This window comes from Hydra vulgaris, chromosome 12 (assembly GCF_038396675.1).
Source record: "Hydra vulgaris chromosome 12, alternate assembly HydraT2T_AEP".
Lineage (NCBI taxonomy): Eukaryota > Metazoa > Cnidaria > Hydrozoa > Anthoathecata > Hydridae > Hydra > Hydra vulgaris.
Window position 1 is genome coordinate 82919900 of NC_088931.1, and position 103640 is coordinate 83023539.

Here is a 103640-nt window from a genome sequence, read left to right on the forward strand (position 1 = left end):
TAAAGGTTTTTAAGGCCAAAGATTTCATTTTTGGGCTCCATTTTAATTTTAGAACGATCACGACTACACAAGTGGTTATTATAGAGATTGTCAAGGGTGGTCATGGGGTTTCTTGATGGTTTTTAAATTAGATGGGAAACGTTGTATATCTGAATATAGATAACTGCTGTTAGGGAATTCAAATTTGGCCATATTCGGTTTTTAGAAGGGGTTATGACCGCTCAAACGGTCATTTTAGTTGTGGTCAAGGGTGGTCCTAAGATGTCCCGATGTTTTTCAGTTAGATGGGACATGTTGTATGTTTAAGTATAGATAATTGCAGTCAGGAAATTTGAAACTGGGCATATCCTGATGGTTTTTCAATTAGATGTTATATGATATATATGTCTAAATATAAGTAATTAATATCAGGAAAATTAAATCTGGTCATATTTGGCCTCCAGGAGTGGTTATAATTGCACAGGTAGGTGTGGTCATGGGTTGTTAAGATATTTTCGTGATTTTTATCTATTTTATGTACTTAATTTTGTTGATATTGTAAGTACAAACAAATAACGTTCAATAAAGTTGAACTTTATTAACATATTTTTTATATATATATATATCTTAAAATCTAGGCGTTGACATACATTATATATTAGTACATCAAAAGCTCCTTGGTCTTCTCAGGTTTATTGGAGTCTTTGACTTGTCCTTAACTCCTTCGTATTCAGGACTCCTTAGTAACGTAGCTGCAAAGTATTTTCATCATAAGATTATAATTTGTTTGAGGCCTGGAGAATTTTATAGTGTAGTGCTCTCTGTCACTTTAGTCTAAAACATTATTATTAGGGTGTATGAAATGACTATTTTTCACAATTAAATTTCTGTTTTTCCATTTTACGGGCGTTATTTAAATAAACAAAACACATTTGACCCAATTAAAGTACAATTTTCTCGATGAAAAATTTTAAAAAAGTTATTTAGAAGACATTAAAACTGAAAGTACTAAAAGATATAGTTTTCTCACTTTTAACACAACGAGAAATTTTTTTTTTTTTTCGTAAACAAGCTAACTTTAACCCTTTACTAAAAAAAACTCTTCTTTTTACATAAATAAAAAACTTTTGGCATACATAAATACAAATAATAAGTATTCTCTTTATTGACGGATCCAGTATTTTATGGTGTTTAAGCTAACTTTGAGCAACCAGACATGTAGCAAACTCCAAGCATTTGTATGTTTATACTTATGTCAAATAATGATGCTTTGAAAAAAACTGCGATGATTGAAGGCTGGGAATAAACAAATAAGCCCCAAAATTTTGTCCCTATCTCTTAGCGTTTAAAAATTATAACCGTATAAAGTTTAAACCCCCTCAATTTGAGGGGGTTATAAATTTTATGGCGAGGGAGGGATAAAATTTTGGGGTTTATTTGTTTCCAGCCGAAATTCTAGTTTATCCCCTCCTCTTTTATAAAATGTTCCATAACTTTTCACAATAACATTAAAAGTGCTGTTAAAAAAGATTTTAACAAGATTTAAATGATTAAAACTGTTCTTTACGCGTCTTCTTCAGTTTTTAAAGCAAAATCTACGGTTGGGTATCATATAATAATAAAAAGCCTAGCACCTACTGCGCTCAGCTGAGCTCATAAAATTTGGTTGTAAATTTTTATCCATATATGAGAGTGTAATTTAAAGTAGATGACATGTGCGACCCAGTGCGGCCTAGTGTTTTTCGGCTTGTGTGAAGGTAAGTTTAAAAGAAATGTTGCACATTTTAAGGGGTTTTATTGAAAAATACTTTAAAAAAAAGCAAGCATAAAAAATAAATTTTCATAATTCTTTTTCTTATTTCAATATTCTTATTTCAGTGGACTAATAAAAACTTTTAAGAAATGAAAATGTTGTAAAATTGTCTTGCTTCCTTTATATTTCATTTTTATATGATTTTTTACATTTTCACCGATAGTTGAAAAATAAAGTATTGCCATTTTTGTAGTAAAATTGATGTACTGAGCTCAAAAATAGCAGTAGGGAAAAAAATATATTAGTTTTAGAGTTCTGGGGTTCTCTAGATTACAATTACAAAAAGAAATTACTCCATTATAAAAGTTGGTTTTGAAGGGTTTTGCTCACCTCTGGCCCACTGTGCAGTGTTTTCAAATCCAGTAATTATCTATGTTTGTGTAAATGCGTCTCCGGAGCTAAAAAGTCTTGCGTGTAGTTGAATGAAACTTTCTTTTGTTGTTGAAATTTGTAGCTGCACAAAATTCTGTAAATAATTTGCGTCAAACTCGTTTAACAAGGATATTTGAACCGATACTTGAAAAATAAAATTTCTAGATGCATCTCATAAATCAGGAATTTTTTCAATAGACATATCAGATCACATTCCGATATTTTTTTCACTTGCACAATATTCAACCTCATTAAACAATACAAAAATTAAAACATATAAAAGACAAATTAACGAGTTTTTTCTTTGCAAATTTAGAGAATCTCTATCAAAAACAAATTGGTTTACTGTTTATGTTCAATGCAACCAAGGGCTTACAAATATGCCTATAACACATTTATAAACATTTTTTTTATTTATTTTTATTTTTTAATTTATATTTGTTCCATAGTATACCTTTTCGTGATTACATAATAAAGATTCGTTAAGATTGAATATACATATAAATATAAAAAAAATCAAAAACATAAATAATAAACAAACTTCTGTAATACGAACTGTAGGAAGAACGCGGGAAACTTGCAGAAGACCGAAAGGTCTTATCATCAAGAACCGCTTTACATTGTCATACATATAAATATATACGTCTAGAAAAATAAAAATATTTACAAAATTTTTACGTAAAATTGCTTCATTATGATTGTATTAAAGTGTAAGATAACAAATATACAAACATGTATCGTTACTTTTTTCTTAATATTACTACGTTTATTGCTAACGCAATGCTTGAAATATATATTAAAGTATATTAAAAAATATGAGTTTATATAAGAAACTAGCAGTGAACAAATTTTGAAAAAATCAGTAAGTAAATTTTTATACTTTAAAATACTCTTTTTAATAGTTTTTTTAAAGCCATTTAAGTTTTCAAGGTTAATAATATTTTGATTAAGTAATAAAAACTTATTCCAGATATGAGGTGCACAATGAGTAATTTTAAATTGCTCAAGCTTAGTTTTGCATAAAGGCTCTAAAAGGGTACTATTTGTGCGCAACAAGTATTTATACTCTGGCTTTTGTTTATAAAGACTATAGAAAATTGAAGGAGTTTTTTGCATTTTACTATTATACATAAGACTTAGAACATTATATATATTTAGTTCAAACAATGTTAGTAAAGACATCTGTTCAAAAAGAGGCTTTGTGTGTTCGTTTTTATTTTTAAAATTAATTACTCGTATAGCATGCTTCTGTTTACGATAGAGAGGTTCTAGTTTGCTTTTATAGGTACTACCCCATGCTGTATTACCGTAATTTAAATAACTTTGAACAAAGCTATAGTAGATTTGTTTAAGTAGCGGCTTTTTCAATAAATGGCGTGATCGGTATATTATTCCGATACTTTTAGATATTTTACTACTTAAATAGGAGATATGTTTATTCCAATTTAGATTTTCGTCAATAAAAACACCTAAAAATTTAGTAACATTATCCCTACTTATTTCTCTATTTTCAATAAACAATTTTGGACGAGAAGATTCAACTTCTTTTTTTTTATAAGAAGGATGAAATAAAGAAAACTTCGTTTTACTTAAGTTAATAGAAAGTTTATTTGCCCTAAACCATCCAGAAATTTTTTCTAATTCTTGATTCATTTCTACGCACAGTTCGTTTATAATTTTTCCTCTATCGGGCATCAAAAATTCTTTTTGATGCCCGATAGAGATCGTTAACATAGATTAAAAAAAGCAAAGGCCCAAGTATTGAACCCTGAGGAACACCACACTTTAATATAGAAGGGTTAGAGAGTTTATCATCTCCATAGTATATAGATTGCACACGTTTATCTAAGTAGCTTTCTGTTTATTTGTTCGTTCTACCCCTTATGCCATACAAAAGACTTAGAGAGATCTATGAATACACCTAATGTAACTTCTCCGTTTGTAAAAGAATTTTTTATTTCATCAACTAGGTGAAGGATTGCGTGTTCAGTTGATGTATTTTTTTGAAAGCCGAATTGCTTGGAGTAAATAAAATTATTTTCTTTAAAAAAAGTATATACTCTATTGTGCATAATTCTCTCAAGTATCTTAGAGAATGTAGAAAGTATTGATATTGTTCTGTAATTACCTATTTCACTTGTATCTCCTGATTTAAAAATAGGTTTTACTTTCGCAGTTTTCAGTTTTTCAGGAAAGATACCTTCCTTTAAGGAGTGTTTAAATATTTTAAATAAAGGAACTTTAGGCTCGTTTTGGCAGTTAATTATAATGTTGCTATTGATATCGTCGATTCCGGTTGCTTTGTTTCTTTTTAGGCTTTTAAAAGCATTGTTAAATTCTAACATGGTTAGTTTTTCGTTATTCAATTCATTTTTATTACGATCTAAATATTTATCGAAAGATTTATTTACACTAGGAACTTGGAATGCAAGTTTAGATCCTATATTAACAAAGAAGTTGTTAAACTCATTTGCAATGACGTTTTCACCATCAATTGTTTTGTGGTTGATTTTTATAGTTTTAGGAAAGCACGGTTTGTTAATTTTTGGTTTACCAATAATTTCATTTAATAATTGCCATGTTTTCCTAGAATCTGTTTGACACTTTTTAATTAGTTTATTATAATAATTAGCTTTAGCGGTTTTTTAATTTTCTCAAAGAGACTTGCATAACTCTTGTATTCCAATTTTGTTTTATCGCATTTTTTTTTTTAAGGTACTTTATATATAATCGTTGTTTCCGCTAAGATGATTTTTTAAGACCTTTACTCAACCAAGGTGAATTTATGTCTTTAAAATTAATTGTTTTTACTACTTTGGGGAAGTGTTTATCATAAAGAAATAAAAAAATATCTATAAACGTATTATACATTAATTTGGTATCATTTAAGGACTCTAAATTTGACCAGTCAATATTGGCTAACTCACTTTTAAAGTTAACCTGGCTATCCAAAGAAAAATGCCGCCTTGTGATTGTTTTTTTTTTAAATTTATTTTAATTTATTTTTGAGGTATTTGTTGAAATAAATATCGGTAAGTGATCCGATATAGATGTTTTAATTACTCCTTTCTTTAAGGAGATTTCAAATAAAGAATTTGTTAGTATATTATCTATTAGTGTTTCCGAATTTTTTGTAATTCGGGTTGGTTTATTTATAAGAGGAATTACACCAAATCGAAATAAATTATTGTAAAAACTTTGTGTTTCTTTATTATTTTCATAATTTAGAGCATTAAGATTAAAATCTCCTAGGATAAATAATTTTTTTTTTTTTTTGGAAGCTTTTCAAAATAATATTTTGAAGATGATTTGAGAATATTTCTGTTGATGTTTGTGGCGGGTTATAACAGCATGATATTAGGGTATTTTTAGAGTCATTGTTAATGATTTCAATAGAAACAAATTCCCTGTCGTAATCAGATATGCATAGGTCGTTTCGTAATTTATACCGCAAACTATTTTTTATGTAAATTACAACACCCCCGCCTCTTTTTTTCGATTTCCTCTGCAAATGCACTCCTTCATAGTTATTTAATTGAAAAAGCGTGCTTTCGTTAAATTCGTCATCAATTAACCATGCTTCGCTAAAACAAATAATATAAAAAATAAAATTGCTTTCCTCTGAGAATATTATAAAGTTTTCAAAATTTGCTTTAGCACTTCTAATATTAAGATGAACAAGAGAAAGGCTCTCATAAGGTTTAAGATCTTTTAAATACTTATTTATTTCATCTGGAAACATGTAAAGTGTTTCCATATTCATTAATGAAAAGTTATCAATAAAGTTTTTGTCAAGGTCATATTTATCAAAAGTGTTTTGATCATTTATTTTAAAAACCTTATCTGAAATGTTTTCAAAAAGACTTTCGTATTCGAACGTTTTCGGATTCATTTTAAAGGGTTTCGTTATTGATATATTATCAATAAAAGTATTCAAAAAATAAATAAAAATTAAATAAACCGTAAATAAAATAAGTAAAAAATTACTTTTTATTTGTCTTCCACTCGCGTACAATAAGCTTGTCGTATGATATGTAAGCAAATTTTGCCGATTTTCTTTCAATTTTCATTTTTTCACGCAATTCCTTTCTTATTTTATTCGTCTCCATGCAGTAATCTTCGTTAATATATTTTTTTCTTTTAACTTTGAGGCATTTCTTAAAATTTCCTCCTTATCTTTAAAGTCCAATAATTTCAGAACAATTGTTCTGTTCTCTTTTACACCTTTTTTACCAGCTCTAAGTGCTCTTTCAATTTTTACATTTTCTACACCCAAGTACTCATTAAATATTTCTTTTACTTTTTTGTTCGGTTTCCAGCCAGGTTTATTATCATCTTCTTTAACTCCGTCAACTCTTACATTGTTCCTCTTTGTTCTATCTTCAATTTCTCTTAGCTTACTGTTAATTTTTTTGAGGTCAGTGTTGTTATTTTGTATTTCATTATGGTTAGATTTATTTTTTATGAAAATATCTAACGCATTTTTTATTTTTTTTTCAATAAGGTCCTCATGAAAATTTAGACTAACCTTTATTTCTTCAACTTCTGTGGCCAGTGTTGATACTTTTTAGCGTTCTCTACAATATTTTTTTCTACTCTGTCTAACCTTTCGTTTAAGATTTTGGTGTTTGCACTAACGATACTTATAAAGTTGCTTTCTTGTTGCTTTAGCGCAGCTTCAAACATTTTCCTTGAACAATACAATAAGCACTTTCCACTTACAGAAAAAGAAATAAAAATTAAATATATGAAATGTCAATGAATTACAAAAAAAAAAAAAAAATCTCTAAGAAAAAACAAAAGTTATACAACAAGTATTTAAAAAATAGGAATCAAAAAAATCTCACGATCTGTAAACAATACAAAAATCTTTTTGAAAAAATTTAAAAAAAATCAAAAAAGATGTATTTCTCCAATCAATTACAAAAACATAGTGATAGTATTAAAAAAACATGAGATATTATGAACGAAACTATTGGTAAAACTAAATTAAAATCAGAATCTTTACCCTCCAGAATCGAAGTAAATGGATTTGTGTATACAGATAAAGAAACTCCGAAAATTTTAATAATTTTTTGTAAATGTTGGCCCAAACCTAGCATCACAAATAAATAATTCAAACAAATCATTTAATAACTATTTTACTGACCATATTAGCTTACATCCTGAAAATGATCTAAAGTTAGAGGAGTTCGAAGAAGCAATAAAAACACTAAAAAAAAACAAAGCTCTGGGCATTGATGATATATCCAGCAATGTAGTAATCTTACCCTTTATAAAAGATCCTCTTTTTAATATTTTTAACTCATCAATTCGAGCAGGAGTTGTTCCAGAAAAATTAAAGATAGCGAAAATTTTACCAATATTTAAAACTGGAGACACGGCATTACTAACTAATTATAGACATATCTCAATTCTTCCAGTATTCTCCAAGCTTCTTGAACGAATAATCTACAATATAAATATCAGCACGGTTTTCTTACGAATCATACAACGGAACATGCAATCATAGACCTCATGAACAACATCAGCTCATCTTTTGATAAAGGACAGTTTGTATTGGGAGTCTTTATTGACCTTACAAAAGCTTTCGATACGGTCAACCATAAAATTCTGATTGAAAAAATAAAAAAATATGGTATAAAAAACAAAACTATTAAACGGTTCACCAGTTATTTAAATAATAGACAACAATGTGTCATAATTGACAATATTTCTAAATCAAAGCTATTAAAAATAAAGTGTGGTGTTCCATAGGGATCAATTCTTGCCGCCTTATTGTTCCTTATATACATTAACGACCTTTTTATAGCTACAAATCTTGATTGCATTATGTTCGCAGAAGATAAAAATCTGTTTTATTCATCTTCTTCTATCGATGACCTTTTTGAGTCAACCTTGAGCTTCAACAACTTAAAACATGGTTCAGTGATAATAAATTATCAATTAACGTACAAAAAACTAAATATATTTTAGTTCATTCAAAGCAACAAAAAAAGGCACTTCCATCAATTCTTCCCTCTCTTATTATCGATTTCAACAATACTGAAAGAAACCAAACAACTAAATTTCTTGGAGTGGTTATAGACAAAAATGTTACATGGACAGCCCAAATAAAGGCCATCAACACTCAAATATCTAAAAATCTTGGTTTACTTTTCAAAGCTAGACCATTTTTATCACAAAAAAACATAAAAATTCTTTACATTTTATTTATACATAGTCATCTTACATACGCTTACATTGCTTGGGGAAGCACACACAAGACAAAATTAATGTCTTTTTATCGATGGCAGAAACATACTTCTAGAATTATATATTATAAAAACAAACATACACATGCTAAACCTCTATTAAAAGAAATGAAAGCGCTAAACATTTATCAAATCAATATCTATGCTAATATACTATTTATGCTAAAATATAAAATGGGATTAGTACCTTTACGTTTCACAAAAAACTTCTTTTATTCAATTACCAATAAGTTTAACACTAGAGCAACTGGTAACTTTATTGTACCCCGAAAAAAAAAAAAAAAAAACTCTCAATTCTCTATCTCTTGTTGCGGCCCCTATTTATACAACAAATTAATTCCGAAATACACCTTAATTACTCTTCCTGACAATATATTTTCTTTAAAGTCAAAACTTAAAAATCTTGTTTTTAATATAGATAATAACACAGAATTGCTCTAGTTCACATGATAAATAAAAACTTGAACAAAAATTGAACTAAAACAATCTACAATGTGAGAAAAGTCTGATTTATATATATATCTAAAAAACATTAAAAAACAAATAAAAAATATAAAATAAAAAAAACTAAAATAAAATACACACACACAAATCAAAATTCAACTAGATAAAAAACAAAATTTTATCACAATATGTAAAATATTTGTGCATAAGAATAACAATGTTTATGTGTATCTTGCATAATACCCAAGGTTCTCGATGATAAGACTTAAGACATAAGAGTTCTGGGGGTCTCTAGATTACGACTACAAAAGAAATTACTCAATTATAAACATTATTAACATGGCAATATACACCTAAGTTTAACGGTTGAAGTATGTGGGACAAATGAGCCGGTAAACATATCAGTCTGATGTTGTTATCAAAATATGTTTAACATGTGTTGCAAATATGTGTAACATTGTAAGTAACATGTGTGACGAATTTTCCAAGACTAAAATTTGAATACCTGTAACTGAAAAAAATTATTTGATTAATAAATTAAACTACTCATTTTAATTAAACCAAACTAACCACCTGGAATTAATTTATTTGCCGGTATGAATACTTTAGTGAGCCATTAACCGTATTTACAACATCCGACTTGGATGTTATAAATACGATGTTTGGTGGTCCCCCAGTTTTTGTACAAACGTGATATTGATTTTTGTAAACAACGAAAAGTGGCAGAATGGTATCGGTAATGTTGACACAATTACCAACTGTGTAATTAATTTTTTCGTTGTTACCAACCAATTTTAAAGGGCGTTTAGCACCAGGCCTGCAAATTATATGCTGTTTACCTTAATTGCTTAAATTTTTTAGATTGATAGCAAAGGCTGCTGGAGCGGAAAACTGAATAAGAAAGAATGATGGGGGGGAAGGGGGATCCGCCTATTAAAGACTGTCATATTTATTCACGTTTTAATGAATTAATAATTATTAATTAATTTAGCCGCGTTAGCATGCTTAATTAATAATTATTAATTAATAATTATTAATTAAGCATGCTAAAGCAATTAGCATGCTTACTCTTTCCCCCCAAAAAAAATTTCGGTTTTTCGCTTATGACATTTTTCCGGATCTGGCAAATTCAATTTTAAAACGAAAATCTTGATCGTCATAAAATTTTTAGAAGCGTCTTTAATTTTGAAGTTGATTTTTTTGACTTAGTAAAGTACTACACTCGGAGAGGAAGAGAGGGTCTGCAAATGGCGCGTATGAGATGGGGGGAGGGGGGGGGGAAGTAGCTTTCATTGAATGTGGATAAAACGAAATTCATCTTTTTCCATAATTTGAAATTAAGTAAAACTTATAAATAAATTTATTATTAAAATTACTCATTGATACTTTTTAGGAGTGAAGTTTTATGAAAATTTATGATGAAATTTTCATATAAAACAGCCTACAAAAAAAAATTTCAAAAATTATTTGAAATCGCTATATAGAGCTGAACCACTTATTTCATATTTTTAACTATTTATTTTTAAAAATCAATACACTACATGGCAGCACATAAAAAATAAAAACTTGCAAAATGCAATTCGCAAAAAGGAGATGGATAGTAGCTGCTTTTTTGTTAATTTTATAAAATTTTTGCATTTATAAGCATATTTACAATATATTTGAACAAAAGCATCTGTCAATAATGGAATTGGGTTCGGCTTCGAAAACCAAATTGACATAAACATTTAACAAGTAAAATAAACTCACATAAATCTACATTGAAGTTAGTTTACAGCAGCGTTATAAAAATAAAACAAATTTGATGTGCAAAGATCGATAAAATTATTTACTTGTGCTTTGTGCATATTATAAAAAATAAACGAAATCTATCGAAATCATTGGAGGCTTGGTTACTAGTACTTATTAAGATTTGGTAGACACACAATTATATACACAACAGTATTATGTTCTTCTTTTCTTGTTGCAAGAACTCGGAGTTTGATAAGTTTATTCACAACATTCACCGTTAGGTCCTGATGTTTTATCCATTTCATCATCAATGCCACTTCTTTCTTCTTCTTTTATTTTTCCCTCTTCAGTAACTACAAAACCTGTTTCGTTATTTTCTATGCAATTATTTGCGCGAAATAAAGCTGAATGAATCGCCTGAAAAATAAAAATATAAACCTTACCGTTTCTTTATTGTTCACAACAAAAAAGATTTCGATTTACCAAATGAACTAAAATCAATATACCTTTTCAATTGCGTTTTCAGGCACATTCTCAAACTGATAACCAGTCTCATGAGTTACAGTTTCACCAGAAATTTTTTGAACAGTAGTAGTCTGAAAAGTAAAATTTTTGTCATTAATCTGTATAAAAAAAATTTTATGAAAAGTTTGGCATTTTATAATCGATAGAAATTTTTAAGGTGACAAGGAAAAAAATTTTATGAACATAAGGGATATAAATTCAATTAAAGACTTAAATGAGATAAATATATATTAAGCAAGCTAAAAATGCAAATATATTAAAAATCTACAGTCACTTAAAAAAAACAACTAAATATAACCACAATTAGTAAATAAAATTACCACAGTAGTAGAAGTGATTGTTTGTTTGTCGAGTAAACCGTCAAGTTCATCTTGGGATAATGAATGATCAGCTTCGTAAACAATAGTTTGAGTGATAACCTCAGTAGGTAGTACGCGAGTTATGATTTGGACATTTTGAGGAGACAACTGGGTATCGTTATCTTGAATTTGCAATGTCTTTGTTTCCAAAAGCACATCTTCCAAACAAACTTTAATAAAAATAAAATATTTAATAAACTTATTTATTTATATATGAATTTATGGTGAGTAAAAAATTTAAAGTAATAAAAGTTACTCTTTCTCTCAACATCAGCAGGTTCCATAAAAACAACAGAATGAGTATCAACAACTGGAACGTCTGATGATTCTATAAAATCATTTGGCAAACAAGATTCTTCAGAAACCTAAAAGTTAGTGTAAAATGTCTGATATTCAAATATGTATGTATGTATGTATGTATGTATGTATGTATGTATGTATGTATGTATGTATGTATGTATGTATGTATGTATGTATGTATGTATGTATGTATGTATGTATTTATATATATATATATATATATATATATATATATATATATATATATTAGTAGTAGAAAATCACTTAACAAAAATTTTTTCCATTTAACACTGTGTTTCATCAACAAAGATTCATCAAAAAATCAGATTTTACTAATATAATTGCTCTGTTCTTTTAAGAACATTGAGCACTCTATTGTGTAGAATACTTTTTAAAGTTGTTTAAATATATTTAAACTTTTTGTTCTTCTTGTTGGTTATCAATTATGATTAAGTTCTCCATACAGGGGGCAGAAATAAAAATTTGGTCACCCATTTATTTAAACCTCTGAACGAAATTAGCAAAGTGGAAAAAGTTGAACATTCCTTTTGCCATAATTTTGTCTAAAAATTGAACTTGAAAAACAAAGCATGTTAAAAAGTCTTCTGATATAGTACTATATAAAAATGGCTAGATAAATAAATCATGTAATTAAAAAAAAATCCAGATAAAAAAATAAATTATAAATAAATAAATCGCAAATCATCAGATGAAGGTGGTCTGGGAAACTTTTTCAAAATTTTAAAATTTTTCTTGAAATTAAGTTCAGTATAGGGTTTTTTTTTTTAGGGTCTACTAGCAATATATATTTTTTTGACAAATATAACAAACAAACAATGTAAGACTAAAACACTACACAATATACAAATGCTTAAATAATTTAAAATCTTGATATATTCTGATACTAAATTTTTATGGTATTATATACTAATATATTTATATTATCAAAATTAAAAAGGTAACTTTCTTATATGATAAGAATAGTTTCTATATATAATGAGAGTTATATATATAATCACAATTGTTAGTACAACATGAAAAATTAACATTTCCATACAGTATGATAAATATGTTAAAGACCCAGGTTAGATGAGGATAGAATAATAAAATGTGATGGAAGACTGAAGGAGTATAATTACAGATACATAACTTAAAGCTAGTTTAATTTCTTATTGAAAATTTATTTTAAATTGGTGTTTATACATCTAATTGTGCTTTTAATGGTTATTAACTAAAAGTATGCTAGAATAAAGGAAAACTATTCTAAAATTTATGCCAAAAAAAAGCAAAACAACACCAAAAAAATGCCAAAGGAAAAAATGCGTATTTTTGCAACTCTCTCTCTCTCTCTCTATATATATATATATATATTGCTGTATCAGTGCAAAACCATAACATTTCAAAATTTATGTAAATTTTAGTTATATACACCTTAAGATTCAGTAAGATTAGGATTTTCAGGGCAATATCAAAACATCTAAAAATGTTTGCTCTAAATGTACTAATACACCTTTTCACAGTTCCGAGATAATATTTATGCGCGCGCAGAAATGGAAGTAAAAATGTAATAAACAAACATTATTTTAGCAGCGATTTCATAGCAGATTTACCAAGTGATACTGAGATCTATCAAGTTTTCGGTATTGTTTGATTTAAATCTTACCTTTTGCAAAATTATATTGTTTATGGCTCTCTCAGCAAATGAAGAAAAGATTCCAGTCAGTAAAGAATCTGAACTTCAAAATCAACTTCAAATGAAAGAATATATAGAAAAACTGAATATAGCTAGTAACGTTTTACCCGACCCTTTTACTTTAAAACAAAGTTGGTTATCTGAACATAAGGGGATGGGTTTGAAACATTGGCCAACAGTATATTTCAATGATATTGATCGATTCCTTTCTAAAAATAATGCATCATCAGACCTCATAAATAGACTTCAATCTGAGTATAAAGAAGGCAAGGCTTATAAATATTTTAAATGTGAATGGGTGAAAGAGATTTACTATCATGAAATCAGTCAATTTTCAAAAATATGTTTTATCAAATCCAGAGTCACACCATCACAAAGAACAAATAATAGAGCATATTATGTATGGGTTGCAATCGAAAAAGATTCTGATAAGCCTGGTGGACATGTGTATTCTGCATACTGCACATGCACTGCAGGAATGTTAGGTTGTTGTAATCATGTTATTGGTTTACTTTTCAGAGTAGAGGCAGCAGTTCGGACTGGAGCTACAAAACTATCGTCAACCAGTGTTTTGGCTAAATGGAATGTTCCTGCAGGCTGCAAAACAAAATTGATCCACAAACCTATAGCTGAAATGACTTTTAATAGTTTTCACTATAAAAAAAAAAATAACGAATTAAGATTAGCAGCAGGAAATGCTGGTTATTGCTCTTATGAATTTGCGACCCCCCCCAAAAAAAAACTTTTGGATAATGGAATTAAAGTACGTAGTCTTCTATATAAAAAACTAAAATCAGTTGCAAGTCAAAGGTGTTTTGTTGAATTGATGGAAGGACAACGGAAGTCTGAACCACTAACTAAGCATACAACTGTTTTACTGGAAGCTGTAAAAGAAAAAGCACAAAAATCTGAAATCAATAACAATCTATCTCAATCAGAAAACATTAGTAACTTTACAAACACATTAACATTAAATGAACTTGAAATAAAAAATATAGAACAGGAAACAAAAGACCAATCAAAGTCAAATGATTGATTTATACAAAGAGAAGGTAGAATAACTGCTTCAAAATTTAGCAAGATTTATACCAAAATGGAAACTCTAAAACAAAATCCAAATAAATGTTCTTTAAAACTTGTTGAATCAATATTAAGTGAAGAGAAAATAGACACATTTTCAACACGCCATGGAATTGGTATGGAGTTCCATGCAAATGTGGCTGTTATAATAGCTTTAAAAAACATGGGCCATAAAAAGGTTAAATCATTTGAGAGTGGAACAATAATAGATAAAGAGCATCCATACATATCAGCTTCTCCTGATTTATTTATAGAATGCTTGTGTTGAGGAAAAGCTTTAGTTGAAATAAAATGCCCTTATTCAATTCGTGACAGTGCACCAAGTAAATCCAACCTAAAACAGCTTGAAACTTTAAATAACGGGGAAGTAAAGTTAAAGTTAAATCATCCCCATTATTTTCAAATACAAGGTCAACTTGGTATTACTTCTCTAAAAAATTGTTGGTATTTTGTATATACAGATCATGGACACTATATAGAAAATATATTATTTAGCAAAATATCTTAAAGAATTTAAAAGAATTTTGGTACAAGCATCTTGCTAAATATCTATTATTTGGTAAGCAAAATATACAAACAGAAGAAATTTTAAAAAACCCTATAATAAGTACTTCGCCACTAAAAAAAAAAAAAAGATCTAGAGCCTGTCTAATCCAGTTTAATTATTACATGTGCAAAAGAAGTACCTCAAAACATTGACTCTTAGATTTGTAAAAAACCTTCAGCCAGTCCAGAACTAAAACTGTTGTATGTTATGGATATTAATTAGATGACTTTTGACAATTCTTTTTTAAATAATGGTAAGAAAGAAACTTTCAAAAATGAGAATTTATATTTGAATAAAAGGTTCAAAAAAGTTTTGCAGCACAAAAAAGGTTTGAAAGAACTCATATATAAATATATATATATATGTGTGTGCATGTATATATACACATATACATTTACATATACATATTATATAACCTATTAAAGTAAAAACAGTTTTGTTATGATGCTATCAAATAAAAGTCAGTCTAAACATATTTTTTTTCTTAAGTTACTCAAAGCTGAGCAAGCAATAATAACATCATCAAATAGTTACAACAATGTAATTGGAAACTCTGTTTCCAAAATTCGAAATGTCTTCAGTCTTCTTATAACTTGTTCAACCAAGATCCTTAAGTTAGCGATTTCCTTTGTTTTCTTTACTTCATTAGGGGTCATTTGAGCTGCACCTTTCCGACTAGGTGGAACAGTGTAGTAGATCAAATGTTCAGAACATTCAGTATTAACATTGAAACCTTTATCATACATTATACGTGAATATTTTGGAATGTAATCTAAGTAGTTGCTGCGATTTGTAATTTCTTTATCTGAAATTGAACCTCCGTAAGCTTTAGAAACAAAAACTATTGATGAATTTGGAGCTACAGATACTAATATTTTTACAGTATTGTGATGTTTATATTCACTCGATGTTAGTTTCTGTAAGTCTAAATTTATTGGTGTTTCAATGAAAAACTCTGTTCCATCTAAAATTGAGTGCAAGTCTTAATAATTTAATTTCTTAAATCTGTTTGGCATTGTCTAAACTATAACATCTTTATTTGGAACAAACCATGTGTTTTAAAAGCGAACTAGAAGCTTTCACTCATGTAGAAAATATTGCACTTGCTAATCCTAAAGATATATTAAATCTGTCAGCAAGATCAGTTGTTAGTAATCCAAGTCTTAGCTTCATTAGCAACATTAAAAATTCATCTTTGCTGCATAACTTTCGTTTTGGTCCAAATACTTTACGTCTTTTTCTAAAATTTCAAAAAACACCAGTAGATGTTTTTTTAGCACCTTGCCATCTCCTTTTAATTAATGGTGATATTGCACTATGTAATTCATGAAACACACTGACAGACATAAGACCAGTGTAAAAGTTAAAAGATCTATCACTTTTTAATAAATGTTTGTATACCGGTAACTTGCAATAACATGATTTGTTTATATTATATTTATATAAAATTTTATCTGGTTTCATAGTAATTACTGATGTGGCTGTGATTAATTTTTCATATAAATTTTTATTTTTTTCAATTTCATGCTGAAGTTCTTTTTTTAAGTTGTCAATTTCATTTTTTAATTCTTGATGCTCTACTACAGAACAACATTTAACATTAAATTCAACATAATCTGATGGATCATTATTTGAAATGGTTGTAATACTTGAAGACTGAATAAAGTTAAAATTGATATCATCAGCAACATCAGGAACTGTTTTAGTATTATTTATTGTTAGTGGAATTTGTGATTCTTGTGGTAAGGTTGTTTGTGACTGATAGTTTAATTTTCGTCGAGAAGTAATTGCATTTAATAATTTAAGTCTTTGAGTTGCATCATAACCCAGATTTAATGAAGGATACCGATTTATAAATGATGGTGCCCTATCAGGAAAATGATCAGAACATACTCTCATTTTCGATTTTATTGTAAATAATTTTCCAGGACGTGATGATGTAGGACTTACACGATTAATTAATTTTCTCCATTTTTCTCTGAGCTCTGGTTGTTTTTTTGCTGAAATGCATGCAATTTAAAATTAAAAATTGCACATATATAAATAAAATATTTTATGATATAATTGATAATAAAATATTATTTAAATTGTTATATGTATGTATGTATGTATGTATGTATGTATGTATGTATGTATGTATGTATGTATGTATGTATGTATGTATGTATGTATGTATGTATGATGTATGTATGTATGTATGTATGTATGTATGTATGTATGTATGTATGTATGTACACACACATAATGGAAAATAAATACTTACTCATATGGTAGTTTGCAGTTGCATAAGTTAGAGCTTCGTTTAACATTGTGTATCTCACATAAATTATCTTTCCACATTTCCAGATTGTATTCATTATTTTTGCAATTAATGACAGCGCATGTTTTTGATCTCTTAAACTTTGTATATGGCATAGGTTCAGTATTTTCATTGTTTTCCATGATAAACCTTAACTGTTAAAACAATTTTTATTTTGACTTTTACTTTGCTTTTATCACTTTAGACATTTAACAAAATATATATATCATTGGTTCAGCACTATCTCTTGGTAAATCTGCAATGAAATCGCTGCTAAAATAACGTTTGTTTACATTTTTACTTCCATTTCTGCGCGCGCATAAACTTTGTCTCGGAACTGTGAAAAGGTGTATTGAGTCTTTTTTTTTTTTTTGATGAAACACAGTGTAAAAATTTTGATTTTCTACTAATTTATTATTACTCTGTTCTTTTAAGAACATTAAGCACAGTTTTGTAGAATACATTTTAAATTATTTGTGTGTGTGTGTATATATATATAAATACACAACTAAAACAAAAATTTAAATGTTTTAAATTAGAAATTGATTAATTGATAATAAAAATAACAATAAAAAAAATATATTTGAAAATAAACCATAGTTTTTTTGTTTTGTTTTAAAATAACTATAAAAAGTTATAATTTTTATATATTTTTAAACTCCTCTGTCTTTAATTTTGAATTTTTTAAATTTGGCCTGCAAAAGAGTTACAAACATATAATTTATAAGAAAATATTGAATAAGATTTAAATAAGCAGCCCTCAGAGGGTCAATAACCGGCAATGCCGACCTCAAAGTGTTTGAGATCAGCAAAATTTCGCCATTTTCATTTCTATGTTTTATGGTAACCACTTTGTGCCAAATTCAATTTGCAGACCGTACTTTATTTTGCTTATTTTTCTAGTGCTACCTGATGATTTATAAAATGAATTAAGATTAAATAATAATTTTAATAATAATAAAAATAATAGTAACAATATAGGTTTTAAATAAGCTTTATATCATAATTCAAGATCAATATAAATATTTTTTATTGAATAACAGCTATTGGGTTTAGGGTTTAAAGTCTATTAAACTCTATTAACAAAAAGTAATAAATAAAAACTAACTTAAAAGGTGGTAAATTAAAAACTAAAAAACAAAAGAAATGGTTTACAAGCAATTGAACATTTTGTTGAAATATTAGAGTCTACTGAATTGACAACTTAAAAAGGATCAGATTAAAGACTGGCTGTCTGTTCTAAGTAATCAAAAAGTTATGACTATTTTTTAAAACTAAAATTTTAAAGCAGCTTTAAAATATCAAATATAAATTTATGAAATATCAAATATTCAAATAAATGAAATCACTTTAAGAGAACACCACAAGAAACCTTACTAACAGCTGGCCTCAAACCAAAAAAACTGAGTTACACAGCTGCAATCTTATTTGGAGATAACAGGAAAAGTTGCATGACTACTATCAAGGAGGCACAAGCAAAAATCCATGAATAGAGTCTATTATATAACAATTTAAAGTCTGGAAGCATTTACAGATATCACAATATGCTATCACTTAATTTGAGCCTATATGTGATTGAGGTCGCAGGGTATAAAAAATGTAAAATATTTTCAGTAAAAATGTTGATAGCAAGATCAACATTTATCAACAGCCAGTAAGTCTGCTGATAGATAAATTATGAAGAGATATGAGCTTATGAACTTAATGGATCTACAAAGATTCAAAAGCAATCAGAAAGATCATACAAAACAACAAATCATCAGGATAAAAACCTTGTGATATTAGGCAATGAAAAAACCCATTTGACAGTAATTGATTTTAATTAACATTGTTTATGTCATGCAAATGTGTGAGGAAGACATTTAGTCTAAAACCCATTGATTTCCTTGAAAAACTGAAATGCTCGAGAAGAATTAGTGTCTAAAGTGGAGTAGCCAATATTAGTAAAGATTCTTTTTAGTAATGAGAACATGTTTATGCAGTTCGGATAAGATGGAACCAAGTTTGTTTGATGCCCAGTAAGTACAAAATATGATCTAAATCCTAACAGCTTATTGTAAAACATGGAGGAGGTAATGAAGTGATTTTGGAATGTTTTAGTCAGGACAGCGTTGATCTGCTCAGTAAATATACTGGAACTATTGATCAAGAAATATACAAAGATATTTGTAAGAGCATTGTGTTGTTGATTGTAGTTATAGACCTACAAAACAGTAATGTGATTTTGCACTTCTAATAAATTTTGATCAAATATCATTGAAAAATTCCTTCTTTTTTAAATATAAACGCTTTGTTAGCGAACTCATCAAAAATTGTTTTTATTTTTTTAATCATTTTTTAATTCACTCAAAACATAATAGTAAACATAAAAACCTTTAAATTTATAATATGTTGGCTTTAGTAAAGTATGTACTGAAATATTATTAAAATTCATTTTTTTTTACCCTGTTCCCAAATTTTTGGACATTACTGTATATATAAAACAAGGTTATGAAAAAATAATAAAGAAATTAGTAATATATATAATAAAAAAACGCTATACATGTATTTAGTTTTCTTAAAATAAAACAAGACCTATATTCAGACGTATTTTTAACAAAGATACCATGTTTGTTGATGTTTATTTAAAATATACTTACTTTTTTATTAATGATTAGATTTTCTTCGTCAGGGAGTTCAGAAGAAGCTGGTCGAACAATAGTTGCTTTAACATCTACAGAAGGAGGATTATAAGTGATAATTACAGTATCAGCATTTTCTTTGAAGCTCATAGTTTTTGTTGGTACATGACCTTTTGGTAAATCACTATGATGGACTTTTGCCAAATCTTTGTTAGTAAGCGACAACCGATAGGATTTTTTTTCTACAGATGCAATATTTTCATGTTTTTCTGTAATAAAAAATAGGTCAATATTTTAAAAACCATTTTATCAGAGATAGAAGTATTTATTTATCAGAGCCTGTAAATATATAATTAAGAGTCATGCAAAATTTAACACATAAGACAGTTCTCAAAATCAAACCCACCACATGACACCACATAATTAATACTGCAAATATTTCTCAGTTAGACAAACTTGACAGTCAAGATTATTGTTTCACAAGTGAAAAAAGAAGTGTAAATAATAAAGGTTTCCATTAACATTAATGCCTATGTGTTCACATAAGGTATCATGTTAATAGACCATGCCTTACACCATGCACAAACACATCTTGGAATCTGTCGAGAATCGGACATCCAACAAACTTTAAAAATATTTATGCTCACTTAGTAAGTGAGCCATCCCTGAATTAATATGGAGTTTTCTACAACCCCAGCTATACAATAATGTGAGCAGACATTGTTAATGTCTATTAACAATGTCACACTCCTAGTGAAGGGAGATGATCCAGGCCCTGTGAATATATATACATATATATATATATATATATATATATATATATATATATATATATATATATATATATATATATATATATATATATATATATATATATATATATATATATATATATATATAACCGTAAAATCTTGATTATAATACACACTTTTTTTTCACATTTTATTCCAAAAAAATGTGGGTGCGTATTACAATCGAGATCAAAAAAATAGTTGTTTTTAAACACTGAACAAACGTATAGCACAGCTGCTCACATCTTTACTCCGTAATTCATCCGCATGTTTAAAGAAAGGTTACCAAACCGAACTCACAGTACGTATCGCACTCGCGTTCATCTAATAAGTGATAGTTGTTGCAAGTACAAAAATTTATTATTTTATTTTATTTATTTCCGTAAAAATGTCTTCAAGACGGTCCTATAAAGCAGCAGAAAAATTATCAATAGTTAAATATGCTGAGTCTCACGGAAATCGAGAAGCAAGTCGTCACTTTTCCATAAACGAAGCAAATGTTCGATTGTGGCGAAAAAACAAAGAAGCTCTACAAATTATGCCCAGGAAGAAAAAGGCGAATCTGGGATTATGACCTATTTTTCCAGAACTGGAAAAGGCTGTAATGGAGTGGGTAGTAGATAAGAGACAGCAAGGTATCGGAGTTTCATGCATTGAAATCAGACTGAAAGCTCTAGAAGTCAAAAAATCTTGTGCCAACGCAACACAATTCAAAGCTTCGTACGGATGGGCAGTTTGTTTCATGAAACGAAATGGGCTTTCTGTTCGTAGAAGAACCACCATTGCGCAGCACGATCAAGAAGAAAAACTTCTTGAGTTCCAAAAGTTCGTGATAAAATTGAGAAAGAAACATAATTATGATTTTTCCCAAATTGGAAATGCAGATCAAACACCCCTGACCTTCGATATGCCTTACAACAGGACTGTAGACCTGAAAGGCAAGAAGACAGTTTCAATTAGAATAACTGGGCATGAGAAGTCTCCTTTCACTGTGATGCTGGCATGTACTGCAGATGGAGGCAAATTGCCGCCGTACATCGTTTTTAAAAGAAAGACTCTTACAAAATTGCAGTTTCCGAAAAGTGTACATATCCGTGTCCATGCAAAGGGTTGGATGGATGAAGCACTGACCATTAATTGGTTAAAATGCGTTTGGGGGCATCGTCCGGGTGGTGCAAGTAAGCCACTTTCCATGTTGGTGCTCAATTCATTTAGGTGTCATCGAATGCCTTCTATCCAGAACAAAATGCGCCAAATAAAGTACAACCTGGTTATTATTCCAGGTGGAATGACCCGTATTCTTCAACCTTTAGATGTTTCTGTCAACAAGCCGATGAAGGAAGCTCTTCATCGTAAATGGAATGAATGGTTAAGTGGCAGCAATCACACATATACTGCTGGTGCCCGTATGCGTCAACCAACTCTCTTGGAGGTTGCAGAATGGGTACTTTTGACGTGGAATGAATTAGATCCGTCTATTATTAAACAAGGATTTCTCCAATGTTGCATTTCAAATAAATTGGACGGCAGCGAGGACGACATATTATGGGAGGATGATCAGGTGTCATCAGATGAGGGTAATGATGAAGATATGTATTACGACGACACTAATAGTTATGACATGGAAGCAAAAACAATAAATGAGCTGTATTCTAGTGAAAGTGATTAAAAATGGTAATTTGACAGTATTTTTTGGCTTTGAATTAAACATTTAAGTTTTTTTTCTAATGGTTTTTTTTTTGTTTGTAAAAAGTTTATTAATGTTAATAAATAATTGCGCAAATTTTAAATAGTCACGGATTTTATAACCTAGGAATTTTTCCGATTTCCAAAATAATATTTTGTTTCCCAAAGAATTTTTAAATTAAAAAGCTTTTTTTAGCTACCTTAAATTTTACCAAAAATCCAAATAATTACTCAGTCATCCAAAACTTTTTTTATGAAACTTCTTAATTGAGAAAAAAGCGCAATATAAAAATTTTAACGAAAATCATTTAATTTACCGCGCACAACAACTTTATCCAAAATTATGCTATTTAAACTATTAAATTCTAAGCAATTATATATAAAAGGTGTTATATATAATTATATATAATTATATATAATTATTTATATATAAAATTATATATAAAAGGCTTTCTGAAGAATAAAATAAACTAAAAAGTTTTGAGTCTGACAAAAAAAAGGACAGAAAATATTGTTTAACTTTTTTAGACAGAAAAACTTATAAAAAATATTTCAACTTTTAGGTTGGATTTCTGCTAATTGGTATTGTGAATAATATTGAAACTTTTAACATCCTTGACACATTTCACAGTTTATCATGCACTTAAATCTTCTGAGGTTTGCAAAATTGTAAGCACCACTTTAGAATTAATGTGTGTCCGTGCAATGTGATTTCAGTCAATTTCCAATACAAAATTGAGGGTAATTTGGCTTATATAGATTATATGTATATATAGATTATTATATTACAAAATTGAGGACAATTTGGTTTATACAAATTATATATAGAGATTATATATATAAAGACCTTTTAGGAGCCTTTTTAAAGATAAGCCTTAAAAATACAAAGAATGTTATTTGAGAAGACAATTGACTTAAAATATAAAAATTTATGTTTAAAAAATGTTTATTAAGAAATATTAGAAGTTGTTTGTTGTATAAAAACAACAAAATCATAGCAAAAGATTTGTACATAGATGATTAACTAGATTTCCATGATAACTTCATGCCATAGCACAAATGACATCATAAAATGGTTCAAATCAATATCTGGAAAAAATAAATGTACTTTCATTCAATACGATATTGACAAGTTTTACCCTACAATTTCGGAAAAAGTTCTTCAAGATTCTTTAAGGCATGCAAAAAAATCACCAAAATTCCTGCTAAATCAATCAAAATTATTTACCACATTAAGAAACCTTTACATTTTCAGGAAACATGTGGATTAAAAACTAAGCAGCTCTAATTTTGATGTCACCATGGGTAGTTTGGACGGAGCCAAATTATGCAAACTAAATGGTCTTTTTATCTTATAAACCATTGTCAATGTATATGGACAAAACACTACCAATCAATGAAGAGATGATGATCTTTGCTGCTTCTATAATATCAGTGGTCCCCAATCCCAACTTTCCCCAATTAGCAAAAAAATAAAATCAAAATCAAAATTTTTCAAGACAATTTTAATATTGATATTACTATCAGACCAAATTGAAAGACTAAAATTTTTTTTGACATCACATTTAATCTATCTGAGAACTCTTTTCAACCTAATAGAAAGCCAAGTGATAGTCCTTTATATATTAACATCAATTCCAATCATCCAACAAACATCATTGTGTCGATACCAAAATGATCAGTATATATATCTTCAAGCAAAGAAGCTTTTGATAGAGCTGCATCATTTTATGATAACTTGCATAATCAATTCTTGCTGATTTAAACATAAGATTGATTTCATTCCAAATATCCCAAATTATAATACAATATCTTGAATACGAAATATTATCTAGTTTTTGATAAATGCTTTCCTAAAGCTCACCAATTTCACAATCTTTTTAACCTGAACAACTTATAGGTTAGTCATAGCTTCCTTCAAAACATCAAGAATATTATAGCTTTTAATAATAAAAATGTACTAATACTCATGAATATAAAAACCAATAATCTAATTGCCAACAAACCACCTTAATTATATTTGCAATATAAAAACTCAAAAGAAGAAGTATATTATTACATTAGGCTGAGAAAACCTGCAAAGAGAGGTAGTATAAACATATAAGCTCTTTCTTTATGAAAGTAACTCCACTGAACTTTTGAATTTGTATGGGAATGCAAAAACAAGGGTTTAGAGTCTCTTAATCAAGTAGAGCCATTCACATCATTACATCTCAATTTACTTAGCAAACAAAATGAGCTTACATCAAAGTGCCACAATAAAAATAAATTTCTAATTAAAAATTTTAATACCATCAAAGCGGACATAGCATTTTTGTATATAATTTATTGTTGTTACCTTTTTTTGTTACATCTAATGATCGCTTTTGCATTAAACTTTAAGCTATGTATTTAAACATATCTTACTATTTTTTTTTTTTTAGTTTTTTAGTCTAGTTTAATTATTTAGCTTTTACTATATATACATATATATATATAACTTATATTGCTTATTTAGGTGAGCACCCTGAAAAAGTCAGCAAACCAAAAAGCACTTTAATTATTAGTTGCGGTAGTGGTGTAGTGGTAAAGCGCTCGTTTCATAAGCGAGAGGTTCGGAGTTCGATCCCCACCACATCCCTGGTAGTACCGCGCTCAACTTGTTTCTCCGCGCAGTGGTCTTGTTTGTCAAGGTTCTTGTTTCGGAGTTATAGAGTTGAGAGAGGGTTATAACCACTATTAAGTAGCCTCCTCATCTGTAGTGGCCTTCTCGGCCTTGAGGAGGTGAATAACAAAAAAAAAAAAAAAAAAGTTATACAATCAACTAATATGTAGAGTGAAGTAAAGAGTTTTAGAGTGCTTTCATATGAGATGCAGAACTGAAAAAAATGAAGCTAAAAACGAGCCAAAACATATTAATAGAGTAGAGTGCTTTTATATGTGAACTGAAAAAAAGTAAAAAGAAAAAAGGTGATTTAGAAGTTGATGAAGAAGAAAGATGACCAACAAAAACCACAAAAAAACGCTTATAAAACCATTGTAAATATTGCTAGGAAAGGATGAGCTTCTCATGAAAAAAGAAATAGTGATATACATGAAAGTACAAAATTTTAAACCAACTGGGTGCACAGTTGAGAATGGATGGCTTCACAATTAGTAGAAGTGGGTTTTATCTCTGTTTCTTGATAAAGCACAACTTACATCTTGAAGGCCAGCATCATGTGCCAACAGTTTCTATAAAACTAATCAGCATGATCACCATGCTAAACATATTGAAGCATTTTTCTGTACTGCTACAATAACCTGGAAGAATTGCCAAGAATAAATAAAGTGTTTTTTAAACCAAGATAACAAAGCTTGTGTTTCGATCAACTAGCCATCAGATCAGAAAACCATTTACCGCTGACGGCATTTAGCTATGGACTTAATTTTCAGAAATTGCTGACACTCAAAAAGTTTGATATTATTACCAAAAGTGGTATTAGTTGATTAAAGAAATTAAACTTAATGCTGACAGTTGACTGTTGCCAAGATTCATCTAATAAGAATTTAGAATTGCCTAGATTAAATGCCCACATTTATAGGATTTGAATTTAGAATTGCCTATATTAGATGCACAGATTAGATGCACAGATTTATCTAATTAGAATTTAGAATTGCCCAGATTAAATGCCTTCATTATCTGAAAAATGTGGCATTTATGGAAGAAAATTAGATGCACAGATTAGATTATCAAAAAGTGATAAAAATTGTAGTAGAGAAATTACTTTTGATGTTTTTGAAGATTTCTTGCTACAAACACTCCTAAAAGAAGTGCATTTAATAAAATAAGTTGAAAGAAAAAACAGCACAACTTAGTAACAACATCCTTTTTTGCTCTTCAAATCTGTACCAAAAAGAAGGATTTTTATTCACTATGGGAATATGAAAATAATTGTGAATTACTTTACATGTCATTTATGGAAGAAAATCTTGATTTGATTGGAATGATTGTTCGCCAATGTCTGATTTTGCTATTTTAGCATAATAAGCTTTTAATTTCAATTGAGGGTGTTTAAAACACATTTTCTCAAATGATTTTTAATGCATAATTTTATAAAGCTCACTGATTTGCCAAGTTTGTATTTGGTCATTTTGATATTTGTACTCACCGTGAAAATGAAAGATATAAATCAACTGATAAAAAATAATATAAATAAGATAATATAAAATATGATACAACTTATAAAGTTAACATTAACGTTAATACAACTTATAAAGTGGATAAATGACAAAAATTGTTATTAAATAAAAAATTATAAAGTTTTAAAACAAAGATTTGATTTAAAACAAAATAATTTCAATTTATATTTAAAACTATAAGAAAAATATTAGCCTTTTTTTGCTAGTTTTTTTGTTTTGGGAGTCTGTCCATTTTTCAGGTTTGTTCAGGTTTCATGCAATAGACACTTTACTGACTCAATGATAATTTTTAGATTGAAAAATATTTTATAATCATTAGTTTTTCATAGAGAGCTAAAAAAAAAGATTTGAAGATTTGTTTTATCTAAGATTTGATCCCATATTTATTAATATTTTAAAAATATTAAAAAAATTTGATATATCACCTCTTACTGCTTTTACAAAACCACCTCTGCCTTGCTCGACATTAGAAACATCTGTTACTGTGTAAAGTATTTCTGTATGAGGTCCACTTTCTAATGGTTGTCGATAATCTGCTTGATCTTGACGTGTTACAACATATCTAAAAGTTACATTAATAAGGTGTATATAATAAAATATTTAAAAAAAAATTATTTTTATGTAACCTAAATTGGCCAAAAAGTAAACATTTAATTTCTTTAAACAAAGCTTTTTTGTAATCTTTAAGTATAACATTCCTTTTTTGAGAAATTAATTTTATCGATAGATTAAAAAAAAACAAGAGAAAAAAATTGAGCTGTTATAAACAATAAGCAATTTGCTCCTAACTGGTAATAATAGTATTTTTTAACTGATCATACTTTGATACCTTATGATAGCATTACGACAGTAAAACAGGAGCACAATGTTTTTGTTTGGCTGACTCAACAATTGTTGGTCCAATACATTTAGGAATATCTCAGTGATGAATATATACTTTGGCTTGATTTAGGCTCATCACCATATGCTTTTTTTGTCTTTAAAGTGACCTTTAAAAATACCTGTTAATGACCTTATGGTGCTTATTGGTTGTACTGAGGCTTAATGATTAGATACAAATTTTAAATTTTACTTTATTCATAAAAGTTTAAAAGTTTTAAAATTTATCTACAAATTGCAATGATATTTATACAACTTGAAAAATATTTAAAAAATTAAAAACAAAAATAAAAATTATGATGCTTCAACTTTTTTTACTTTTTACAATTTGTCTTTTACATTTTTTTAATTTTCGGAAATAATAATAAAAAAAATGTGTCATTAACAGAAAATAATTGTGCAAAAAACCTCAGCAGGTGTACTAAAGTTCCCACTAAAAATAATAACTAACTAATATAACAACATATACAACTTTTCATGCACAGTAATGTCCGCAAAGATATCCGTATATAAATTTTTGAACAAAAAATATTTTAAACCTTGTTTCTGGTTCATCTACGGAAGAGACATCTGATTCTAATGAAGAATGTTTTCTATCCAACAAAAAACTGTCAGATTTCTATTTAAAAAATATAAATATTTATAGAACTCAAAACATAACTATAAGGCACATATTATCTTTTAATCTTTTAAAAATAAAAATAAAACTTAACAAATAAAAATAAAAACTCACGTAAGAATTTCTATGTGTTTTATTCTCCAATTTACTCATATTTATAGAGAAAATCACTTTTGTATTATTCGAAAAATCTTCTGAAACTTCATTGTCATTATACCTGTCTTAAAAATCAAGTAATGGTAAAAAAATTCATTGATCGGTAGTATGAAAAATTCAATAAAATAAACAAAATGAAATAACAAATAAATATAATTAATACAATTCAATAACAAAATGAATCAAATATAAACATTACAATCAAATATACAAAATTTCATAAATATAATGAAATAAAGTAATAGAACAAGTAAGCTGAATAAATTTCAGGAATATCAAATGCAAAAAAAAAAAAAAAAAAAATGCATTCAATAAAATAATAAATAAAATGAAATAAATTTCAACAAATAAAAAACTAGTCTACCATTTTTATAAGAATCATTGAATGATTCGTCATCGATATCTGGAAGATTAAAAAGAGATGACAATTCTACTTTGTTTGCTTCACGCATCTCCTCTTCTTTAACTTTAGCTTTTTGGTTTTCTTTCCAATCTTGATCATTATCTTGCCTCTCTTCCAAGTTTATTCTTTGCCTCTCTTCTAAGTTTATTTTTTCTTTATCAATCAATTCATTTTGTTTATCAAAATGTTCTTTTTTATTTATACTTATGGTAAGAGAAGAATTAAAATCACTCTCTGCTTTTGTATCATCCTCTGCAAGACTTTTTGATAAATCGCTAAAAAAAAAAATGCAATAATAGTCAGCTTAAGGATATATTAAAAAATAAAACAATTAGTGAGCCCAATCCCAAGTTAAACAACATTTTTTTGGCACTGTAATGCATATATGTGGAGCAGGAGCATTCAAAATTATAGTCTAAGAAATAAGTTAACAACCAAGTTTTAAGTTTGGCGGCTAGAGTAGTGAAAAACTTTTTTCTACCTTGAAAAGAGAAGGTCTCATTAAAAAAACCACCTAAAATATGAAAATAGAATTCTATACAAAGACAAATAAGAAATTTATATAGGTAAAGAACCAAGAGTAAGATAAACTTCAAAACCATTTTTAGAGTGTGTCCTCATTACAAGATAACAGAAAGAGTTGCATACCCATTACCAAGAAAGCACAAGCAAAACTCACGAGTAGAGTCAAGAAGACCCACCATTCAATACCTTAAACAGGACACAATGTAACACAAGTTTATATATAGCCCAGCCAGCTATTTTAAGTCTGAGAATGTTTTTTACATATTTATAATAATTATTTATAATAATTATTAATAATTTATAATAATTTTAATTATTTAATAAAGTTGTTAAAATAGTTAAACAATTATTTCAAAATATTGAAAACTAAAATCGTAGATTTTAATTTCAACCAATTAATTCAAGAATTAATTCAACCAAGATAATCTAGTAACCCTCTTGTAATCAGGTAATATGCTGCTAGAAAATGGATCCAGTGATTGAAAATATTCAATATTCATGATAAAATACAAACAAATCAAGTAATAAATGTCAAAGAACGATTAAGAGAAAGAACAGTTTTTTTGTGCTATTTTTTTAAAAACAAATTCAATCCTAAAAAAGCTACTTAAGAACTAACAATTAAGACAAATAAAATATTGAAAAAAAAAGTACAATAAAAAAAAATTAGACAATTAAAACATAAGATAATAATAAAATAAGTCAGTAAACAAATGACAACATCATATAAGATGTAAACATACTTCATTTGGCTTAAAATATCATCCATGCTTTCATTCACATCACTTTCAGAATCATCATTATTTCTATAACTTGAAACACTAACTACTGGACGCTGACGAACTCGTATATTAACACTACCATGTCCTAAGCTTTGAATTACTTCCCACTGCTAAATATTATAAATTAAAAAAGATAAAATGAAACATAATTAAATATATATATATGTGTGTGTGTATTTTTTTTATGTTAATAAAACGAGGAGGGTACTTAATTATTGTTATAACCCTCTCTTGACTCTATAACTCTGAAACACGAACCTTGACTAACAAGGTCATTGCGCTGAGATATATATATATATATATACATATATACACATATACACACACACACACATTTATATTTATATATATACACATTTATATATATATGTGTGTGCGTGTGTGCCTGTGTGTGTATTTAAATGTATATAAATATGTGTGTGTTGTGTATATATATATATATACAATGTACACACATGTATATATATACATATATATATATATATATATATACATATATATATATATATATATATATATATATATATATATATATATATATATATATATATATATATATATATATATATATATATATATATATATACACACACACACACACACACATATTTATATATACACACACACATATGTACACTGTACATACGTGTACACTGTACAAATATGTACACTGTATGTGTACAGTGTACATATATGTACACTGTACATATATGTGCACTGTATATATTTATGTACTTACACACACACATATGTACACTGTACATACATACATATACAACAATTAAATAATTTATTACCTTTGGATCTTCTTCTGAGTTTTTATCAGCATCATTTTTTTGAAATGATTGTTTTTGGGGTGTGACAGAAACATTAGGCGCTTCCCGGGACTTGATTTCAGGTACTTTTTTCTCACTAGTTACTTTAATTCTACATTTAAACCTCTTTATTGATCCATCAGGTTGTAGTCTATCCTCAATTTGCCATTCCTAGAATAAATAATGAAAAATCAAAGAAAAATTTAAAGAATGTCTGAACTCTTAGGAATAAAATTTGCTTGAATAAATTATCAAGTCTGTATATTGCGGCATATATTATGCTGACTTTTTGCCCAATAACAAATCGACAAAGATAAGCTTTGACTAAAATAATTTTGTTTTAATAAAAAATATTTAGACAAAACATTTTTTTTTTATCATTCTCTTTAATATGAACACAAAATGTCTCGGAAGTTTGGAACCCCTTTAAAGACAAAAAAGTTGTCTTTAATTTAGTTCTAAATTAATTTAGAAATTAGTGTCATAAAAATAGTGTTTTGTTAAACTTTAAACTCTTTAATTTTTAAAAATATATATATATATATATATATATATATATATATATATATATATATATATATATATATATATATATATATATATATACACACAAGTATAATAAAAACTATTAATAGTAACAATTTTTGACAATATTATAGCAATATCATCAAGAAATCCACAGAACAGCAACAATAATAACAATAAAAAGTTAACAAAACAGCATCAAAAAGATAATGTATCAAAAATATAGCTTTCAAGAAAAGTAAAATTTTATTGCTTAGAGCATATTTAAACTACCATAGAATAAAAATTGAATAACTAATCGAACAACTTTTTTTTTCTTTTGCGAGAAAAATTTTTTAACAAATCTTACATCTTGGATGGCAAACATAAAATTGTATGTGAAAATGTTATCTAGAATAATAACTAAAAATACCAATAAAAAAACTGCAATATTTAAAAAATTAAAGTAACAAAAATAACAACTAAGCGACTATTAAAAAAATCCCACACAAGCTTTTTTGCAAGCAGCACAACTTTTTGGCATCGATTTCACAAGATTGTTGCAGATTTCGTTTGGAACTTTTCACCAAATAGTATCTAATTCTAGCTTTAAGCTATTTCTGGATCCTATTTGCACCTTGACTAATTCTTTATCTATCCAAGCCGATTCAAATCTGATGATCAAGCTGGCCAGGGCAATAAATCTGCTTTATTTTCTTTCATCCATGTTTTTACTGTACAAGCTGTGTGGGCATGTGCAAAATCTTTTTGAAATTGCCCACATTCACTTTGTTCAATCAGCATGTCCACTGATAGAACCATGCAGTTCTCTAGCGTTTCTATAAATGTATGTTGGTTAATTTGACCTGTATAAATACAACACACAACTACTCCATTAAAATTAAAGCTACCTCAAATACCAACACTCTCGCCGCCACTTTGCAACTTCGGTAAACAAAACAATTACTATACTTTGTTAATTTAAATCTTTTATCAAGAGCTTTGCTTTTTCTATTTATAACTTCAAAGTTACTTTCATCACTAAAAATTACTTCCGCTTCTTCAAAAACCACCCTTACACCACCTAAATCTTGTGAGCCGATCTCTGGCCATCAACATAATTTTTTCCTTAGGAAAATGTTTCTAAGTATATTTGACGAAATACATTTTTCACGGTTTTTGTTGAATGTGTTGGTGAGTTTACAATTACCTAACCTGGGATTGGCTCTTACTTGACAAAATATAAAACTACTTTCACGCATTTTTAAACCTTTTAAGTTTTTTTTAACCTTCTAGATCTGCGTGACGTTGGATGCCACCTGTTGTTTAAAATATCTTTAGAGCATATCTGATGCAATTCTCTGAAATTTTTATATCTTACTAGTTCTCTATTACTGATCATTGACCCATCCTTTATACCTATTATTTGCCATTTTGTTGCTCTGCTTACTGCTTTTCCAACCACTTCTAGAAATCTTAATTTTTAGGTCTTATCATAATATTTAAAAAGGCTTTAAATGTGACTAAACTGGTCATCATAAGTAATATTATCCAACATTTTATAGGGAATAGTTAAATTAACATATAAATTAATAAAATGATTATGAATAACAGTTGGGTTGACAAAAAAGTAGAACGGAAATCAATTAAAAAGTTTGTTTACCTATTTTTTTTTTTTTTAATTTGAATTTTCATGCTATATTTTTCTATACAATTTTATATCCGAAGATATTGTTGGCTTAGCATAGGAACAGCCACAAATAGTCATTAAGACTAATCCAAAGTAGCATCCGTTATTACCCAACATTTTTGCATACCAAAGTACTACTCAAGCACTGAGTTGGCGGTGGTAGGATTTGAACCCGTATCGTACAACAGCCCAGGTTTTAACTTTTCGTTTGACGCTCTAACCAACTGAGCTATCCAGCCACAATCAATTACATCTAATCAATTTACAATCCTTTATGGTATGTTTTCTGTATTTCTTTAAAAAAAGTAAACTATTAAAAAAATGTAACTAAATACAAACTTGTAACCAACATGTTAGTTGTAGAGAAATAATTTTCCTGTCGTTAACAAAAATTTAAGTCATTCTGAACGTTTTTTGAACATTCAAAAGATGTCTTTTTAGGACCAAATGCAGGCTGGGTCGTTTTGTGAAACCTTTGGGGATGGAGTCATAACTTAAGTATCAGAGTAGCAGGTAATATTTCGTCTCTCAGACCATCTTCTTGTACTGAAGACAAAATAACAAGTTATTTCAATACATCTCAAAAACAATTTCTTGAAGCAAATATCAAAAATAACTCTTTGTGCAATTTGTGGACTTTTGACGAAATTGGATTTTGAGGCAATTAAAATAAGCAGCATATAATTTGCAGGCTTAGTGCTAAACGCCCTTTAAAATTGGTTGGTAACAACAAAAAACTATTTACACAGTTGGTAATTGTGTCAACCCTACTAGTACCATTCTGCCACCATTCGTAGTTTACAAATTAATATCATGTCTGTACAAGACTGGTGTCTAGAAGAACCACCAAACACCGTATTTATAACATTCAAGTCGGGTTGGATGGAAGAGAAACAATTTATTCAATGGCTCACTAAAGTATTCATACCGGCATTTAAATCAATTCCAGGTAAATTAAATTGAGCAGTTTAATCAATTAATCAAATACTTTTTTAATTACAGGTATTCACATTTTAGTCTTGGACGGACATGTCACAGATGTTACTTATGATATTGCACATATTTGCATTGACAACAACATCAGGCTGATATGTTTACCGGATCATTTGCCCCACATACTTTAACTGTTAGGCTAAGGTCTATATTGTCACATTAAACGAGTTTGGCGCAAATTACTTACAGAATTTTATTCAGCTACAAATTTCAACAACTTAACAAAATAAAATTTTATTCAACTACAAGCAAACCTTTTAGCTCCGGCTACGCATTTACACTAACACAAATCATTGCTGGATTGTTCCCACTTGATATTAATAAAATTGATCAATCAAAATTACAAATTGCTCAAACATTTCAAGTACTATCTCAGCCTGCTACATCATCCCCATCCCAGCCTGCTTCATCATCCACTTCCCAGCCAAAATCATCATCTAACATCAGTCAGCATCAAACTCCAATGATTCACTAACTTCAAAATTTAACAATACCAGTGACTCCTGCTCAAACGTATTAAATGTTGTAACACTTCACAGAAAGACACGAAGGCAATTTGAAAAATGTTTTACAGCGCCATTATATTGACACACAAAAAAAAACCTAAAGAGTCAACATTCCGAGAGTTGAAGACTGTGTCTAAGGGCATCTGAGGTGCTAGAGAAACTAAAGCAAAACGATAAGGCCAAAAAGTCAAAGTAATTAAAGAAACACAAGATTCACTTCAGTGAAGCTTCAGATGAAATTCAGCAACATACAAAAACAATCAGTGCAACATTCAAAAAAACTGAGATGAGACAAAGACATCAAGAGGTGCAAAGAGTGTCACAGTTTGGGAAGAAGCATTGCCAACTCAAAACAAAATGTGGTACCATTGTGAAGCTTTTAGTTGCAAGTCTTGGATTTGTCGATCATGTTTACCCAAAAAATACAAAATTGGTGAAGAGTTTTTTTGTGTGAAAAAATGCAACGAACCTGCTTTTGACGATGAAACAACTCAAATTTATTTAATTAATAAATAGTTTAATCAAATATAAAATAAAATTTTTTTTCGCATATTTGATTAAAATAGTTTTTTTGTAAACTTAACTTCTAATAAGATTAATTTCATTTTACTTTTAATTAATTTAGCTTGATTCTCTTAATATCTTAATTTAGTTCTGAATTTCTTAATATCTTAATCTATTGTTATTAAAATTGAACTGGTTTTACTGGTTTGAACATTTACTTTTCCCCAATTATTAGGGGAAAAGTAAATGTTTTTTTCTTCATAAAATCGATTTTTTTTTTAAATTTAAAAAATATTTTTTCTCAATTTTTATATTTTTATATAATTTAAAAAATTTTCTATAAAAATTTCAAATAAAGTTAAACTGTTTACTTTTACCCCAGTTTACTCTTAAATAAAGAAAAAATGTTTAAAAAACTTAATTTGAAATCTAAAAAAAAAGAAACAATAACCTACATTTGGATTCAAATGTGATGGTGCAGGGTCACTTTCCATGATTTCTTCCCATTCACTATCTTGCTCAACTGAGTCATCACAAACTTCTTCTTTATTACCATTAGGTCGAATTAAGAAAACTTTTTTTTTTAATGTTAATGGCAAAATGCGTCGTCTAATCTTTTTAACTACTCCAGATGATGATAAAACTTCTGCTGATTGCCACTCCTATTTATATAAGATATTATAAATATATAAAAATATTTATTAAGATATTATAAAAATATAAAAATATTAAAGAAGATATTATAAATATGTAAAAATATTAAAAAAATATTAAAATATATAAAAATAATAAAAAAGATATTATAAATATCTAGATGGGTTTTTTAATTTTATGAAAATCCCAGAAATTTTGTTAAATAAAAATCCCAGAAAAAAATTTTTATGAAAAATATTGGAAGTTCCTGGAAAAATTTGCGGTCAACATATTGACAAAGGTTTTCGGAAAAAAATCTGGACATTTGACAAAGGGATAAATAAAATAACTAAAAACTACTGAATAACTGTTTCTCTAAAATTCTATAAAATCAAATGAGCCATCTCAGTTTTACTGTAAACAATTTGCAAATCGTGATAATTCATTTAGTTTTTAAACATAAAATGTTTAAAAAATAAATTAATTAATAGGCTTTTCTTTTTCTGCACTTTTTCGCATGATAAATAATTTAACCATTTTTATATTTTAACCATTTTGCACTATTCATGAAGCATCAATAAATGATATTTTAACCATTTTGCACTATTCATGAGGCAATTTTTTTATATTAAAAAAACATTCTTCAACTTTTCAGTTTTCCTGTTGCAATTATATTTTTTTAATCTTGCATTTGCTTTCAGTTTGCAAATGACCACAGATGTTTTTGCTAACTGGATCATACAATATATCTAATCAAACAAGAGTATTAATTATTAGCAAACAAGACCAAAACGCATGTACTTTAAGACACTAGTGTACTTTAAGACACTAGCGCTTTGGTCTTGTTTGCTAACAATCAATACCTAACTGAAGCTATAGCAGAGTACGTTGAAGTATTAAGACGGTTTGTTATTTTGTTTAAGCTATGGTGTTCATCATGCTGAATGATTATTGCTCAACATGAAGACTACTGAATATACTTAAGCATGCCTTGATGATTTTACTTAATATTTAAATATTTATTTAAATAGCTCTAAATATTTTTTACACCTAATAACTTCTATCCACCAGTCAAAATATATGAATTTCCCATCAGCAAATACGGGTGGAAGTACTATCTGAAGCTGCATAAGTTCTTAATTAAATACTACTTTATTTATATCTACATTGGGAGAGTTTTTTTAGCATTCTCTCTGTAACTTCGTGGCCTTGAAATATTGGGTTTACCACAAAAAGACATTTTAATAAAGGATTTTTTTTTTTAAACATCTTTGTTTTTAACAAGGCTTCATGCAAGAATATATATATATATATATATTCTTGCATGGTAGTCGAAAAGTTTCAAGTTTAAAAGAATGTTTTTAAAAACAAAAACACTGTTAATAACAAAAACTTTTTAGTCATTATTGCGGGTTTTTAAAAAACGATAAAACTTAATGTACTTCTGCATTAATTTAATTGTTTTAACTTTTCGACAACAATAAAATGTAGCTTAATTGTCGAGGTAGAAAAATTGTTGTTAAAAAAGACTTTTTTTACATTAAAAGTCTCTTTCGACTATGAGATAAGGATATATATACACACATGTGTATATATATATATATATATATATATATAAATATATATATATATATAAATATATATATATATATAAATATATATATATATATATATATATAAATATATATATATATATATATATATATATATATATATATATATATATATATATATATATATATATATATATATATATATATATATATATATATATATATATATATATATATATATATATATATATATATACAGGGTGCGGAAAAAGGTCCCGTACAAAAGTATAAGTTAAAAAAATTATCTGTATCGTGTTTTCTTTCAATAAATAGTGTGTTTAAGTATTCTTTTGCATTCCTTCGTATTTTTTTAGTATTTTTTAGTATTATTTTGTTTTAAATTAAAGTGTAATTTGTTTCTTGCCTTGTACAGGAGCTTTTTGCTGTTTTTGCTGTTTATATTTTTGTACAGGAACTTTTTACGCACCCTGTATATATACAACCCTCGGAATTAGAGTTGGCATTCAGCAATGCCAACCTTACTGCCAACCTAAAAGTCTTTGAGGTCGGCAAAAAATTGCTAACCTTGTTTCTATGTTTATGGTAACCCATTTATGTCAAATTTTTTTTGCTGAACTTATGCCAACCTCTACCAGTTTGAGGTCGGAAATATTTGCTGACCTCATTTTTCCTAATTCTGAGGGTTGATATATATATATATATATACACATGTGTGTATGTATGTACATATATATATATATATATATATATATATATATATATATATATATATATATATATATATATACACACACACATGTATGTATATATATATATACATATATATAAATATATATATATATATATATATATATATATATATATATATATATATATATATATATATATATATGTATATATATATATATATATATATGTACATATATATATATACACACATATATATACATATATACACATATATATATATATGTACATATATATATGTGTGTGTGTGTATATATATATATATATACACTTATATATATACAGGGCTCGAAATAACCGCCAGACATTGTCTGGTAAAAAACAATATCTATCGGTCATTTTGTCCAACCCGTATTTTATGTGTATTTATTTTCTAATCATTTTAGTTGTTAAAAAATTTAATTTATAATCCAAAATTATTAATGAATTCAGGATTATATATTAACTTTATTTTTTTAACTTTTTATTTTTTATACAAGACAAATATTGAAGTTGAACAACTACATTAATAAAATATGTCATTTTTTTTGAGTTAACTCATTTTTTAAAAGATGCCAAAGCATTTTATTTTTTAAAATTAAGTAGCCCGATTTTTATGATTTTTATTAAAATTGCAATTAGTTATTAATTTAAATTTATATAAAGGTAAATGCTTATAATATTATTTGATAATTTAAATAAAATGGGTTTATAGTAAACATTATAATCAATTTGTTACTTTATTTAATAAAGTAATATGTAAACTTAATAATTTATTCATTTAATATATTTTACATATTAATTTATGTATTTAATAATTTTGTATTTTATTATGCATTTAATAATTACATGCGGTAGGTGGTGTAGTGGTAGAGCGCTCGCTTCATAAGCGAGAGGTTCCGAGTTCGATTCCCGCCACGTCCCTGGTAGTACCGCGCTCAACTTGTTTCTCCGCGCAGCGGCCTTGTTCGGCAAGGTTCGTGTTTCAGAGTTAAAGAGTTGAGAGAGGGTTATAACCACAAGTAGCCTCCTCATCTGTAGTGGCCTTCTCGGCCTTGGGGAGGTGAATTATATTTAAAAAACAAAAAAAACAAAAAAAAACATAATTTATGAATTTAATATATTTACATAACAATTTAAGTATTTAATAACTCACAAAGCATTTTGCTTAGTATAGTAATTTTTAAAAAATGTAATATAAATATATTTTCGTTTTCAAATTTTAGTTTTTTGAGCTTAGATTTTTTCTTTTTCTTTAAGATTTTCTTTTTATTAGATAAGTTAACTTATGAATTTTCTTTTTATTTGCAGCGCATTTTTTAAAATGCCTAAAGTTGTCAAAACAAATTGCGTAGTCAAGTTGTAAAACCAAAATATTTTATGCATGGTGAGGAATAAAAATTAAAGAAGTGTGATGAAACGCCATGAAATGGCGTTTGATCACACTTCTTTAATTTTTATTGGACATGTCCATCAAACTTGAGTATTTATTGGACAAATTATCTCGAACAAAAAAGTTCACATATATATTCGACTTGGCCAGAAAGGCATACAATTTCAAGCCTTTATATGACCACGCAAATAATACTTTGTTTTGACAATGTAACCATGATTTTTAAATAATGCAGTAAAAAAAAAGTTTTTAATTATGCTGAAAATAAACTTCAACATGTTTATCTTTACTAACATTTTTATATTAGCAAAATGCTTTTAAATAAAGTAGCTAATGATTTTAATTAAAGTATCATTAAAAGTTGTATAAATTTTTATATATATTATTTTCTTTTTTCTTTTTGTTATTCACCTCCTCAAGGCCAAGAAGGCCACTACAGATGAGGAGGCTACTTAATAGTGGTTATAACCCTCTCTCAACTCTATAACTTCGAAACACGAACCTCGACGAACAAGGCCGCTGCGCGGAGAAACAAGTTGAGCGCGGTACTACCAGGGGCGTGGTGGGAATCGAACTCGGAACCTCTCGCTTATGAAGCAAGCGCTTTACCACTACACCACTACCGCATATATATTATTTAATTATACAAGATTTTTTTATAATCAAATTTTAAAAAAAAAAATTATAAAAAAAAAATTTAATTTTATAAGCGACGACTTTAAACAGTGATGGCCTCTTTAATAAACTTTATATAAGAATCAGTAAAGTTAATTCACTTGAAAAGTAAAAAGATTTTGTTGAGAAGGAAAAAAAAAACTATTTTGAAAGCCTTGTTTGAATTAAATAACTTCTTTACTTATGTTTTTATATTATTAAAACACATTTAAAAAAACTAAAAAATCACTGCTAACGATTTTTTATAAAAATATTAATGAACAATATTTATATTTTTCTATATTTATACAAAAATGTATTTCTTATTTTAAATGTCTTTAAATAAATAAAAAAAATACATCATATAAAATTTTATATAAATTGAATAAAAAATTATATAAAAACGATTTAATTATTTTTTCTTTTGTTTACGTTAATGCGAAGAATTGTTTAGAATCTTTTTTTTAACTTTTAAATGAACGCGTCTATTAAACAATCATTAGATGTAAGTTGTCACTTTATTTAAAAAGGGTTTCACATAATATTATATTATAAAAACATTATTAAAGATAAACAATTTTATTAATTTTATAAAAGTTATTTATTCCAAACATAATTTAAATTTTCTTATCATTATAGTTTGTTATTTATTTTAGTTAAGTTTAAATTTTATTTTTATTTATTTTAGTTTTAGTTAAATTATTTTTATTTTATTTTTCGTTACTTTATTTTTTCAAAGATTTATTTGCTCCTTTTTACAATAAGTTTTTATTTTAAGTTTCTTTAAAGTTAAGTTAAAATTTTCAAAACATATTAATAGGCGTGGTCAAGTTTTCAAAATCAAATAGTATTTGCGTGGTCATTTTATGACATGAAATTGCACACCTTCCTGGCCAAGCCTATATATATACACAGTATTGGATAAAACATTTGCAACCAACATCGAACAATGCTAAAAAGTGTTCCTAATTTTACATGTCTTAAAAACGAAACGAACTATACTACCACAGCAAACAATTCAGGAGTCTGGAGTCATAGCATGCCATGACATGAGCAATCAGCTGACAGGTGACAGCACACAGGCAGAATTTTGTTGACAAGTGCCAATTTGCAGCGGACAAGTGCAACTTTTTTGATTTGTTTCATTTTCTTAAGTCTGGTCCGTGTCAACGCCACGGAAGTTTTTTAATAATTAAAGGAAGTATCCAGAAGTTTCCAGAAGTTTCCAGAAGCATGCAGAAGCTTCCAGAAGAAGCATCTGGAAGCATCCAGTAGCATCCAGATATATACTGGAAACATTCAGAAGCATCCAGAAGCTTCCAGAAGCATCGAAAAGAAGCATCTAGAATCTTCCAGAACAGATTCACACAGTTTCATTTTACTATATAAGAGACATGTAAATCGACATGAATTCAGTCACTATATGGAAGTCAATCAATCAGTATTATCAAGACAGTTTATCGAAGTGAGTTTTATCAAAGTGTTTTATCGAAGAACATCAATACACGAAGTGAAATACAACAAGTGTTTCATTACATCAATACAGTCCACATCCAACCAAGACATTGTGTTTCACAGAGCATTATTGTATCATCACAAGGTAAATGTAACACGGTAAGCCTTGAGAAGCGTGATTATTTATTTTTATTATTTTTATGACTTTAGGTGCAAAAATGGCTCCTGACAGTCTTGGATTGGAACTAAGAAAGAAAATTATTGGCAATTACGTAAGTGGAATGTCACAAAAAAGTATTTGTGATAAATATCGCGTGAAAAAATGGACCGTATCAAGACTATGTTCCAAATATCTTTCTACGGGGAAGTTGGCAGCAGATAACAAAGGTGAAAGACCGCGTTCCACCACGTCTAGAGAGGATTCTATGATCGTCAGATCCGTCAAGAAGGATCCCTGGATATCATCAGTCGAGATACAAAAGCAATTAGAGCTGCCTGTATCGGACTAAACAGTTAGACGACGTGCTGTTAAAGCCGGATTGTTTTCTTAACGCCCTGCAAAGAAACCGCTGATTTCACTAAAAAACCAGAAGAAAAGACTCCTGTTTGCTACATTTCATTTTGACTGGAATGTGCAGAAATGGCGAACTGTCCTGTTCAGTGATGAATCGAAGTTCAACATCATTGGGAACAATGGCATTTGCCGTGTACGTCGACCGGCCGGCAAACACCTCGATTTACGTTACTGCCATAAGACCGTGAAGCATGGTGGAGGCAATGTAATGGTCTGGGGGTGTTTTTATGCTAACGGTCTAGGTACATCAAAAATACATCGGAACGATGGAATAATGGACCGTTTCAGGTATAAAAATATCCTGAAAGATGTTATGTTACCTCATGCTGAATGGAATATGCCAATAAAATGGGTTTTTCAGCAAGACAACAATCCGAAACACACTGAAAAAGTAGTCAAGCAGTGGTTTCAAGACAACCACCTATCGGTTATGGATTGGCTGCCTCAATCTCCGGATCTCAACCCTATCGAGAACCTGTGGGAGATCGTCAACCGCAGAATTAATCGTGAAGGTGTTCGTAATAAGGATCAACTATTTGAACAAATCCAAAAGGCCTGGGCAGTGATTCCACAAAGTTTCATTGATCACCTGATCGAATCTATGCCTCAAAGATGCAAGGCTGTGATCAACAACAAAGGATTCGCTACAAAATATTGATAGCGAAATACAGCTTGGTCAACATTTTGTCGAGTTGTACTTGTTTTGTCCTTAAGGAAATCAACTTTTTTAAATACTTTTGATTAATTTATTAATTTTTGTGTACAAATAATGAACTTTGTGATGAATAAAACTTGAAGAACTTTGTCTCTAAACAGTTACATAGTTATTTCTCTAAATTGAAAAAATGCAGCACTTTTATATAAAGAAACTAAATTAGCATTATTTGGTTGCACTTGTTTTGTCCAATACTGCATGTGTATATATATATATATATATATATATATATATATATATATATATATATATATATATATATATATATATATATATATATATATATATATATATATATATATATATATGTATATATATATATATATATATATATATATATATATATATATATATATATATATATATATATATATATATATATATATGTATATGTATATATATATATATATCAGTTCTTTAGATATTTGTTTTAATTTATAATATGATCATCTTGTTGTTTGTTTTAAAATTATATTTAAAGTTACAATTAATTTCAATAGCAAATAATGACTTACATTGTTGTTTAAGGGAGTAGATTCTGTTTCATCTACTTCTTCACATTTTACAGAAAGTTCTTCTTCAATAGAAGGAGCATTTTGAGAAATTTGTTCAATATCTCTAGATCCATCTGCATGAATAAAAATTCGAAAAGCTTTCACTTGTTTGGTAGCAACAAACTGCTGACAAACTTTAATGGTTGTGCTATTAGCTGTGTGAGCAACAACTTCTTCCTAAAATTAAATGAAAAACATACTGAAAAAAATATTAGTAAAAAAAGAACCCTATTTTTAAAACAAATGTTTACATTTGGTTGAACTGGTGTTAAATCTTGATGAGGTTTTAAATAGAATAATAAAGGTCCATCTTCTTTGAGATTTTCACAGGAAACAGGCTCAATATTTCCATCAGGATGAAGAAAAAATTTGTTCTTAGATAAAGGCTTTACAATAATTCGTCGTCGACATCTTTTGATTTGCATATTTGGTTGAGTTTTCTCAACTATTTCCCAATCCTTAAAAATCATTAAAATGATTACATAAAACATATATAGTACCCTACCATGCTGTAATAGAATATTTTGATAGAAATTTTATAACTTTTTTTTTTAAATTATAATCAACATATTTTATTAAAGAAATTAAAAAATATTTTGTTAAATACATTATGCTTAAAAAACAATATAAATAAAAAAAATTCATTTAAGTCTTAGTTTATAGTTTTTAACTATTTTGATTCATTGGTATTATTGTAGTAGTATTGAACACCTTTTTAACACAATGAGTTTTGTATTATATTGTAAGATATTACAGTATTATTATAATATATTAAAGTACCAAACAAAATATATTTCTGATAGGCAAACATTAAGAGGTTTGATGGACAAACATGAAGAGGTTTAATGGACAAACATGAAGAGGTTTGATGGACAAAAATCAAAAAATCATGTTCGCATAAAAATCTTATTAACTTTATTATTTTCAAGCTAGATAATTGCTTCATTAGATTATGTAACAGAAAATTCTCGATTTTTCCTTTTGTCTTATTTTTGTTCAGAATGTGGCGTTGTTATTTGAAATTTCGTGGGAAAAAAAATTCAAAAATTTGTGACATTTGCTATTGCAGCTATAATTATAATATTATTCAGTTTTGAAAAAATAAACAGCTAATTATGGCAGAGGAAGGTATGACCTATATTTTAAAATAAAATTACATTAAATTTATGTTGTTATTGTGCATAATATAAAGCATTTTTATGACGAACTATTTGAGTTTTAATTTTCATATAAAATTATAAAATAATAATGTTTTTGTTAACAAGTATGGTCTTGTCGAGTTATAATTTTTTTATGAGCAATAACTATAGGCTGTAAACAATCAGGGACTTTTGTAAAATTATTCGCCAATGTCCACCACTTTTTATTTTAACGCTTCAAAAATAGTGTGTAAACCATTTCGTAATATACACAATCCCGTATATAAAATCTTGAAATAGCTATAAAATAAATTCTTGTTGTCTAATTTTTAAATATTTTTGTACAAACTTAACCTAACTATGTAAATCTTAAATTGTATCTAATATATTAAACTATAAAATCTCAAATAAAAAAATATATTTTATTTGTCATTCATTAAGGAATTGCCACTATGTATTACTTATTTTATTATTTATCATGTAGAGTCGACAGAAGTCAAAAAGTTGTTCACTAGAAGAGAGTTGTATGAAATAATGAAAGATTGTAAAGGTAAAAAATTTGATGAAAAGTTTTTGTTGTTGGAAGAACACCTTATAACAGTTATGAAATATCCAATAGATCAAAAAAGTACCATAACAAGAATTTTAAAATTCTTTAAGAGCAATTTTAAGAAAAGACGGATAGCTGCAAGTTATAAACAAGAATGTTTTATAAAAAATGGCTCAAATCAAACATCGAGCTACCTTATTGGTCAATAAACATTCAACAGAAACCTGGACGACCATCAAAATCATTTATAGAACAAAGTGATTGCAGCAAGCGTAGAAAAACTATGGATTTGCACAAACAGGTATCTGTTGATGAGTTGAGGTATGCAGCCAGAATGAGCCAGCACACTTCAGGAAATACTGATGTTTCGAAATTTATTAAAGAAAATACTGCCACGTCTACCAGAGCAAAGAAATACCGAAAAGCATTTAACTCTGCTTTTAAAAAAGTAACTGTCAATAAATTAACACCTCAAGAGGCACTGGCACTGATTGTAGAAGGCAATTTTACCAGAAAACAATGGAAACTTATTCAAAGTAGAAACAAAAATGTCTACCCCTGCTACTCAATAATACAACAAGCCAAAAAAGAATGTTACCATAATAAGGAATCGATACAAGTAACCGAAACAACAGCTGAAATTCAACTACAAGCATTACTTGACCACACCACATTACGCTTATATAAATATGTCTCAGAGGTTGTAGAAAAGCGTTCAATTGAAGAACAGAAAAATATGGTTTTAATATCAAAATGGGGCTGTGATGGATCGCAACAAACAAAATTTAAGCAAAAATTTTAAAACAACACCGACAGTGATGCAAATATTTTTCAAAGTTCTTTAGTATCTCTGAGAATGATTATTAAAATTGATGGCCAACAGGAAAAAATTATTTAGCAAAACCCAGTCACCTCATCTCCAAGATTCTGCAGGCCCATTCGAATAAGTTTCATTAGTGAATCTAAAGACATAACAATGAACAAGATAGAGCACGTAAATAACCAAATAAGGAATCTCAGGGAAACAAGGTTGCCCAATGAAATTGGAAAAATAAAGCATACCTTGCTTTTTACAATGGTAGATGGTAAAGTGTGCAACTCTGCAACTGATACTACATCAACTATGAGGTGCTACATTTGTGGACAAACATCGAAAGATTTTAATAAATTGATTAAAAAAGAACCAATCAATACAGAAACCATCTTTTTTGGACTCTCGATTCTTCATGCAAGGATCTGCTTTTTTAAATTCTATCATTTAACTTATAAAATACCTTTACAAAAGTAGCAGGCTTGATCAGACGAGGAAAAAAAATTGTCAAAGAAGCAAAGAAGAAAATACAAACATCTTTTAAAGAAGAATTTGGGCTTCAAGTAGATATACCTAAAGCAGGGTTTGGAAATACAAATGACGGCAATACGTCAAGAAGATTTTTTTCAAACCCGGAATTATCTTCACAAATAACTAGTGTTAACTTGGATTTGATAAAAGGTTTACACATTATTCTTGAAGTCATTTCAAGTGGATATAAAATCGATGCTGTTAAATTCAATGCTTTTGCTCATGAAACTGCTAAACTATATATCAATCTGTATGGTTGGTATCTCATTTCTCCAACCATGCATAAAGTTTTGATGCATGGTGCCGAAGTAATAACTCATGCAATCCTCCCTATCGGCCAGTTATCCGAGGAGGCAGCTGAAGCCCGAAACAAACACTTTCGGCAGTACAGACAAAGTTTTAGTTGAAAGTTTTCTCTTGTCGACTACAATACAGAATACGTCTGTATTGTAGTTGACTATTAATAGGCTGCTATTGAGTTCAGACTCATACATTAGTAGTTCTAGATCAAAACCGCACAAAAAAATGTTGCCTTTTTCCAAAGAAGCAGTCAATATGATGATCTCAGCATGAAGCTTTGATAAGCGAATATGTCTTTTTATTAATAATAAATTATTCTTTGAAAAATTTTATTTTTTTAATTAAACATTTAATTTTAATAAAACTTTTAAACTAATAAAGTGAAAAAAAATCCATAAAATATTTTTGAGCGGTTTTGTCATACAAATACTCCATTGTGCATTGTACATATGTAATAACTTTAACTCCTATAATAATTTTAGCAATATATAACATAAATTATAATATTAAATAAATATTTATAAATAAATATATTTTATAAATATAATAGTATATAATAGTTTTACCAATAATAATATAGTGAAATATATATAAAACCTTTGGATCATAAAGATCTGAGTTATCCAATGGAAACTCCTCATATTCAACTGGAATTTCTTCAACTAAAATAGGAGCACTGGTATCATTAAATTTATTTGATACAACGCCAATTGAATTATGGGTAATCTTTTGCATTTTAATTGTTTTTATTCCAATCATTCGTCTGTAGCATTTACGTATTTCTCCTTTATCATTTTCTTTTTGAACAATTTCCCAGTCCTAAAAATTGAATCAAAACAGAGACAAAAGAAAATATTTTATATAAAATAAAAATAGTTTGTATTTTCCAAAAATAAAATCAATCCTAAAAACAGAATAAAATAATACAAAAAAAATTAATAATTTAAAGTTAAGACTAAAATTAAAAGTTTTTTAAGAACATGTTAGTAAATACAAAACAAAAAAAGTTTACTGAAGGATCTATATCAATGTTATTTGGTTGGTTTTCAATAATTTCAAATTCTTCATATTGCAGTGGTCCTTCTTCCACTAAAACAGGTTCTGCACATTCTTCTTCTTCTTCCTAGAAAAAATTTATTTAAAATACCACTAAAAATCTTTTTTTTTTCTTTCATACAATTATAAATTTAACTTTTATTATTATTTAGTTTTTTATTTTTCTTTCCCTCAGGAAGTTTTTAATTAAGTTTTCATATATAAATTTAATTATTTAAAAATTAAAAGAATCCATTCATGATTTTATTACATTTTTATTTTATACACTGGCTTTTAATGACACTAGTGCATACAAGTACAAATATTTTATAATGGTATTTATAAAAAGTTTTCTCAGTTTACAAAAAAAGTCCTTATACAATTTCAATTAAACAAAAAAAAAATTTCAATTATAAACTATCATTTTCTAATTCTAAGTATCAATTCTATATTGTAGTTGTATATGTAAATTCTATATTGTAGTTGTATGTATCTATTCTATTTCATAGTTCTAAATAGATCTTAAAAAATTTCAAGTTTTTTTTAGAATTTTTTTGTGGTAATCTAAATGCTTCTGCATAACTATTGACTAAATGTTTATATGTTGCTTCTGTACATAAGTACACATCCACATTGCATTCTTATTTTCAAAAAATTTCTCAAGTCTTTTACTTTTATAAAACTTCAACTTTTTAGATTTTTCGCTCTGTACTAAATGTACTAAAAATGCTGTATAAATATTCTTTTATAAATTTGAATTCAATTTTTTTAAATAATAGAGAATGTTTATAAATATAATTTTTTTTAAATACTAAAATCTTTTTAAATATAACTTTTTAAATATTAGAATGTTTATAAATAGAATTATTTTAAATATTAGAATGTTTATAAACAGAATTTTTTTAAATATTAGAATGTTTTTAAATAGAATTTTTGACTTTTTTTATAGTGAAAAATAATTGAGCTAACAAACTTAAAGTATAAGCTACTACACGTTACCAGAGTTAAAATATGAGCAATATAAATTTAAGAAGAACATTATCTAAAGTTCAGTTATATGCAGTGTACAAACCTATAAAAGCTAATTCATTGTTTTTTATATTATTTTTGAATTTATTTCTTAATTTATTCTTTCTTTTTTTTATTTAGAACTTCTGTATATTCAGTTTTAAAGCCATAACAGGTAAAATTAAGTATATAATACCTCATCATCATTTTCACCATATTCCTGGTAGACATTTTTATCTTCAATAAGATTTTCTTCAACAGGTATTTCTTTTGTTTCTTTACTTGTTATTTCTTTTTCAAAATCATTAACATTCTTTTTCTTCACAATAACTACACGCCTTCGCACTTTTTTAATTTTGCCATCAGGCATTTTTCTTTCTATTACTTCCCAAACCTTTCCAAGTAAAACAACTATTATTGTTCAAAAATTTCAAGAAAAACATGAAAACATTATTTTAACTACATACTATTGTTATTTAAAATATTATTATATTGTAAACAACTTATTCTTAAATATTTTTCTAAAGCATTACCGTTAAATCAAAGGCAAGTGATTCAGGATTATTCGGATCAATATCAACCTCTTCATACTCAACAGGATCATCTTCATAAGGACATTCTTCCTTGATAAATGGTTCAAATACAAATGGTTTTGTTGAAATAGCAGTAAGACTTTTTTTAATTTCTTCTTTTTTAACAAAACTACCTTCCTAAGTATAGAAATTTAAAAACCACTTAAAAACAAAATTAACAAATATTATACAACATTTTATTTTCTATATTTATGTTTTTAATGCGATTTCTACGATAGATGTTTTTTTAGTATTGAAACATTTTTTGAAATCTTTTTTATTTTATTATTTTTTATATTTTTAATATTTTTATATAGTGAGCATTCTTTCTATGAACATGCTGACTGCAAGCCCTGGCAACACTTACAGCTCTGATATCAGAATTGCTTGCTAGTTTGATTTAGCAAGGCAAATACACATATGATACACTATAAAAAAATGAGTGTTTACAAAAGGGATACAAAATTTTATCTTTATCCAAAAAACTTAAAAAGAAAAAAGAAACACCTCTGGTATAACTTTGTTTCTATCTTTTACTTTAGGAGAGATTTCCTCTACAAAAACAACATTGGCATCGGAAATAATCTCATTGGCATTTTCTTTGACAAGAATTTTACTTTGTTTAATAGCTTTTGCATTCCTTGGACGCCGAATTGTTTTTTTAGAACCATCTGGATAATATTGTTTTACAACTTCCCATTCCTTAAAAAACCAAATAAAAACATTTTGTTAAAAAAACAAAACATTTAAATCGTCCGTAAAAAAATGAAAAAATATATACATATATAACTAAAAAAAACCACAGACGAATGTTTTACGTTTATTTCTGTAATGCAACCTAATCTATTAACTCCTATCATCAAACAGGCGAACATTTTACATTTACTTCTGTAATGCAACCTAACCTTTTAATTCCTATCATTAAAAATGCACATAACTTTTTTGCTATTAAGAAGTTTATAGTAGTTTAAAAAAAGGAAGGTAAAACATTTTTTTTATAAATTATATTAAGAAAATATATTACAAACAAAGTAAAGAAAGAAGAGAAAGGTTATAACAACATGAAAATTTTTTGTTTTACATTTGCATTATATTGTAATGATTCTGGATTTGTATCATTTAATTCAATATCTTTTGAAGATGCTTCAAATTCAGATGACGATACTTGGTTAACAACTGGAATATTATCAAAAACATTGAATTTTTCACCATCTTTTTTTGTAACAAACCGTTGTGGAGTTATTGATAAAGTCTTTCTTCTGATCAACTTTTTTGTTCCATCTGGGAAAGGTTTTTCAACAATTTCCCACTCCTATAAAAAAAAAAAAAATTCTGTAAAATGAAAATAAATATAAAAAAACTTTTCAAAATAAAATAAAAAAAATTAATAAATAAAAAAATTAAATTCTAATTAAAAAAAAAAAAATTAAATTAAAATTAATAATGATCATTGATAATATAAGTAAAAAATTAAAAACAAATCATAACTTTAAAGAGTTAATAAAACCTTTTTATCGTAACTGTCATGATCATTATACAAAACTTCTTCATAGTTTACTATATCTTCTTCATGCAATGGCAATTCTTCTAAAACTTCATACTTTTTATTATTCTCAATAACAAACTTTTTAATTTGAACAACAATATTTTTGCGAAGAAAATACTTTACTTCACCATCAGGAAATTTTTTTTCAACTTCTTGCCACTCCTGCATAAGAACAAAATTACTTTAAATTAAAAACAATTTCTTCGAACTATTTTTTCTCAAACAAATACTCTGTAATTTCACATAGTTTTATAAAACTGTTGAATATAAATATACCAATGGGTCATAAATATGATGATTAAGAATTTGTTTATCAAACTCAATTTCTTCATACTGCAGTGGTATATACTCAATTTCAAAAGTTTCCTTCTTATCTTGTTGATGTTCTTGAAATGCCTGATCATACTTTAAAGGAATTTTTCTTCTACAAATCTTTTTAAGAACACCATTTGCACAAACTTTATCAACAATTTCCCATTCCTAAAATAATTATTTTTCTTAAATATGTAAGTAAGCATAAAGTTTTAAAATTTAATTTGGGAAGTACTTACTTTAGGATCAAAATCACGGTCATTGTAATTTTCACTATCAATATCAACTTCTTCATACTGCACCTGTACATCAAGCACACTGGAAACTTCTTTATCTAGAATAAAAAACTTAAATTAAAAATGTATAAATTAAATATATAAATACAATATACAGAAGTTTATTAAAATCCTTTTCATTTTTATTAAAAACAAAAAAGATTGCTGTTCGTCAACGACAGCTTAAATACTATTCATGGCTATTTATTACAACTAATAATTATTTAAGGCTATTTTTTACAACTAATAATCACTGAAAGCAAAGTTAGTTAAATTTAGTAAGTTATTTATTCAACTATAAATTTAACTAAATTAGTAAGTTAGTTAAATTTAGTTAGTTAAATTTAGTAGTTTGATTAACTTTAGGGTCATTCCAGCTCAATTCAATTTATGCTTGGTACCATGCCATCTCAGATTTTGATGATTTTTGCAATACAAGCTCATATTAATGAAAGAAAACTTCACTCCAAACTTTAGTGACTCCTTACAGTTTCAGAGATATTGATACTCAGTCCCAATCTCTTTGTTGATTTTTTTTGAGATGCTTAAAAGATATGGTTCTGAAATTTTTCCTATGGTTCTATATATAACAAAACTCCTTATTACAAAAAAACTGCAGAGATTTTCTTTTTTGAATCTGATTTATTTGCATCCAAAGTTTTATAAAAAAAATAAGAAAAATTAATATTTAATAATAAAAAAAAAAATTATATACATTAATTTTTGCATTGTTTTAAAAAGATTTTAGAATCTCAGGTACAGTTCTAATATATAAACTTGTTTGCATTTCACATTAAAGATCTTCACTTTGCACAACCTTTATGTTTAATGAAGGATTTTCTATTTTACGAATCTTCAAATAATTATTTTTAAAATATTTCTTACAGAACTAAAAAATGATATAAAAATAATAATGATAAAGAAAGATGTTCAATTGGATTAATAGATAAAGAAAATTGTATAATAAAGAAAAGATATGTCCATAATGTATAATTAAATTGATGTCATTTAAGGATGATGGACCAGAAGAACCGACTAGAAGCCAGATTTATGAAGATGAAGATAATGAACTTCTTAAGTCTCAATTCTTTTTTGACGGCTATGAACATAAGTTCTCTCAAGACGCATGTTGTGAATAGTCACCCAAGAGTTGCTCTTGGTAAAAAGAAATGTTACATGTTCAGAAAACAGTAAACTTAGGTATTGCAAGGGCTTTAAATAAAGATCCTGATCAGTTAAGCCGAGAAGATTCCTTCAATAAGTTATATTTGGAAGTTAAATGAAAAGCAAATGATATGGATATACTTTAGGAAAATTTAAAGAAAAAATCTTAACTGTCAAATGGAATTAGAAAATTTAATTACTACTTGTTCCAATACCTTGGTCTAAAAAATGTATAGAAAAAGAATTTAGTGTTACTAATTATATTGTGTATATTATTAGGTATCATGCAAACTGCTGCTGAAAAATGGTGTTTTATCTTTCCCTGAAAAAAAAAAGGAAAGGAAATGTCTCATTTGTACTTATGTGCATTTACTGTATGCTAAGTTTAACATCAGTTATCCTGATATAAAAACTTGATTTTCTCACTGTTGCTCAAACCGTCCAAAATGGTGCATTACAGTGTGAGCATCTTGTTAATGATTAGTGCAGTTGAATTATCCAAGGTTTATCATAAACTTATTGATTTATTTCTAGTAGGGCTAACAAGAATTGCATGTTACATTGTTGCCTTTTGTGTCCAGAAGATTCTATATTTAGACATTATCTTGAAAATGAATTCTACTCTCAAGAAGATACTGATGAAGATCATGGTTATTGTATAGATTACAAACAATGGAAGACAACAGACCGATCTGTGCTAGTAAGTATAACAGAAATCAAGTAGCTTAATTAATACTTTAATAAATAAGTTACAAAAACTTACTGTTCATTCTTACATTGCAAAACATTCATACATTGCTGATTTTTTATAGAAATTAAAAAATGAAGTAAGTAGTAATTATATAATTTAATCATAAATTAATGTATATAATTTTTTTTCATTATTAAATAACAATTTTTTTTTAATTTTTTTATAAAACTTTTAATGCAAATAAATGACAAAAAAGAAAACCCCTGCAGTTTTTTTGTAATAAGGAGTTTGTTATATATAGAACCATAGGAAAATATTTCAGAACCATATCTTTTAGGCATCTCAAGATATACTTTTTTTTGTACGGGGCATAAAAAAAAATTATAAAAAATGTTACACCATTTTGAAATTGAATTTTCATAGTGAAGCTTTAATTTTTTTAGTGTTTTAGGTCTCATTTTTATAGTTAGGTATAAAATTTCAACACTATTGAGCAAGTACTTCATAAGTTAAAGCTAATTGTGTTATGTAATTAGCATAAAAAGAAAATGATGCTGAAAAATATAATCAAAAAAGAGATTGGGACTGAGTATCTCTCAAACCGTAAGGAATCAGACACTAAAACTTGAAGTAAAGTTTTCTTTCATTAATATGAGCTTGTATTCCGAAAATCATCAAAATCTGAAATGGCATGGTGCCAAAAAATTTTTTTTGATTTGACATGGAATGACCCTTTAGTAAGTTAGTTAACTTTAATAATTTAATTAACTTTGGTTAGTTAAATTTACTAGTTAGGACGTAAAACAAACATAATTTGTAATATCATGTGTGTGTATATATTCAAATTTTGAAATTTAACTTTTTAAATGTTAAACTAAAATATTAACAATAAAAAACAACAAATTACAAATTAAAAAACCTTCATTTCTGGAGTCATTCTTTTGAGGTTCTAATTTTTCATTTTTATCTTTACTTTTAATACTAGGAGTTCTATTGAAACGACGATTTGAACTGTTCTCAGTAGCAGATCTTTGACGTAGTTGATATAATGTACGATCACTAAAACAAAATTTAAAAACTTACCTGTCATGTTAGCTATAAAAATTCTTTGTAACTATGCCTTATATTTCTGACCTTTTTAAGTTGTAAAAATGCATACATAATGTTAAATAGACTCAACTCATAAATATTTTATCACTATAAAAACCCAAACAAAAAAATTTATTTACTTCATCCTCAATAACACTTTAAATAATTTACCTGTATCTAAAACTAGAGCCTGGTTTTAATTTGTCTGTTTTCTTTCTAGGAGAGTCAGGGTGAGTTAATCTGAAAAAGGTGTGGTACTCAACACATGACTTATAGCATTGTTTACACAGTTTTGCTGAATCAAACAAAAAGCAGTATAATGATTTTGGCTTCTTTTTGTTATCCTCGTCTCCTAAACCCTAAATAAAGTTGAAATTGTATTATAAGTAATACAATTATAATAACTTTTATAATAATATATTACTATTAAAACTGACAGAAAATCTGCATTACTTGAACTAGACTAGACAATGAAAGTCTATTGTTCAGTCAAACATTATACAAAATTCTCTCAAAGCTTGTTAACTAGACTGAGCAATTATTGAATGAACACATTTTCTTAAACCTTATTTATAAATTCATATTAAACAATTTTTACAAATATTTATTAATAAAAAATACATAAAATATAAACTACTAAGCCATTGTTATTTTTAAATTGATTATAATAATCTAAGCAACTTTTATTACATCTTCAAAGTTTTTAGGTTGTCAAACTTTATTTTTAGTTCTTTAGAGTTGTATTACCTGCTTTAGTTTAACAGTCATCTTACGTTTTTTATAAGAAAGTACATCAATACTTTGCCTAAAAATATAAATATTAAAGCAAAATTTGACAATTATTTTTATTTGTAACATATATTATATCAATATATATTAGAAATATATACAATTTAAATTAAACTATATATATATATATATATATATATATATATATATATATATATATATATATATATATATATATATATATATATATATACATATATCAGGCCTTGTTAAGAAGCGCTACGCAGCTCGCATTTTGCTTGCGAAAAGGCGATTTGCCTACGCGTTCAGCAGTTTTGCGCTACGCAAAAACTTATATCTTTTAGAATATTTAAATTATCTTTTGATTACTGTTAACGTGACGTTTATTCAGAAGAAATAAAGTCGTAAGTAAAAGCATTTAACCGCAATTGTAAAATAATAGATTTTTTTGTTAAAGAAACAGTTTGTTTCATAATTTTTTTTGTTATTAAAAATTAGTTAAAAAAAAAAAGTGTTTTAAGTTTTATCTTAAGGAATTAAATATATAAATTCCTTTTAAATATAAAAATTATTTTTAGTCATAATAAGTTTAAAAAATGCACGATTTATTTTGATGTAAATATTTTATTATTAAGATATTTTGTTTATTGTTAATTCAATAACGTAAAGTTTTAATGACGTTCATTTAATTTATGAAAATAAATTATGATCACGAACATGTTATCGGTAACTGGATAAATAACAAAAAAAGACTTTATTGTTTAAAAACATTATTAAAAAGAGTTCACAAATTAAATAAGAAAAAATGTATTAACAGTTAATAAAATAACCAAAAACCAAATATAAAATCATAAGAAAATAAACAAATATTTTACGTTTCATGAAAAAAATATTTTTTTCAAAATAAAATTTATTTCATATTTGAAAAAAATAATAAAAATGATTTTTTTAATAAGAACTTAGATTTTATTTGTAACTTTTGTTATAGTGAGAAAAAAACAAACTGTTTGTATGATTTTTAACGCGTTAATAAAATAACTTTTATTACAATGCGGTACTTGAAAAGACGCTAGTGACGCAATATAACTTCTAACGATGCAAAATATATTTGCTGAGTTGAGTTACTTAGAAATGCGCTACGCGTTTTCGCTACGCAGCGAAATCTCGTAACAAGGCCTGATATATATATATATATATATATATATATATATATATATATATATATATATATATATATATATATATATATATATATACATAAACTACTTTAAAACATCAAATTCTCTTAATACTAAATAATTTATTTGAAATTTTTGCCGGATTATAGGCACCGGGATGATCAGCAAATAATATAATATAATTACAAAAATTGTTATAAAAAATATTATATGCTGATGAAGCTAGTGCCTATAATCCGACGAAAATTTCAAATAAATTATTTTGTATTGAGAGAATTCGTATTATCTCATGTTTTAAAGTTTAGATTTAAACCATATATATATCAGGGTTATTCAAAAATAGGTCATGTCAAAAATTTAAAAAGAGCCCTAGCTTATGATTTGCCCTGACCCCAAAATTTAGTACTTAAAATTTTTTACAAACTTTTTTTTGAACATCGTAAAGGTCCCCATAGAGGACAAAAGGGTCCATTTTTGCTCTCTATGGACACCTTATAAGTTCTACTACTTAAGTTTAAGGGGCTTTTTTCTTTAATAAACATTCAAGGTATTTGTTTTTTTCAACAAAAAGTGGGTTTTTAGTGGGTATTTTCTAAATATTATACATTTCAATTTTTGTCTACAATTTTATATTTGAAAACAATTTTTTTTGCTGAACAAATTTTGTTTTGAATAAAGAGTAAAAAAGATTTTAAATAAAATAAAAAATAAATTTTTCATTTTCAAAATTAAAATATAATCTTATTATTTTATCTAACATACTTATATGTAAACTTTTAATTTTAGATAAACATAAAATATTAGAAGAAATAAAATATTAGTAATTTATATGATGCCACCCAAAAAGAAAATTGACAGAACTGATGATACTTCTCTAGTGGGAAAAATAAATTGTATCATTCCCAACAACAAATTTGCGACTGCACAAGAAATTCTTTAATACTACAACTTTCTGAGAAAATCTAAATCTGAAGTTAAACTAAGTTTTATTGTAGGATATCCAAACAAAAGTGGATCATTCTCATCAAATTGTCCTACCCAGTCAGTTATATTGCTGCATAATATCTAAACTTGCAGTTTCATGAAAACGTGGTGGATTTGAAGTAATTTTTTTAAATGTTAATTCACCTCCAATTACATTCAATTACAACTCATAAGCTAAGGTAATTATAGATCAAACTATACAACCTTATCAAAACACTAAAATATATTTCTAAGTTTTTATAAGCATTTAATAATAATTTTACTTTATAGAATCAAGGTCAAAAAAATGGTGAAGGATGAAGCTAAAAAGTTTAAGTAAAAGAACCAATCCTGCTGAAGTGAAAAAAAGAACTTTATAGAAAATATGAAGGTTTTCTGGATTGAAGAAAACCCACTAAAAATGATCGAAAAAATAAGGAAAGATAGGTTAAGAAACCAAAATTACAAAGAGGAAGACACAGCTTTTCTTAAAGACCAGTTAGAAGAAAGGAAAGGAAGGTTAGGGAAATTGGATAAGAGATTTCAGTACTCATTAAAACGAAAGTATAAATCTAAATGTAATTATAGTAAATTAAACAATGTATCTGATACTGATTCTGAAAATTCATTAAGTTCTTTTAATACCAATAAAAGCAATTCAACTGATAGTAAATTTGAAATTGAGCCACATATTGATCCCACAAATTCTGTAACCCAAGGATGTCTTGCACTGTACTTTTCATACAGCAGTTGGAGAGGGTTTAACTCCACATCAACATACAGCAATTCTTTGCAGTATTATTGTCAATTCTGGAGGACGCATGTCTGAGTTTGATGCTCTAACTCTTCTTCATATAGAGCAGCAGAGAACGCTGTGTTCATGGGTCATATGAAATCAGAGATCAAATAAAAAACATTTCTAAATCTTCAAATTCTCTGATAATGATTTATTTTGATGGAAAATTGTGTAAGAACTTACTGAAGGAAAACAGTTTTCGAAAGATAGGTTAGCTGTTCTTGCTAGGATTAAAGGACAAACTGAGTTACTTGGAACTCCAGCAATTGACTCAGGTTCTGGAGAACATCAAAAAGAAGCTATAGAAGAACTTATTTGTAAATTTGGATTATAGGATAAAGTTCAATGTCTTTACTTTGATACCACTAGCTCTGTATGTCAACGTAATGTCTTTACTTTGATACCACTAACTCTGTATGTCGACGCCATTTTTTTGAGCGTCATGTTATCCATTTTTGGGAGCTTTATCCAAGCAGTCATACTTTAGGACCAGAGAATAAATTATTTAAAGTTCTTAAGAACCATTAAATGATCTAGATACTGAAAATCAAGATTTAAAAAGATTATCAACTCCTACTAATTCCTGGATTAATGAACAAAGGCTGAGTGCTATTCAATTTTGCAGATATATAATTAGCACTAAAGTTTTTAAGAAGGTGAGTAATAAAAGCTTTATAAATTAATTTAATTAAATCTAATTATCCCTTGCTATTTCCAAAAAATAGTATAGTAAAGTAGTACTTCACTTATAATTTTCCAGTTTTATAATTGTGTCGTAAGTTATTTAAATTATTATAACTTAGCAAAAAAATTTGTTTAGGATGGAAAGTTTCATAAAGATTATCAGGAATTGGTTGAATTTACATTGATGATACTTTCACACATTGACAGATTTAACTTCACAATTCTGGAGCTGTTCATCATGCCAGATTCATGGGTAAAAGTTTATTTTACCTAAAACTGTTTCTACTTATGGAAAAAATCACTGAAATCAATGGAGAGAGCAGGGGTGAAATCACTGAAATGACAAAGTTCCTTTCTATTTTTTACACTGAATGGTTTCTGAGAGGGGAGCTAAGTTCAGCTGCTCCGACGCAGGTACACGGTCTTAATAATTGTTTTAAAATAAATATATATTTTGAATAAATACATAAAATAGGTATATTATTTATTTTTAAATTAAACATTTATAAATCTAGGCCTTAACTATTAGGATATGAAAGCATACTGGCAAATGAAAAGGTTTGACTCGAATAAAGCAGCGGCTCAAACTGTTTCTAAATCTTAGTACCTTGATCCATACTTAGTCATTATAGCAATAGCAGATCAGAAATGTAAAGAACGTAGCAACATGGCTAAGAGACTATTTGGTCTAAAACAAGCCCCTACAGAGGAGTATTCCTTAGAAAGACAAAGACACTCTGATAAGCTTAAAATTTTCACAGGATGAGCCTTCAGTTTAGTTCCACTATTTACAGAGAAGTCCTGGCTTGTATTTGACATGCTTGGTTATGGAAAAGCTGAGGTTCAATGGATGAAGCTTCCTCCATAGTATTGGATTTTAAATCGCTTCATAAGCGAGAGGTTTCGAGTTCAATTCCAACCACGCCCCTGGTAGTACCGCGCTCAACTTGTTTCTCCGCGCAGCGCCCTTGTTCATCAAGGTTTGTGTTTTGGAGTTATAGAGTTGAAAGAGGGTTATAACCACAAGTAGCCTCCTCATCTGTAGTGGCCTTCCCAACCTTGGGGAGGTAAACTTTAAAAAAAAATTTAAAAAAAAATGATTTCTATCAAGAATTTGAAACAGCTATCATGAATTTTGATGTTGTGAATGATTGTTCAGAAAGAACAGTCAAATTAGTTCAACAGCCTGATAACAAAGTAAATTCAGAAGAGAAGAGACTTTCTTTTTACTACGTTTCTTTTAACTCATGTGTACAAGCGAAATTGAAATGGTAGAAAAAAGTTGGATCATGCTAAAGCTGCACTGAATAGTATTATTTAATATTACTTTTTCATCAAACTTATTTTTGAATTGTAACTTGTAACTTGTAAATTTTTGGTTTTTGTTTTATATTGGTAAAGTTTTTTTTTATTGTATTCAAACAAATATTTATTGTTTTTAAACAAATATTTTGTTTTGATGATTTTTAATGCTTTTTTTTATTTTTTATTTTCATTATTCTTAAAGATACTTAAAGAAATATTTAAGAAAAGAGCCCTTTAAACTTAAGTTGTAGAAATCATTACCATGTTATTGGATAGTTTATTTTTTAAATTGGTTGAGATTCAAGGGTCTTACAAGCAAGGTGAAGTTTTCCTTTCTGATAATACTTAAAAATTTTAAGTATTAATTTAGGGTCAGGGCAGATCATAAGCTAGGGCTCTTTTCAAAATTTTGACAAGACCTATTTTTGAATAACCTTAATATATATATATATACACACACACACATACACACACATATACATATTTTTAAATGCATATACACATATACTTCTACCATTGTAAGATATTTTTTCTATTTTCCCCTTCATATATATTGATTCCTAATGCTGCTACCCCAACTTCAACAGGTTTTAAATCAACCTAAAAAGTTCAAATTTTTATTTAATAATTATAAAAAAATGTATGATTCTAATATAGCTGACACAGTTTTTAAATTAAATATTAAATATTATATTTTTAAATATTATGCTTACATATGCATGATGCATATCAACACCATACTTTGGTACTTTTTTTGCAATTTCAAGGAAGTTTAATTCTGCTTGTGCCGGAGATTGACCACTAGAATGAAAAATTATTTTTCAAGATTTAAAAAAAACTAAATTATATATATGGATATATTTTTTTGTTTTTTTTTATTAAACCATTTAAAAGATTACATTAGGAATTTTTGGTCTTTTAAGAAGATTTCTATAATACCATCATTGAAAAACACAACAAGAAGAAATTTTCAAAAAATATAACTATTTAAAAATTTCTTAAATACTGTATGAATTACTTAAAAGGTTACAGAAAAAGCTATACCATCGATCTTTATGCAGGTTATAAACTCTATCCAAAATCCATTCATCCTAATGAATGTATGATTTCAAAAAATGAATAAATTAATAAACTTTAAAGAGGGAGAGAAATAACAACAAAAAAAACATTAAAAAAAATATATTTTTATCATTTTAATTAAAAATATTAAGTTTAACTTAATTTAAATATTTATCTCTTACATCATTTGGTGAAAACTGATAATTTCTCAAATAATCCCTTTTGGCGTCTGAGAAATTGAAATCTCCAACCTCGGCTAAAAATATAAGATTTTGAAATTTTGAAGCTCATTTAAATATTTTTCTTTAACTAAAAATTAATAGAAAGTTAAGAAAAAAAAGTTAAACTACCTTGAAGTGTGTAGGAACCCAGAATTGCATATGTACTTTGACTGACAAGTAATCTATTTGAATGTAAAATGAAACTTTCCTAACTAATTCAACATTTTATAACAGAAAACAATTTTAAAATCTTAATAAATGAATAAATGAATCAGCCATATGAGAAACACCTCATGTCCATTTTTTGTCAAAATTGGCTTGACATTAAAATGTTGATGAAAGTAGACACATTTAATACGGATAAAACAATTCATCTTCATTTAGTCATCGTGGTGATGCCACATTTTGAAAATATCCGTTCCTTTGAACATCTTACCTCCTGGAAATGTTTTTTTTATTTTCCAAAAGTTTATTTTTTTGGATGAGGTATTTTGCTGAAATGAATGTGAAATGACAGATTAAAAAATGTAATTAAATGACTGATTCAAATATTTCACAATAATTTTCTTATCAATTAAAATAAATAAAATTGCTTGTTTATTCAAATTGCATATTCAATACTTTTGCGCAGGTTCATTCTCAGAACACGGAGAAGTCAGTTTTTTATAGTTGTGTATAAGTATATTAGATAAGATTCTAATAAAAACATTAATTTTTGGAAGAGCTTGATAAAAATAAATTAGATTAACCATAAATTAACCAATTAAAATATTTAGATTTTTATCAAATCATAACAACAAAATTTTGCTTCATAAATAAAATGTATCAGAAAACACCCACTAACACAATGTATCACCAAGAAGTTTAAAATTTAGATTTTTCAAGTAACTACCATATATTTCAAAAAAAATTAAACTTACTTCATCATTATCTATTTTGGTTTTGTAAACAATGTTTTTTTGTTGTTGTTGTTTTTTTAATGTTATTCGCCTCCCCAAGGCTGAGAGGACAACTACAATCAAGGAGGCTACTTTTTGTGGTTACAACCTTCTTTTAACTTTTTATTTCTGAAACAAAAAACTTGATGAACAAGGCTGCTGATATTCTTCATACATTTCTGATGTTCCATGCATCAATAAAAATTTGCAGAAAAGCAACAGAACCTTTAACTTGCTGCTGATTTATAACTGGCTTTGTTTTCAAAGCTGTCAGGGTTTCTTCACAAAAAACATGTGTTACTATTTTTACATTAGTAAACCTTTGCACTCACCAGATATTATTAGAACAATAATATCTGATAAATAGCAAGGCTCTCCAACAAAGTTACTTCTCATCACAAATAACTCTTCTTGCTGAATGAAATAAAAAGTCTTTAATTCATAAATAATACTGTAAAAACAATCCAAAATAATTCTTCTTGTTAAACTTCCTTTTTTTTAGTCATTTCAACATTGTTTAAGAAAGAACTGCTTCAGGTACAATAGGAAATTTGTTTATACAAAATGCTATAAATGTTGAATCACTATTAATTTAATTTATGTCTAATTAATAATTTGGAGAGTGTTATACCTAAAAGAGTGTTATGAATATAAAATTATTCACATTGTTACAACATAAAGTTGAATGAAATAAAAAGTCTTTAATTCATGAAAATATAACAATAATAATACTGTAAAAACAATGATTGTTATTACAGTATTATTAATATTATCATTATATTTTCATGAAAAACTTAATTTCATTTTACTTTATGACATGTTGTTTGTTCTGCATGCAATATAAACTAATTTCATTCTACTTTATAACATGAAAAATATTGGTCTGCATACAATATAAACTAATTTCATTCTACTTTATGACATGAAAAACATTGGTCTGCATGCAATATAAATTAAAACTAAAAGGTTATATAATTAGAATGTTCCTCACCATGGCACTCCAGTTTCTTGAATAAAATCTTTTGATTGTAAGACAATGTCATCATTACACCTGTTTCTTAGAACTGGTAGTTGTTCAGTTCCTTCATTACAATGTCACTGAATTCTAAGTTATCAGCTTCATTAAAACTGGTCATTTCTTTCTCTTATAATATATTTCCTACTGATAAATTTGAATATTTGTATTTATATTATTGGCAGTATGTATTCAGATGAACTTCTAGAGACACACTTTTCCCTTTTCCTTATCTTAGGTAAACTTCCTTAATTTACATACAATATACAAATACAACTTAATGTACATGACATTTATATTAAAGTCAAATTATATTTTTCTAGTTGAGTTTGATTTTTTTGTTTACTGTATTTTCCGCAAGGGCAAGAATGAACACAAGGACAAGAAAGACAACATAGACAAGAAGGCCACAATAGGAGGCCACTCATAATTTATTCTTGTTACAACTATCAACTCTTAACTACAAAAAACAAATCTTGAAAAGAAAGACACTGAGAAACAATTAGAGCACAGTATTAGGGTGGATGGGTGTACATTATTAGGATAGATGGGTGTTCAGTTTTAAGATGGATGGGTGCACAGTATTAGGATAAATGGGTGTACAGTATTAGGATGGATGGGTTCACAGTATTAGGATTGATGAGTGCACAGTATTAGGATGGATGGGTGCACAGTAATAGGATGGATAAGTGCACATTATTAGAATGGATGGATGGGAATTACAAGAGATGTGGTGGGAATTACTTCTTGCTTACAAATCTCCGTTACTAAATTATTTTAATGATGGTCATGGAATTACCATTAATAACCATTAAAAATTATTGTAATGGGTCTTTTTTCAAACAAAAGTTTTCAAGTTTTTTTTATAGTTTTTCAACTTTTTCTCAGTTGAAAAACTAAAGAAAGTTGTAACTTTTTTCTTAGTTTTTCAACTTTTTTATTTATATGATTAACAATTGACATTATTTAATGCACTCTAATTATTGATATACTTCAATCAAAATTAGCCAGCGATGGAAAGTTCAAAAAATTATTTAGGGTTTAGAGTCAAAAATTAACTATTTCTATCTTGGCTTAGAAAGTTTTGGAAGTCTAATGATGTTTATGTTTACTAAGTACAGGATTGAGTCCTAGACCCCTAAAATTCTGAAGTCATTTTGGGAATTCCCATTCCTGAGTAATGCTATTATTATGATCCACAATGACAAATTCAAGATATAAATAAACAAATTTATAACTTAATATATAAACAACAGGTTAAAAAGAATAATAAAAAAATTTGAAAAAAGAAAAATTATGAGAAAAAAATAAATAATTGCAATTGATTATTAATAAAGCATACCTGCCATTAACAAAGTCATCCCGAAGTTGTAGGTACAACAAATAGCTGAAACAAAATAAGCAAGTTATGCACAAAATTTTTTGTGATGATACTTGAGCCTTTATGCATGTCAGCATTTAGTTATCTACTTTTTTATAATTTAAAAAACCTTTTTTATCTAACTAACAATAGTAACTAATTTTTCTAAAAAACTGTTCTAAAAAAAAACTGTTTGATCTAAAAAACTGTTCGATCTAAAAAACTGTTAGATCTAAAAAGAGTGCAAAATATATTTGGATAATTGTAACAAGCAGAAGTAAGCAACTACTATTGCGTATACAGATCAGCAAATGCTTATTAGTTTTGCTTATCATTATAACAGTTGATAACTAAGTTTTGGCTAAAACTTAGTTATCACCTGATATAATGATCAAAAACTAAAGTGCATATAATTTTATTATTACAAGCTTTACCATAGATTTTCTTAATTATGAACAAAATCGCACTTAAAGTTGAATAACTTTGCTTGTTTTTTGAATTTCAAATTAATTTTTTTTTAATAAATAAACTGGAACCTAAACTGAATCGAACCATATCAAGCAACAAGTATATTTATAATGAAAATATTGTAAACTTTTAATCTTAAAAAGTGAAGTTTTTGTTTGGAATTAGGAACATGTGTTCCTAATTCTAAATGTACATATCAAATCTCAAAAACTAGTATTCAGTTTATGATAGTAAAAAATTTATACTAGCATAGACCTCTAGCTTAGAGTTAAGTAAAATGATTTTTAAAAATTTATATTCCTTTTATATTTCAATTTAAGGTTATAAAATTGTGTTGGTACGAAGTGTGCATTATCTATTTATTAGATCCTGCTATCCATTATTTTTTTGTAATCAGTTAAAAAAAAAAAACCTTCACTGTCAGTATCTGTTTCTGTCAGTTAACCACTTTTAACCAGCAGAAATCTCAGTTATTAGTATCAGATTGGTTGCAACCTCAGCAAATGCTCCCCCATTAATCAAATAGGATCATTGTAGTGCTTTTTTACCATTTAGCAATGCAGTTTTTTTTATCTTTGATTTTTGATTTTTAGTTGTATTTTTAAATGGCAGTAATTCAAGGACTGAAATATTGTTCAGTAACCCATTTATTTTGCTCCCTGAAAATTATTATTTTATAACCCTCCATTATTATAACCAGCTCATTATTCTTCACCACTAAAGAGTATCGCACTTAGTTTTTACTAAATAGTATTGCAACAATATATCTGTATTTGTCAGTTATCTGTAAATTATCAAATCAGTACAATACAGCTATGATTGCCATCTCCAAATGAATACTAATTCATTTGGAGGTGGTAACTCTAGCTATACTGTAAAGATTTAATAATTTTTAAAAAACTATAATGAAAAGGTTGTAGTATTCAAACGTTTTAAAACATCAAGCTACAAAAACTAAAACCAATAAAAGTTATTTACACTCTGGCTTCTTTTTCAACTAGTTTTCTTTTTTTAGCAGCTTGTGTAGCTTCGTCCTGAACCATTGCAGATAGTTCAGTCATATTATAACTTGTTGTTCTTTTAATTATTGTTTCCTTTTCTTTACTACCAGAAAGAGGCTTTAATCTCTAAGTACACTGAGCACTGATTTATTAATATCAAAAAATGGTTGTTTAACGGCATTTTTGATGCTATCTAGTTTTTGGAGCAATACTTCATTTGTTGTCTATTCATAGAGTTTTTTGAATTTATTCTATTAGTCTTATCAAGTGAAACTTGTGAACCGGTTGACTTGTGAACCGGTAGACTTGTGAACAAGTAGACTTGTGAACCGGTAGATTTGTGAACCGGTAGACTTGTGAACCGGTAGACTTGTGAACCGGTAGACTTGTGAAACGGTAGACTTATGAACCGGTAGACTTGTGAACCGGTAGACTTGTGAACTGGTGGACTTGTGAACCGGTAGACTTTCCAGAAAAACAATTCTCAATTTTGCCATTTGTTATGTCTTAAAAAATAGCATCAATTGCAGTTTTATTTGGAGTAATTTTTGAACGATTAAGTGGAAATATACTTTTATTTCAAAACTACTATGTGCATTTTCTGCTTTAAAGCCTTTATTTGCAAAAAGGTCTTTTAGCATGGTTGGAAACTGCCGGTTACGTAAACTTAAATAAGAATTTCTAACCAAGTAAACTAAATTTGCTTCCATTCTGTCTTTACTGTTTTGAACATTATTTTTTTGTAGGTTATATAAGATTAAAAGCAGTTTAATGATTTTAATGCACAACTGTTGTGTGATAATTAGAAAAACAGACTGGACACAGTCCAATACCACATAGCTGACACTGCTAACTTGTGCAGGCTCGAGTTTGGTGCCCAGCTACACATTTTATTTTTTTCCTGCACCAACTTTCACAAGATTGTGACCATATAATGAATTGTTATTTGCAGTATGGGGAAGTGGGTATGGGACAATTTTACTTCTAGCCATTTCAATCTTTCTTGATGTTTGTCTTTTAGAAATTACTTTCACTGGAAAATAACCTCCAGCTAAACTTTCCACTATAGCCATGTTGTAAATGTTTTTATTGTAAAGGGCAACAACATTTGGTTTCATAACTATATTTCCTCTTCTGTTTCGCATTTCAGTAAAACCTGCTTTGACAACAGTAGATAGTAATATAGACTTTTTTTTACCATCATGGTATGCCACACACAACAAAGGACCTATTCTATATTAGCAAACCTCCTTGTTTTTTAATCTTGATTTAATGCAGATTTCTGGTAGGCCTTTCCTGTTGACTTTCACTGTGCCTGTTGCAGTGGTCTGATGAGCATATAGACCTAATAACAGTTGAGGAGAAGTATAATAATTGTCATTGCCTTAGTGATGACATTGGTGGAGGAAATTAGTTTGGCACAAAAGACGAAAAACTGAACTATAAGTCATTCTATAGGCAATGGCTGCTACATCTGGGTCTTTTCTTCCCTTGTAAATTTCAAATTGACACAAATAACCATTGGTGCTGTCTGAAACACACCATAACTTAATCCCAAATCTAGAATGATGTTTGTTTGGCATATATTAATGCAGATGTGGTGTCTTTCCAATGCAGCCAACCATACTCTCATCTATAGAAATGTTTCTTTGTGTATAATAATAATAAAGAAATTTGTTGTTAAAATGTTCAAATAAAAAATGAATTTTATAAATTTTATTGAGTAGTTGTTGATTTGGCACATGGATGTCTGTAAAATGAAGAAACTTAAGCAAAAGTTGAAACCGGTCACGATTGAAGCGGGTAACAAACCAGGGAGTAGATGCACAAGGATGACATATATCCCAGTACAATTTAGGGTTAGCTTTTTTTTTTCCAAGGAAAGCTCTTATCTCTAAAAGATTGGTCTTTCCCTGTTTAATCCAACCATGACCTCTTGATGTTGGATGGAACCTCAAATGTTGTTGATTATTTTGAATTAACGTATCAGCATAATTATTAGTAAAATTTACTATATTTTGCAAAAATTCAGGAGTAAAAAGTAAGTCTAGATATTTTATAAGCTTAGACTCAGGTAAAATGGAGTGTTTGGGTCCTGATTCACCAGTAAAGTGAACAACATTAGGACCATGGTCATCTCCTAGAACAAATACCCAATCATCTAAAATATTATCACCAACACCATCTACATCAACATTGCCATCAGAACTAAAGTCTACATAAAAATAAAAATAAAAATTATCATACTAGGTGATATATTTGTATTAAACAATATTGTATACAATTTTTAAATTAAAGTTATCGTGCCTTCATCAAACAAACTGTCATCGCTGGAACTTAACAATTCTTTGCTTATACAACTCTTGTCATCCATACAACTTTCTTCACTGTCACACATTTTCAATGCCAAATATATAACAATAAACCAAAAGATAGAAAAAAATGTGTTCTATTTAATGCTACCATTTCTAATGAATGAACAGCAGTATTTTGTTGTTATAAGTCAAAATTTCTAAGAGCACTTTTAAAGCTACGATCGTGGCTCTTCGCGCTTTGACGGTATAGCCACAATCGTGGCTCATCAAGCTCAAAGGCTTAAAATACCATTTCTTTTTAAGCTGAAAGCTTATTGCTCTTGGCCTACCAACACCACCAGCTTCATTTATTCCTTTTAATCAGCAAAAATTTTAAAAAACCACTCCAAACTGAACAACAAAAAAAGCTAGCTTGACTCAAATGCAGACAAATTTTACAGCACTATAGAAACAATGACTATTAATTTGATGATGAATTGTACTTTACATTAAGCCATGCTGATCAGCCAGGCAATGACGCTTTCTACACCGACAACTTAAATAAGACAGGGGATAATGTTAAATACGGTTTCAATAAAAAATATCCCTAAAAGTTGCTTGTATGGCTTGCTATATCATCAAATGGATTGACAAAACCTTTTTTTTTAAATCTGGAAACGCAACTAACCAAAACATTTATTGTGAAATTCTCAAGAACAAACTCTTTCCATTTATTAAAAAAATATATAGTGCTGGTGGTTATGTGTTTTAGCCTGACTTAGCGTCTGCTCATTATGCTTCCATGGTACCTAAATTTTTGGAAGACAAGAATATACCTTTTGTCTCAAAATTCATGAATCAAGCTAATTTTCGGGAAGCTTGTACAATAGAAGATTTTTGGGAAAACTTGAAAATGGAGGTTTACAAGAACAACTGGACAACAAAAAATATTGATGAGTTAGAAAAAAAGATAGTTAGATGCCTTAACAATATGTACTTAACGTTTGTACGAAACCATGCTTTATCGATCGGGAAAAGGCTTGATAAAATAAGGAGATCTGGACTTTCTTTTCTTTCTATACCTCTTCGCTTCCAACAAGGCTGCAAGCAACCACTAATTAGAATTACTAAAAAGTTACTGGAAGAGATAAGATGAAGATTATAGAGCAAGATAACAATTAACAGGCTCAAAGGATTGCAAATTATATGAATCAGGAAAGCAAGATGAAGGAAACAAATTCCACAAGGACTGATGTTCGAGGAAAAAAACTAGAGGAATAAGAGCAATTAGGAACAGTCACAGAAAAAGGATGACACTTAATTAAATGACGAGTAACACGAGAATGAATTTTAGTAGATGGGACAAGAGACGCTAGCTCTTTAGAGCAGCGCCCATTATAGTATTTGTAGAAAAAAGAAAGAGAAGCAACATTATGACGATGTGATAATGGTTGGAGGTTGGCTGCTAGAGCAGGTCCAACTATGTTTACAATGCGTTTTTGCACCTTGTCTATTAGAGAAAGCGCATCATTAGAAGATCCGCCCCAAATATGGCAACAGTATTCCATACAAGGCCGGATTTGAGATTTACTGAGATAGAGAATAGAATCCTGAGTAACAAAGTGTCAAGCTCGATAAAGAGACGCAACCTTAGCAGATGTTAATTTTGCAATGGATTTGTTCCAATTTGTTTCAGATGTTAATTTTGCAATGGATGGTTTCCAAGAAAGATCGGAAGTAAGAGTCCTAGAAAATGAAAGGTAGATGACTCATGGAGTACATTACCGTTCATAAATATATTAAGATCTAAATTATTGTGGTAATGATTAGCTGAAAGAAATTAAGTTTTATCTAAATTAAAGTTTGCCAGCTGCTGAAAGCCCCATGCAGTAGCAGAAATGAGATCCTTTTTGAGCTCAAATGCCCCCTCCAAACAATTAGAGAATGTTGGCTTTTAATCAAGACAAGAATAAATGGTAGTATCATCAGTAAACAATGCTACCTTAGGTGTGGGAATTTTTTGGAGATTGTTAATGTAAATTAAAAAGAGTATAGAACCAAGGATAAAACCTTGAGGAACCACTGAAGTTACAGGATATGAAGAAGAGTGCTGTCTATCGAGATACTTTTATACTAGGATTGGTAAGGAAGGATTCAATAATCTTAAAGATGTTACCAGATACACCTTAAGAAAAAAGCTTATGGAGAAGACCAGCATGCCAAACTTTATCAAAAGCTTTAGAAATGTCAAGAGCGATGGCTCTCCACCTTTATCTTAATGCACAATAAAACCTATCGGTTATTACTGTTAGCAAATCAGCTGTAGAACGAGAAGATCGAAATCCATATTGATGGTCAGAAAGTAAGTTATTAGATTCAAGATGAGAAATTAAGTGTTTGTTAATTAAAGATTCAAAACCCTTGCTTATGATAGGAAGAAGACTTATGGGACGGTAGTTAGACGAATCAGATCGCTCTCCAGAATTTGTGAAAATAGGGATAACAGATGCCGCTTTCCAGCAGGCTGAAAAACAAGACGCTGATAAGCACTTGTTGAATAGTTTTGAAAGTATAGACAACAGCTCTGGAGAACACTTCTGCAAGACTATAAAAGGTATGTTGTCTGGGCCGCAAGCTGTAGAAGAGTCTAAGCAAGAAATCACTTTAGATACAGAAGCTGAAGTGATACAAATGTCAAGCAATGGATCAACCTGTTTGACAGCTATATCAGGTAGAACGCAACTAGTGGAATCAAGAGATAATATTGATGAAAAGTTCTTAGCAAAATATTCAGCTTTGTCTTTAGGTGAGGTCACAAAGTCTGAACCATACAAGAGAGATGGAATTACAGATTTGCCCTTATTATTAACACTATTAAAGATTCTCCAGAAGTCACAAGAGCTTAATTTTTGTAATGAAATACGAGATTTCATGACCTGAGAATAGCGGGCTTTGGTGTTAGACAAAATCTTTTTCCAATGGTTTCTAGCAGTAATAAACAGACGTCTGTTTTCTGGAGAATTGTTTAGCTGATAGATATAGAAGTAATGGGTTCTATTAGCAATTGCAGCAGCACAATGTGAGGAAAACCATGGAAAAGAGTGAGGCTTGACCTGGAATCGTCGAGAGGGAATAACAGATTCCATGCCATCCTGAATCCACGAAGTTATGTAAGAAGCAAATTTGTCAACAGGAAGATGAAAGATTTCTACCCAATGGCCATCACGAAGAAAATCATGGAAAGAGTCCCAGTCAGCTTTAAGGTAATTGTAAGAGGTACGATGGTTGGGGGATTTAGTTGATGAAAAAGAATGAGATAATAGTTTTAGAGAGATCAAACTGTGATCAGAAGCACCTAAGGGTGAATATGGAGAAATTGAGCATTGACTAGGATCAGAATCAAGACATAAGTCAAGTTGAGAAGGTAAATGATTCGGGTTGTCTAGAAAGCTAGTTGAAAAGTTGACTATTTGAGTTAGGGATTGAGAAAGGTAAAAGTTTGGGATTGAAAAAGGCAAAAAAATTATTTTTTTATTATTAATTTTTTATAATAAACTCAATTGATAATATTATAATGTATTTCATAGATCTAAAATAAAATTTTTAACACTATTAAATTTCAGTTTAAATTTGTGCCAAAACTTAGTTATCACCGCTTAGCATATAGCTTTTACAGAAAAAAGAAGGAACAAAATCAAGAAAAATGAAAGAAAAGGTTGATGCCCCAAACCCTCAGTCAATATAAAGCACTTCGTTGTTTTTCAATGCATGTATTTGTCATAAAATAACTTTTTTAGATTTATATTTACAGAACTTATATATCATAACAGTAATGAAAGATTTTGTAGGTATTCTTTGTGTACAAAACATCTTTTTGACATGTTCGGTATTTCTCATCAACTGACCATTAACTGAAGACCAATCTTTTATAACTTTTTTTATTGCAAAAAGTAGCAAAATATTTATGATGCATGCCTATTTACATACATTTAGCATGAGATTTACATAGCCAAATGTTTGGAGGATATTGGAGGATAGTTTATCTGATATCTAATAGTAAAGATTATTAGCAAAAAAAATATTGAAAACTGTCTGTTTTCGATGTATAAAAACTAATGATTACACACATGTTAAATTGTTTTTAAAAGTCTGAGCGAAAAAAACATTGTTAATTAAAATAATATATTTTAAAATGAAATTCAATAAAGTTAATTTAAAACAATAGTAGCATGAGTTGATGAAAAAAAAATGAAAAATAGTGTTTTGGAACACATGTCAAATTAATGTGTAAATAACTGCATAAAATTACGCTTAAATTAATATTTAATGTTTTTTTAACTAGATATTTGCTCTAATGAACATGTCTTCACCATTATGAAAAATTTTCACCATGCAATGCTGACATTTTTGTGTGACATCACAATGCTTGATTTAAACTAGATTTAAAACTTTAAAAAGTATGGATATGGAGTGGAAAAACCTGCTATGGATAAATAAATAAGCCATGTTAAAATGACACAAAACATTTAAATCATAAAAAATTTTACCAATTCTTTTATTATATTAGGCATTTTATAGAAAAATGGTAACAAAATATAAACTTGAAAAAACTTGATAAGCAACAACAAAAAAGACGAGTAATGTTTTGTAGCGATTAAACAATTATTATTAATTGATTATTAATTTTTTTTATTTTATTTTAATATTAATTCACCTCCTTGAAACCATGAAGGCCACAACAGTCGAGGAGGCTACTTTTTAACTGTGGTTACAACCTTACAAGGTTCATGTTTCAGAGTTATTACTTAACTCAATAACTCTGAAACATGAACCTTGATGAACAAGACTGCTGCATGGAGAAACAAGTTGAGCGCGGTACTACCAAAGACATGGTAGGAATCGAACTTGGAACTTTTTGCTTATGAGGTGAACTATCTACCACATCACTACCACATTTTTTCATCTAAAATTACTGAAATATTTTATTTAAAAGTTAAATAAATATTGTGATTTAATGAATAATGATTTATCTTTTATTCATATATTTAACTTAACATGTGTTTTGAATAACGAAATATAAAAAAAGTTGTGGGTGGCGTTATAGGACAAATGTGAGGCTTATATCACCATTAGTACCTTTTTTTTAAAAAAATAATATTTCCTTAAAACTATTTTAGTTAAGAGCTAAACAATTATACTAGTTAATCAAAAAGATTTTTAAATTAAAATATTTATATAATAATTAGTGTTGTTACACAATTATATAAAAATTAGTGCTGTGACTAAATCAACTAAAAGTTGACTAGTCGAAAGTTAGAAATAAGTTAATCGACTAAAAGTTAAATTGTGAAGCTCTAAAATCTAAATGTCATCCATAAAATACCATTGCAAATATAATTGTAAAGGAAATTTTTATATTTTGCAAGTATTTAAAATGGACCCTAAATAATTGGGGCTCAGGAAAAAATTATCTTGTTGTTGGAGTGGACCCTGCTCTCATATTGTTTTGTTTCATTAATATTTAAATGATGTTAAAAAACAAGAAGCTAAAAATTACTTTATTACTTTTATCACAACTTTAAAAATTTCCATATTTTGACAAAATCGACTATTAATCACCTTTCAAAAGTGTATAAGTTGATTTTAGTCAACTTTACAAAATATATATATATATATATATATATATATATATATATATATATATATATATATATATATATATATATATATATATATATATATATATATATATATATATATATATATAATTTGTTTTAACAAAATATAATTAGCAATTTATATAATTACCGTGTAAACTCATCATAAATTCTTGTAGGTTCAGGCTCATAAAACTTAATTCGAAAATAAAACTTTGCATCAGCATCTAAAAGTAAAAAAAAATTAAAAATTATTTTTAAAAGCTTGCCAAGAGAAAAATAGTGCTTTCAAATCATTTATTTTATTATTTTGATTTGGAAGCACACTCATTTTTTCTGTACAACACATCTAAAACTATTTTATTGTTCTAAACATACAACAAGTGACATATTAAAGAGCTAAACATACAACTTGTAACATGATAAGCAACATATACCTAACATATGTTTATGTTTTTTTTTAATGAATTTACTCCAAACAACCAATCAAACTGCAAACAAACACTATTTATGTTATGTTAACCACTTACTTATGCTTCAAAGAAAGTTAAAAAGCAAGAAAGACCTGCAAAAGTTAACCTGCAAACTACTGTACTTTAAATTGTTAAAAAACCTTGCAAATTTAAAGACAGCCTCATTAAAAGAAGCAGCCTAAATATGACAACATTTCATACAAGAACAAATAAGTGATTTATAGATCAGGAGTAAGAAAAATGACACAATAAATAGATGCAATCTTAGCATGTGCTAACTTTGCATATGGATTGGAAGATATTCAATTTTTGAGATTTCAATGAAAAACACATTTAATTCAATGAAAAACACATTTAATTCAATGAAAAACACATTTAAACAAGTTTCAAATAAAGTTTTTTTCATTTTAACATAAAATTTTATAAATGTTACCAAAAAAGAAAAGTACTAAAATAAATATGGCTTCACTGTACAAAAACAAAACAAGGTAAAATTTTAAATTATAATATTTATTGATAACATATATTTAAAAAACTTGCTTAAGGTCCCTGTTCATTAAACAACCCAAGTAAAGTACCACAGCATTCAATCAATCTTAAAATATATTTTATTTACAGCAGTGACTATCATTAAGAAGTCTGACTGCTTAAACAGTTTCATTATTTTCTGGATACGTCATTTAAAGTTAGTTCAAAACATGAAGCAACAATGTTTCTAAAGAAATGCTTCAACAAAATTTTTGCAAAAAAAAATTACAAAATTTTTCTCAAAATTTATATATAAAAATTAGAAATTAAAAGCTAACTGTAGCACCAGTAAACTACATAACTGTAGCACCAGTAAACTACATAACTGCAGCAACAGTTATGTTGCAACTATAAACTGGAAAATCTATATGAAATTTTAATTTTTGTGCCTTCTTATAGTTGAACTTTTAAAATTACCTCCTATCTGATGTTTCATTTCTTTGTGAATATCTAACCAGCACTAAAATAAAAAAATAGTAAAGTTTTTTTTCATATTTCATGTAAACAATACATATGATAGCATTTTATAATATACTTCATTTTAATAAATCATATACTTTTATACTTAAAAAGAAATAGTTATGCAACAGAAAATCTTTCTACTAGCTCTTCTCAATTAAGTCATCCAAGAATTACTCAATTAAACACTCAAGTAAACTAAGCAAGCATAATAGTGAGCAGGGGGTATTCATGGGGTATCATGTTTTAACAAAACAAATAAAATTAACCTTGACTCCAGTCTCATTAAAAAACAATAAACCCATATATTCCTTTTGTGTGATAGATAAAGTAGCAACAACGTTATTGAAAAGAACTTCTCCTTTGCTTGATTTCTAAAATGAACAATATTTTTACAGAAATTAAAATAGAAAATAAAACATTTAACAATAAACCTGATGAAATAAAAAATAACTACCCGCCTTTTTTAAAAAAACTACAATTATATTTGTAATTTATCTCACAATTCAAATACTCTCTAAGTATAGACCACTATTGGATAAAGAGAATAAACAATTAATAAAACAAAAGACTATCAATATCAAACTAAAAGTTCAACTGGTAAATCTAGTAACCTATATTTATAATATAAAACAACTCGATCAACAACTCGAGTTCGATCCCCACCACGTCCCTGGTAGTACCGCGCTCAACTTGTTTCTCCGCGCAGCGGCCTTGTTGGTCAAGGCTTGTGTTTCGGAGTTATAGAGTTGAGAGAGGGTTATAACCACTATTAAGTAACCTCCTCATCTGTAGTGGCTTTATCGGCCTTGAGTAGTTTAATAAAAAAAAAAAAAAAAAAAAAAAAAAACTCAATTTAAAAAAAGATTATCTGTAATTATTAAGATATTGAGAGACATTAAAAAAGTCTAGGATAAAAGAAATTATTAATGATATTACAATGATACTCACTTTTTTTTTTTTTTTTTAAAAAGAGTAAAAAAAAAACAGTAAATGGAAGACAGGAAACTGAAAATAACATAGATCAGAAAATCATTAAAAAAAAACAGCTGACAGAAGAAAAAAAACTGAAAATAACATAAACCAGAAAATCATTTAAAAAAACAGTTGACAGAAGACACAAAATTCTTTTTTTATTTTCAGATGTTTGAGGAAAAAACTTAAATAAAAAGCTCTTTGAGATTGAAGGAACAATTACAGCAAAAAATATTTTTTAATGATAAATCCACAAGATTGTGTCTTCTACAAAAACAACCATATTAATACTTGTAGAGGAAAAACAAGTAACCTTACAATTTAATAGAGACTGAGGCTTGGCTGCTAGAGTAGGTCCATACCATACAGAAATTAAACACACATTTAGCAATGCCTATCTGACAATACTTAAAGTTGATAATATTTTCCCAACCTTGTTTCAAAGTCATTATTGTGAAAATACTATTTTTATTAAATAAAAAGACTAAGTGTACATATTTTTGCAACAGAGGTTATCTATGCAGTACAAGATCAATACAATGGTCATCAACTGTCAATCACTCAATAACTAAATTTTAAAATTTTAAGATTGCATATGTCCAGTTCAAACTTTTAAACCCTCTTATCATGGATACTATTTAGATCAAAATATACATCATTCTCAACCTTTTCAAAAATTAACAATAAAAAACAATTCCAGCGATTATTACCTCCTCTGCTAAAAAAATTTATAATGGACTATATGACCATGGACCATATCAGCATGTATGTTGTTATAGGTTAAAAAATCTGCAGCATATTCTATATCAGCAACACAATTAACAGGAATTTTTTTATTACTTATTTAAATACCACCATGTTCATCTGGTTCTTCCACCATGTTCATCTGGTTCTTCCACCTTTTGTATTTTTATATTCTAGCAAATTATTATCTTCACCAATATCTAAATCAGTCCAAAATCTAAAATATCCATATTTCTAAAAACAAATTTACTCAGACATGGGAAAGCCATTTTTCAAAAATTACATAAATTCAAAAAAAATCCATATATGTACTCGCAATACAGCAACAAATTTTATCACTCACTATAGAAAGGTATGGATAAAAAGAGTTAAACCTATTTTTTATTAAAGATTTGAAAAAATCTAAGTGATAAGTGTACATGCTGGTTTTGAAAATGCACTTTAAGAGACATTCTAAAAATATATTCTACTAAACTTTTTTTATTAGGACCTGAGTTGTTAAACAGAAAACATTTTACGGTTTTTACAACCGTAAATGTTAAAATTAACATTTACGGTTGTGTTGCATTTTGCAGTTATTCAAGCAAGGTCTGCATGCAAGTTAGAGATGATAAATCTTTCTTAGATTTTATCTTTGAATATTAGTTAGTAACAAACAAATTTTATTCTATATTTTAGAGCGATTGGAAAGAGTTGAAATGCTTTTTAGTTAGTTCAATACACTTTATTATTATTGTTTTGTTATACTTAAAATTACAAGTATTAATGAGGATAATATTTTTTAGACTGACTACGGTTTGAGTAAGTTTAAAATTTAGTTTTATTGTAATTTGGAATTTTATTTCAAAAGAATAGAATATAAAAAACTACAATAAATGTTAAAATAAAATAACACAATGTTATTTGTTAAAGTTCTCATAAAATAACACAATGTTATTTGTTAAAGTTTTCATAAAATAACACAATGTTATTTGTTAAAGTTTTCATAAAATAACACAATGTTATTTGTTAAAGTTTTCATAAAATAACACAATGTCGTTTGTTAAAGTTTTCATAAAATAACACAATGTTATTTGTTAAAGTTTTCATAAAATAACACAATGTTATTTGTTAAAGTTTTCAAAAATTAGATATTCAACTTATCTACTGACATTTATATTTATTGATATTTGTAAATAATCCTATATAAGTTAATTTTTTACATTTGCATAAAACATATTTGTGTTAATTATTATATAATATATGATAATTATTATATAATATATGATAATTATTATATAATATATGATAATTATTATATAATATATTATAATTATTATATAATATAGATATGCAAATTGTGTTTATTTAGAGTAACCTACTTGAAAAGAATTGATTAATTGTAACTGGTATAAAAAATTTATAAAATGGTTTGTTTTTTGCTTGAACCTATATTTTCAATAGCTCAATGATTCAGTGAGCTGTTCTCAGTGTCGTTTCTGCAATATATATTGCAAAAATGACTGTAATTGCTAACAAAAAATTTTTTAAGTTTTCTTAAATTATACATATATTATACACAATTGTTCTATATACCACCCGCAAACTCAACTTATGCTAAAGTTACACTTACAGACGTTTGTACGTAGTACTATACAAATGAAACTATTACATAATTTTAAATGACATAATGTTTATACATATATATTTACTAGTAATAGTAATAGTAATAAAAACTGATTTAACGACTATTGTCCCAGAGCATTAAGTTTAGATTTTATACTTTAACAGCCGTTAACAAATGTTTATCAAGTCTAGCTTTAAAAGAATTTACTGTCTTAGCAGATACCACTTTTTCAGGTTGTTTGTGAAAAAAAATGTCTCAGGGCCATTTTTGCAAACTCTCTTTTAAATTTTATTGAATGACCTCTTAGACTTTTGGAAGAAGCTTTATGAAGCTCTTTATACCAAAATATCTTATCAATCCCAGTAATTATTTTATTAAAAAACTCAATAAGAACACCTACTATATGCCTTGTTTTCAGTGTTGTGAGACCCAATCTTGCAGTGTTGTGAGACCTTGTCAATCTTTCAGTGTTGTGAGACCTTGTCAATCTTTCAGTGTTGTGAGACCTTGTCAATCTTTCAGTGTTGTGAGACCTTGTCAATCTTTCAGTGTTGTGAGACCTTGTCAATCTTTCAGTGTTGTGAGACCTTGTCAATCTTTCAGTGTTGTGAGACCTTGTCAATCTTTCAGTGTTGTGAGACCTGTCAATCTTTCAGTGTTGTGAGACCTGTCAATCTTTCAGTGTTGTGAGACCTGTCAATCTTTCAGTGTTGTGAGACCTGTCAATCTTTCAGTGTTGTGAGACCTGTCAATCTTTCAGTGTTGTGAGACCTGTCAATCTTTCAGTATAACTTAAAAATTTTAGTTCAGGTGCTAATTTTGTTACTTGTCTTTGAATTTTTTCCATGGTTTTTTTATTACTTAGACACCATACTGGAGCTGCAAATTCTAGGTGTGGCCTAACCAGCAGTGTGTATAACTGCCTTACCATTTCAGTGTTAAAATAAATTAAGCTTTTTCTGATTAAGCATAAGATTCTTTGATTTTCTTGTTTCATTGTGTAGTTGTAGTTAATATTTTTTTCTTCTGATGTGTATAACATTGCGTTTATTTATGTTAAATTCCATTAACCATACATTTGACCATTCAGTCAACAATAACATTTTCCATGTTAATTAGATCGTTATCTTCTTTTATAACAGATACGATTTTAGTATCATCTGCATATAATTTTGCAACTGAAGAGATACATTCATGAAGATCATTGATATATAACTGAAAGAGAAGAGGACCAAATAGTGTTGTTACAACTTTTAAATAATTCAACTGCCAACTAAATTGACTAATATATTTTCAAAAGTCAACTAAAATCAACTAATACATTTTTGAAGTCAACTTTAGTCAAAATATGAGAATACATTTTCTTTTCGAAATAACTTGCAATAAAAATTATAAAGTAATTAGTATTTGCTTACTATTCTATTATGTCACATCATTTAAAGTGTGTACACGAAATAAATGTGAAAGAGTAAATACATAGTTTTATTTCAGTGGTTGTATTGGTATATTTTTTATTGTGTTTGTTTTTTGTTGGCAACATGTAATGATTTCAAATAAAGATTTTAGATTTCCCATTTAATTTAAAATAAGTTTTAAAAATGACAAAAGAAGAAGACGTTTAAAAAAATATTTTACACAAACTTTATGGAAAATCTAATTTTAGCTACAATTCAGTAGCAAAAAAGTTGCAAATACATTTCTTCATCGTTAGTTCATATTGTTTTTCCTAAACAAAATCAATCAAATGCAAATCTGGTAATGGAGGAAAGGAGGTTTTTTAAGATATAAAACTTGTTAGAAAACTGGTTCACAGATTTTTGAATAATCAAAGACTCTCACTATAGGAACGCACAAAAATATGAGAATTTTCTTTTTGTTTTGTCATAAAAGTTTGATATAAACATGTTTTTAAAGCCTTCAAATCACAAAAAGTGCCTAACTGTTCTGAAATCCAAAAAAAAAAGCAAGAACCCACTGAGGAAAGTTGCATGACAATTACATTTCTAAAAATTTCTGAATTATAATGATGAAACTTTTATGAAGTATTATCATCAGCAAATTTCTAGTACTGTCTATTATAATTCCAAATATAGAGGAAAAGCAGATGAGAAATTTTAATACACTAAAAGCTTTGATTTGGCAAGCTATTTGCAGGAATAAAAAAAAATCAACACCCTATATTTCTGAGCCCACATTTTTTGGTAAAATATGTTAAAGCATGTTAACTAAAATGTCTTATACATCCTCTAAATCACATGATATTCTGGCCTGATTTATCATCAAGTCATTATAACAAACTGGCTATGGAATGGTATAAAAAAAATGACCTTAAAGTTGTCTAAAGTAGCAAATTCTCAAAACTGCCCAGTATTATTTATTGCAAAATATTATGCCAGTAATTTATTGCAAAGTACTGGGTAACTATTAGACAGAAAATTTAAAAAAAAAAAAAAAACTATGCAGAAACATTAAAAATTTGAAAATGTCATTTAAAAAACATCAAATAGTTTTGATTGTTATTCTGTGCGTAAGCCTATGAGAACCACCAAAACAAAAGTTTGAAATTTTATTAGATACCCACAGGTATAAATTAATTTCTTTAAAATATTTTATCTTCTTATATTAATGTACCTTATAGTTAAAAAAAATTAGATGTTTTTCTTTCACACTTATTTCATGTACATGCTTTAAAAAATAATGGAGCAAAACAAAATAAGAGCAGGGTCATTCCAACAATGAGACAATTTATTTGTAGATCCTAATGATTTAGGAACTGCCTTAAACACTTGATAAATATAAAAAGTCTATACAATCATATTGAGAATGTTATTGCATAGATAACATTTAGACTTTGGAGCTTCATGATTTAATTTTGTACCAGGGCCTCAAGCCAGCTTGGAATGGCCTTGTATAAAAGTATATATGAAAATTACAGCGTAAACAAAACAAATAAAAAAAAAACATAACCAAAGGTTTAATTAGGTATAAATATTGCTAATATGCTATGAATTTTATAAAACTTAAAGAGAGTACACACAAAAAGTATGCAATAGTTATAGTAGTATTGTTATTAAATAAACAAATAAAAATTAAAAATTGAAAAAAATAAATTGAATAAAAAGATATAAAGATTTTAAAATTATTAATCTACTAAATTAGCTTTTAGTCAATTGGTAGAAAATCCATAGCCAATTAAACTGACTGTTTGATTTTTCAAAGTCGACTAATTTTAACTTTTGACTGGTCGAAATTCAAAATTAGTCGTTTAGTCGATGTTGATTTAGTCCAAGTTGATAACAACACTAACATTTACGTATCTGAGTAGAAATTTCTTATACTTTCATATAAAAAGTGCTGAGAGACTTTTTCTTGTATTAAATCAAATTAGTCAAAACACGAGTGGGCACTAATACTATTATATTCAGAATTATTAATTTTGATTAAAGTGTTAAATCAAGGTGTTAGCCATGGAATTCCCAATAGACTTAAAATTCCCAAAATTTAATGAAGAAGAAGAAAAAGAATAAGGACTTCTAATAAAGATTCACAATATTTTGTAGAATAATAAGAATCAATACAGCACTCTTTTTGATGATGTTTTTGAAAAATTTAATGAGCCCTTTCTCTCTATTCCTCAGCAAATTTAATTGTTATTGGTAGCTTTAATGTTCATCACACAATAGATAGGCTCTAGTAGAGATATGACATGTTTTTATGGGTCGTGTTTTTTAGGGTTTTTTGGTGGTTTTTTGGGAAAAAAATGAAGGATTTTTTTTTGAGTTTTTTGGTAAATTTTAAAAAAATCATTATTTAAGCTACTAAATTCAACTTTAATGGCAATATCTTAATTCATATTTTAATTTCAGATTTAAATAAGACAATTAATACTGAGATTTACAGAGGTTCTTTTTATTTTGGTATGCTTAAAGGTTAACACGGTTGGAGCAGTCATGTATAACAACTTCTTAGATTAACTTTTATCTTCCTCAATTTTATCTTAATTGGTTTTAGTTTTATATATTGACACAATAAACATGGTTTATTTACATTTACTATAGATAATTACATTTCATATAATTAACTATATATTTAATTAACTATATATGTATGTATATATATATATATATATATATATATATATATATATATATATATATATATATATATATATATATATATATATATATATATATATATACATATTTGTTGAATTTAATTAAGACAGCAGTGTATAAACTTTTTGTTTTTAAATATATTTTGATGTTGTTATATTAGGGTTAGGGTTATAATAACATCAAAATATATTTAAAAACAAAAAGTTTATACACACCCATCTTAATTAAATTCAACAAATATATATATATATATATATATATATATATATATATATATATATATATATATATATATATATATATATATATATATATATATATTAGGGTGCATCCAACGCCCCATACATTCAAAAATTGATCTGTCCCTATTCTTAAAACTTTCTATTGGTTCTCACAAGACACCCTGTTAAATTTTTTCAAAATTGAATGAGATTTAGGGGGGCCACCTCAAGTCTGAAACATGCATCAAGACCCTAAACAGAAGGAAAAAAAGTTTTTCAAAAGTATGACATGTTGGGTCTCAAAAGAAGCAAAAATTTATAAAAATTTCAAAAATAACAAAATTTTACACAAGAATTATTATTCTAAGTTTTATTGCATAAAAATTATTATTTTTTAACAAAAAATTAAAAAAACCTTTTTTTCCAAGGTATTTTTAACAAAAAAAATGATAACTATTTTTGAAATTTTTATAAAGTTTCGCTTCTTTTGAGACCCAACATGACATACATTTAAAAAAAAATTTTCTCTTCTGTTTAGGGTCTCGTTGCAAGTTTCAGACTTGAGGTGGCCCCCCTAAATCTCATTCAATTTTGAAAAAATTTAACAGGGTGTCTTGTGAGGGCCAATAGAAAGTTTTAAGAACAGGGACAGATCAATTTTTGAATGTATGGGGCGTTGGATCCACCCTAATATATATATATATATATATATATATATATATATATATATATATATATATATATATATATATATATATATATATATATATATATATCAATAATAAATATATATACATTTCTTTATTCTGATTTACTCCCAACAAGGCTGCAAGCAACCAATATTAAGTTGGAAATTACTAGGAAAAAAAGAATAGAGTTATTGAGGAACTAAACGGTTGACAGAAGATATAAAGAGTTGCAGGTTGTATGATTCAAGAAAACATGAAAATGGGAGAGAGATCCAGAGGGTTGGAATGCAGGAAAAAAACTAGACAAATAAAAGTCTTTAGAGCATGTAAAGACAGATACAGTAAACAAACGAGACTTAGCTGAATGACAAGTCAAATAAGAATGAGTTTTAGTTGATGGAACTAGAGCTGATAACTCCTTTGAGCAGCGACCATAATATGTAGAAAAGAGAAAGAGATGCAACTTTACAATGATAGGAAAGAGTTTCTCACATAAACTATTCTACAGCTTGTTCAGTGCAGTCAAAATATCAGTTTTCTATAATAAAAGTTTTCTCTAGAGCTCTCTTTATTACTCTATCACCATGATTGGTTGAAATTCTGACAATTTTAAATTGAGTTTTCTCAAAAACTTAATTGTAATGGCTTTTTTCTAATGATGCTTACATAACTAGTTTTTTTTGTGAGTGGGTATAGTTTTGCTTACTTCTCATTTGTTTTTATAAGTTGAGTAAAGAACCTAAATATCAAAAAAAAAATTGAAGTTTTACATGGAAAATCCATTGTTCTCATATTCCACGATTTCAAAAGCATGTAAAGTTCCAAAATCAAATGTTGGAATTGTTATAAAACATGAGGAAAACAAAACTGTAAAAAGAAAACTGGGAAGTGGGGGAAAATCAAGATTTATTTCCAAAAAGAAGCTGAAATCAATAGTCAACTCAATTCGTTGAAATTTGACTCAAGATTTAGCTACAAAGTTTAAATGCAGTAGATCTTTCATTCAAATAGTATTTAAAAAAGAAAATCTAAAATCTTTTTTCAAGGAAAATATACCAAAAAGGTCACTTGATGGAGAAATCAAGGCAATTGGAAGAACTAAAAATTTCCTTAAATTAATTACAAATAAAAAATTATGCATTTTAGAAGACAATGAAACTTACTGTAAAAAAGATCACTCGATGCTTCCAGGTAATCAATACTATTATCAGTTGAAATATTATAAAGCTTCTGACAAATTTAAGTGCATTTCAGTTAAAAAATTTGCTCCCAAACTCCTTGTATGGCAGGCTATTTTCAGTTGCAGTTTTAAAAGCTCTCCTTGCATAACAAATCAATCTTTGACATCAGATCTATATTTAAATGAATGCTTGAAAAAAACAACTCCTTCCTCTAATTAAAAAGCACCAACAACCAACCTTATTTTGGCCAGATTTGGCATCAATCCACTATTCCAAAAAAGTAATACAGTGGAATAAGAAATATAATCAATTTTGTTCCAAAGGATGCTAATTCCCCAAAGGGCAATTCCGTGTCAAAACATCCAGGGCATGCAATCCTAAGTCTCATATTTTGCTAATTTTTACACCACTCAAAGATTTTAATAAGTTATAAACAATCCCAAAATTTTACCATCTAATTCCAAATGGTTTCAAAGATATGCAACCCTCAAAATTATGAAAAAAGAGGTTGGCAATTATTTGCCAACCTCAATCTTTTGAGGTCGGCATCAGGTTGGCAAAAACTTTTTGATACAAAGGTCTTACCATAAAACAAAGAAATGAGGTTGGCAATTTTTTGCTGACCTCAAACACTTTCAGGTCGGCAGTTAGGTCGCATTACCGAATGCCGACCTAATTCCGAGGGTTGGATATGACTATTCAAACTTTGCCTTGAACCAATGAAAACCCACTATTTTAAAAAATGGTTTTGGTCATTGTTTCTGTTCTGTGTGCAATGAAAAGCTGAAAATGTGTACACTTACATTTTCAAGGAATCCAATAAAACAACAAAATATTTAACAATAAACATTACGCCTGTAATTTTTATCTTTACCGCATTTTTCAAGTTTTATTACAAAAATGCCAATGTAGCTTGATTTTTTTTAGATGTCGTTCTGAATAGTTTAGTTAGAGTTATTACAAAGAATTGGAGAGTGGTCTTTCTTATTAAACAGAAAAAAAACATGGTCAAATTTACTTAAATTTGTTACTTAAAAAAAAACGTGGTACTCTTAAGTGCTTAATACATAGCAGTTGATGTTTATTAATTTTCAAACCCACTCTGAGCTTATTAAAACCCCATCCCCCTGTTAATTAAATTTTATTCAGAGATGCAGAGTCCCAAAAAGGACTCTGGTTTGAAAGTCACAAAAAGATTACTTCTTCCTAGTTTTTCATATTCAGGAGCTCTAAAAATATAAAAAAAACTTATGGACTACTAATCAGAAAAAATTTAAAACTTTTAGTTTTTGAACTCGGAGTCCTTAGGTATAATGTCAGCAAGGATTCAAGACTTTAAAACAATAAGTTCCAAGTCATTAAATCTTCTAAAATTTTATCTTTTTGCAGATCATAAGTCAACCAACATGTTTAGAACTTCTCGACACGAGAGACCAGGAAAAAATAGAAATACAAAGCTGGAGTCCTTTTGGAAACCACGTCCCCGATTTTACTTGTTATAATAAAAGAAACTGTACCTCAAAATAAAAAAAAATAAAAAAAATTATATATTGTTTTCTAATTTCTGAGACCATTCTGGTCATAAAAATAAAAAAATATAAACTCAATTATAGAAATAAAAATTCCTACCCTCATGTTTTTTAATACCCTTTTGCTTATTGTTAATTCAATAACGTAAAGTTTTAATGACGTTCGTTTAATTTATGAAAATAAATTATGATCACAAATATGTTATCGGTGACTGATAAATAATTTAAAAAAACTCTTTATTGTTTAAAAACATTATTAAAAAGAGTTTACAAGATAAATATAAAAAAATTTATTAACAGTTAATAAAATAACCAAAAACCAACTGTAAAATTATAAGAAAATGAATAAATATTATGTTACGTTTTATGAAAAAAATATTTTTTTCAAAATAAAATTTAGTTCATATTTGAAAAAAATAATAAAAATGATTTTTCGAACTTAGATTTTATTTGTAACTTTTGTTATAGTAAGAAAAAAAAACTGTTTGTATGATTTTTAACGCGATAATAAAATAACTTTAATTACAATGCGGTACTTAAAAAGACGCTAGTGACACAATATAACTTCTAACAATACAAAGTATATTTGCCGAGTTAAGTTACTTAGAAATGTGTGACGCGTTTTCGTTACGCAGCGAAATCTCGTAACAAGACCTGATATCTGGACAAAAACTTGATTTGTCTGTTGACTGAAAGAGTTTAACAAGTTTATTAGGTTAAATTTTGTTTGATTTTATGACCGGCATGTTTTATAATCATTTCTCTTCCTTTATTTACAACTTCCTCCACAACTCTAAATACAATTGAAAAAAATAGTGCAAATTAAAAACATCACCTCCCGAATTACCAATAACACTTATCACTATTGCAGTATGTTGCCTAACTGGAAGTCCCTCACCTATTGCTGTGAGAACTATTTTCTTTAAAACTATTTAGGTAAAAAAACAAGCAAAGGTAGATTATATCTTTTATGATATTCTAATGATAATTACATTCTGACTATGAATTAGCTTTTAGGCTCAATTATATAAACTATTAAATGCCAAATTAAATAAAATAATAAATGCTACATCTTAAAAAGCACATTGTGGCACATATAATGTAGAAAGTGATAAAATAATGAAATGCAGAAAGTGATGATAAACAACTTTATTAAATATTATGTTTTTACCAATAATTAACTCAACCAAATGTTGGACACTAGTCAATAAAAAAACAACTGTTTATTATTCATTACAATTAATTTAGAAAAACTTGTTTAGTTTAGTAATACAAATTTAATAAAATACTTAAATAATTAAAATAATTGAAAAATTAAATAAAAAATTCAGATTATGATTCTAAGTTTCCTCATTAAATTTACCTATTAATGATATACATTGACAATGTTTTTTATTTCTATTTTAGGTAAGATCACAATCCAATTCATACAATTCTAACTAAATTATTCAAGATGACTTTAAAAAAAAAGAGCCTATACATCTGCATTTTTATAATTCAACTCACCCACAGTAAAATTTTAATAAATTTCAGAAATTTAGGAATAAAAAGACTAATGTCAATTTCTATCCATTGGAGGAGATAAAAAAAAAGGAGGGGGGAAGAGGTAGTCATAACAAATAGGTGAGTGTGAATTTTTTTTCCCTATAAGTAAGTATTATAGGGAAAAAAAATATATAAGAAAATATTTTCTAATTTTCAAGACCTAAACCAGTCTCAAAAATTGGAAAATAAAATGAAATTTTTCTTTTATATTTGAGATACAGTTTCTTTATTCATAACATGTAAAATTTAACAAACGAGGGAGAGATTTTCTTTTCAAGTTTTCAAGTTATTGAATCTTATTGGGCAATTAAGAAGGAAATATTGAGGAAAATGGGAAAATATGCAAATAGTGTTATAAATTTCCAAAATTTTTGGACTAATGCTGTAGCATTAAAATAATTTTGTAAATTAAAATAAAATAATTTTGTAAATTAAAATAAAATAATTTTGTAAATTAAAATTGTGGAGATAATGACGGGTACTTTACAAGAAATTAAATTACTTGCACATCATAAAGTTAGGGCTTAATTTATTTTTGTTGAAATAAAAACTAATTATGTAAGCAGCATTATAAAAAAAAAAAACAATTGATTAAGTTGTTTTCTCTCACTATTGCCTAATCAGTCATCTTACTCTTGTTAGTAAAGTCTTTGAATCCTTAGTTAACATTCTAAGAGTTTATCATGAGCCCAACAACTTACCCTTTGACAATTGATACTGATTTTGATCCTCTTAATTATCTATTAAATCATTTTTAATCCTCTCGTTCTGCTGCTGAGTTAACTGTTGAAACCATTAGAAATGTTGCAACCATTAAAACTTTTTAAACCATTAGAACTGTTGAAATCATTAGAACTGTTGAAACCATTAGAACTGTTGAAACCATTAGAACTGAACCTTTATTTGTTGGTTTTTTATGATGGTTTTATCATGCATTAGATGAAAGCAGTGAGATAAGAGCTATTACTTTTAACCTACCAAAGACTTTTGATAAAATCTGGCATGTTAGTCTTCTTGTTAAGATGGCTTTATATATAGTGTATCATTAAAATACTCATTTGTTTAAATTTCTGTTTGAGTAAAACCATTTTTAATTAATTTAATTATTGTTATGATAATTTAGAACCATCAGCATTATAACTAATATTTTTTATTTATAATTATTTTTAACATAACGATTGTAAAGGAAAATAAATATTGTGTTGTTGTTATTTATTAAAACTTGGAATACAGTGTAAATAATAATAGACTTTAAAAAATGCAAAAGAAAAGTAAGTTTAGTATTTAAAATAGAAAGTAACAGTTATTTTTAAAACAAACATACATCAACATTAGATGAAATTTCTGACCCATCAAGACAAAATACTTTGCAGGCATATTGTGACAATTTAACTTTTTTTTTATCATTATTGTCAACTTTTTTTCTTTTAGATTCTTTTGGTCCATCTGTTTCAGACGATGCACCAAATGCCATTTATAATTAATAACCTAAAATAAAAATGCAGCTTAAACAATATAAAGACAAAAAAATGAGGTCAGCAGTAAATTGCCAACCATATATACCTCAAACTGTTACCATAAAACATAAAAACCGAGTCAGCGATTTTTTGCTGACCTCAAACACTTTTAGGTCGACAGTTAGGTCAGCATTGTTGAATACAGACCCTAATTCTGAGGGCTTTATATACATACATATATATATATATATATATATATATATATATATATATATATATATATATATATATATATATATATATAATAAAGTATATATATATATATATATAATAAAGTATATATATATATATATATATATATATATATATATATATATATATATATATATATATATATATATATAATAAAGTATATATATATATATATAATAAAGTATATATATATATATATATATATATATATATAACAATATATCATATATATAATAATATATCATATATATAACAATATATCATATATATATATATATAAAATATATATATATATGAACATATATGCATATTATATATATATATATATATATATATATATATATATATATATATATATATATATATATAATATATATATATATATATATATATATATATATATATATACAGTAGAATCTCTCTAATTCGAATTTTATGGGGAAAAATAAAAGTTCGAATTATAGAGATTTTCGAATTATAGAAAGTTGATTTTTCTTAAACGCATTTCAAGGTGACTTCGCATTTAATTGAACTATGGAGGTTTTCGAATTAAGAAGATTCAAATTATAGAGATTGTACTGTATACATATATATATATATATATATATATATATATATATATATATATATATATATATATATATATATATATATATATATATATATATATATATATATATATATATATATATATATATATATATATATATATATATATATATATATATATATATATATATTATATATATATATATACATATATATATATATATTATATATATATATATATATTATATATATATATATATATATATATATATATATATATATATATATATATATATATATATATATATATATATATATATATATACATATACATATATACATATATATAAATGTATATATTTTAATGTGAACATAATGATTTCAAATTTGTATATCGATACTATAAGCAAACATATTTAGGTTTAATAATAAAAAATATGAAACATAAATATAAATATAGTTATAAAGTTGAAAACAAAATTTGTGTGCTCGCATAATGTGAACATGCGAGTCACGTGTTGATACACTATACAAGTTTGGTCCCATTTGATGCAAGATATGTTAATAAAACTAAAAATGCAGAGAAACCCAACTCGTGCAAACAGATATTCATCTGTAAGAAAATTCATACAAAAAAATAAAAAATAAAACAATATAAAGAAGTAACTTTAAAAGAACGTAAACGACTGCTTATTCAATAAATGATAAAAAGTACTTGACATCGTGTATGTAGCAACTTGAATCATTTACAAAATATGTTCTTTTATGTAAAAAGAAAAAAATTGAATGGAAAATAAAAAACATTTGTACAATAAACTTTATAGTTGTATGTGACCCAATAAAACAAAGTTTTACAAACAAAAATGTAAACAAATAAAAAGTGATAATAAGCGCGAAAAACACCACTCCTCCACGAATCAAAAGAAATACTTTTTATAGGATGAGGGGGTTTGTTTAACGACTTGAAGAAACTTATTTAAAACACCAATAATTAAAACTGTTTTTATCTTAATCGCGCACTTCTTAAACTTCTCACAACTTCTTTTTGTAAAGTTGCATAGATTATATATATCAGCAACAATAACAATTAGTAAACTAAAAAAAAAAATTCAAACCAGTTTTATTAAAATTAAATTAGAGTATTGCGGTCTCACTTGCACTGTAATTGCAGTGCGTGTCAGACACTCTACGTAAAGTTTGGGGTCTCACTTGTTCTTGCAACCAAATGATTAATGTAATAAAAGGAAAAAAAAAAATTTTCATTTCACACGTCAACGCAGGAGGTGCCCAATAAATCAAATTTTATATGTTTGCAGCTATGCGTTAATTTATCATTTCGATTACACCTGTTAGTGTAATACAATTAACAAGTTACAATCATTGCTAATTAGTCTTTAAAAAGAGTAGATAAATAACAAAAAATATAAGAAAAAAATAATTAAAGTATACCACAATGCCTTTGAATACCTTACACAATCTAGGTTTAAAACCTTACCAGTATCTCGAGGGTAATTAGAAAAATACAAATAGTCTTTTTTACAACTTTGCAAATTTTGATTTATTAAGTCATTCTAAAAAATGCGCAACAAGTTTGTAAAGGGTGGACGTATAAACAAATTACTAGCTCTCCCTCCTTAAATTAGATGTTATTATTCTTTTTTATCTTTTTTTTTTCTTTTTTTTTTTACAGATGCTTTTTATTGTGTTATTTTTAATATTTAATTTAATTGTAACATTGATGTATATGCACTTGATTTTAATTATTTATGACAATAGTTTTTATATCATTTCTTAAAATAAAAAACTTTTTAAATAAATAATGTTACATTCAACAAATCAAACAATAATAAAATAACTCAAATTAATTGATAAGATTAACAGTAAGAAATAGATAGATAATAATATGATTACTTGAGTTGAAAAAGTTTTTGAAATAAACTCAACAAACTTTTAATACAAAGATAAGGATTTTTTCTGAAAAATACTTTGTATAATTATTTAAAAAAATATATAGAAAGATATTTTTTAAAAACATTTTAAATTTTTTTAAAATCTTAATCAATTGTAGCATCTTTGGAAAACTAAACTTGGAATCAGACACAAAATAAGGGGAGGTATGCGCATGCGCACAAGATATGCGCAATCTAGTTAGTGACGTACGTGATAAATCAAAAATAAAACTAATGTCAAAAGGTGTTTAAATATTAAAAGTAAAAAAAATATAATGATAATAACAACAAATAATAAGTCAGTGGCGTTGCTAGGGTTGGTGTCACCTAATGCGGTAAACTTTTAGTGTCACCCCTCCAGATTTTCACTAATAGGGCCGGCGACACGGGTTTTGAATTTAAAAAAAAAATTAAAAAATGTTGCTTTAGAAAAAAAGGCATACAATATACAATCTTTTGATCTTGAATAAAAGACCTTAGATTTTTGTGTGAAATGAAGCAATAGCAGAGTTATTAATAAAGAATATCGAAATATCAAAACTTGAAAACTATTGGTTAGGCCAAACGCAAAAATAAATTAACACAAGCACTGAAAAACTATAGGTATTACTAAAACTTTTTAAGCTTTATGATAATGCTATTTTTAAGCTTGAAAATGATGCTCATTCACTGTGATAGCTAACGCAGTCAATCACTAACACTTTTGAACTGTAAATATCTGTAAACAAAGACTGATTGAAATTGTAAGCATATGTAAGCAAAGAATCTGTTTGTAAGCAAAGACTCTAATCGCACCTGGTAGTGCAACAGCATGTGTTTTAGTTTTATAAGCAGGATAACTTATTAGTAAGTAGATTACAACCTTGGCAGACCTTATGAACTTCAAACATGATGGTAGAACCTAGAACCTAAAACCTACCAGACCAACAGTAGCTCAGCTAACAAAAAACGTTCAACGAACGTTGCGAACGTTCAAGAACGTTCTATGAACGTTAATAGAACGTGCTCAAACGTTCGTAACGTTCCTCGAACGTACTTGAACGTTTTGTGTTAGCTGGGAGCAGATCGACAGACTTTTTAATAAGTAAACGAATTGCTTAAAGAAATGACCTTAAACATACCATATCGAGAAAGGGTAAACAATTAGAAACAAAAAAATGATTGCATAAATACAAATATGTTGATTGTACTATTTCAAGAGTAATTCGCTGCATAATACTACAAATGAATAATACTACTTAAAACAAAATAGTATGAACGCTTGTGGATCAAGGAGTAACTTGTAATAATTGTAACCCCATTGCTTAAAAACGGCTTCAAAACTCAGCCAACTAAATACAAATTGATGTTCATCATTTCTGTACCGTGTAACATAATGAAGAAAAATAGTTAAAGGCAAGAATATGGATCATCAATATTGAATTAGTTTGTGGATCTACATAAAACGAGAGCAAGCTTTTCGTTGATAATTTTTTTCTTGATTTTGCTAACACATTTAACAAAAATTCTCACAAAAGTTTTACTAAAAATGCTTCGATAGTATGAGATTAGGGGTAATTTTAAAATGGATTTTATTCCAACAGTTCTCAACTTGTTCTTCTCCATAACGTTGCATCCTTGGGTACAATGCTCTGAAGAAGAACGAATTAAAACGAGGGGAAGAACCAGAACCTTGTTCATAAAGAAGCATCTGTTCCGAATTGAACCAGACTAATGGCGGCGTTCCGCAAGATTTAGTTCTTGGTTCAACGCTTAAGCACTTTATAGTTTATATTAATAATATGCCTAAACACATAGTATCAAAATGTATGCACATCTATCGACCAATTTATGTTTATTTATCCAATCTATGGTTACTTATGTTATGTTTATTTATATAGTTATGTATCCACCAATCTATTGGTTATTATAAGCACATCGCATAATAAATAGTAGCTGCTTTGTTCGATTTTTTTAAAAATGGTGTGTCATTTTTTATTTTGAAGTATTATAATTTAAGTTTATAATTTTTTTTTTTTCAAGAAATGCAATAAACTTGCAAAAAATAATTATTTTTTTTTATTGAGAAAGATAATTTTACGACAACAAATTTAATTTTTTACAGCTAATTCACCAGGGCCACCTTAACCGAAGTAAGGTTATTCAGAGTTAAAAAGACAGTATGTCAATTGATTCATTGATGTTATCATATTGTTTTATTACTTTTTTTTAATTACTTTACCTCTATTTACAGTTCTCTCATAATGATATTTATTTTAATAATAGTAAATAAAATAATGTCATAAGTCATCTTAAGGTGAGCTAATTTTTGTAACCTTTTTTTTTTAATCAATAGTTAAATGTAATTGTAAAAATTAATGTTGAGTAGAATCTTTTAAATTGTAAAAGTGATTAATAAACTAATTGATTTCAATTAAATCTTTTTTTTTAAATCAATTAGTTTTTTAAATACTTTAACAAAAGATGCTATTTTATTGATTGTCATTTTTTATTAGATATAAGTTCTGCTTTTTTAATTTATACAAATGTATAAAGAGATTAATTTAAAATATTCGTAACTTAAAGTTATTACCACAAATTAGTGCAACCTGCCAAATTTTTTCTAAATTTTCACAAAGTGTTTTAAGGTTTGATTTTTTTTTCAACCAGATTTTTTTAAACATAAATCGGATTTTTCATATATGATGATATACTACTGTATACCGTGATGATCACTGAATAATAAACTCTAATAAAACATTACCCTTAAACTTTAAGGGTGTTGTATTAATAAAGTTCATTAATCAGTGATCCTCCTGGTCATATATGAAAAATCCAGAAAATATATATTTTTTTAAATTCACCTTGAAAAATCATTTTTTCAAGGTGGTTTTTCAAGGTGAATTTAAAAAATATATTTTTTCTGAGCTTTTCTCTATCTTCTTTGAATAAATTCCTTAGTAGTATAAACATAATCGTTTATTTGGATGAAAAAAAAATTAATTTTAATTTATATTTGTCTTACAACACTATAATGAAATTCTTCTTACTAACAACAAATTACGATTAAAAAAACCGACGCCGTTTTGAATATTATTTTTTTTGAACAATCAAAATACAGTCGTAATTTAAGTGATCGATTATTAGTAATTAGTTTTTAAAAGATGTGACACTTTTCAATTTTTCAACATCTATTATAATCTTTTCTTCTTGTTTTAAATAGATTAATGATTACTAATTAAAGTTTTAAATAAGTTTATAACAGAGTCTGTGACTTGCAATCCGCATCTGGCTCTTTTATACAAGTTGTGTGACTTTTCAGCCTGTCTGAATCTTGTGTTTTAACTATATTAAAAAAAAAATAAAGTTTAAATTATTGAAGCAAAGATATTTTTTCAAAAAGAATTTTAAATCTAATAGGTTTCAAATTGAATAGAATTGTATTAAAATAAAGTACGTAATTATTCATATAAGACTGCCGCCTTTCCATTCAAAAAATAGATTTAGTTTGTCAGTCCTCTAAGCAGGCGCCGCAAGCCATCATCTACAAAGCGTGTTCAGTTAAAAAATAGTTTTCCTTAATTTGTCAACTTTCGCATGATCAAGAGTGTCAACATGGCGTTCTAAAATTATGAAATATTGAATCAGACAAAATACGCATAAACGTAAATACAATAAAAATGAAAACTGTTTTGTTAGGTTAGAAAATGTTCTAATAATTCTTGTTTACAAAATCTAAAAGAAAAAGTTGTGACAGTATTCTCTTAAAACCTATGAAATGTCAAAAAAAGAAAGTGAAATACAAAATGTGAAGAACTACATAAGCATAAACACAATCAGCATAAAAACTGTTAGGTTAAGTTAAAAACAGAAATTAATTTAACTGTTCGACAATGTCATGATAGAAAAAAAAAGTAGAAAAAAAAATTAAAGATGAAAACTGCGATTTTAAATACGAACAGACAGATATGATTTCATTCCAATTACAACTGGTTTAACAAAATATGGAAATGTAAACTGTCAAGTTATAAAAAGTCAAATTTTAAACGTCACATTACATAACACTATACTTTTGCCAAAAAAAGTATATCTAGAAATGAAAGAAAGGTATCTAGCAATGAAAGAAAAAAAATAGAATTGGAACAAAGTATGCATTATTCATTACTGTTTTTCGAGAAATGGTTTGGTCTGGAAAATCTTTTACGGATTGAGATTATATTAAAGCTTATTTTAAAAAGATGTTGCCACTTGTTTTTTGATTTAAAAATTAAATAGTAAATCATTTTAAATAAATGAGATATTTCACTTTTTGCAGAGACAAGTTATGACATAACACTAAAAATAGCAGAGAATGTGACATCATAGCAATTTTCTGACTCTATAAACACATTTATATGAGGAAATTAAGTCAGAAAAAAAAATTTTCAAAATTTTTGAAATTGCCGTGGTCATGCATCACGGCTATTTCACTCTAAATAAAAAATCGAGCGTGACGTCATGAGTTTATCAAAAAAAAAAAGTATTTCCGCATAAAAAGTATAAAAATTTACAAACTTTAAATTAATAGTAACTTTTTTATATAAATGCTTTCATCTTGCAATTAAAAAAATATAAAAGATCTATCTTTCCTTGTTAAATAAATATTTACATTAATTGGTATAAAAATAAATATTGCCAAAATATTTTTAATAATTTAGAACCACTTTTCTAATTTTCGCATATTTTCCGGGAAACATGAGTTGGGCCAACTAAGATTTCATAACATAGCTTTGTGCTTGATATTTGAAATTTGGAACACTTAACCCTAAATGTCCATTCTATCAGATTCTTGCGTCATCCTAGAGAGTTTTTTACAAAAAGACTATTTTTAAAGCATTTATATTTTTTAATTGATCGTTTTTAAATGCAAAACGTAACTTTTTTGATGGATGACGTAAGTTAATGAAATTTCAACCTTTTATGCAAATGAAAATAAAACAATGATTTTACGTGCCTTTAGCTATGTTATGAAATATGTTTTCAAAAATGTCATGTTTTACAACTAATCTTGTTAGTTTTAGGCGTACATTTGTGTTGATGTTTTTTTGCGATGACGTAACCTTTATGCGTTACGTCCCAAACTATTTATTAACGAATATTCTCCAAACAACTGTTTCGGCGAGTCAATTTTTGAAGTATAAAAGTAAACAAAGTTACGCGGAATTTTTCTCTTTGGATTATCAAACTAATATCAGATAAGTTGTTAAATCCACTTTTATCTAATGCATATATTTGTTAATTAATATTATTTTATTTGTTTTTATTATATGTATTAATAAGTCAATATTATTTTGATAACAATGTATTCAACTGAGAGGGAAATTCTACAACAACATATTGGATGGAAAAATGGTTAGGAAGATAGGTGTAACTTTCCTTTTGTTAAGCGATTAATTAGGACAGATAAGATCAGTAACAATGTCATTTCCATTTTAATATCTTTAAAATAAGAGGTGATTTATTTAGGTTTATGAGTTTTCTTTTGCCAATTGATTTTGATATGCCTAGTAATGACGAGTTTGATAAAATGTGCCTAAAGTTAACACGCCAAAAAAAGAAACATAAAAAAATTTTAAAGCTATAGAATATGAAGAATTTTTTAAAATGCAACTGTCGCAAGCTCCACCAAAAAAAAAAAAAATCAGCAGATCCAGATGACTTTTTCACTTTAAATAACAGTCAGGAGCTACTGAATCAAATTGATCAATTAACTTCTGAAAATAAAACAAATATGGAGAAAATAGAAAAATTTAAAATGCAAGGTAGGTAGGAGCCCATTCTGTTCCTATCTTCAAAAGTTATTTATACCTATGCAATACCTTCGCTCAGGTTAAAGAATGGAATACTAGTCTTGCATCAAATGTATGTAAAAATCTAGCTTTTATATATTAACTTGTGATCAGAGCAACTGGTATGTTGGTTGTGTATGATCTTGTATGTTTATGTATTTAATTTAAAAAATGTATTGTCCTTCATTATATGTAACATTTTTTTATAGATATATTACATATCCATTCGATGTTTATCACCAGAAGTTAGTTCTACCTTTGCAGTACCTCTGCTCTACATACTTCCTCGCTGGTTAAAGAATGGAATATAAATCTCATATCAAGTTGGTGTAAAAATTTAGTTCAATAAATTAAGAATTTGTAAACGTTATCAAAATTTTGAGTGGAGCAATTGTTTTTCTGGTTTAGCATGAGTATGAATCTGATATCAATTGGATGTACAAAGATAGTTTACTACTTAAAGAACCTATCAGTAAACCAACTGATTATAAAACAGTTTTTAATGGAATAAAAACAAATTTTCAAAAGATTTCAATTAGCTATTTGTATATTCAAACACTTTATTTACTGAGAGAAGAGACTATAGATTCAAGTGCTATAAAATAATTCTACTACCAAAAGCGAGGTTAATTCAAAAACTTAAACTCAAATTTGGTCATGAATTGTTTTATTAGACTTGATGAGTGTTTATTTATTAACAACTTAACACCATATTATTAGAGCTGTATGCACAGAAAAAAATAAATGCTTAAGCTTTAAATGTTTTGACTAAATATTCCAAAATCTGGCTTTATTTTGCAATGCAATGAATTTATTGGCTTAGGAAAATACAGTGGTGGCTTAAAAAATTAGAGCCACCCAACAATTTTACAAATTTTCATATTCTGAAGTTGATTTTCCCTATATTTTGTGATGAGTTAAATTTACAACTATTTATTTTGGGAATATAGGATATAAATAATAGTAAATGACAAAAATATAGAAGTGTAACGTATATTAAGGAAAAATAAATAAGATATACATAATATTGTACACAAAATCACTAATACTTAGTGTGGCCACCTTTTGCAGCAATTACGGCTTCAACTCTTCTGGTCATACTTTTGATGAGGTTTTGACAAATTTTTTTTATTTCCTCGCTGTGGTGCCAAACATTAATTTTTCAATCAAATCTCTTTTATTGGTTATAAGATTTTTACTTATATCCCTCTTTAACAATTCCCATAAATTTTCTATGGGATTTAGGTCGGGCGAGTTTCCTGGCCAGGGTAATACATGGATTTTTTCAGCCTCTAAAAACTTTGTTACAGTTTTTGCCTTATGGCATGGAGCAGAGTCGTGCTGGAAGGTAAAGTTCCCATTCGGATACCACTCCATCGCTTGAGGAATCATTCTTTCCATCAAGACTTGGATGTACTGGTCCTGCCGCATTGTATTTTTTACAATGTATAACCTTCCAGTACCCTGGCTACTAATGACTGACCAGACCATAATTTTTAGCGGGTGCTTCACCCTCTCCACAAGACAATCTTCATTGAACATTTCACCTGTCCTTCTTTTGGTGAAATTAGTTTTATCCATTAGAATTTTCAATGTGGATTCATCTGAAAAGCAAACCTAAAATTTTCAAAATTGGGTTAATATTTTTGATGAAATACTTATATTCTTTTTTTTAATATGGTATTCGTTTAAATTTTAATATGTTTATGAAGAGAAACTGAGTACTTACTCTTTCCCAATCATCAGTGGTAAAATGGCGATGATTTTTAGCCCATTGGAGACGTTTATCCTTCATTGCCTGGGAGTGCCATGGTTTTTTGGCTGGTCTACAGGCCTTAAACCCCTGCTCCGCCATTTTTCTCCGAAGTGTTGCAAGGGATATTGTTATACCTTCATTGTTTATGATTTCCTTAAGCACTTTTTTCGATTTTCTCCTATTTTCTATCACAATATCCCTTATTTTTCTTTCGGTGCGAGGCGTTGTAATTCGATTTCGTCCACAATTTTTTCTTTTATTCAATTTTAGTGATTGATTATTGTCCAGTTTTCTTTTAATCCTATCGACTGTTGCTCTGGAAACATTCACACACTTGGCAATTTGCCTGTTGGAATGATTTCCACTCGACAAATATCCTTGAATAAGCCCTAGTTTTGTGGGAGAAATATCTTTCTCTTTGCCCATACCTTAAAAACACCAATTATTTTAAAAAATAGCAAAATTTACCTAAATATGATAAAAAAGTTGTAAAATAATGATAACTTACTTGTAAATAGAATATATAATAAGTGTTGAATAGTAAAATAAACAAATTTTGGTGTAAAAATATAAAATCAACAAATAAAAACCGCCAGAAACACAACTATCGCCCAGTACAACACGTGCTAAAATGTGACATCTTCTGCAATAATGCAACTAACTTCACTCTAAACCGATCAATAGTGTTGTCATTGTAAAAATATGTTCAAAACAAAGTAATTAACAATGCGAAATGACAAAAACTGGACATCCGTATGTATTTTAAATAATTTCACAGTCGAAACTCAAATATTGTCTAAATTTCGAGGTGGCTCTAATTTTTTGAGCCACCACTGTAAGTTTCTAAAACAAGAACTCCTAGGTTTAAAAATGTACTCTTTTAACAGCTAATCCCCCTTTTAACTACATTTTTCATAACTATGCGAAAAGTGCGGTTTGCTTTCAGACCTCAATAAAGTCTGTTTTAGCTATCCTTAAACAATTAAGTAAGGTTTTTTTGCTTTTATAATAGTCAAACAATGGGTATATTTGAGAATAACTATCAGAAATAAATTTTTCTGATTTTTTTTTTTAAAAAGTAACATCAAATTACTTGAATTCAGCCAACTTCATCATTTGTCGCGTTTTTTTTAAACTTAAAGAAGTTTTTTTACTAATGCATTAAATGTCGTAAGATGAAACATTTTATTGGTGTTTTTATTCTTTTTACAAAACAAAATTATCTTTAATATTTTAAAAGTTATAGAAGTTTTAGTAACACCCCTTAAAAGAATATTTTCAAAAAATAACAAGAAGCCGTTAAGCTCGGTTTGAAACAGCCGTGGCATTATTGACTGTTTTTTTTTTCAAAAAACAGTCAAAGATGCATGACCACGGCGATCTGTTTTCAGATATTTAACAGTAGTAGTTAGTGAAAGTGGATTTTCCGACATTTTGCAGTTTTTATTCTGTTCTGCTTACTAAAAAAAAAATAACTCTTTGCAGTTTTTTTTAAAATAGTTTTCTATTTTATATTTTTAACTAATAGTGTACGTAAGAGCTGAAAATATATTTTCAGAAAAAAAATATTTTCAAAAGGATGAAGCTGCTGTTCTATAGAGTGAAAAAGAACAGCAGCTTCACTCTTTTTAAATTACTCATGAACTATTTAATTGCAATGCCATAGTAATTTTGTAATGTGTTATTAATATTTTCTCCTCCTAATTTTTTACCGCCTTATAATATTTTTTTGCTGCTTTTTATAAATTTCTTAAACATTCTAAATACATTTTCTTTTTTAATTTCTACATTATCTCCATGAGGTTTTGCAAAAATAACACTGCTATAAAAACGAATATTTACATCAGCAAGATATGTAGCACACCTTAAATTATTTTCTGAACAATAAAATAGTTTCAAAACACCACTTGATTCAATATGCCAATCCAGTATGATTGATGCTAATCCAGTATGACTAGTTTTACACTTTTGGTAATGTGATGACTGCAACTTTTCATATTAAACTAGATGCGTGTATGTTTTTATTTTCCATATTGATCATAATTTTTTTTTTTTATTTGAAGATAAATTACGTTTTTGCCATGAGCCATCAAATCTTTACATATTGTCTCTTGATGTTTCATCTGTAGGTATTAATTCGTCAGGAGCATTTTTCATGATTTCATTAACTAAATTTTGATAAACATCCAACAGGTTGTGTAACCCCATGCACAACATGGCACAGTTAGTAATTTGATATTTTACAGTTGTTGATAGAATCAGTCTCTCTGAGAGCTACCACAGAGTTCGGGAAACCTGACTACCAGCCGGTCTCAGAAGCGTAAAACTAAGTTTTAAAGCAGTACCCTCATAAGAAGATTATAGAATGAGTTGCCAAGCCATAAAAACAGAGACACAAGCAAAATCCATCCAATGAGTCATGAAGATCCAGCATTCGATATCTTAAACTGAAATCTGAAAGTTGTTGATCACTTACTACTGTTGCTACATCTGCAAGCATTGAAAGTGCAATTTATCATTTGGTCTTGTTCATTCAAACAATAAAAATTGACAAGAAATTGACTTTTATATTCAAATTATTTAATCATAAAGAAATGGGTTTATTGGATTGAATCTTTGACACTATCGATCACTAACAATCAGTAATTACAATCAGTCTGAAGAAGTCAAAGCTGAAAAATTTTCAAGTGTTTCAAGTTTTTAATTTAATTTTTTTCATACAATACGATTTAAGTACAAAAATCTGATTTTTAATTCCTACTCAAATTTGTATTTAATCAACTACATGGAAATATAACATGAAGTATAAAGTTGTACTTCAGTTTTTCTTTTTTTTTAGTTATAATTTTGGTACTTGTACGAATTATTTGAAATTTCTGCATTTAGCTGAGCATTAAAATTATACCCTAACACGAAGAGCACGAGGTTCACTCAATGAGTGTATCATATTTCTTCTATAAATTAAACCCCGCTCATTATCTACTTGTATTTCAGCGGTATTTGTTCGTGCTGCGGCAGGATAAAACCGACAACGCTAAGGGGCCTATTGTGGTTATCTCTTTTTCTCGTTATTTATTACATTTTAAATTGCACTTTGTTATAAAATATAAAACTTGCAAAATATATGAAATTTTTCAGATATAACCCACGCATTAGCAGATCTAACAACAACTATAACTAAGTACTTAGGGGTTGGATCTTAGAGTAGACGTGGCGCAGTGGTTAAATTAGTAACGGCTTAAATTAACAATTAAAAAGTGGCTTTAGAATCAAGAGATTTTGAATTTTGCTTTTTTTCGAAATTCAGTTTGAATTTCGCTTTGGTCAAGAAAAGTGACATTTGTAAAGAAAACGGTGGAAGCTTATTTGTGATATGCTCGGCGAAAGACCATTTTTCATGGAGCGCCTTTATAATAATAAAAAGTACCTTATATGTAATAATATCATCAGAGTCGCAAATCGATAAAACTCAACATAACGGTTATCGTCCTATGTTATAATCGTCCTATGTTATAAAAAAATACAGCTAGACAAAAGCGATTTGAAAATTGAGACTTTACCAGATTGACATGATTATTATTACTTTTAACAACTTTTACCTTTTTAAAGATTTGTTCCTAGAAGAAAGTTATAAATTGAACTTAGTTATTTTAGTATAACCAAATACTTAGTGTACTTCTGGAACGAAAAAAAAAACTTGATAAATTAAAAACTTTATCAATAAGTAATGTTTTAAAGTTAAGACCATGTAAAACTTTTAAAATCTCAAATTGAAAGCTCAAAC

At 27.5% G+C, this 103640-nt stretch overlaps 1 protein-coding gene and 1 long non-coding RNA gene across 3 annotated transcripts; one reads left to right on the forward strand and one right to left on the reverse strand.

Annotated features, from left to right (window-relative positions):
- Positions 1-10588: 10588 nt before the first annotated feature.
- LOC100206545 (uncharacterized) lies at positions 10589-89595 on the reverse strand. Of its 2 annotated transcripts, none has more exons than XM_065814692.1 (36): positions 89411-89595; positions 75751-75855; positions 75440-75482; positions 74173-74248; positions 64584-64628; positions 61418-61470; positions 61250-61323; positions 61053-61099; positions 60722-60809; positions 60523-60608; positions 55080-55137; positions 54504-54691; positions 54163-54302; positions 51353-51447; positions 51078-51281; positions 50763-50963; positions 50337-50567; positions 49763-49957; positions 49217-49393; positions 48880-49077; positions 47653-47763; positions 47238-47459; positions 43561-43767; positions 43271-43486; positions 35487-35693; positions 30817-31005; positions 29981-30129; positions 28674-28987; positions 28268-28374; positions 28074-28153; positions 27081-27217; positions 20036-20286; positions 11734-11842; positions 11439-11647; positions 11100-11189; positions 10589-11010 (listed from the first exon to the last, which is right to left on the reverse strand). In XM_065814692.1, exons 1-36 carry the CDS (start codon positions 89558-89560, stop codon positions 10852-10854), a joined length of 5211 nt encoding a protein of 1736 aa, XP_065670764.1. In that variant the 5' UTR covers positions 89561-89595; the 3' UTR covers positions 10589-10851. The 2 variants fall into 2 exon arrangements, with proteins under 2 accessions (XP_065670764.1, XP_065670765.1); XM_065814693.1 differs by having other exon boundaries at positions 47653-47759; positions 48879-49077; positions 89411-89587.
- Positions 89596-95828: 6233 nt separating this feature from the next.
- On the forward strand, positions 95829-98457 carry LOC136089072 (uncharacterized). Its single transcript, XR_010642770.1, has 2 exons — positions 95829-98173; positions 98310-98457. It is a non-coding gene; the product is annotated as an uncharacterized LOC136089072 (long non-coding RNA).
- The last annotated feature ends 5183 nt before the right edge of the window (positions 98458-103640 follow it).

Coding starts and splice junctions, on each gene's coding strand:
- LOC100206545 (XM_065814692.1), bottom strand. CDS start 89,560: ATGGCATTTGGTGCATCGTCTGAAACAGATGGACCAAAAGAATCTAAA. Junction 75,856..89,410: donor AAATTTCATCTAATGTTGAT/GTATGTTTGTTT, acceptor TGTTCATTTTAG/AAATCAAGCAAAGGAGAAGT. Junction 51,448..54,162: donor GAATGACTCCAGAAATGAAG/GTTTTTTAATTT, acceptor TTTTTATTCTAG/ATAAAGAAGTTTCCAGTGTG.